This window comes from Echiichthys vipera, assembly GCF_963691815.1.
Source record: "Echiichthys vipera genome assembly, chromosome: 6".
In the NCBI taxonomy this organism is placed as follows: Eukaryota; Metazoa; Chordata; class Actinopteri; order Perciformes; family Trachinidae; genus Echiichthys; species Echiichthys vipera.
The window spans coordinates 12,812,218-12,956,396 of record NC_139831.1 but is presented as its reverse complement, the minus strand read 5'-3'; the positions used below and the strand labels follow the sequence as shown (position 1 = coordinate 12,956,396).

The 144,179-nt window shown below is 38.7% G+C and overlaps 1 protein-coding gene across 1 annotated transcript; it reads left to right on the top strand.

Annotated features, from left to right (window-relative positions):
• Positions 1-98,299: 98,299 nt before the first annotated feature.
• On the top strand, positions 98,300-100,147 carry lingo2 (leucine rich repeat and Ig domain containing 2; the record flags this gene model as incomplete). The annotated part of the gene is made up of 1 exon (XM_083915419.1): positions 98,300-100,147. The coding sequence occupies exon 1, from the start codon at positions 98,306-98,308 to the stop codon at positions 100,145-100,147; it is 1,842 nt and encodes a 613-aa protein (XP_083771545.1). The 5' UTR covers positions 98,300-98,305.
• Positions 100,148-144,179: the final 44,032 nt, after the last annotated feature.

Below are 144,179 nucleotides of genomic sequence, written 5' to 3'. Positions count from 1 at the left end.
CATCATAATGTAGTTTTTATTGTGGGGTGTAAGCACCGTGAAGTGCCACAATATATCCACAGACAGGCGAGCAGCCACCTAGCTATTTCCATCAGGAGTTTTTTTCTCCGCACCGGTTTCCTCATCTGCTGTTTTTAAAATCTCTTTATGTTTGTGTTTATGTTAATGTTTCTGTTTATGTGTGCGTGTGTGTGTGTGTGTGTGTGTGTTTGGAGCAGCAGCAGAAACAGACATCCTGCATGCCTGCAAACAGCAGTGACAACAGGCTATTTCTAATAAATATAGTGGATAGGCACGACAGCAAAATATATTTACATGGACACAGATAGGAAGTGAGCAGATCTCCCCTTACCCTTTTTTTAATCTTGTGGTTATTTTAGAAATTCCAAATGTAATCGCGCCGAATGGATCAAATTCTGATATTAACATGAGTCATTTTTCAGTAGTTGTGGCACTAGAAATGTGTCCACCAAATTACAGATATCTCTTTCGGCATGTAAGTCAATGAGAAAAAAATGTTTTGGACTCCTTGGCATCATGTTAAAAGCCCCAGTAGTTTGAGTTCCACTGTTTGGCCAATATCTCGAATTGGCTTCAAAGTCTGTCGCATTCCTGGGTGCCTGGTATTTACCTGCAGAGACAGAGAAAAATAGGGAGGCAGATTGGCAGGCAGATACACTGAGAGAATGGCAGAGATATTTTTTTTCCCACTACGTACAATTTCAGAACACTTAAGTGATTCTCAATCCCAGCATGGCTCAGCCTGCCACCGCCATGACAGATGCTCCAAAATTGAATATAGATTTCAGTGAGGAAGGCAGGCGTGCCTGATGAATCTCAATTTGCTGCTGTCCATATTTCATAGTCACCACTATGGATAGCTCAAGGGGAGGCAGTGAGAGCACTTTGGCTGCACCTGCCAAACTGTCAGTTGGCTAGTGTCGAATGATGATCGGTACTTCATAAAAGCCCATATTTATCCCACACTAATTCATATCCTACATCATTTTATCACTAAAATGTACATCTGTAAGTAAGGCGAAAGGAATAGAACTGCAGTGATATTTAAAGAAAAAGAAGCCAACATGATGACAATGGCTCAGCAGAAGATTGTAGAAATGGTGTACAGTAGCTTACGGCTGGAACAAATGTAGAGATCTTCCCCAAGGGGAGTGGAGGTGCCTTGGCTGCCATGTACCTGTCAGTCTATTTATAGCTTGGTCTGAAGTACTTATGAAATGACACTGGATGCTGTTGTCTTGCAGCAGAATGCTCTTGTGGAGAATTTCAGCCTTTCAAAATGGTGACTATTTGATAACTTGCCTGTGTAAGAGATGTCATTGCTTTGCCTCAAATTGAGATTAACAAAGCTGTGTTTTTGCATACATAATCCAGTTGAAGACACATTGGGTGTACTTCACATTGCCGTTGGCCAATTACCAAAGCACATATTTACGGCTTCTTTTAGACTTAAGAATGCATTTCTCTCTCTATCAGCCTCTATCAACCTGCTTAGAAATCACAAGTCCTTCATCAATAAATAATGCATCATAGGGACCACATAGTAAGTCTACCAAGATGTTACTAATTTGCAGTATTATGATAGATTTTATCAATAATATAACGAAATGTACAGCGCAGTATACTACAAGACATGTGTTACAGCACAGGGATCTAAATATAGCATGGAACACAATAGCATGTTGAAAATGCAATAATGTGGGAACCGTAGCAGCTCAATTATCATTGTTATATACAGTACGTAATTAGATAATTATCATTTTTATTCATGTGTTTTCCTTTTCACAACTCCAGCAATTGTGGCCATGTTTAACATGTAGACTTGTCTTTGTATTTAGAAGACATGCAGCTAGTGTATCAGACAGAGGTCTAGCCCATTCTATAGGAAAATGGCCTCCTTACTGGGCACCAAACAGTAAGCACTATGTTGATAATACAAGCAAGCCAGTGCTGTGTCAACAGCTGGTGTAGCAGTAAACAAATGTTTTGTGGGTAGAAAAAGAAAATGCATACACAAACTAAATGGTGTAACACATAGTGTTCAATTTTAATGACTTTAAAATACATTTTACAAATGTAATAATGTATCCATGACAAAGATTGATTTAACGAATTTAGAACTATAAATTGCAGATATCATTAACATTTCACAATTTATTTTAATAACAGCTTAATTGTGCCATCAAGTGTAAATGTGTAATTATTTCTATGCATCTATAATTTAATCAACAAGTATTACACTTGGAACTAATCTACAATAATTAAGCTGATATCAAATAAGCTTTATACTACATCACTTCAGTTTACCTACTTGATATCCAGCCCAAACCTATGTGGCAACATAGTAAAAAGTGAAGTAAAATAAAGGCAAGGACAAACCCACAAAAAAACAGAGGCTCAAATATTTATATCAATTTCCACTTACATATCTTTTGTAAAAGTAGCTTGTCTATGATTTATGTTAAAGTTTAATGTGAATCAACAAAGACAGTTGGCCAGCATTTAAACTGTGAGTAAGTTATGTGTATTAGCTGTAAATAGCAAGACTGTAGTCATCTGAGCAGCAATTTTAAGCCTTGAGGGCAATGGGCACAATAATATTTGTTATATCTGATGTCTGAGCAATAAACTGTAGCTTTAAAATATTACTCCTTACAACACCTCACTCCCTTGTAAAGTTTATGATGCTGGAATTTAATCTAGTCTCCCACAGTGAACTTATCAGACAGATGCTCAAAATGCCATGAAACATCCAGATAAAGAGAGACACAAAGTGTATCAAAATATGTTATGTTAAGCAGCAGTAATTTAGATATAAAGAATAACCTACACTGCAGCATAAAATGCTGCTTCTCAAGCAACTGTTTCTGCTGTGTGTTCTGGAGCTGTTTGCTTTTCTGCTATAATCACCATTGTATATGACACACTGTTTTTTATTTTATCTAATTTTGTTTTTGCCTTTCAAAAAAAATAATTTGGAGTGAATTGCATGATACCACTAGGGGGTGCTGGAGGAGACGGCCAAGCTTTCTAGTATAATTAGAGTAGACAGGCTACATGTGTCTGTGTATGTTGCCGCATCTCATTAAGGAGAGGTATTGGCCACTGAGCCGGCTAAGAGGAACAGATAGGGAGCATGTGGTGGTGTAGTTTTCTTCACCATGAACACAACCGCTTAGCTTTTGTCTTTCTCTCTGGAGTCACGCTGAGGCCCCTGGAGCCAAGGCCAGTCAAAATGGTTCCACTTGATGCAAAGGCCCCTGAGGAGCCCACTGTCAAAATGAACACACACGGACACAAAATACAGTCTATGTGTGTGCAAATGTACATAGCTTATCACATCAAGCAGAAGCACACACAGAATATGTACAAATGCAGAGTTGCTATTACAATAAATTGAATGGAAAAAAATGAAAGCTAGGAATCAATAGTTGTTGAACCATGAACATATACACGGTTGCATACAGATCACTCAATGATGTAAGTAGGGTTGTCACAATACTATAATTTCAAAGTCGATACCGATACCCAGGATAATACTTAATACTCGATACCATTTTGATACCACAGGGAGTAAATTACAAAAAATTAAGGCAGAATTTTTAAGATTAGAGCAATACAAACAAATCAATAACAACACCTTTAAAAAGTTGTCAGCCAGAAATAAATTAAACATAACTGTAGGGTGTACATAAATGTGACAAATATGTTACAGTCCTGTTTTTGGTGACTTGGCTCCATATTATTGTTGCTGATTAAATAGAGTCAGTACAGCAGGCTGCCACTTTCCGGACCCATAATTGTGTCATCCTATCAAATTAACGTCTCTTAACGTCAGATGGGCAGGACTGGTGATGTTAGCTGCTTAGCTCCGCTGTTATTGTTACTGTTTATTATTAAACGCTATCCGCTCTAGTTGATCTTGGTCCATTCTTCTTGCAGTCTCTACCATAGTTCGGTAACTGTAGTGGGTTTCTTAGCCGCTACTTTGTCGCCGAAGATTTTCCAGATATTCTCTATGGGGATTAGATCTGGACTCTTGGCTGGCGATTTTATCATGTCAATATTATTAGCTTCAAGTAACTGCTTAACCCGTTTTGCGGTGTGACAGGGGACATTGTCTTGCATGAAAATTGTGGGCTGACTGGGAGATAACGGCAGTGAAGGTATTGCATGTTGCCGAAGTGGGTAAAAACTTGCATTCCTCCTGCCATGTAGCTGTACAAGAGGCCCAACTTCTGCTGCAGAAAACATCCCCCAAACCTTGGCACATCGTTCTCCAAATTTAACTGACTTCTTTACACTCTTTGGGTTCAGTCTTTCCCCAGTCCTATGCTGAACATAATGTTTCCCATTGTCTTAAACGACGAGACACTGTGTGCCGAGACAGATCCTTGCAGTGTTCAGCACTGAACTGGTAAGCAACTCCACTCACTTTCAGTCACCTTACAGCAGCTTGCCATCTTGCAAAGTAACTAGGAGAGCTGCCAGTTAAATAGGGTGTGTCAAACAATCAAGTAAATTGTCACCAAGTGACAGATTTACACCAATAACTGGGAGGTATCTGAAAGTGTTCCTAATTTGCACTGTTCACTCACTGTTTTTTCACAAAATAAAGGTTTTTGTTTGAATGCTTTGGTTACTTAAATATATATGCTAGAACAGCAGTGGTATAGCCAAAGCGGATATTCGATCAAATTCTGAATAATGAAAAATAACAGTATTCTATATCTGCGATCTCAATATCACCTTCACAAAATCAGCACATAGCCATTCTCTGAAACAAATGCCTGTGCGCATGCAGGTAAACGCACCAACTCAAGTGTAGTGTTGTTATATGCAGTTGTCAGCTCTGACAGCAATAGCAATATTTTAGTGGTGTGATGGTTATCATCGCCTCACAGCCAGAGGGTTCCTGGTTCGAATCTGGGCTGGGCTCCTTCAGTTTGCCTTTTCCCCTGACAGGGAACAGGTTCCATTCCGGTTCACGCACCAGAGTTTGGAATGGCATTTTGCTTAAAAATAACTGGGTTCAAAACCTGGAAAGTTTGTGCCAAACTGGAACTTGAAAATAGCTTTTTTAGTCTGAACCGGTTCTACAGTGACAACATCCGCGGGTGTGCCAATCAAAACATAGAGAAAAGCAGGCTTCTTCTGTGTGGCCGTGACCAATAAATTATATGATAATGTGAAAGGAGATGTGTTCCCAGTGGATGAGAGATCGATCAGAGCAGAAGAGAAATTAAGTTTATAAAGATATGCATGAAGATATCAGTATATGTGCAGCAATTACAGTTTTTGGTTTGAGACCAAATAAAGACCCTTGGAGGAGTCCCATGTGTTGTTTCTGCTGCTGAGTGAAGTGACGGAGGTAAGCTCAGAAGACTCTGACCAGGAGACAAAATAAAAATCTCTCCTCCTGTGATTTCTGACCAGAAACAGCTAACACTGAGCTACTGTAAGATATTTAATGTGTAGTATGTGTCTAGAGTTTTTATTTATAAAAGAACGGAAGAAGTGAAGCTATCTGTGCTGCTTTTGTCGAGATTAAAGAAGAGAAATAGTTGTCTTTCTGCACACAGCAGACCTCTGTTGATGTTTTATAATCCTCCTAAGTAAACAGCACAATGTGATAAGAAAGGAAATCACCCGACATTCTAAATAACTTTCATATGGAACTAAATAATAAGTAGCACTCCACATTATGACACATTCAGGTCATTTATGTACCCCACTAACACACAACACGCAATACATGTACTGCCGTTGTGCATTGCACATGCCCTCATCCTTGATTACAGTGGTTCCCACAAAACTGATGGAGAAGCGGGCTTGTTTGCTAGGTAGCACCAATGTTGAATTAATTCTGAACACCACCAGTTCAAGAACCCGTTCCCTGTCAGTCAAAAAACAATATGCGTGGTGTTTGCATGTTCTCCCTGTGTCTGTGTGGGTCCTCTCCGGGGTCTCAGGCTTCCTCCCACAGTCCAGGACATGCATCTAAATTGCTCGTAGGTGTAAATGTGGGTGTGAATGGTTGTCTGTCTCTTGTTTGTCTCTATGTGCCCTGCAATAGACTGGCGTCCTGTCCAGGGTGTAACCCGCCTCACGCCCGATGTCAGCTAGGAGTCCCCTAGCGACCCCATTTGCAACTTAAGGCCAAGACTTGGTTGCCAATTTCTCAAAATGCAACTGCAACTGTCAAGCCCCAAAGTCCATTTGATACTCTTTTTTTTATACAGTTAATTGTATACTTTTTTTTATTGTTTTCATGCTTTCGGACGTCAGATATTGCTTCAGCCTGGAGATGTTTTGGCTCTATCTTACTTTTTATAATGTCCACATTCATAATCTTGTAAGAGTGTTAGTGCAAATTTAAGTCATATCTAAGATTTGTAACACCTAGAATTGCCTGTGTTGACACATGGCTATAATTTGTGGTGCCAGGTAGTACATAACAGGCTTGTAAAACCCCCACAAATCCTTAAAAACTACCAATCAAAGATTGATGTGAAGAGCTTTACCCAGAGGGCGGTTTGTTTTAACAGAACATCCCAATTGACTTGAAAGCTGCATCAGCATTTTTTAACAGCCCTGTCCATATTAGCTACAGACGTTATAGACATTACATAACTGGAAAATGGAATGTAGGTAGGTCTCTATGTACAAATACAATGAATGATTATGAAATAGAGAATGAATAGGTTATCCTTTAATTACACAGACTATTAATTACACAGATAAAAATTAGGGCAGCAAATAAGATGACATTCAACGATGGCTGATGTTTATCTGTTGCGTCGCATCAATTTTGTGCTGGCCAAATGTTGTGTTGGTTATTTGCGATCTGACTCAGAAAAAAAACGAGCTGGCATACCACTGCTGATTCAGTGAAGAAGGCACTGGATAGACCCAACTCTGGAATGTAATAAGAAATGGGTGCCTTTCTTGGTTTGTTTTCAGCGAGCGTCTGTTCAGTCTTTTGTTGTGCTATGTAAGTACTAAAAAAATATTCACATTGAGAAGTTTGTTGCATAGCATTCTAAGGAGGCTTTTGAAGCAGTTATTTATTTTTTAAATTATGTTTTTCATGTGAAGGAAAGCTGCATTAGTGGTTGTTTCAGAAATTTGTATGATTGAATTTATGCTCATTCAAAAAATATTTTCATGAAAAACAGTGATTTTAAAACAGTCAAGTTCATTCATTCATTCATTCATCTTCAACCGCTTATTCCTGTCGGGGTCGCGGGGGCTGGAGCTGATCCCAGCTGACATCGGGCATGAGGCGGGGTACACCCTGGACAGGACGCCAGTCTATCACAGGGCACAGCTGAACTGTATCAGCCCATTATTTCACAGTCTTGCATCCCTTATTAAGATTAACCCTATTTTCATATGGAGGGTCAAGCAAATATGGGATATTGTTGGAATTCTCTGCATTGTGGTCCAACTTTAAGTTCATTGAGAAGTAAATTTTACAGTTTGACTTTAATCATAATTATCATAAATTGATGGCATTTAAATCTAATAGCTGAGAGAGGGGATAAGGGGAGAGAGAAAGACCATCACACTAACATAAGAGAGTGGTTTTAGAATCACTAATGGTTATTGATTTTGCAAGAAAACATTTTGGCTACAAAAAATGGAATGAAAAACCTGCTCATCCCATTGACTTTGTGGATGGCTGATAGATTCCATGTTAGCAAAGACATCTACCCCTTAGTTAACTTTCAGAATGACTAAAAAATATCCATATCCAAAATCTCCATTTTTATCACAGCTTGTTGGATGGAAAGGTGGATGCAAAAAGTTAGTACTTTCATCCATTAGCAAACAGCACCTATGTTCATCTCGCATGCCATTAACAACATATTCCAATGTTGACAAAACACCATTAGACGACAAAAATATTTCAGGAAATGTATACTTTTGCCTCAATATGGCTCAACATAGCTTCTGTTCATCCTCATCTCACAAGAGCAACAAACAGAATCATGACTACTAATAACTACTAACGTTTCACCTTTGGTCTTGAAAAACACCCACAATGATTTTAAGTGAAAGCTGAAGTCAAAGTTGGGTCGCAAGCAACCTCCACAGCGAAGATAGGGGATGTGACTGCCGACTGAAATAGGCAGCCAATGGCAGGCTTTGTCCAAACAGTCTGGACTCTAGTGTTTCAGTGAATCAGTCTAGGTTGCAAGTGATTCTGTCAGGTGAACTCGAAAGTCGGTAAAATTTTACACTTTGTATACACAAATTGATTTGCCACACTAGTCGCTGCTGTCACATTGAAGCTTTTCTGGAAGGAAAATCATGGCGTAATGTAGTGTGAAACAGTATAAACTTAGTCTTCAATATCTCTTTATTGTTTTTATCTCTATAAAAAAGCAATATATTAACAGCACTGCTGTTCTTAATAGTATGTTTAACAATGCTACATATCAATGTCCTTTAACACTGAATGCATATTAGAAAAAGTTTATACAACAAAAGGCCAATGGATTTGAATCTCCATCAATAAACAGCACTTCAGTGGTAACATGTGAAACCTTGTCCATGTGAAGGAGTGGGAGGGATAGATGTATATTGGCTCACATTAACTTATTGGGGGCCCTCACTCTCACATCTTCAATTTTCTCATTTTTTGTCTACCTTCACTGGAGCAGACCAACTTCTAAATTGGCATAATAATGTGATTAATTGCTTTCTTGTCATTGGGCCCACTGAGTTTTACACCGTAAAGAAGTATAAATCAGGCATATCATAAGCAGTCAAATTCTTATGATAGAAAGAAACCTATAAAACATGCCCAGCTGTGCAAAGTAATTGGCTCTGCTTTATTAGCTGTGTATCATAAGTTGAAAGGAAAGACATTTGGATCAGGAGGATGAGTTATCTTGGCATATAATTTTGTCATTTTTGGGCTAATCATTAAAATTAAAATATTGCTTAGTGAATGTGGTAAACATCACATTTTCTTCTGCAGTGATAGTAAACTATGGATGGCATATACTAGTCTTTCAGAGTGGTTTTTGTACCTGAAAGTTCTGTGTTGCCCTCTCAATTGCAAAAATAGCAAGCTAGATAAAGATTCGGAATCCCCACAAAGGCTAATAACTAAATAGCTAAACAGTCACAGATGAATCAGACTCCTCAAAAAATACATAAAATAAATGAACATTGCCAATTTAATTCAAAGACAGTGGTTTTGGACTGGTAAGAGTGACTCAGTGAGTAACAATTAAAATGTCACTCATTATGATATTGACTTTCTCATGTCATCACACCTCACTTTAATTGGAGAAATGTGTGTTTCTTGACAAATAAAACTGAAATAGAAAAACAAAATCATGATTTTTAAACATGACAACTATAAAACAAAAATGGAATTCATGCCAGTGTTCTCCTTTACCGATACCTATGAGATCCTCATCTTTTGAGATAATTTTGGCTCATCACAATGAATCCTGCTGTTGATGAAATAATTTCCTCTCTTCTCTCTTTCAGCTGATCAATTAAATGGGAAGAGAGGAATAAAAACATGCCATTTTCCAATCTGTCCCTCACCATACTACAAAATAAAGTGCCAATTATCCAGGTTTGGGCTGTGGTTGTTAAGAACAAATGCTGATGAAGCTCTGATGTCTATAACAGCATCCAGGTGCTCTTGCATATTAAGACGTTTTATGGTCACATAATTAAGATGAGACACTATTGTCTTGATTGGGGTGCATCTTGATTCCAGGTGGCAAATGACATGCTAATGCATCCAAACAATTCAAGGCCAGGCTTGTGGCAGACAGGGGAATGGGTGACAGTTCTTCATTCAGAGTATGACAAATTTAAATGAAAGATTATTAAATCACATTTAATGCAGTGATATACTGTATTTCAACAGGAACCACGAGTAACTGTGTTTTCTAAGCACAATGAATACACAGGTATTTGTCGTGATAGCACAAGAGAGACGCCGGTATACAATGTTGAACCAGTGTATTCCTGTACATGTACACAATAGTATGTACCGTAATAAGAATAAGAGTCTACAGCCATGAGATGGGCTACTTGGACACAGCAGTGCTTTGAGCTAAATATAAATGCCAGCAAACATTGTGACCTGATGATGGCGCTATCAAAGATAGGAGACATGAATGTCTGTGCAAAATTTCATTGTAACCAATCCAATAGTGAAAATATTTCATTCAGAGCCGGGAAAAGTCAGAGGATTTCCAAAGTCATGAGGATACATCATCTAGCTCTCTAGCTGTTGCTGAGATTCACTTTGACCTGCTGGTGGCCCTATATTATAAGTCAGGGTCGTCAAAAATAATTTGGATTCATATTCTGGGGTTTACCAATGCCTGTAAACAATTCCATGGCAGTCCATCCAATAGTTGACAGTGTCATCCGCTATCTAGCAACGCTAGCATGGCTAAAAATCTACAATCTACAGTACATTTTAATATCTATCATTCTTGTCTAATATTGTCATATTAAGATTATTGTGAGAACTACATCGTCTATGAATTATTTTTTCAATTTAAAGTGTTTAATGCATTTGGCTCTTCTGTCATCAATGAAAGACAAAAAGGTGATTATTATAAATTCAGAAAAATCGCCCTTTACAGCCCCTCAATATTCTGCGGTCACGGTGAAGAACTACATTCAGGCTTAACGAGGGGATCCAACGGATAAATGATCAAAAAAACAAGACAGCTATTGTCCTTGAACTCTTAATGGCGTACTAATAGCACAGGGTGTCATGAATGATTTTTACATTTTTTAATATATCTGCCTTTGGACATCTCTCTCTCTCTCTCTCTCTCTCTCTCTCTCTCTCTCTCTCTCTCTCTCTCTCTCTCTCTCTCTCTCTCTCTCTCTCTCTCTTTCTCTCTCTCTCTCTCTCTCTCTCTCTCTCTCTCTTCTGCTAAAAAAAGTGCTGAGACTGTAAGCCTTTCTTAGGTTAAAATCAATTAGGATATCTATAAGCAGGTAATTTACTTCATATGTTTTGAAAACTCAGCATACAGCAAAGCTTGCTGTTTTTACCATCAATTCCTTTTCTTATCTGGTTCCTAATTTCCGAGTATTGTGTTTTCAAGATGTTTGAAACTGTGATCTTTATGTATTGATTCTCTTTGTGGCTTTCAAGCTTACCTGTAATTTTTATTTTTATTTCTACTTCTCTACCTCTCCTCTCCTTCTAGACAAAAGACCAAAAATAGGAACGACCACAGCAAGAGTAGAGAAAAAGAATAGGCCATGGCTGAGGGGATGATTGCTTTTCAAAGCGGTAAGAAGCAAACATTTACATTCTTTTAGCTGTTTGGTTCCAGTGACTTTTGTGTTCATTTTGGACAATTTCATTACTTTTGCGTCAGTCCTGGGGGCTTTTATGGTAGAGAGAAATGGACAAATAACATAAGTGTAAAAAAGGCCTCCCAATGGTCTCTGTTTGGTCAGGGTGACATGATTATGTTGCTCACTACCTGCAACCATTTTGAACATCAGTGTGTGGCTCTCACCAAACCATTTCTGCCTTTTTGTATTCCTGCAACACACTTTTCTTTATTTATTTATGATCAGTGCAGACAGTGAGAGAATTCATTGTAAAGGGCTTTGTTGGACACATTTATCCAGATATACACATTTAGCTTTGTGATACTAAACCTGTGAAAGTCTTCCATCATTTGTTTTTTGTGCTCTGTGACACTAAGTTACAGTTTCGAGTCAGTGTCTCCTGTTGACAACCAGATCATTACTGAATAAGGCCTTGATTTCTCATTAACGCAGCAAGGACAAACGAACAAAGCAGCAGGACGTATGCCATCTAAGGAAAAGGGTTCACATTTTGTCACCTTGGATTTTCTGTTGCACCAGTAGCAGCCTTTAAATCTGCAATGAGTCCATGAACTCCTCAAGGCTTCTAAAGAAAGCACCCGTGCTTCATAAATCATTTATGATTATGGATTGCAAAATACGAAGAGTACAGTGAATCCTCTTCATATGTTGCTTTCAGATTATAACAGAAAGTCATTCTGAGGGAATCTGTGATTATTTTATACTTATTCACATGTGTCATATACATGTTTGGCATTTGTCCTGTAAATTAAACAGGCACACATTTACCATAGCTTTACTGTATATTATTTGCATGTGACATATCAGAGATGTATCCTGGTATTTTTAAACCAAGTAACTTATATTATCTGTGACAATATGGTAAATTATAAATTTGATAAGTGTATAAAACAGGACATAGCCTGCTCTTTTCATGAAATAACTTGACCTGTGAATCCAAGTGAAAACTGATCCCTCATTAATTTCAGCTCTTAATGCCTCTTCAAATATAAAAGGATAAGGTTGAAGGAAGGAAGCCATCAAAGATACATTTTAAACCCTGATAACATTAGTACATGAATTCTGCATAAGAGGTTTCAACTGAATATCCTAAAAGTGTTTTTCCTGCAGACCAGCAGACCTGGCTCCTTAAGCAGGCAGACAATAAGAAGGCTTTCAGATCAAGGTTCCTGTCCGGATCCAAGTACACGTGACCCCAAAGTCCAACTTGTTTGATTTTTGTGAACACTGCAGTGGCGGCTGGTGGAATTAATTTCAAGGCTGGAGGCTTTGTCAAAAATAAAGGTTAGGGGCGATATCTTTATCTCTATATTTTTTCCCATAGAACACTGGAACACTGTCTACCGGACTGTCTACTTGGAAAGGTGGTCTTGCATATGGTTATGACAAGCCTTGATTTGATACTGATGCTCCTACATGATCAACATAAGCAAACGGGGCCATGAGCAAGAAGTATGGCTATTTCTTTATTTATTCTTAATGCCTTAATCAGCCAGCAGCGAAAAAGCCCGCCACAGACAGACCCAGATCTGGCATTGTGGCCGTCTGAGACCTGCAGTTGGGAGGTGGAGACCTCCACAGAGCTCCACAAAGCTGCTCCGCGAGTCCCAGCTAATGACAATCCCTGGAGCAGCAGGGTCTGTCTGGGATGCCCTTTTCTACCCTGCAGCTACAAAATAAACAAATATCACATAGATGATGATGCAAGTGTACTCGGTTGTGGATTGGCAACGTGAATGATGAGTGGCGGGAGAGTGGAGGGGTGGGGGGTTGGCAATCGTACTCGGGCACAGTACAAATAAATTGTAGCTAATATGACAGCACTCTAATGGTCTGGTTACTGCCAGACAGGGACATACTAGAATTGTTGTTTAAACGCGTTGACTTAGTGTGGCAGTATATACTGACTGTGGATAAAGATGCTGTTAAATGCATGAACGCTAGCATTTGCCAGTCTTATATGCCACATATAATCTAATTAAAACTGCCTTGATGACATCCGCACTGTGCATTACACTGTTAAACAGCAAAGAAGATCGCATTCCCTTCAGGCACGTTGAGTGCTAATCCATCATTTCTTAAGCCAATTCCAGTATTCTTGCAAAAAAAGATCATCTTGACAAGAGTTTAAATTTAAGTCAAATTCCAGTTGACTTCATCTGCCAGTAGCCAAGCTTTTGTCAGATTTCAGATTATATGTGTGAGTATCTAAATTTGTGTTTGTGTACAGGAGTCTGTCAGGAGTTTGTGTGCCCAAACTGTGTACGAATGACTGTGTAGGCAAGTGTGTTTGAGGGAGAGAAAGAGATAGAAAAGCAACAGAGGGGATGTTGTGTGAAGAGACGGGAGGCTGCAGACAGATAGTGTCGTTCCCTCAGTATCACCATTAAATCTTAATCTCCTGGCCCCTCATGGGAGGAGCCAGCCGAGCATGGGATTGTGTTTTGCATTTAAATCAAGATGTCGTGTTCCTTCAGAGAGGACTTTATTGAGACAAAGTTTGATGTGTCTGTTTCTTAACTTCACATACATCTGGATGCACAGGCTGATCATCCAGCTGCTGCTGTTTGTACTAAAGTCTTGCTAAATCCAGTTGCCCCGTAAACTGTAACATCTTTAATCAATTAAAAATAAAGTGGGAAAACTTCAGGGAGTTAAGTTATCAACCACTGCGTGGAAGTTTCAGCAAGTTGCATCATGGGGCCTGAGTTTTGTGGCAGTCAATACCACCAGCTTAAACTAGAGGATATAATGGAATATTAAGGAATTTCTTCCTTTTTTTCTAATTTTCAAATAAGGCAAATATTAGTTCTTAGACTAATATTCTCTTTTTCTTCTTAAGTATCCAAAACTGACGGATTAACATTTTGAGGACTTGAAGCGATGGCTATTTTAAGTTACCCAACAAACCAACAAAAAATACCATACTGGTAATGATCCTAGAAAGAACAAAGTTGGTAAAAGCCACTTTTGCTACCGGAGAACTTTTAATAGGGCAGTGCATTGCCTTTAAACTACCCTGAAAAAGAGACAATATCTGATCAAAGTTAACATGGCTGAGTAATAAGAAAAATTAAAGTCTATAGTAAAATTAAGTTTGGTACTGAGTAGATAATGGTTATTATAGCTCTCACACAGTCTGGTGTAGCGTTTAAACACTTAATTTAAGGAGTAGTCTGCACTCACTTTAGGGAGAACAAACATCAGTCAGCTTAAGAATGCTAGTAATTTAGGTGTTGATAGTAATGTTCTCCTGATGGAGCTTACTGGCCAACTCCTGTGCATGATTGAATGTGTTTGTACTGCATGTAACCCATTCATCCTCCCGTGAACATTCTCCCAGGTAGCTGATTGTGATTAATTAACTCAATACAGTACATCAGTCAAGGCATGTTGCAACCCATTAGCTTCATTTTGTTTTGACCTAAACATTCCACATGTCGCACCTTTGTAAATCAGTCCTTTCTCCAGCGTTATTGTCTGCTTCTTTTTACTGGCAAATGTTCAGTTTCTCAGAGAAAGTACAAATAGAAATCAAAAGTAAACACACCATCTGGCCCTTATCGCACAGAGGTGTGCTTCTTCCACATCCTCCCTGAGCAGGAAATGGCCCAGACTTTGGCATCACTTTCACATCTTCTCAGTTGGGAGAAGAGGTATGCAGTACCTGGGGCACATTGCATTTCAAGATGCCTCAGGGGTTAGCCCTCATAATTCTTCACACCTGCCACACTTCATTCCCTGTGAAGCTACATAAAAAAACTGTGACAGAGCTTTTAATTGTGCTTATTGCAAAAATGAGTGTTTCTCCACAGGGATTAGATATTCTAGTGCTGACATTTGCAAATGGAGGACAGGATTTTTTTTTTTTTGTTGTTGTTGTTTTTTCTCAAATGAAGTGCTACATCCCTCCTCCAACATCAATTGGATATGGTATTATTAGATCTGGCTGCACACTTTGAGATATGAAAGGGAAAAATAATCTCTCTGCAAGAGGTAGGCTCTGACAGCACACTGAGATGTAATGGAAAGCCTGGGTGCTGTTTCAAAAGGAGAACACAGTATGACGACTGGTTTGGAGAGGGAAGCCTGCTCACTGCAGATAGAAGACAGGGATAAACCGGCAAGGATGCTCAATTCATTGCACTGTACCTAGTTCTGATTTATTATGGATATGTTTTTTCCTCCATGCAGCTACTTTCTTGTAGCTTGAAGGCAAAGGCACCCTCTTGATTCTAGAACAAATATAATTTAGTAAAGGATGCAGGGGAGAAATAAATGCATAACTGCTGTGTTGGAATGTACCAGTTTTTTTTTTCATAGTGATTATTTTGAAATATCAGAAATTTAAATTCTTATTTACATTATTACATTTTTTTTATTTCTTCATAATGATGTGGTCTACAAGACATGGATGTCTCTTTTACAATGTCAAATTGTAGTAAGACAAATTCATTGGAATGGAAAACATATAGCATTAATCTTGTCTATTATGATTTATGTAGTGCACACATGCCTGACTAGTCTTGGTAATAGTCATATTTCCACTAAGTTTATTCATTTTTAATTACTTTATCACCCCTTACTTCCAAACATCACATTGAAGTCTTGCCAAATCATGCCATATTGGTGTGTGGTAGAGCATTATATTAGGTTCTACATAGTATTTTGTGATTAAAAATGTTGAATAATTTGGGAGTAGGAATAAAATATCATTAGTACTGAATGACGAAAAGAAAGTTGAGCCGGAAGGCAAAGCTCTCGATCTACCAGTCAATCTTTGTTCCTACTCTCACCTATTGTCATGAAATCTTGGTCATGACCGAAAGAACGAGGTCGCCGGTACAAGCGGCCGACATGGGTTTTCTCAGGAGGGTGGCTGGAGTCTCCCTCAGAGATAGGGTAAGAAGTTCAGCCATACTTGAGGAACTCGGAGTAGAGCCGCTGCTCCTTTGCGTTGAAAGGAGCCAGTTGAGGTGGTTCGAGCATCTAGTAAGGATTCCATCTGGGCGCCTCCCTAGGGAGGTGTTCCAGGCACGTCCAGCTGGGAGGAGGCCTCGGGGAAGACCCAGGACTAGGTGAAGGGATTATATCTCCACACTGGCCTGGGAACACCTCGGGATCCCCCAGTTAGAGCTGGTTAATGTGGCCCTGGAAAGGAAAGTTTGGGGTCCCCTGTTAGAGCTGCTGCCCCCCCCGGCCCGACCCCGGATAAGCAGTTGAAGGTGAGTGATGAATGAGAGTAGTACTTTATCAAACACTTACCACAGCACAGGTTGCTATGACAGCAGTTATCAACTTGCTAAAAAAAGGTTAAACTTCCCATCAACTCTGATTAACTGTTTATTCTTTAACTTCACAAAACTCAGTATGCCATTACTGCTACAAGAGAAGTAACTTGAAGACTGCAACATTTATTACTAGATAAGTAAGTACGTAACGATTTATTATTTATATAGCACTTTTTAAAACATTCATTAATTCATTCAACCTTTGTTTATATGATCCTCATTTACAATGACATCCAGTTAAATTACACCGCACAAATTAAACCCCTCAAAATAAAAACATGAAATATTAAAGAAGTGGGATAGAAACATTAGTACAATAAAGTAGAAATGACAATAACAAGTTGTTGTGTTGACTGATACCATCATACTTATATGATGAGGCTTACTTTACAGTATTCTTTCAGTTCCCATCCGACTACCTCAGGTGTTCACAACCTCCAACTGCCAATTAAGTTTGTAACACCAGTATTTGTAGAGGTGACACATCTTTCAGAGGGTGCCTTTGCCATTTCTGAAAGACATGTGTTGTCTCTTTATATTTATAACGGCTAACCTTCCATTATCCACTGACACTGTCCTCAAAATGCTATTATGGGCTGATTAGGGAAATGCCAGCAGTGATCAGAATTTTTTGCCTTGATTAAAGAATACTCATCCATTTTGTTACTGTCAAGAATGATCAAGAGGAGACAAGGTTTGCTAAGTGAGTTAACGTGACTGGGAGCACCATCATCATCATCATCTCTGTAACACAGCGGCCCTCATCTCTCAGAGAACATATTAACACGCTGTCATCCCCAGTGCCCTACTTAGACCAGATGGGCCTCATTCAGGTCTTTCACAAAAACACAGGCGTGTCTGGATCTTAAATGTCAGTCTCAATATCACTAGGGCCATAATTGAGAATGAGCTAGTAGAAGGATGTCTACCTTTGTGTCGCGGTGAGATGGATTGTGTCATACAAGGATGATCACAGGTTGAATTACTGAAACCTCTAATAACTCCAGCACCAAATGAATTTATCATTTAGCTAATGATTTTAGTATTCTTACAAGATAATATCTTATTTGATGTTCTGAATCAATCAGTTAATAAACATATTGACATAAAACACTGACAATTGACATAATCATTAGTTGCAGCCCATGTTATAATACATACCTGATAACTGAACAAACCCAAATCACAGCTTTACGAGTATATGCCTTGATATATCCTGGTTATTTATGCATTTGGTCATTGTTTGCACGCAACTAACTCTCTACTGGGTCTCCATGTTGGCACTGACTAAGGTTATTAGAAAATGTGTGGTGCATCTGCACAGGCTCTATAAATGCAAAGGGATATGCATGAAGGAATGGGAAGCTTGTAACAAGATGGTAGGGGGAACTAACCTTTGAAGGTATCAGAGGTGAATAAAAGAGGGCAGAAAGCAGGTGTTTATTAGATGTTTCTGTTCAAGGCTTTGTCCTCTCACATAGCCCACAATTGCAAACAGTTATAACATAGTGCATTGTGGGAAATCAAAGGCTGCACTCCCTGTGGCTTTCCTCCCCTTGTGCTTTTTTTCTGTTGTTTTTCATACAGGAAATACAAGGCTTCTAATTAAGTCTTGGAGGGGGAGAATGAGGCGTCGGCCAACTGTGAGCGGCTATCGCAAACTCAACTTCGATGTTTAATTCATGTGTGCTCTATTATTTATGGATGCCATGATCTGTGTTTATATGGGGCTTTATGCAAACTTCGGTGCAGTGTTTGTGACTTTTGGACAAATAGAGGAAGAAGAAATATAAAATGTGAAACGGATTACTGAGTGCATAGCCAGCTGAACTATAGCAGGGTCAATGTAAATGTGGTCTGTCTGACAGTTGAGCGTTTTCCTGTCTCCTTTTCCATCCTCAATTACTAAATTATGCATTCACTGCACGTTAGATATTTCCCACACAAATCTACTCACATGTACAAACATCAAACTCATACATGCATTTAACCTTCAGTAGAAGTTGCTAAATTTGCTGATGTTAAATATAACCTCTACATACCTAACCCAATTTAAGACGGAAACAATGTTGTTTTGAAGGCAGATAGTGAATTCTAAATGAGGAAAGCCAACCCCAATCAGCTTTGTGTCTTGAAAAACAAATGTGTCTTCAAATGCGGCACACACATATATTCTCTCTCTCTCTCTCTCTCTCTCTCTCTCTCTCTCTCTCTCTCTCTCTCTCTCTCTCTCTCTCTCTCTCTCTCTCTCTCTCTCTCTCTCTCTCTCTCTTGAAAACATGCTGTATAAATTGACTTTCCCTGCCTACATACATCCTCTAAGACCTTTTCTCTACAAACTATATCAGCAGCAGCAGCAGCAGCAGATGATGATCGGGGCTGAGGGGGTGTATGAGGTAATAACACCCATGATACTGCTGCCTACAATGGCCAAGAGGACCATTTTTATGTTCCCTCCACCTCAACCTTTAAGGTGCAGTGATGCGGTTCTAACGCACCGAATATTATGCTCTAGGCAGAACCAACTGAGGGCTAAAAAATGGCTTGGATTTGCAGGTGTGACTGGAAAGGATAGCCTGGATTTGAAGATGTGGAAATGCAGGGAAAATAAATGTTTCATAAAACATTTCCTCAAAACACAGTTGAAAAAGAGGGGGCATACGGATCAATAGTATAGAATTTTAAGACCTTGCTATGCAAAGACACAGTAACTGAGGGCAATACACAACTTAAAATTTCAAGGCTACTGGCCACATACCTGGGGTTATTTTAAAAAGTGTACATACGAAGTGCTGGCTTTAATCTGTAGTGTTTTGTTTTTCATAATATTATACTTCAAACTAACTTTTCTAGTAGAACTGTTGTTTGCTTAAAGGGTACTGACTATATATAATGTCATGGTGGCCACATTCAGTAGTATTAAGGTCAAGAAGAGAAGGAAATGCTGTTTGGGAGATAAGCCCTTTTAAAGCTTCTACTTAACATAGTGAGCAAGTTTTAAATAAAAAAAAAAAGATTATTAGTATATCACAACAATCAGTCAATGTTATGCAGCTTTAGACTCCAGAACACCTCCAGTCAAACACAAGCTTCAGAGCATAGTATATATGCTAGGATATATATGGCATATATAATGCAGTCAATTTATATTGACAGCAGCACCCTGGAAAACATGGGCATGATGTTTTTAATAGGATGTATTTATGAGAATAGACATGTTAAGGTCTCACCAGCAAAATAGATTCCCACTGTAACTCTTATGAAAAGAAGTCCTGTGATGGTAAATACACTGTGACTGGCTGGAAATGCTGATAGGTAAAAGGCAAATGAAGCAACTGCAATGAAACAAACAAGCCTATGCCATGCAGGAAATTAGACTGAGAGGAGCAGTAGTGCACCTAACAAGCTTACAGCACTTTGAATAAGGTGATTTAGAGGGAAGCAGTTTCCTGGGCAGGAGTACTGGACCATCAACCTTCAGTCTCACATATCCTATGGCCCCTTTCCAAGAGTAACACACACACACACACACACACACACACACACACACACACACACACACACACACACACACACACACACACACACACACACACACACACACACACACACACAGGTGAAAAAAGGTATTTAAGGGAGAGCTGCTCAGTATCCAACAGAAAAACTGTGCTTGTACTGGATACCAAACATCCTATATGAGAATGTATGTTACCAGGTTTAAAATCCCAACATCGGCCTTTAGTATTAGTAAGTAGTTTTTAGTTTTCACACTATTGCGTAACACCATACCATCAACATTTGAGATGCTCTTTGAAAGATTGGTTTAGCAAGGAGCGATTAAGCTATCTCAACTTCAATAATATTACTGCTCAACGATAATTATAATTCTGACCATGTTTACTAAGTGCCTCAGTCTGTAAAACTCTGCCCTGCTAGTTGCTTGTTCATCCCACTTCTGCTACATATACCTTACATATATGCATTCCTAACTAGATTTGAAATTTCAGGCTAAAAATTTGTATTAAGCAATAAACTGAAATTGAAAGTCGGGTCATTACTACAAGTAAAGAAATAAATATTTAAGAAGGTGGAAACGTTATTGTTTACCATTTTTTGCTTGAATAACTACTTACACAAGATCAACATTGTAGCCAATAGACAGTCAATACATTGAGTATATGATTTATAAAATAATCATCTAAACTCTAATTCAGACTTTAAAACATTTCTCATATAAAACCTATTGAAACTTTGTTTTCTAGGCAGGAATGCCTACAAGAAGCCAGGCCAATCAGTAACCTAAGAGTAGCTGGTTTAATCCTTATCAGTGACAGTAGGGTGCATTTGAGTTTGCAACTGGAAGGCATTGCATCTATGATGCCACAATCCACAACAAGTGCCCTTGAGCAAGCGACTGAAACCCCCACAACTGCTCCAGGGACACTCTGGCTGTGCTCGGATCCCTCTGATAAAATGCATATTCATTTTTTTTATTATATAACTTGGGAAGGCTATGCAAAGAGATCGATCCTTGAACCACAACAAAGACAGAATTTGATGAATACATTGTGGTGAAATGAGACAACACACAGTTCGATCTTTGCAGGCTCTGAGGAACCCAGCTGCTTACGATACTGCACCTTAACTAACCTGGGTAAATAAGAAAATATTGGTACATTGCAATATAGCATACTTCAAATAGGAGGATGAACCTCTTTCTTCCACTACTCTATTTTACATCACCTTTTTTTTTCTTTTAAGATGGACTCCATGGTCCTCAGCCATTTACAAGGAAATATACGATGCAGGTTGCTCATAAGACTACGTTTTATGTGTTCAATTGGGAGTCGGAATGTTCTTGAGTGATGGGATTCGGGGAGGGAGCGGACTTCATTTTAATGCCTGACTGAAGGTGAACCTGACCTTTTGTGTGGGCCAGAAGAACAGTTAAACTCCAAGCAGTGTAGCATAAGCATACACAGCAACTTCAGTGGCTCTGAGGGGTCATTACCCCAAGGAGATGGACTAGGAACACTGCCAGGCCATTATCAGTTTATTGATACAGGTGATTATGGTTTACTCTACCAAAGAAATCATATAGTGCACTCTTCCTAAACTATATTTAGTTTGCCTGATGAATTTACAGATACTATGTTCATATGTTTATGAGTGACTTTCCATTTATATTCAAAGAGACCGTCCGTATATACTATATTTCTTGTTTCGATAGATAGATAGATGGCAGCAATGTGGTGAAAACTAAATGTATGCAAATGTGTGCATATAATTAACTAGATAATATCTCAATTGCATATTTGCAAATACAATTTTAGAAAACTTGTAATGCAAAATATATTTGTCTTATCACAAGTCATTATCTGGGGCGGTTACATGGTGATACCTATTCATCAAAATGTTTACCCTACCCTATACCTGTATTGTCTCCCCTTAAAGAAAAGGAAAAATGTAACAAAATAATCCTCTTTTGGAATAAACAGGAAAAAAAATGTGGCATTTGAAAACTAGGCAGTAAATAAGAGAAGGCAAAGCATGCTGGGATGAAGAATGGTGTGAAGAAATTGGCCATTTGTCAGTTTGGATAAGGTCACTATGTAACTTGCAAACAGCAATTGACTGCAGTAGGGATGTTATAGATAATGGTGGCTCAAATGAAAAGCAATGAAACTTATAACAATGTTCCATGCTTATTATCTTATTCCCAAACAAATGATCATCATCACTATACCATAGTCAAAATTAAGACACTTAAGCCTGAAAACGTCAGGAAAGATGTCAAAGGGCAAAAAAACTCCACTAATTTGAGGATTGCTCCATGTAAATGCAGGGTAGCACAATTTCAGTATTTATGGGATGATAAGCACTGTTTTTGGTCTGAGCCGCAGCTAAAAGGTGAAATTTGTTACATCTCATTGGGGCGTGTGGCATATACGCAAAGCTGTGAGTAGCCTTCTTAATTATGTTTGCAACGCTTGGATGAATGCATTTGAGATATTGTAATTTATGCACACTTATTTCAGTTATATTGAGTACTTGACTGCAGTAAAAAATAAATAAAAGCAATGTATTAAAATAGTAATGCACATCACATAATGATTAAAGACATTCAAGAAAGTGACTGTCGAGCTTACTTATATTCATTCATACTGTGTTTGTGTGCCACAGTATATGAGCTGCACAAACATGTAGGTGTACCATAATGAGATGTGTCAGAAAGCAGGAGGGCTTTTTTTGATGGGACAGGAAACATCCCTGCAGCTGCACAATGAAGATTACTAATTATTACCACATACTGTAAAGGAATTATTACCTGCTGTGCATGACCCTCCTGGCAAGCAATACATGAAAGCCAATTTCACAGCTTGGAACTATCTTAGAGTCTCAAGGAATAAAATTAATGCTGAGTCTTTGTCTGCAGAATTTGTATTGCCAACTGTTGTTGAACATTTTAAGTACTGTCTCTTGGTGTGTGTGTCACCCCTTAGGAAAATGTCCAAATCACATTCTTTTGACAGTATTCTGTGTTCTTATTATTTTTAAATAGAAAGTTGGGATGGTAAACATATTATTATTATTATTATTATTATTATTATTATATTATATTATTATTATTGTTATTATTATTTGGGGGGGGGGGGTGCTTGCATAATAATTCAAACTAATGGCCTTAACATGTTTCCTGTCTTATTTCTGAGTTACCAGTGATACTGGCGGTGTGTTTTTTGATGGGAAATGTGAAAACACAAGGCAAAGACAGTGATGCAAAACAACATGTAGGCTACATGGGTTAGCATTGTCCTTAGCAACCAGCATGGAAATGTTATGCTGATAGCTGAATAATCTTCTCAATAACCAACAAACTAAAGGTCATATATATATATATATATATATATATATATATATATTGTGAAAATACACATGCAAAATATTTAAATATTAAATTTTCCACTGGAAATAAAACAAATGTTCTGCATGTTTTTTTGTAGTTTTAAGTCCATATAATCTACAGTGAGTAATGTCTTCACCAACATTGAGCAGCATCCTGTAAAACCCTTATATCACATGTTGTTGCTGTACAGTACTTTTGGTCCTTCCTAGTTTTGTCATGCAAGCTCTATTGGAATCATGTAGGTTGTAACAATGCTGTATCTACACACATATTTTCACCAGCAGTAACACGTTGTTTGTATCCAGCATATAAAAACAGTCCATCTCAAACTTTTAAGATTCATTTTGGACCTGGTTGACTCATGAGGTATAAATAACTCAAATTAAAAATATTTTCTAAGCCACAAGAAAAAGTTGAATATGCTGGTTAAAATGGAGATCTGCTTATTGCTAATCAATTTCACCCAGTAGATCTTATTTTCTTGCGTGCTCCAGGAATGTATGAAGAGGGCAGGTGCCATCTTTATCTACAGTTTTGGTTGTTTATGTTTTTGTTGTCCACTCTCCATCATGAAAAAGTAAAACCCAAAAAGATGAACCGTCCCTGTCTGTTTTTTTATCGGTGCTGCTGTTGTTATTGTGTTGTCAGTCTTGTCAAGACTGCAGCTGTCATTCCAAGCTTCTATTTAACACTGTCACTTGGTGAACCATTCCTGGCTGCACCCTGTCACCCTCAAGGTCTTCATAACTAGCTGCAGTCGCTACTGGGAAGGATGAATAGCAGTGGTGCCAGGCAGCCGACTCTCTGTGGCACCCTTATCTTTTAGCTTGTCTTTCCCAGTCTTGTTTTAATTAGATTAAAAGTTCTGTGCACCTCTGGGGATGAACTACAGGCCTGGGCCAGTGCTTGAGCCATTGTGTGCAGATCTTTTTTTTAATGCTCGAAGGCTGCCAAGACTTGCCTTATTCGCTGCTGTGATGCTTAGTGTGCTCAAACTGTGCTTAGGTCATTCACCATGCAAACTTGTTTACACGGGCACTGTTTTGAGGTGACTCAATGAATGTGTTTGTGAAGCAGCAGGTTTACCCTTGTTTGACTTTAATAGCAAAGAGTGTATTTTTCCCCGCATAGTTTAACAAACATTAGTTGTGGCTTTGCACCTCTCAGATTAATATTTCCTCTACAACAATTGAATGTTTTTCCTTTTCTCACCCACCTACATTATAGTAAATGATAAATGATCTGATTTAATATAAAGATTATATGTCATTGGCAAGCTTGAGTACGTATAAAGTCCAAGAAAGCACTACTCATGACACATCAGTGTAAGCAAATAAGCCTGTCATGAATCATCTTGTCCAGCTCAGTGGTTTTTGTTGTTTGGCAGCTGGCAGATGTATGCTAAGCATCTTGAGGGTATTAAAGCTGTATCATAACAAAACTTTGCATTTTATTAACTCAATATGATCTCAGGCTACTGCACATGGGACCCCTGACTTCAAATCTGTAAATCTGCACGCAGTTTCGCCCTGTTTTGATCATCAGAACATTTAGTTAGACAGCTACATTTCTAATAGTCAGGTAATTGTGCTTTACAGCTTACAAAGATGTATTCTTGATATTTTTTCTGTGTTTGTTTGTTAAAGAAGACAATATGTTTAAGCACCATAATTAAAACTAATCAAACTTAAATGTTCTTTGAATGGTAAATAAATGTCACACACTTGTGCTGTTATTTATAAGCTGCTTATCCATCATAGTATCTATTGTTTGGACTAGTTTTCTGGACATATTTTCTTAGCACAGATTAACATATGCAACTAGAAATTAACCACAATACCAGCGCCTTCTCTTAGAAATATATACAGTATGATGAGGAGAAATTCTTAGCCTTCAGTTAGTTTTTGGTGTGGAAGGAAACCATAACATACAAATGAATTCCCATCAATAGTGTGGGAATCACGTTTGTTATGTAAATCGTTTTTTCCATCCACCCCTACTTGCCATCACGGGTAGAACATGCAAATGCACAACTAATTTCAACTACCACAGAGACACAACGCTACAGGATCTCCCAGCAACTGGAATTAATTGTCAGGCGTTTTGGAGGAATGCCAGATGTGCAACAGTTGAAATTACTTTTGATACATTACATTTCTCTGTTGGATGCAGCATAGTATTTTTATTTGAATTGTTGTGAGGATGATTCACTATAATGCCACAATTATAATCAACCCAACTTTTATTGAAAGAACAACACAACCCTGAGCAGCTCTTCTGGTATGGAACCCCACAGGAAAATGTTCTAATATCAACTCAACATAGCTCTTTCTACTTCTGTCTATGTTTCACATTTACTTTGCAAATTTACCAGTAATTTAGGTTTATGAGATAGGCCCCTGGAAGTCCCTGCTACAGTTAAACATTGGTCAAGATGTGTCAACCCCAGCTGCTTTCCATATCACACTCACATTATACAACAAGGTACACTCACATCAGATGGTGTAAATTGTTAACAAAATTACAATATTTGACGCATTAATTGCAGTATTTTGATCATCACATAAGTGCTTGAAACCAGATATCTTTTATTGTTATTTATAAAGCTCATTTAGATAAGCAATGATGCAACATGAAATCTGAGATGGCTTAATTTCACATGTGAGCACTCCATGAAACATTCCCGCTGGTGAAGCATGTTTTTATGGGACATGGACATAATAAAGATAATGTTGATGATACGGCAATGTGCTTTTGCTGGAAATGCATTTAATTGAAAGCAAGAGAGGGATATAAGAAATTACACTAGGCGAAAAGTAATAACTAAACAAATAAGATAAGCCAAGTAGTATCCAAGGAATTTTCCTAGGCCGGCAGGGCTGAATGGAGATTGAGGAGCTCTAACATGCTTTAACGTCCAACCTGATGATTCATATCTTGATAACACGGCCTACCTGCTCTCCATGGTCAGATATGTGTGCTGACAGCAGGAAGTTGAAGTTGAAGTAGTTTGAGCGAAGCCAGTGCCAAAGCAATATTTTATATAATGTATCTTACTTCTCCTGCTATTCATTGCTGCTATGCATTACAATGTGACAGCCTCCAAGCCATGACATACATTGATATGTGGGGAAATAGGTTGTAAAGTGCAGGGGAATGTTCCAAGACAGACATTTCTATTCATTGTAAAGAGAAAGCCCGTTCCATTGGAAGTATGAAAAAAGAGGGATAAAATACAAACATGTTTCATGTCATGCTGTATGGATTCAATAATAGTTATTTGTTTGTAGGTGAGTCTAAGTAACCCAATAGCCTGACATGTAGCATTGCAAGTGCATTGAAATATTTAGCAAAGGCTGGAGTGATCCACATCAGAGTGGTTTAATGTGGTTTCATTGGTGACAACACTTCAAATAGATGAGTGAGAGGTTTCTGAGCAGAACTTGAATTGCTCTTATCTGAATCCACACACATCATTAGTAGTGACCATGATTAACATGTATTATGCTGAATTTTAGTTTGTAGTTATGTTGGAAAGATGGACAGGTTTTCATTAAACCTTAAAATTTAAGCAGCAATATAGATAAATCCAAGCCTGTGTTTCCACGTACAGGTATATACATAATGTTGATAAAATGAGAACATTTTTTAAAAGCAGATACCATACAGCTTGAGATAAATTAAGCTGCTCAGTTGTGTTGAAGGAAACATCAATTTATGTCTATTTCTTATGAAGTGCAGTTGATTCAATTCAGACCCTCATCACTCTGTCATTAAACAGTGTCTTATTGGAAAATAATCAATGTTCACCAGTTGCTTGACAATCTGTTTCTGTCAGCTGCATAGGGAACAATCACAAACTTGTATAGCCGACAATTACTGAAACCCATTCGCATCAACCTAAAGTGCAATCGTTCCCCCTTGTATGACTGACATGTTAGTAAAACCTGACCTCTGGTCACAGATTAAACAATGCTCACAAATGTGGCTTTCTGCTCCTTGTGACAAAAAAGACAAGATAATGAGTTTTGGGACAGAGGCTTTTTGGCACTGTCGAGTGAAATCCCTTCCCCTAAAAATGCAGGCTTTTGGCTGCACACTCAGTGTCTCTAACTGCATTTACGGGGGAGAAAAAAGAAAATGAGGAGAGAAGCCTGACTTGACCTAGTGCTGTGTCATTGCGACCGCTTGTTGTTTATCTTTGTGTATACGGCATGATTGAGTGCATTGTTTTCAGGATTATCAGGCATCCACATGGACCAGCTATGAATGCAAACTGTGATAATGTTTCTGTCCAGTCAAAATGGAAGTGTAAAACCCTAACAGATTACCATTGACTGTGGCTGACTCGGGGTGTTGGCCATGCCACAGTGAGAGGCCAAGTAACACCAAGCAACGCAGCATATAAAGCTCTCCCATCGAGTCAATTAAAACTCAGTATTCATATCAAATAACAGCCATTATTATTCTTTAAAAAACAGTAATTTCCAGTCAAACTAAACCAATATCACAGTGAGCATTAGTTAAAAAGATAAAATAGTTGGCAGAAAAAAAAGCTTTATGTAGATTTTTTTTCTGGTCTTTTCTGCAAATAGATGGTGTGGATCAAAATAGCCACAAAGCTATACTGTAAACAGTAAGAATTTCTTAGAAAGGACAGAGGCTGAAAAAATGACACATACACAAAGAATACAGTGCGAGAGAGGCAGGAAACAATAGTTTACATCACTGCTGTGTATTTCACATGAACCTGTGTTCGTTATATATATCTGCAGTTCAAACTTGAGTGAGCTTCGATCAGAGACATAGGGAGAAGAGCAGAAGAAAAAAGATAAAGACAGTGAATGCTGCCTCGCTTTGAACAAAGACACGGCCCTTTGCAGACGGCTTGTTAAAGCTGCAGAGCATGAGTCAGAGAGCAGTCCCCTAACAGGAGCCCTTGTTGTTCGGAGTCCAGTCTGGTTTCATCTTGTCATCCTTGCTGGGGGCAAGTTAAAAAAAATCTGCTGCAAAGGAAGTCTTCTGTATGTCCTCATTTTAATGCTTTCCTCTCCATTAAATCACCTGGAGGCTCCACAATAATTTATTGTCCCAAGACCAAGTGAAACCATCAGTTTTAACGGAACGAACAACAAATGACAAATGATCCTGCTCCTGTTTAATGTTTTCAATTTACTACATAGTCATTTACATTATTTTATAGACTATAAAGACATAAACAGCAACACTTTTGATTCCCTTTAATATACAGATATGCATGCAGTTGGACTGCAGCCATCATGGAGGATTCCAAGTGAAAATGTCTGTAATGGGCGTATGAGTAAAAGGTCTAAATGAAAGGCAGTTTTGATTTGTATTTGTTGTGAAAGCAGAGCAATGATAAGATGACAACAACAACTTCTTCATCTGTTCAGCCCAGAGCCTTAGCTGCTACTGAAGCATGAACGCGGTTAGGCAGACAGGGAGGCAGTGCTTCATTAACCCAGAATTACTACAGTTTTAAATGTAGTGTTGAAATACTTGTACCAAAATATATTGCTTTCTGTCCAGCATATTACAGTTTAAATATCCTGACATTTTCTGTAAAACATTAATGTCTCTCATTAAAGTCATAGAAAGAAAATCACATTAGACAAATGACATTCTGAAGATAATATGTTGAGACTTAATTGCTTAGTTTGAAATTTACTTTGGTATCATTTTCCAAGTAAGTTTAATTACATTTATAGGTTAATGGATTAATGTCCTTGCTCATTTAATTCATTGAGTTACATTATATATAGAGATAGTGTTTGACATGTACAATGGTATAAGAAAACATTAGTGAAGAGATTTCATAGAGACAGAGGCGTAGGTAAGGACGGTACTTCTGATGCGATAGCACAACTACGCTTCTCCACTGCACAGACACCATGATCACTCGTATATGTTATGAAGCTAAACCTGTGTTCAGTAGAGACAGTGTTTTAGACAAAGAGGAAAGCTGATGTGTGACCAATCCTATTTCTTCTGTCAATTTTGCTCACAGCAGAATTTACTTCCCTGGATACTATAGCAGAATGGTTTTTTTATGTTTCATTTTGATTGTGAGTTTTTAGAGCTGGGATGTACCAAGTGTATTAGGGTAAAACATATCAAAATAACAATTTATTATTATAAAAAACTATGTGAGTTAAGTTACCTTTATTCAATAAAAAACACTAATAACATCCATTTCTTAAATTATACAAATATACAATCATTTAGTGTGATTTAAGAGTAAAATTTAGGATCCACATGCAGGTGTTTTGTTTAGAGTTAAATTATTCAGTGACACAGGCTGGCAACGGTACAGAATAAGTTATTACGTAGCTTAGGGCACACTCACAATGTCCTTCCTTACCGTGCCCCGTGCTTTAGGGTACTTGTCCCCCCCCTCCCTCTCCCCCCGCGACCCAGGCCCGTTTGTACTAACACTACCTGGGCCTCGGCACGAATGCTTCTTGCCTGCCTATACGTCATAACACCGTAGCACGTCACACGCATTGATTGATGTCATCGCGATGCGTCGCTTTGTTTACAAAAGCGTGCGGTCTTTTGGCCACATATTTGACCAAATCTACAGTAAACACTCCACCTCTGGATCACACCAGCTGACCTTTCTTGTACACCTGCGCACGCTCATGCTCGCATATGTAACATGCTTTACAAAAGCCAACCTCTCCTAAACGGGCCATGGCCACTCACACAGGTCAAACGAACTAGACTTTAGTCGTGAAACGTGCTTGGGCACGGTACGGATGGACAGTGTGAGTGCGCCCTTATTTCAGGAATGCCTCGGTAAGCTACAGAGGCTAGTCTGTGTGTGTGCAGGTGAAGAGAGAGACGGCGGATGAACTCAGAGCAGACAGCTGTAGCTGGTGATGGTCGGAGCAGAGAAGAAATTAGCAGTTAAGTTGTTTAATTTTAGTAAATGTTTCATATTTCCTGACACTGGTTTGTTTCTGTAAAGAGCACCTCTGCTAACCTAATGGTAATCATCATTTGTATGGGGAATATGAATAACCTGAGTTGTCAGTGAATATGCTCATAAGCCTCATAAACTTGATATTCATGTCCATGTAAACGCACTCATTTGTGAATGTGTAGAGTTTCAACTTCTGAAAATCTTGATATGCTGATATTCTTTAAAAAAACATGTCAGTTCCAAACTACAAAAAATACTAATTATACTGTTAGCACAAATTTGTTGATGACTGAAACGTGGAACTTCCATGGGTGCAGCATAAAGCAGAAGATGTTGTTTTCCTGTGCAAAGTATGCAGTACATGTTGGTTTTATGTGGTCAGGATGTGACTGAATGTGACCTCTGCTTGCCCTTTGAGTTCATGCTTTTGAAACCTTAGTGTCAACCCCTGCTTTAAAGAATTAAGATTGAGCTGAATAATTTCAAATGCTTCCTGTAGCTTTAAAAAAATTGTGACCGATATTGTTACTCTGTTTTCTCACTTTCAATTCCAAACTGTGACCAAAGCCAGTCTCCCTTCCCTGCAGAACTGTGAATTTCAGAACGTGTTGGCTAAATGTCATTGTGCTATCTATCATCCTCTGTTGTCAGAGTCTGTACAGGGGAAAGGTCAGAGCCCCTACCCCTCAAAAGGTCTACGTATGGCCCTTCACCACCTGGTCTGTGGGAAACACATACTGACTCATTGTGATGCAACTGAATCTGTGCTTTAATTTGTGCTGTATCAAATGATGCACAGTTTGTAAACAACACAATCAATAATGTATGTAATTTATTTATATTGTGCCTATGAGTCATGATATATTTGTATATGAAAAAAACAAACATCCAGTACTGCATGTTGTGGATATGGTACACAGTATGCATATACAGTCTGCCATGTTTATGTATGTTATTTGATATGCACCATAGTATACTGTATATAGTAAATGTATATGAATAGCAAGGAATTCCCACATCCATGTCTACATTTCCATTTCATGTAGATCAATTGTAATGCCCCGCCAAGGCTTCTCAGTACCCGTGTGTGTCACAGATTGCAGGCGTTTAATATTTCAGTGCAGTGGAGCTGCATTTGGTGACAGCCAAAGACTTGGGTCAGGTTAACAGGGCGGTTGCGTGCCAGTGCCCAAGCGAGTCTTCAATATTTGATTGCCTTTTTCTTCTTCAGCTTCCTCTTCTGTTAATGCACTTAAAAATTGATCCCATATTTGTAGTTATAAGCCCGCAGAGACCCCATCTTAAACTTTTTTGATGTTTTAAAAATAAATATATTGTGCTGAAAATGACTTATGTTATGCTGCATTATCACAGAGGTTAGAACAATCCCTGAAAGCTGTTAAAATCAATACTTGCTATTACATCATTACTTTTGTTATTTCATTTTGTTATGTAAATGTTTTACATTTGCAAAAGTTAACTTCACACATTGCCTTCTCCCATAGTTGCAAGTATAAAAAGTTTGGGGGCTCTATGTAGTCGATGTCTGTGTCTCCCTTAATTAATCATGGATGTGTTCTGGGCGTACCATGAATGAAACCATCCCCCTCTCATCTCCCATTTCCTTTAAAAGCCGGGTTCCCCTGCAGTGGGTGCATTGCTGTTAAAACAGCAGATTCAGGAAAATTAGATAACCTCAAGAAACAGATCTGCTCGTACACAAAGCAGCAGACCCTTCATCGTCTCACATTCCAACAATTATATGGAGGAGGAGGAGGAGGAGGAGGAGGAGGAGGAAGAGGAGCGCTCATGTGGACAAGCATGACGCGTTGAATGGCTCTGATAAAATCAGAATCCACTTTTACAGTTAAATCATCCTACTGCCACCCACATGAATGAATGATTTTTACTCCCCTTCTACCAGTCCCTGTAGGCTATTACTACCCATCCACTATTAATTAACCCCTGGGCCACGGATATAACTGCAGTCCTCGAATCACTAATCTCACTATCTGAATAATGCGTTTTTTAAATAGCAATACACTCTGTGCTTTGACTTTAAACCAGGTTTTAGTTGGTCAATGCAGCAAGACCGCTTTCTGCTGCCTCAAGATAGCATCGCACCAACACATTTGCTACCTACACAACAAGGGCACTGGGCGTGAAAAAGACAACTGTGTCGGCCTGAATATAGCAATGACAGTTGTGCTGCCCTAAGATTAGGCAGTCAGGTAATGTTATCACAGTGAATTTCAAACAGCTTCCGCATGATTACCAACCTTTTCTTTCTAATGCTTTAAACAAAATGATACCAAAGGGAGGAGACACAGATGTAATGGTGGTGTGGTTAGCTTTCTATGAACAGAGCACTATGTCTTAGACATTTTTTACTTTAAAAACAAATAATTTAAAGCAGGGACAGTGTTCCTCATAGTCTCTCCACACTGTAACATCTGTAATATTAGCCACTGATAATCTGAGCTGGTAAAAACCCAAAGTGACAGCCTAGAACGTTTGGGTGACCTTTAAGGCTGTTCAGACATAGCAGCTCAGAATATGGAGACAAATAATGTTATTTTTCAAAAGGGTAGTAGCTTTCAATTAGCTCTCAACAGGCCTGTCCACAGGACACAGGAGACACAATTTTATAACATTTGCAGCCTACGAAGCCTGTAGTTCAGTGACCGCAGAGCAAACCAAGAGTTTAGCTATGAAAGCCATATTATGGTTATTGCTTTGAAACCAAATGACATAAATATGCAACATAATAAGAATTAAAGAGCATCAATGAAATTGGTTCACTGTGATAGCATTAAATACCATCCTTGAATCCATGCATGTCTACTGATGTATTAAACACCAATTTAAGGAAAAATGTTAATGGTTAAAATATGTTCTAAGGCCCATATGCCAAGACTTGTTAGATTGTGAGCCTTCACGGGAGGCATCAGTGTCACAGGAAATCTATCAAATCGCTAAGATACAAGATTTGAAGCTACCTTAACCAGGGTTGTCAAGATGTCATACAATTACATGATATGTGTATTATGCAGGCTGTGGGGTTTTATCCTGCAGCAAATAGAGTTTTCCAGTCAATGAGTTATGACCTGTTCATGCCATATCAACTAAGCCATTAGTCAATAGTGCCAGATGTGTGAGGTTTGTATTCAACCTATAGTTAAGAAAAAGCCATTAATAACCTTAAAATGTACCATCTCTAAAAGATAAAGGTCCATAATGATTGTAGAGGAGTTAGTACACGATCCTCCCCTGGAGTGTAGATTGTAGTAATGGTGGACAGACAGCAGTTGAATGATGGAACCTCATTCTCAGCTAATTTTCATATGACACTCTGAAGATAATGGTGGGGATGGATGAGGAGGTTTGGTGTGCAATTACTGCTCTGTAAGAGAGAATGGCAGGTTCAAAAATGAATTTAGATATCAGCTTCTACCAGTTAACCCATGACGAAAGTGATTGTTGGACACAGTGGCATTTAAAATGCACTGTTATTCCCACATGCATCCAGCAGCAGAGGTGTGCCACTCCAGGATTGTGATCGCCACTGCTGAAGTATTTTAATTAATAATAATAATCTCCATCTGTGTCCTAACAACAGGCAAGCATTGGACTTTCTCATCTCTGTCTGTAAAATATGCACCTGGAAAACAGTTATAATGCACTGTGGACTCATAAGCAGCGCCGTCACACAGCCAGTGACAGTCATTTTCCCCGAGCCTCCTCTTATATTGCCTGTTGAGATACAACAACACATGTATTTAGTAAAGTGAGGATGCTTTGTTTAGATAACTCATCATTTGCAACTTCATTAGTCATCTGTTGCTCTGAGAAATTGCATACAGTGATCAGACTTTAACATAAAGGGACTTTATAGTTTTATTCATGAAGAAACCATTTGTTTATTTAATCAATAATATGTTAAGGTTAAAGAAAATAAGCAACGCATTCAAATATAGGCAATGTCAAAATTAACAATGGTCAGTGGGTGATACAGGTCAGTCATAACTGCTTGTTTGTCAAATTACATGTTTAAATTTCCAAATGAGTAACCATGTACAAAATTACTGTTTGTGCTAAGGTCCAAAGAGCCCTTTGCAGCATGACGCGCTTTGCATGCTCACATATTTTTCCCGCAGGTGCGCTTCACCTCCGCTGCTACAAAATGTGTGAATGAAATGTGTTTTTTAAAGCTCCAACAATGTTTGAAGGAGGTTGTGGTATAAATGGCAGAGATGGTAAAAAAAAACTAAAGTTCCAGGAAGCAAAGTAATAACTGGATTTTAAAAATCTAACAACATTAGGTTTTGCTGAGTGTCTGAAAGCAATTGAGTTTGATTGCAAAATGGAAAAACATCTTTCAATTGGATGCAGTTTCAACTCTGTGTAATGGTTTATACATGTTCAAACTTTCTATCGTGTGCATTAGTAACCCCCACTACTATAATAGTTGGATAAGTCAAATAAATCTTTAATAGTTTGAATATGGAAACTGGGTAATTCCCTGTTGAATATTTTTTTTTAACATTTTAGTGGTTCGCAGAGTAAACTCAAATCAAGGGAAAGCATCTTTCAGTCATTATGCAACAAACAGCTGGAATAAACTTCCTGAAGATGTGAGACTTTCACCCACTCTGACCACTTTTCAAATTAGACTGAAAACTTTCATGTTCACCTCAGCTTTCTGCTAAATCTTTGCTCTTTTAACGTCCGCACTCTTTTTATTATTGTCTATGTTTTTATTCTCTTTGCCTTTCTGTAATGCATTTTAATTCATGACATGTTGTGCTGTGAAGCACTTTGAGTCTGCCTTGTGTATGAAAAGTGCTATACAAATAAAGTTGCCTTGCCTTGCCTTGCCTTTACTGCATGTGCATGCCATTTACTATAGCTGTGGTTCAGGTGGTCCATAAACAACAAATGCATGTTTGGATTTTAGCATGTATCTTTCTAAGGTACAGTTAAAAAAATGCTTTATTTATATATTTTACTGCGTGGGTACAGAAAGAATACCTGGCATCCTCTTAGACTTATTCGTATGGAACAAATATTTATCAGCGGACCTGTCTGATCAGAGTCCCATCAATTCTCTCCAAGAGAGAGCCATTTGAGCCGTTTGTCCTGAGCATTCTTTGTTGTCCTATCAGAGTAATGTTGCACAGCAAATTGTCTCCCAGGATGCAGTACGGGTGGTGGGAGATGAAGAAGAAGAAGGAGGAGGAAGTGACAAGAGGGTAGCCCTAAATTGCTATTGATTCAGTTGTTTGAACCTTTTTTCTCTAGGAGGGTAAGAGTCTGAGGTTTAAAGGGAGGAACTGTCACCCAGTCTTAATTCAAAGTGATGTCTGTCGCACCCTGTCAGCCTTCCCCAATTGTCCAGTTAGTGGGAAATTGAAAAGTGAAACATCTTGGGGATTCTCGCTAAATTGTCAAGCAACTGTCAACTCATCATAGCAAACACTTTTTCCAGGGGTTTTAGGGGAAAATGCTGTTTATTTTCTACCCCTTACCTCTCTCTCTACCTTACCTTAAGCCCTTTAGCATTGTTTTTTGTCTTTTATTTAAAATAATATAAAACAATAATACAGTGGATAATACTATCCACTGTACACTCAGTTACTGACAACAGTGCAGGTCAGCGGAGTCTCAATAATGTGAGTAATCTGGCTCGGGATAAAGGTTTAAAGCTATTGATTCCTAAACAATGTACCATATTATGTTTTTCCACAAATATTGATCCACAAATACAACTTGAAGCTCACTACCTGTTATAAAGTCATTGACTGAAGTGCGCTTCTGCACGTAATGCCAAATATCCTATGATGGATTATGGTGTCTGATCGATAACGATGCCTGATAGTTTCTAACAGGCATCTATCAGTGGAACCATAGAAGGCAATGGCACCTTTATTAATATATGTCAACAGTTTGAATGGTTTTCAGTGGTAATATATAAATCTAAGCAAAAAAGAAAGCTTTTTCACTTGTTTTGATTGACCCAAATATATTTGTGTCTTAAACAAGCTTTTATTTTTAGTTTCAAAATTATTTTTTGTTGCACAAAAATACCTGACACGCTATGTTTAATGTAGGCATAATAGCTCTGTAATAAAATCACGTCCTACCTATTAAAGAGCTCACAAATTGCTTTCAGTCCAGTATATCACAACAGGGATAACAGTATTCCAACAAGCATTCACAACTGCACTCAGAGTTGGGGGGCTTTATATGACAACCTGTGCTCAGAGAAGATTGTTATTTGTTTTGTGTGACTGGGCATTTTTTACAAAAGAAATCCATTCTCCTAAAATACATCAGAAAGGTACCCTGCGTGAATGGGATATTACCCTGCAAAATGGCTTCAAAAATGGCTTCTTTGTGCTCATTTAAAAGTGTACAAATGGTGATACACAATATCTTTCATCCCTTGTTTAATAACAGCAGGAGAGAAAGTCTGTAACAGCTGGTGTCATATTCTGCAAGGCAAACCGTATACCGATTTTACTCTTTCATGTCACTCCCTCCTCTTTTGTCCTTGCAACTCTCTCACCCTACCTCTGTCTTTTATTTTCGCTACATCAATAACGTTTGAAGAATCACAAATATTTCATAGCATGCCTGTGGAAGGTTTCCATTAACTTGAGTGGATTCCATCAACTTGAGGTGATTTGCATTTCTTAGGCAAGTGCAATGCATTATGCAACAGTGGCAATGCCTGCATATATCCAGTAGTTGAGTACATATTTGAGAATCTAACATTTCATGGATTCGTTTTTCTGGGTATTTACTTCCAAACTGAAGATTTAAAGCGAAAGCTGAAAAATACAGCGGTAAATATTTTCAAACAACTTATTATCTCTGTATGTAGCACATGGGAATGATTACTCACAAAGCCATGAGCGATTTTGTGATTAAGAATACCAGACTTTAGTGGATTCCGGTTTCTGCACCTACTGCATGTGTTGAGTTTCCACCTGGTGTATTTAGCTCAGCTTATGTAAGTAGAAGACAGCATCCTGTGTTCTGCAAAGGAGTCTCATTGGAGAATACTGATCGGGTTGTACTCTCATGTCAGTTTGAGTGAGTCAGGCGAGTAGAGACAACCTCCCTTGTCACAAAAGTGAAAGTGCTTGGAGGATAGGCTTTTTAAGCCAAAACCTGAAGAGCAATCACTATTAAATGTAGCTGCTACAGCTGCAGTATAACTCCTGTTCTAGCTTTTGAATGTGAAGTGGGTGATGTGGGCTGTAATAGCTGGTGATCAGTGGATTATGACTGGACACAGTGTTTAGAGATTAGTGTTCAGCATTAGTTTGTTACAAAAGGACTGTTTCTATTGAACTAAATGGTTATGTCCAGTATTTTGATTCATGTTCCACAAGCTCTCGCAAAAATACATGTAGCACTCTAGAAACTAAGTCAGTGCCCCACAATAAATCCCAGTCTTAGGATAAATGCTTTAAGAAACAAGATTAATTGCAACAGAATGAAAAATGACTTTAGTATGAAAGGACAATTCAAATACTAGCAGGATCCAGCAGATAAATCACTCTGGCTTTGACTTGTTAAGGACACCCATAAAAAATGATTTAATTACTGCTAGTGTTAATGACAAAAGCTATGAGATGCCTGGCTTCCATCATGATGAATCTTCATCAGCATTCCTCTCTTAAGATCAAAGGCCTTGGTCATTCAAAAGTCACAGGGTATTGATGCTTGTTTTATCACCAATCCTGGAGACTATTATGGGCCTGGAGGCTCCTTATCTGTGTCCCCTGATAGAGGTGACACTCTTATTCATTCACTTCCTATCTGACCCTTTCTGTTTTTCTCATCTAGCTGTTCGCCACTACAAAAGCTGAGTCTATATCTATTGCTCCAATTCAGTCAACCATGTATTCTGAACAGGGTTATGTCTACGTTATATAGCATCGGCACAGCACCTAAGCATTTTTACGCCACGCCTAAGTACCATGCGCAGGCAGTCACTTCCAGCAGCTTCAGGTCATGCGGATCCATCACAACCGTTAATCTCATGTTGGATGTCCAGTCTGCAGATTCATCCAGCATCATTTACCAGGCTCATGAAATTCAGATCAAACTGTCAAACTAGGCAGTGCTGATTAAATATGACTCGACAGTATGTTACTGCATTGCCTATCCCTCGCAATAAAATGTTTTCCGAAACACATTGTAGTGTATTGTTTAGCTGTAATTTGAGAACGTTTGTGAGCTGGATGCCATTGTTTTTCACTGACTAGGCACTGCCATTTAATTTCTGTGATTGGTTGTATGTCTATCTAATTGTGTCAAGAATCATTATGCTCTGCACCGTTAAGGACTCCCCTTGGAAATCGAAAATTTACTGAAGGGCCCAGACTAAGAAGCATTTGGGATTTGTCTGGTTATACCAGGTCAGTTCTGTAGTGTCAGATAAACCATAACAGCCTTCAGACAGCACTAAGTAACAGGATCAGGTTCGGCAAGTAGTTTAACATAAACATCATGGTTTCTTTGTTCGGCTAAGATCTAAATGTGTGACATTCATAGAAATGTCACACACAGCGTTTAGTCTGTGGAATATTGAAAATAAATTAAGCACTGGTAACCTACAGCATAAGACTTTTTTGCTTTACCATGTGTAGTTATATTTAATTTAGTTGTGATGAGGCAGAAATGTACACTTTGACACCTAACATCAGACACATCTACCTTACCATGAGACCTACATTTCACCTTGGTGCTTAATGTGTCTCCTAGCGCATTCTGTGGTAGTGTATTAAAATAGTCTCCAACTAATCAGCCTAATGAAGTATTTCAGACAAATAAAAAAGACAGCACATTATGCACATGAGCAGTGTGACAGCCTTTCTGATTTATTATTCAGATTTTGGGAGATTAAAGAAAGTAGAGAGGAAAAATAGTTTGATAACTTTATTTTTAATTATTCATACAGATGGAATTATTCCTCTCATAATATTGTCACTCTCTGGAGCGTCATTCAAATTTAATAGAGGAGCTAGAGATTATCATTTGACTTAATTCAGTGTCTGTAAGTGTTTAGAGGATATACTTCTATGTTTGTTTTCATCCCACCTGGCATCAGGGGTAGCATCTGATTTCTATCAGCGATTCCTTTCTTTGTTTCTTTTTGTTTTATAATAATAAAATACACTAATAACAATTAAGAAATATATGTATAGTGACCTCTTGTAACCATCACATTCGTATGATTAAATGAGTGGGCATATACAGTATGTGTGCAAAATATGGAAGGTAATGAATTATATTTCTTTTTATTATTATAACCCCTTTATTATACTGGAAACAGCGCAAGGCAAGACTTCTTCTGAAGAAGAATATTAATATAAAATGCCGAAAGCAAATCTGCCTTAACAAGTAACTTAAAAGCAAACTTGAAAAGCTCCCCTAGAGGAGTTCTCTCGTGAAATTTTGCCATCGTTCAAACATATAGTGTCATAGTTTGACATGATGTGTGCGGTATTTTTGCTAACTGGTCATATGTAACGATACTATCCACCAAAAATTGACATTTCATTTTTTCAAAACCTGTCTCCTATAAATTACATTACAAAACACTTGGAAAAAAATGTGATGCAACAAAAAATAATGTTTGTTGTCAACTTAATGCAGAAATGTTTTTATTGAACTTATGAGCAAAATGAAAATTGCAAAATGTATCTGGAAATCATCTACTGTCTTGCGTTATCTACACCTATAACAACACCTAACCACCCAACCACCTTCTTACAACTTCTGTGGTGTAATAATGTAGCACGTCCATGACTAAAAAAATTTATGAAAAACACATTTGGCAAAGCAAATTAGTTGTGTGCAAACGTAATTTCCAGAGGCAAGGTTGGGTTTTCATGATTAAATTTGGAAAATTTGCAAAATGAACCTTAGCATTTATCTGTATATCATTCACTTTAAAGATAAAGAACAGAAGTAAAAATACTGCTGTTATATTTAGAGGGCATACAGTTGCAGTTTAGTTTTATGTAAATTCCTTTTCATTCTTAATACTTTGGCAAGTACTGCAGTCTTGCTTTTCCTTTAGCCTTATTTGATCTTTTGAGCTCTGGCTCCAACAGACGGCACTGACTGGTCTGGTTCAGTCCAAAGGGAGACAGCCTTTCTGCCTTCTATCTTTCTTTAAGGACAATGGGGACTTTTTTCCACTTCCCCAGGGCTACAGCTCACTCCCCTGCCAATCAAGAATCAGTGATTGAATTAGTGCCAAGTCCGCTAGCTGGTGCATCCGCTGAACGACAGACAGATCCAGAGTAGAGATTAGGCAAGTGTGAAGTTCACCCTCCTTCAGAACTCCTAACATGCGTCTCTTTTTCCCAAGCTCTCAAAGGCACCTCAGATGAAGAGAGCTGTTGCCTGACAGGCCCTGAATCGTCCAGCCTGTGCAGAATGCAAACTAAGCGGATGCCTATCTCTTCCTTCCAAACTCTCTAGGAAAGAAAAAAAACATAGATGCTACATTTCGGATGCAGTTGCTGTTCTCAATTTCTAAAGATCCTTCTGAGTCAGAAGGAGTTTGCAAGATATGACTGCACACAAGATGTAGCCCATAGCAAAAATATGGTGTGGAGTTTTATAGCATAAACTGGCAGAAAACAGCATGAACCTTAGTAGTGTCTGTTTCAGTGGTAGTATATGGTGTCTGCTTTTTTGTAGATCAAAACTGACAGTAATATTAAGCTGTCAATTCCGTTTAATTAGATAGGGTTAGGCAGATAATCCATGTTACTCTTGTTCTTTTGGTCAAATAGCCTTGTGTTTATTGCTGTTCACACGGGGACATCCCGGACATACAGAACATCCTGTATAATCCCTTGGCTCTAGCCTGAAGGAGATTTTGCAGAGGTTTAAATCCAGTGAGCCCAATGACATGCAGCCAAGTGTGTAGATATCATGCTGCGAGAGCACAAGAGAAATGCTTTAGAGAGCAAACCAACAAAACACCCTCTGGCATGACAAACAATTTAGGGAGCACCACTTCAATAATCCACAGTGCTCGTCCTGTTCATTGCCATTCCTCAAAACGAAAACAGAGGCTTGTCTTAAATGTCCAGCAATGATTTAAGAAGAGAAAACAAGCACGATAAAGATACCGTGGCACTAAACTAAAAGGCCTTGTGTAAGCTGTTGGGGAAAGAGGGGTGCTTTATTTGACTATGTTTGGCAAGTTTTACAACCACTATTCTGGCCAGAGTCCTACACCGGGAAAACCCCCAGTTCGATTACAGAAGTCATTTTTAACATCACAAGCATAATTTCAGAACCAATTGGAACACTTTCTCAAAACTGTTTTCATCTCATGGTGCATGAAATAATAATGAGAGAGAATAATAAAAAAATCTTTTGACACTTTTAAGATATGGCATACTCTACACATACTGTAACTGATTCTACCTTTCTTAGTATTAATGGTTACGATTTAAACATCTCAAACAAAATAACTGGCATGCTCAACTCAACAGTCTTTACTTTCTAATGGGTGCAGACCCAAAAATCATACAAATTAAGTTGTTAGCTCTCATCGGTTCAATAATTCACAGCAGCTGCATATTAACTTTTTGGCCCTTAAAAATACAAGCAAAGACATCAAATGTCAGCATTTGCAATTCCTTATTATTGGCTGGTGTGGATTATATTTTTTATTACTAAAAACTTGGGTTTTAGTGTCTGTTTATTCCAACAATTAGATTTAGTAGGTCTAATTAAGCAGGGAAGACCACCAGCTAGTTATGAATTTGCCAGATCATATTTGGGTGAGCTGCAGTCAAATGCATAAGTAAATAATACAAAGTGTACCAAATTACACTTGGTCATATATCGCTTAGGCTTTATATATCTAGCACAGACAACCATGAGTCTGACAAAGTAAATTTGATGGATGTTTTTGTAAGTTTAAAAATACAGAAGAATGATACAGCCATCCAACATGATGCACGACACTCTACACTACTAATTACAATGCAGGCAGCTGTACTGGCAGTGCCATTCGAAAAATGGCAAATGATAATCACATTTTATGCCATCAGCTGTGGGTAATGTGAGACTGGCCAGAATCCCATAATCATCATAGTTATTATCGACCACTGCTGTGAAAGCACTGCAAACAGTCTTAGTGACGGCCTTAGAGTTGTACTCTGAAACAGATGTTAAGGAGGAAAGAAAGACACTGACATACAGTAGGGGGATGGGGTTTTAATGAAAGTGTTTTGAGTCTTCTAAATATCTCAGATCACAACATAACTTCAAGACACGGTGCGGTGAAAAGACAGAAAATAAACTATTTTATTAGACTTCTAAAAGTAGCATGTAGACAAAAGAAAGTACCTATCTCTACCACTTGGGATACAATCATATGGAGACACTCAACTTGAAATTGTATTTGATGGGAGGGAAAAAACAAAAGCAGAATTAACAAACACCATCGGGTCTTGAAACAGACCATGTCAGAGAGACTGCACTGAAGAAAGGGTCTGCTACATCTTACTGCAGAACATATCTTTTTCAGAGGGATACAGTGCTACAAAGTCTCGGGATTTCCTTTGTTTTAGACAGAAAATCAGTAGAATATTCTAATACTGTGACGTGCAGGCATTGATCGTGACATTCAGAAATTGTTAGAGCTTGTACCTGTTCTGGATTTGTTGTTTGAGTCTGAATGCAAATATCCTTTTCAAATTATTCTTTGGGGCGAATTAATCTTTGTAAAACCATTTTGTCATAGTACTATGGTAATAATTAAAAGATGTTCATTAACACTAAACCTCTACTGACATTCAGTCATTGTAACACAGAGTAATGCTTTCAGTGTTTCATTTAAGAGCATAAAAACTTAAAGTGGTGACTGCAATGATTATAAAGGACCTGATATGAGAATGTATTTGTCAATAGGTTCACAGAGCTCAGCTTCTGTGATATATGAGCAGATACTATGACAGTGTAAAGGCCTGCCAGTCTTGAGAATATACACATAAAAATCAATATCTTAATCTGTCTTAAGAAAAAAGATATATAATATCAGTTGAGATGTGAACAGGACAATATAGACACATAAACACAAAGAAACATGCACACATACTCAAATTCAATAATGACGTGTGGACCATCCGACCTTTCTTCACCAAATTGATCTTAAAAACCTTTAGCCTGTACTTTAATCTGTTTCTTTCCTTCTGTCTTTGCCTGTGTTCAATGTGACATCTCGTCACCTGTCATTCATCCCAACTTTATCAAGTTAGGATGATATAGACTCACTATATTTTCAGGGTTGAGCTAATACCTCCAACAAGAAATCCATTTTCAGAAAGAGTTGCATGGACTGCTTTGAGTGCTGAAAGAAAATGTTTTATTCCAGGCTAGATGTGTACTTTTGTATGTGTGCACTGTTCCAGCTATATCCTCCAACAATCAATTTCTTGGAGTGCTGGATGCACTTGAGTGATGGGAGTGCAAAAGTAGTGACATTCAGCCATCACGGAATGAGAGCATCAAATGATTGCTTCGGAGAAATTGCTGTATCTTCAAATGTCTTTGAGAATATCTCCCATCCCAGTCTGCTTTTCCTGTTCTTGCTGCTCTCCAACACTTGAAGAGTTTCCTTTTGACTTATGTTATCAGTTTGGGGTTCAGTGTGGTGCACAGTCTTGTGAAATGGCAGTTTGGTCCTGCAGGATGCCCATAGTGGAAATTCCATTACATTTCTTGAAGATCCCAACCTTAGATTTACAGTCACCTGACAACTCTGAAGACCTAAGGACACTAACTCAGCTCGAGCATTTACTTTAGTTGTAAGGAAAAAAGAAATGTGGTTACTTGACTGAACTTTCCAAATGAATACTGCAGCTGTCCAAAGTTGCTAAATTAGAACATTACTAAGACTACCATAAACATTATCCTTCTTGAGAACTCAAACTAGGTTGTTCTCCAACTGTTAAATGACAGAATGGAGGAGGCAAAATCTCTGGCAGACAATGAGCTCATTCTCTCTTTAATTTTACGGGTTTAGTGTTCTTCCCTGTCCCTCAATTCTGACATCCAGTAAACCGGCCTTGGTGTCCTCCATCAAAGGACAACACACAAAGGATTCATTCCCCAGAAATAATGGTTTCTCAACTCCCTTCTGTCATGTGAGTAATGTTAATTAGCCATAACAGAGAATAGCTACGGAAGGAACTGAAGTCCTTGAGATCATTTTAGAGGATGGCAAAGCCGAAGGACTCAAATTTGGAACCTTATTAGTATTTCATTAACACGCCTTTTACCTTGTTCTCCACTGTTGCATGGGTAATTAACGGTCTGTCGTGTTCTCTCTCAGACCACAAGAGGCCTTTTATGGGAGGCGATTCCTCAATCGAGCTAGAGGTATATAGCTGGAAATAACTGCAGCCTACTCTTAATTTTTGATCACACAGTCGATCCAGGCCAAATCATTTTGCTTTGACTCTCAACAATGCAATATGTACTGTATTTTTTGTGTGCTTGAATAGTGATTCAACAGGGCAAATTACTTGCTATCGTTTCATTGTCACTGTTGTTGTCATAGTGCACTAATGTTGTGTTTTGCCTCTCTGAGTAGCATGCAGTTCTTTATTTCCTTTTTTTAATGAAGACCTATAAAGTCAATCACATCGGGGGGGGGGGGGGGGGGGTTTGTTATTTGAAATAGAGGCACTTTCTCTCTCATTTCGAGGAAAAATATATTTTTAAGAATCATAGATCATAGACTAAAGTCATATGGGTGGGATGTGGATTCAAATAAATCATATTATTTAAATACAAAAAAAAAATACAAATATGCTAGGGCATCCTTAGGTGAATGGGGTAGATACATGCATTGATGAGAGGTAACACCAAGGGACTGTGGATTCTTCATTCAACAATTTGCATTATGTTTGTTATGTTGATGTTTATTCAATTAGCCCCATCGTTATTTAGATGCAGGGCCTGCACACAATTAAAGACATACACAAAATAACTCTGATGAATTATTGTTGTTATTGTCATATCATTGTCTATGATTGGTTTGATTGAATTTGCTTATTGACTCACATGCAAGGTGCTTATCACCTGTAAACCAACAATATAATTACTCAGGCTTATCTTTATGACCTTTGAAGGTAATGTTCTATGTAGCGCTGCCTGGCTCGGAGTTCCAGGAAAGTAGCTAAGGAAATTCAATACTGCCAATAATGAATAGTAATCAAGTCTTATTCCTATAGAATGAATATTAGCTCAGTGGTGTGTGCAAGGTCCCAGCTCTTCATAAAAGGCACAGTGCAGAACCTCACCAATCCACCAACCAAAAAATACACCTTCACAAAGCCTTCACCCAATGTCTCCATTCTCAGTTTTTACACTCCGTCGGAAAACTGCCCTCTGAATGATGTATGGGTTAGAACAGATATGTGGATGTCATTTTTCACCCTATCTACTCACTCTCTCTCCACATTGGTAGCTGGCTTCCTGGCTGGGCTAGGGATACTATCACGCTGTGAAATGTGATCCCCAGCATCTATGTTTTTAATGTCTGTGAGTAAATTCACATGATTTATTCGCTCCACGCTAGCCAGAGCTTTTTGAGGAGAACACTACTGATCCCCCACTGTCATACACTAGGAAGCCTTTAAATCATTAGATTGTTTATTTCTGGGCTTTAACCTAAATAAGCGGGGAAAAAATGCTAAAGATGTGACTATGTGCGCATATGTGCATTCATGCATTCACATACACACACACAATCTCATAAACACATGACCTCCATGCCCAATTTCAGCATCCTAGGGCAAAAACGCTGTAGTGAGTTATAGAGCTGCTGGTCGCAGTTTAAAATAGTATTAAGTTATCTTGATATTGTGTTTTAGATTCTATCCACTGAGATATTCTATAAGGATCCATCTTCATAGGGGTGTGGTCCATAAGCAGTCAATCAACGACATTAAATTTGAACCCGACCTATAAGAATGATTAATTGATGTTTAGCCGGAACTTCCTCTGTGAATTATGATGAAAGTCGTACCATTCACAAAACCTTGATGGTCTAACGAGTCTAACCCATTTTCTTTATTTTCTACTATTTAATGAGGTTTTAACTCATTATAGGCACTCACTCAAAGTGATAATAGGAACCTGCTGGCATGTGTTGTCATTCTGCCTCCATTTTATGATGTGTACTTTCCCTGTGGTGTTCATAAGAAGTACGGATAGTGTAGACTTTGGTGTCTAAATGTGACACTAATAAATATTTGTTGGGTTTTTTTTTTTTTCCAGAGGCCTTGATATTATTCTCTCTCCTTTTTCTCTTTTCTGTTGCCCTTGATATAGGTATGTGTTTTTGTTTTCTTATTATATATGCTGCTGTATGTACCTATGTATTCATCCACTCCATTTCATTCAAATTGCTCTGGGCAAAGAGGAAGCTGTTCACACCTCTACTCCTTGAGATATATTTCTATTGAAAACTTTTCTCATTTCCAGAGAAATAACTTTTGGTGAAAGTTGTTCGTTTATCTCTTGATATATGCGAAATATCTGTTAAAAAAAACATTTTCCTGTTAAAATCCCTGTCTCTTCTTTTCCTGGGAAATTGTATTAAATAATTGACTCATCTTAAACTCAGGGGCTTTTACAAAAATGAATCCAATCGAATGAGACTTTGGGCAGCTAGCTAGCCACAGCGGTCATATAAACTCGCATTTCACCCTTTGTAGGTCGACTGGTGGTCGTAGAGCAATATGGAGACAGATGGGAAGAGATGCGTGTTTGAATATCAGTGGGCAGAAGCACCTAATGTTATATTCATAGAATATGGGGTTACAGAACGTAACCAACATTTTGACAGCGGGTGAGCGAGGAGCTCCGGGCCGCTGGTGACATGAGGGCACTGGGAGGCCGGGCATATCTGCATGTGCTGCCTGTGGTGCCCGTGCCGATACGGAGCAGGAGGAAAACCATTTCCCTCGTCCTCCTCAGTGTATGGGAGTGTGGAGCCAACAGTCCTCTGCTCTCTGAAGCTTTGTATTGTGTATGCCTGCTCACTTTTTATCTGGCCAATCGAATGCACAAGATTTGATTAAAATTCCTCTTGTAAGTGTACACCAATCAAATATTCGGTGTCACTTGGCTGTACATCACAGTACAGACGCTGAAGACACTCCAACTTTCGTTCCACGAGGACTTTAAGGTCCTAGATCAGTGGATTCCCATTAGACATATGATTTTCAAACACATTTTTTTTTTAATTCTTTGGTCTCTGATAACATTCCTGTTTGTGTTAAAAAGTGTAAACTTTTCCCTCTCCACAGAGCAGTGTGTGATCATGGGTATGGAGTGGACTGTGTGTTAAATGCCAAAAGTATTTTAGTTAATGAAAGAACTTCATCCTTCGTGCTTCTTCTCTGGTTCAACACTGTTTGGCAGTATGGAAGGATTGCATGGATACTGTTGCCATGGGGGCCTATTGTATTTGTTCCATGTGCAACCAAACTTGGTGATTAGATCTTGATTTTCTTGATTGTTCCATATGAGTAAGTAATAAATATATAATAGACAGGGGTGTGTGGGCTGAAATAAACCTGTTATATGGTCTGCATTGTGTCAATAATAGTGATTTTACAATCTTGGCCTTCTCAAGCTCATAGAAGATGAATGACACAGAGGCAATATTCTCGTCAGTTTGCATGGAAAATCCAACATGCACTCCCTCAGTTTAATGTTGTATGAATATGTTTGATGATGGGGAAATAAACTGGATTCCTAAAGGATGAGGCTAGTGAGGCGCTCAGAGTTTGAGTAAAAATGGAATGACTCACTTGTAACTTAGATGTGCGCTGTGTAGTTGCAGTGGGATTTAGACTACAGCTCAGAGAGGTCATTGGGATTCCACTCAGTTTTGATCTGGGAGGCTGCAGCGTGTTGCAGTGTGTTCTAAAGAGGAAGGTGGATGTTGGAGTTGTTCTCATGTTGTTCTGTAAGCCAGGGTTGAGACCAAGCTTTTCAAGGATAGATGACATAAGCGTCATGCCTTTTCTTTCATATATAGCTGTTTCAGGGCAACACAGCAGTATTATCTACAATTATCGATTACTTGCAATTTAATATTCTTAAGACATGGACTGCACATACTATACCCAATAAAAAGCAGCTAAAATGACTTGATTTCTACTTGAAATGCATTTGTTTTCAAACTGTAGAAATTAGCTAAAACAGAAATTACGGAATGAGATCAAGTTTTCAATTTCTGCATCGATGTTTACACTCCCAGTCAGCATAATACTAGCAGGAAGCATCTGTTAGCCAGTAATACATTCAAACCCTTGACACATAGCTGTCTATCTAGGCCAAGCTTGAAGGACTTATTTGCTTTACCTGAATTTCTGTGGGTTTATCTGAAGCAATGTCTCCCCAAAGCAGGCCTAATGTGGGCGGCTGACCCGTACTGCCCCAGGCTAGATCAAACTCAGGGCTGAAGCCACGGCTCTCCCACAGTCCCAGCTATGCCACCCTTTGATAGTTGAAGGCCCAAACCCTTTAAATGTTGGGCTGACTTTGAGAGACACTACAGCTCAGGAAAAGAAGCAGGCACTTGCTGGGAGCTTACATTCTCTGGGGAAAAGCAATGTCCCACTTTCAGAAAAGGGGGAGAGTACCTTCACATCACTTTGGGCACCACTTGGAGGCTGTAGCAGCAGGTATGAGGACATTCATGGTCCCAAATGGTTTTGTGAATGCGGAGAAGTGGCCTGCATCTTACTTCCTCCAGTCTCATGCATCACATTTATGAAGTAGTAGAGGTTAGAGGTTGGATCCAAAGGGACTTCAGTCCACAATGCAAAGTGCTGGCTGACACCTTGTACTTTGTTACTCTTATAGCAATAGTGCACAACAAAAGGTGAACACACAGCCATGCAGACTATGCTTATTGAATGATCTTATTTTTTGTCAGATTGTGATTTGCATATATTTCAAATTTAACTGTGGGGGGTTTAGGTCTTTCTCTAATGCATATTGTTGTACATTTGATGATCGTCCAGGAGCTTAATTTGTCTGTGTTTTTCATATAAAGGTCAGGTTTCATTTATAACTGCAGTAGGACACCTGCCGTTAAATGATGTTTCAAAAGGTGTTTTTTATCAAGGTGATTCACTGGTGTCTTGGAAACATAAATGAAGATATATTGCCCTTGTATACTGCATGTTTTAAAACTCTAAATAGCCCCTGGAGAGTAAACATAAAGGTTTTTTTGAGGCCTGCACATCAGGTTTAGCCCTTGCTGGTATTACACACTGTGATTAGTTTTAGATTGTATCTTTATTTTCAAATCTGCCTAAATTCTTAAGATACTTGTTGTCATTTCTGGGACCCATAAGGCACTAAAAAGAGCTTGTGCAGAAGCCTTTGAAAGGCAATTTCAGGGGGACCTTAGGGGGTAGATGTCTCAGAAGTGGATAAATGTTTCATTGCCATCGGCCAGTTGGGAAAAAGAGATTTTCCTTGGGTGTCAAAGTGGAAGAGAAAGTAATGGGCGGCTGAAAGAGATGAGGTAAAAGAGGATATGATGCATTGCAAACAGTCAGAGAAAAATGAAAATGGAGAGAGTATGATGCAGAGATAGTGTGGAAGGGGGGTTGCAGAAATGAGATCTATGAAGGATGAAACCAAGAAAGGTGGGGAGGCAGGGATTATAGCGACAGTGACAAGCAAATTGTGGAAAGGAAGATAAATGAAAATGAATATGATTAACACTAAGGGTTACAAAAAAGACGGAGAAAGGAAGAGTTTCCCCATGCAATGAGCCTTCAGTAGGGATATTTCCTCTGTAATAGTTATTATCTGATGACACCACAGTGACATTATAGATGACAACAAATGTAGATAGAGGATGTCAAAAAGTTCAATTACATTGACAGTAGTTTTGTTTTAATTTGATTTGATGATGTACAAAAGGATGTTCGACTCCCTTATCATTTAGGGTCAATTGAATTGACATATAGTCCAGGGATTAATGACAATTCAGATTTTATGGGCATAAAGGGTATCATTGCAAGATGCCTCACTGTCTAGAGGGAATATAACCACAACATCATCTTTGTCACCATGTTTGGGTTCATTTTTCTCTTGGAATCTGCATTCTCACTACTTCGGGGAAACCAGACGCAGAACTGAACTGAGAGCCCATCACTTTGTTGTCTCTCCTCCCTCTTGTCTTTTTCGGCTTCTCTCGTCTGATAGAAAGTCTGAAGTAGGTTAGCACTCAGCTCTTGCACTAGGGAGGAAATTGAAATGCTGAAATAAGCAGTAGCTGGGGAGAAGATGGAGGAGCTATAACCAGGACAAAATTGCCCCGGCATGATGAGAAGGAGAGACATATCTGCTCGGACACAGGGGAGTTCCTTCACTGGCCAATCCCTGAGGCGTATTGCCCTCCTTTACTTTCCTTTATTCCAATCTTGGTTTAGTGTAAACACCAGCCTTATGAATACTTATTTTTTCTTAGTCTTTGCTTGTTGTATCCACATCCCCTTCAAAATGACATTGCTACACTGAGGCATACTGGTTTGTGAGTGTAGGGATTTAATACACTCCAGAATGAAATAAGCATCCTCCTGCCGGTCCGTGCAGTGTTCTTATGATAGATTACTCCAGGGACTTTGATTGAGCAACAAGAATTCAAGATGCATCTTTGTTGGTTTAAGCCTAGTAAATGACAAACAACACATGCAAGTGCACATACTCAGCTTACTGTAGTATGATCAAGCTAAACCATATTCTCCCCTTCTTCTTAGCAGTTATTTTATTATAGTACTCCCTTGTGGCATATGATCTGTATTTGTTTTGTAACACTACATCACTTTCAGCCTACCACCTTCAAATGCTATCTATTGCACAATATTAAATTCCTTATTTTTTCCCGGTGACGTTGATAATTCCAATTTTATGCTGAGGTGTACTACATCCACTGCTCAAATTTGATAACAAAAAACTATCTACACTTCCTGTGCAATCCACATCTCAAAAACCCATTTGATCTGTGTTTGAAAGATACATGCTGAGATCTGTTGACGATGATGTTTTCACGCTGGCTGCGTTGTAAATAGCTTGTTGTTTTATGAGAAAGTGAAAGAGACGGTAAGAATGACACAGACAGTGCAAATTCAATAACCCATGACATGCGGCAGGTTTGACTCTTATCAGTATGGTCTTTAAGGGTTGTAGGGAATTTTTCATTCCAAGCCAGGTCTCTCTACTGTAAAATAACTCCAACTGTGTTTCAAACAATCTCCATTTGTCTTGTCCTTGCTGTGTTCAAACCTCCATATTTGTCAGACCTCCTTTCAACTGTTTGTGTCTCCAAACAGATACCAAACACCACAAATATAATTTAGCAGGAGTCCCATTTTACTGTGTATTAGTTTTGTTCAAAATGGTCTCTTCTTTATCATTACTATACATGCATACAAGAACTTGATTTGTGCTTATGTGAAGATAAAATTAAACATCTCAAAGAACCTCCACAGATACACGTAAGTTGGATGTAGGTCAATTAGGCTCACAGGTGCGTTGGTGCACACACCTCCTTAATCTCAACAAGTCATTGGTTGAGGTGAGTGCGAATTAGAGAACTAAAAAACTTAAACTCAGTAGTAGTACAAGGATAAAGGAAGCATCTACATGAACACTTTTGAACACCCCTTACGCGTTCACCTACATGCAGACCAGAGAAGCATGTTTCAAGCTTTAGAAAATATTCCATTAAAGTATTATGCACCTTTGAAGTAAAAGATTCAGACCCAGGCACAAAGACACAAGCACATTTGATGTTGAGTGCAAAGTGCCTTTACTGAGAGAAGGTATTACACTAAACTACGCTCATATTTAGTATCAAAACATCTTAAATTCAGTAGAATGGCATGTTTATTCAGCATGTATTTCTTATATGTCAAGCTCAGACGATTTAAGTCACATTCACGGAAAGAAAACAAAACAAGGTTATTACTTACTATTACTTACTATTTTGCTTGTCGTTATGTTCTGTCTGTCAACATATTACTGCATGACATCACTTCCTCTTATCTTCTGTAGTTCACAAGCATTTAGTCTTTTAGTTTTTTTGTCTGCAGTTAGTGAGATGGCTGGCACTGGATTGAGTCTCCTCAGCACTCCTTCTAGACAGACAACTATTAGAGCCATGAGTGCCTTTGTATCAGGGCTGTCAGACTCTGCCCTGGTCTCATCACCACTGGGTCATGTCAGGGCAGAGTGTTTTCAAAGAATTTTCCCTATGGAGTCTTTCATGAAAGAGGACAGTGAAGGGCAGTGGTGATGGCTGATCCAAACTCTGCCCCTTTGCTCCTGTATCTGAACCGCTGAACTAAGGCTAGCTGCTGGGCGATGATATTTTAGATTTTCTCATCCGTCTGTGCTACAAAATATTATTCTGCCTCCATGATCCCAAAAGTGAATGTGAAATGTTAAAAGTTATAGTTACCTTAATTTTATGAATCCAGGCAGATGCCCCTGATACTCCACTAGTAGCTGAAGACTGGGTGTCACTAGTCTTTTGTCGCCATTTGACAACCCTAAAAGGTTGCGTCAACAAGCCTGTCCAGTGAACGGTGCCTGTGTAATGATTTGTTTGTCTACAGAAGCAGCACGCTGGAAATCATCCTGGTGGCAATAAACGTATCTCTTATTGGAGCATAATCTAGTATGTGAATTATATTTTTCTGCCTTTTTCTTTCCTGCACATAGTATTTATCCTCTAAATGTATGTGCTTTTGTGAACTTTTTTTAACAGATTGACCAGTACCACATCCAGTTTTATAGAACTTGAGTTACAATATAGAACCTTTATTGTTAGAGATAACAACTCACCAAAGACATGTGGGCAGGTAGAAAATGATGAAAAAAGAAGAAAGAGTAAATGAGAATTTGAGGCTTATTGTTTGATCATCATGGTAACCGCTGCTCTTCTGAGATACCAACCCTGCTCAGAAACAAATTAGTGAGGTGACAGAACATGACCCTCTTTCCCCACTATCTTTTTATGTTCATATTTGCTCTGGTTTGTTTAGTTTCTTTTGACAAAACCCACATGTGGTTAAAGTGGTTAAAGTTTAGAAAAAGGAGAGACCATTTTTAAGGTACTCCACACAGTCTGCCTGAAAGAAGATTAAGCCATAACCGACTGGGTGGAGGCTCAGAGTCCTTCCCTGCAGGATCAACACATAAAAGAACTAATCTTCTCCGGGGACATTTCACTATTGAACAATATGTAAAGGCCTTCGACCAGTGCTAACACTGTCGACCTTTAGCAATGTTGTCTGTTTACCACAGCAGTCCTAACATACTCTTGTCAGTGCACGCTGAATGTTGTATACATATGTACAGCACCCAACCATGTTTTCCATCACATTGTGTTTTTTTTTAAGCCACATGGTCTGCTTTTAAACACTGATACAAAACAACAAAACATGCCCATAGGGCATAATGCGGATTTCTACTTCGGTTTGGTTAGCCACATCTAGAGATGCATGCCTACAGCTAGTCAAGCCACACAAGCTCTATGTCACGGAAGGAATGAGTGAGGGAAAAGCAGATGCAAAAACTCTACTATATAAGCCTACAAACATGAGGTGCATTAAGAGTTATATGCATACATGCATGTAAAGCATGAGTCGTTAAGAGGCCAGTGTACGGCGCAGCCGCATTGATTAAAATTGAAGCACATTAGTTCTATCAGATGGATTGGAAACAGAGTGTAGAGGAAAGTGTTAGGCTTAATAATTATTGTGAACCCCATCAGTGAAAACAACCACCTCTTTTTAATTACAATTAAGTTAGAGAAAAGAGTGTGGGTCAAAGATTAGGGCCATAGCAGGTGTGATTGGGTCACCATTGGGGAATTGTTGTATAGCAGTGGGATTGACCGTAGGTTATGATTTTGCTGATGCAGCAACAAAAATGTCTAGAATGTGCTTAAATTGGTAGACCTTTCCCCACAGTCCACTGTTAGAGGTACACAGAACGTGTCTGTGAGAGCCGTGTGGAGGCAATCGCAGCCCGCTTTTTAAATTTTAAGTACAGCTCCTTATATACATTACGGCATGATCAGATGATAGGAATCACATTGAAAAGACAAGTGTAATCACAGCTGCAGTGATGTTACATAAAACAGAAGCTGGTTAAAACCCAGCACACGGCAGTGTTGAGTATATGGTAAAAACTGTCACATGTGATGTACTGTTATATTTGTGTTGGTCGATTCGTACAAAACACACACACATGCAAAAGCAATCAAAGTCGACCGCAGTAAGTCATACACATGCCATGCACATACCGTACACTGTGCATATACAGTACAAGCTTATAAGCAAGAGCCATAGAGGGCAGACATAAATGTATGCACCATCAGCACCATCATTATTTCTTCAGTCACTCACACAAGCTACAGTCGTGCATGCAAATGCTCTCAACACATACAGTGCACACAGACGATTATTGCTCATGCTTACACAGTATGAGACCTTTTATTACATGTTAGACAGACTGAGTGGTGCCTGGCTTCCAGTATTCACCCTGCTCTCACTGGTAATCTATTCTTACCTAATTATTTGGGGTGGGGGTGGGCTTGAAACTTACCTTAATTTGCCACTATGCAGTGTGCAATTAATCAAGGCCCTTGCTAACTGACAGCCTTAATGGACGCACTCAGCTCCTCTGTGATTGTCTGCTGGCAGCCTGTTCCTTGAGTGTGTAGCCTCAGAACTCAGACAAGCATACCCTTCAAGAGCGGCTACACATAGGAGGACACTTCCACTAAATTGAATGGTGGGGTGGAAGGCTGAATGAGTACATTCATCTTTGCTTACACACGCCCACCTCTCACTTGCACTGTGGTAATAACTGTGTTAAAAATATTAGCCTTTGATTTTTTTTTTTTTTATAATACAGAGAGGTTCATGCCCACATGAGTGAGTTAAAATAATTCCTGTTTTTCCGTTTGCTTTGTTTTTCCTTTAAAGCAGAGGGACAAAGTTTCTATTATTTTATAAAAGGCAAAGCAAGTGACACAGAGACAAAGGCAAGCATGGGTGTTTTTAAGCTTTCTAAATAGTCCTCTGGCACTGAAGGTTTCCACTGCACTCAGATGGAGAGAGAGTGAGCATGTTGCCTGAGGTGTAATGCAATGGCGGAGATGTGGCTGCATTTACACCTAGAAAAAACTTTGCTGAGAAAGTCTGCATTCTCCAGAGGTCTGACCTGTATGAGGATGTGATGGAGTATTCTATAAAGCATGAGTTCTAAACTTGAGGGCGCAATTCAAGTGCATTACACCTCCAGAGAGACCTCTACATGTTGTATCTCAGGGTCAGATGTTGGGAGTATAGGGCTCATCATGGCACTTAAGAACCACAACCACTTTAACTGTACAGTCACATATATATACAAGTATACATGCATTTTTTTTACATGAACAACTGACTGCATTTTGTTTTTTAACATCACACATGGCCTTTTGACTAAATTACCTTTCAACCATCCTGTACTGTCTTCCTCCACTCTTACTATGTCTCTGTTGAATCAGGTCATAAAAATAGTTTGCTATAGTTCATGTTTCTTTGGCTCTGATGTTTGGTGAAGTTAACATGTGTAAGAGCACTAACCTCTTTTTACCAGGTGTCCTTAATTCAATTTAATTATTCAATTTTATTTATAGTGCCAAATCATAACAAAAGTTATCGCAGGACACTTTACAAACTAGGTAAAGACCACACTCTGACTTATTTATGATTTACATAGACCCAACAATTTCCCCGTAGAGTACGGTGGCAACGAAAACCTTCCCTATTACAGGCAGGAACGTCGAACAGACCCAGCTCTGTGGAGGACGGCCATCTGTCTTGACCGGTTGGGGAGGAGAAAAAAGGAGAGAGAAAGAGAGAAAAGACAGACAGATGGACAGAGAGAGACAAAGACAGACACAGAGACAGAGACAGACACACTTCCAGTAACTATAATAATATCTATAGTAATGTGAATATGCCTTTTATGTTATGGCAGTTAATACAGCAGAATAGTAGAAACAAGCACAGCTAAGGTTATAGATTATAATAGTAGCAGGAAGCGTCATGCAGGACCACCGCAGCAGGCGCCAACCTCTCTAAGAGAAACCTGTAGCTTGGTTTCAATCAGCCACACACTTGGTAATGTATGTGGGAAAAGCACCTATGGCTCTTCTCTGGTTTTCCTCTGATTTCACCATGCATCTTTAGCAGGAACATACAAACTGGGGTATCCCAAGGGGTTAAGTTAGTCAATTGCAGTGTAAATCCACCCTGTCACAAATAGATCGCCTCTTTGTTTCATTTTCTTCTTTTGTCCCTTAACTAAAGCAAAAATGTGTTAATTTCTTTTAAAGGAAAGCTTGGAAAAAATGCTATGTAAATATGTGCATGCAATAGGAATGCTTTTAAACCTATCCCATTAAGATTAATTCGCACAGTTTCTGTCAGAATTGCTTTAAGGAAGAATCATATCCTTAAATGTGCCTCAGTGCACAATGCTGTGGACCAAGATAGAATCGTAGACATTGCTATCATTGTCTATTTCCATCATTGTTTGTGCTTTATGGCTCCATAGGTAACCATGAATGGTGAATTACTGAGTACATGGAGATGAGTTGTTATAATGAAAGCATAAACAATGCCAAAGATGAAAGATGGATGGTGACAGAACTGCCAATGTGATGATGTACCAAAGAATTGGGTGAAAAGGAATCCCCGAAAGCAGCACCAGTGATGCTGCTTTTGATGGGAGTGCAGAGGAGTGCATCTCAACTCAGAGTGAAAGTTCTTTACCACAAAATAGCAGGGAGCCTGCCTAAGTCCTCAAAGCATTGTGCATCTCTCTTCCCCCTTATCTGTCTCTCCATCGGGACCCATCAGGAGTTTTACAGAGATGAAACCTTGGATCAGTTTGGAGCATTTGGCACAAAGTAACAGCATGACCTACCGTCAGTTAAAATTGCATTATATGTTACTTTAAATTATTTGACGAACACTCCATCACTAACTTTATAAACTTTACAAAACAAAATATGCAGTTTATGACCATAGGCATTCATTAGACCACAATTATACAAACTTGCTTTGTGCCACTAAAAATCAAGTCTTATAAAGAAAAACATTACTTCTGTACATATTCCCTTGATTTAATTTCCCCCTAATGTTCTGTGAAAAGTCGCTATTTGCTTCTGGGTTTGAATAGACATCCATGGATGGTAATTATATGAAACCATGTGAATTTTTGTTTCGAATGTTTAAATATTCAGCTACTGTGCCATAAAGTTATTGTTTCTCTTTTAATAAATACACAGTTTCCTGGCAATTAAAACATAATGAGAGCTTAGCATTAGCGTTATTACTGCAGTGCTTGACCCGTAGAAGAAATATGATTGCATGTCTATGGAATTTCTGCTTTTGCTGAAGGCTATTGATGTTTACTTTTATGACTCACGCACATGCGGTTTGAACCATTTTCAAAAGCAAATATCCTTATTTTAAATTTGCCTCCTTCCTATCCTTTCTGTATATTTATAATACTTCTACAGTTATTGTGAGTATACAATATATAGACAGTATTGACTTTCCTTGCGTTTATATGACAACATCATGCAAGATTTGCATTCAATTGTATAAATGACCACCAATGGCAGTGTATCCACTCATGTTGCTATAGACAATTTTGGATGAAAATATGTACCAGATGACATATGCTAATGCAACTGTGACAGCATTGCTTGAGATACTAGTGACAAGAAAATTGCATAAAGTACCAAACCAAACAATGTGTGCCTCGACCTTCCTTTGTGGTGTCTGCTGTCCAGATGGAGAGAGTACATTGATGGAAGTGCCCCAGGGTTATGGTGATATGAATGGCCAAGTACTGACCTTTGACTTCTCTGCGCTTTACCCCCAACTATGAATAAATGGTTCTAAAGGGCCCCATCCCAGAGGATTAATGTGCTCAGCAAGGCTTTAAGCTGCTCACAGAGAGCAGACAGAGTGAAAAATGTGCGATCGACTGTACAGTACATTGGTACAGTGACAATAAAGGTTGTAACAGCTCTGTTAGGAATCCTGTTAGCTTTGTTATTTTGGAATCAGCAGTGTTAAGAGCAATAGAGGTACCACAGTTGGTGCCTAGGTGATTAAACATGATGGGCAGAACTATGCAGTAATGAAACATATTAATCTAGTCAGGTAACTAACTATTGCTAACTACACTTCACATTGCACTCTCTATCTGCATACAATAGTTGAAGTTGCATGTGACTGAGTAAGGGCATATTATGAATTCTGTCTATTCTGAAATCTCCATTTCATTTATACTGAGTTCTGTTGGCAATGAAATAAATAACAGCTGGACATGTTTGAATAGGTGGCGTGTCTGGACAGGTTGTCGTAAAACACTTTATAATCCCAAAAAATTTGGAAGGCAGAAATCTCAAAATTGGTGTATTATGTGTTAAAATTAAAATAAATAGTTTGACATTCTCCAATGAGATGATTGTACAGTAAATATGAAGCTGTATCCAGCAGTTGGTCAGCTTAGCCTAGCACATAGACTGGAAATGAGAAAAAAGCTAGCCTAGCCCACTCCAAGGGTAACACAATCTGCTTTCCCGCATCCCTAAAAGGACAGTCTCCAGTCTTTGTGCTAAGGTAAGTGAGCCAGTATGTGGTTCTAGCTTTATATCCCTATATGACAGTGGTATCAAGCTTTTCATCTAACTCTCAGGAAAGTGAATAATTCAAGTGTATTTCAAGTGTTTAATTATCAATCAGATCAAACTACACTGATACCTTTTTTTATTTTATTCTTTTCATACTTGCTGAAACTTTAGGGACATAAAAAACAGACACATATCCCATCAATGACTGTATTAGCAGGGCAACAGGTCAGGGCAAGGACAAGTCAATAATGAACAAACACACGTAGATAAACATACATACAAGTTACATCTCATCTGTGGGAATAATAGGAGATTCACAACTGTACATGTGTAAGTGTAGCTAAAATGGTCTATCATAAAAGAAGACCACTATGTGTGTTTGAAGGGCACAGTTGATAAATTTGAGGTTTAACTAAAGGTGATCCATAGACCAAACATAACATTTTACAGAGTTTGAGTCAGTGATCTATCTCTGACCACAGTTATTTCAAGGCACATCAAACTTCAGAATTGCTTCTTCACACTGAAATGTGAATAGCTGAAAGGAAACCAACCGGATATTAAACATGAAATAATTTTAGTGTGAAATTGCTATTTTCTGTTTTCTTCTACATTTTGCCATCGATCATCTGCCCAATGTCTGGCTGTTATTGTCAGGTTTGATTCCAAACAAAATGGATGCGGTTGATATGCTTTCATATTCTGATACATTTTCCAGCAGGAAGATAAATAGTCCAGATATGTTTGTGCTTGTACAGCACTTTGCTGGGCTATCTCATTTGTCAGGGGCTGTTGGCACTCTTGTGGAGGAGTCCTCATGGATCACTTGGTATCGAGGAAGAAAATAGGGCAGTACAGAAGGACGGAGTCATCTTAAATGGAGATGCCACTCTCCCATGCCTGTAAATAGAGTGACGGACCACCCCGCAATGTTGAACCACATAGAACATATTGTTATACGTGCGTATTATCAGCCCAGAAGTAGGAGTAAATTATGGTGTCAGCATAGTTTTCCTTGTAGTTTTCTGTGAGTGCTCTCCTCTGCCTCTTTCTTTCTTAATGCTGGTAAAGTAAGACCCTCAGAACCTGCGAGCATGTTTTAACTGTAGGGCTTAATTAAGCTCAGAAATGAAAAATCAGAGAGGGAGCTAACAGGAGGGAGGTTAGGGATATCAGTAGAATAAAGGGTTGCGAGTTGACGGAAAAGCCCTGCCCCATAGCACAGAGCACAAAACTTATGCTGCTTTCTATGCATTTCTCAAGCAGTGGTATCATGATCACTGGCTTGCGATTCTGTTTTCCTTCAGCTTGAAGCCCTAGTTTGTATTCCTGTCCACTTCTTGATCAGGAATCCCCAATGGGCAGTCCTCTGCAGCCATCACTCCAGGAGTAAGGCTGGTTGGAGTTAATTAAATCTGAGCTAAGTGATGCGGCAGAGTTGGGTTGTGGGTCTGTTGGGGGCCTAATGGTCACCCATGTACAGCTAGGACTGTGGAGTGTCCTGTCCAATGAGAAAGCAGAAGTGATGCACTGCCTCGGAAAGGCAAAGGAAAATAGTTAAGGAGGACGGGGGCAGCATGCCGTTAAATTGAATGGGAAAGATCTTTAAGGCCGGGCGCGGCTCTCAGGCTGTGGGCAGAGCTGATAATTTCAACGTCTACTAATCACATAAATGCCACTGAGTGCTAACAGCACCTGAACATGATGTTTTAATAATATTTTGTTATCTCAGTTGGTGATATTTTGTTGTTTTTCTATGCTTCCTCTATCAATCAGAAAACACTTGCTGATTTAATGAGAAAAAAACAGCACACTGACTTATATGATATGGATAACTGAATTCATTTTTTGATAGATATATTATGTTTGCAGCATGTATGATATCATTTTCTGATTATGTGTAAATAATTACTCATTCTACACATTGAGTAAAATATATGATCCAGCATTTAAATTATTTCATATTTTCAACCCTGGACTTATCTTCCTTCTTTTAGTTCATTATATACTTTTTGTGAACTGTTGCGTATCAATACAGCATTCTGCATTTCAGATACTGCCTCTCTGACGGTTGCTTCTGAGAGCACCTACTGCAGCTCAGCCTCCACGCTTAGTAACTTCTTGATTATATTTATTTTAAATGAAAGAAATGTATACTTTTACAGTTCCTTCATGCATTGGTGGACAAAAAGTTGACAGCTCAAAAACTGCATGTTGGCAGTGCTTTGCGATTGATCACATTATGAATGAAGACTGTAAACGACAATCCACTTGCATCCCCCAGGGTGCTGTTACACTACAGAAATAACTAAACAATAACTTTTTATATACTGCATTTGCATTTCGATTTTAAGCATTTAACTGCAGTTCATCGATTGGCCACCATTGCCTCCAAAAGCAAGTCAATCCCCATAGAGCCCCATGTTAAAATGCCCATCTTTACACCCAGAAATGAACATGTTTACAGCCTGGTACAAAAAATGTTTTTGGTCTCAGAAGTTAATTTGTCTGTTCATGACAACTAGAAAAAGGGAATGCAGTTTTGAGTGACAGGTGGGCACCATCACAGGTGGCTAGCAGAGACTTTAGGCTTCATTCGGCCCACCTCAACTCAATTTTTGGATTAGTTTGGAGTAGGCAGCTTCAGGCACTGCCAACTTAGCAATAGCTGGAGATCCACTTTGAGCTTGGCATCAAACCTATGGGTTACATCACAGAGAACAAAATACACCTAAACAATAAAGCAATGAAAAATACAACGGCCACTTCTGCTGCTCCATCACAAGTCACTTTGTGGCTACTCAAAATCTAGTAGTACAGGTCTCAAAAGGAATCTAAACAACAACCTGAACTTTACACAGTTCTGCTGCTTCTATTTTTTTTATAGATGTGACATAGGAGGGTAATTTCCGGGTCAGCACTTGATAGATAAAAAACAGACAGCTACCCTCAAAATAAGAGATGAGTATATGCATATAGTATGACAACTATGACTTATAAAACAAGCGATGGTCTAATGACTCTTTCAGATAAAGACCTGCATACATAGATAGATAGATAGTCTTTATTGTCAGGAGGGAAATTTGTTTTCCACAGTGACACGATATCCTGTTGATATGGCTGCCTTGTGCACTAAATCTAGGATAGTTTTAGGTGTCAATCAGAAACGTATTGTCACCATAGCATGATCAAATGTAGAACTTTATTAACTTCCTGTTTAGGGATAGCTCAAATTGATCAATGTGATTGGTTCTTAGCCGCAATATAATAACAACATACACCAGCTATGACCTCCATCCATTTTCACAATCATTCCTTGCAGTCAGAAAGCTTTTTCTGACGGGCAACTGAAGCTGTTAACTATGGTTTCTTCAAAGCCACCAGACTCTTTTGACAAAAACGGTAATTTTGCCTCGCATAACACAAAGTTGCTGGTCTACCACTGCCTCGATCAGTTAGTTTGCTTGCGCTATTGTGTGACAATTTCTAGCTGCTAGTGTAAGCTAGCAGTTACATTCCACAGCCACCACCTTGGTTTATGCAGTCAGCCAGCCAGCCCAGGAAGGCCTGTTTCATTGTGAACATAACTATTTATGAATATATATTTCCACTGGAATTTGTCAATAACTTTTCTTTTGCCAAACTTGATGAACGTGTCACGTCAGGCAGAACAGCACCTCTTAGCTGGGATACAATCACAGTATACCACAGCCTGTCGTGAGCTATTGCTCAATTATATGAACCCATGTACACTACCCTACACCTTATCCTTGACCTCCCTCCACCAAGTGTTCTCAAGGACTTGAGAACTCCTTGTGCTTGCCATCCAAGTCACATAATTTATCATTCAGGAACCTCACATCAGAAAATGGGCTTTTAATTATTTATTTTCAGGCTGTGTCCGGGGTAATTTGAGGGCAAGACCTTGTGGTGATTTACAGGAAGGCCCAGACAGATGATAAATGTTCTGCCCTCATGATATGATTGGAACCTTTGCTGTCTTCCTCAAACTGCCTGTTCTTTTTAAGTTTACCACCGGTTACAAAAAATAATGTTTCTCTCTGCTCTCTTCCCTACATACTTGTATTGGAATTTCTTACACATAGAGAAAAAGTTGCCATAATTCACATTTGAATGCTCCACCTCTTGCCATGTTACTGTATGTCTCACCACATAATGCTGATTGAAAGAGTTACAGAAGCAAGACGGCATCAATATGTTTTTCAGTGAACACACAATTCATTACTTTGTTTCATCATTCTTACCTCTTTCCTGAATAATTAATCTTTATGTAATTTCAATTTTTTTAAACACTTTTAGTCAGGTTTGAACTACCCAATGTTCATAAAATGTGATCCCTGAACACTTCTACCCTATGAGAACCCTCGAAGGACAGCTACCACCATCTCTGGGGTGTATACGGAGGCAGTGGGAGGAGGAGCTGGGGATAGAGATGCCTGACTTAGCTTGGGGAATAAAACTTGTGCATTCATCATCAGTTTATATCAGGCTCAGATTATTGCAATTTAAGGTGTTCTATAGGCTTAATTTGTCAAAAAATATGTTGGCAAGAATGTACCAGGGGTCAGCTAACAAATGTTCATATGTCATATGTTCTGCATGTCCCACAATAAATAAATTCTGGAAAGACATATTTAGAATTTTTATGTTGATGGATATTGATCCTTAACCTCTGACCTCTATCTAAGGACAGATTACGCTCATGATGTCTGTAACATTATATTGAATGGCAGAATGGTTACATTACAACAGATTGCTAATGATCACATTCTGTGTTGAATAACATAGCATAGATCAATGACATTACTCTAATTGCCTTATGTTAACTCACTTATCTCTGAGAGAAACACAACCATACAATGTGACGCACATAATTAAAGACAAAGCATAATTCTGCTACAATATACTGTGATTTCTTCCCATCATTTGGCAAAACAGCCTCCACAGGGAACAGCCGAGCTAAAATGTTACAGAGGAGATCAGATCAAAAAGCCAAGGGCCTGTGAGTTCACACACTTTTATGTCTTTTATTTCCCTTCTTCTCCTCTCCTTTCTGTGTCGAGGCACCATCATGTGCGCATTGTGGTTTGATTAAGAGCTCCCCAGGGTTTGGCAGAGGGAAGAGAATGTGTTTACTACAACACTTTTATGCCCTATACAATGTTCAGTTTGTGGTCTTGATTGAGCCCAGCAGGCCTATCGTGATCGCAGCCTCTACACTCTTTAATCCTCTTGGGGTTAATTAACCAGACTAGGTAACTAGCTAGCAGCCTCATATTGCATTAGCAGACGACCAGACCTATTGAATCTTCTTTGTCTGTGTCCTGCTCGTATTACATAGCGTTCACGAAGTTTAAAAGATGTTGCCTTTAAAATGAGAGAAACTAAAAAATAGCAAAGACCAAATACTCCTCTGTGCAGGAACAATGTCCAGCCAGTTGTTTCCTGCAGCGGTGATACTCTGGAGAGATTTGTCTGAGATGAAGACAAATACGCAGGTTGAAAATGTGGATTTTGCTCTTTAAGGGACTTTTTTGGCCTGGTTTTCTTTTTCTCTGAATCACTGTGGTAAGATGCAAGTTACTTCAGATCTGTATTTTTCTTTCTAAAAAATCTTTCTAATGTGTCAGGACCATTACATTTAATTTATTAAATAACTGCATTTTCAGTTAATATTTATATTACAGCATTATTCAGTAGCTCAAATGGATTAATTGCTGAATTGATAATCTGGAAAGGGGAAAATGAGAGGTCATATCTTTATTAATTTCTGTGTAATGCTCTTTAATGTATTAATATTTGTTTTTAATTCTAAAGAGTGTGCACGTGTGGTATTCATTCTGTTGCTGTTAATATTTTGTAGCCTAATTCAGATGCTACAGGTTGTATACTTGCTGGTTTGTATGTTTTATATAACAAATACAATATGCAATATAGCTTTCATAATCTGTAATACTTAGTGGGATTTTGGATATTTCCTTTTCCTGCCTGAAAAAGCTTATGTGTGCCACGTTAATGCTGTGTCTACCTTCAGACAAGTTACTATTTTTGCCTCTTACACAGATGGGAGTAAATCCATGTGCAGTGCCACCAAATTGACAAAAACATCATGATGCCAGATGCCCTTTGTGGAAATCAGAACAGCCTGCCTTTTTCTAAGTTGGCTTACTGAGCTGCATCCATCTTACAACAGAACTTTTGTGTATACTACCCAGCCTATTATCCGATTACTCATCTTCTCCACAAGAGCAGATGAATAATAGGATGCTGCAGCAGGGGAAAAGGGTACATTGAGTCTCTACATGAATCCCCAATTATAAAAGGAACACATACCTTCATACCAGTTACAATCATGCATCAGAAACACACCTTTTACTATTTCCATCTCACACACAATGTGACAGACGGAGAAATAAATGGCCGAGATCCGGAGATTCAGATAGGATTTACCTATCTTTTGAAACCATAAGTTTGAAAGCTCAGAAAAAGACAAAGAGCTTGCATGGTACTTCTGATTGAACCATACTTAAGACTTAATCTTCCTCCTTCTAAAATGGTGTGGAAATCTGAGCCATTATTGTTTTCAGCAGTGAGGTGACCATGTAATGAGCAAACAATGCTTGTCTGAGAGGTTTGACCAAAGTGCTGAGGCTTAAGGAAAAGAGGAGCATAATTCATGATTCTTGTTTTTAAAGCAAACCTTTATTAGTGGCAGAGTAAGAAAAAGTCCTTGGATACAGCTCTTCCACCTAGAGGCTCTGTAATTGCTTTCGGCTGCACCTTGAGAATTTGATGAGTCAAGTCAAGACTTTTGTTTGAGTGACTGAGCAAAAAGGGAGATCACACAGAGAAAGTGAATTATCACAGCATAATGTGGAAACACAAAAGTGAAGGCAATGGGGTGTGAGCAAGTTTTAATGCATTGGACATCAGGACTCCCTTATTTTCTTGACTTGCACAATTGCTTTCATTTGTATAGATGAAAGAAACAAACACCTGACCCTGCATTTATTTGTGGTTTTAGAGTCACTGAAAGCAATACACGCTCAACTAACATTTAACAATACCTGTGATTACAGCTTTTTAAAAGTATCTAATTCCACATCTGAAGTCACAGTCACAATTGTTTACCATTTTTCCAGGTATATCTTTTTATGTCACATGATTTTAAATAATAGGTTGCCTCCATCTTCACATAGATTCATACAACACTTGGCACAACACAACTTAACAACAAGTTAAACATTTATATCTTCAGTCTGACATTGCCTGCAATCTAAATGATTTCCATGGGGGATGGGGATTCAATTTTCCCTAAACAGAGACCTCCGGTCTTAGCCAACTAACTTCAAGTTTAGAGCTATGCTAACCTGAATGTGGGTAATGCAGATGATGGGGGATATTCGATCTCATGCAATAAGTCTGATAGTGAAATAAGTCATGTCACAGAGGTTGCAGCACTGAAAACAATGTATCCACCATTTTACAGCTGCAACAGTAGCGACCATGGACTGTATGGTGGCAATGGAGTAGGCGACCATGGAGTATGGCAGAGCTTATGACATACAGGCATGTTAAAGTAACTTGGTTGTAACTGGCCAGTGAATATGTTAACACAACAATGTTTATCCTTAGTCCTCCTGTGGCATCATATATGTTTCCAACCCAGAAACTGCAGTTTCATGTCTCGATGCAAGCCAAATCAGTGAATCTGTAGAGTGGGCAGATGCTCAGGTCTTGACCCAGGCTAGTTCTTTGTGCTTGATGATTCATTACCATAGCTCCAGGGGCGAATTTACAGAGGCATGACAGGGCTGCCTACAAGCATCTGAAGGTGAAGTCAGTTTCCCCTGGTGAAGTTTGAACACAATTTTGACTTAAAGTTAAATATATATAATAAATATAATGTATGCTAAAGGCAATTCAGCATCAGTGATAAAAGTGTGTCCCATAATTAGCCAAAAGTGAAATCGCTCGCTTGTGATTTGTAAGAGCATTTTGCCTTATGATTCATTTTAATTTTAGAAAAAACAAGAATATCTTCATACTAAATATTAAAAACTGACATGTTTGAATCCATAACCTTTACAGAGGGTCGCCATTTCGGGGGCCTTACCTTACAACACACTACATAGTGCTAGCTCGGAGATCAGTCATTTTTTCTATATGACCTGCGATAGACTGGCGTCCTGTCCAGGGTGTACCAAGCCTCACGCACGATGTCAGCTGGGATCGGCTCCAGCACCCCCCGCGACCCCGACCCCGACCCTGGGATAAGCGGTTCAAGATGAATGAATGAAGCTAAGCAGTACTATAAAATCCTTTACTGTCAAACTGAGAAAATAACAATACAATTGGGCTAAGTAGTATATACATAACAATTGTGTGCGCGTGACATCTTTTCTGATTTTAAATTTGTTATACTTATGCTAATTGGCCCTACAGTGTAATGTAATACAAGGATAACCAGAGCTTTTCACACCATGACTCTTGCAGGCCAGAGTAGCTGGAGAGAGTAGCTGAAGCATAAAAAGGAAAGGGAAGGCTAAAATTGGGACAGGAGGAAGGGAAGGAGACTTTAATTTTAAGTTTTTAATGATAACAAGTACTTGAGTATTTACTTCTTTTTTTTATACTTCTACTCCACTACATCTCGGAAGCAATTGTTTGCTTTTTATTGTTTGTTTTTATTTTGCCATTTATACTTTTACTTTTCAAAAGACTCAGCTCAAGAAATATCTGCATCCACACGAAACCAGTGAAACCAGCTGAAAACGCTGTAATACACATGCCAGGCCTGGGTGTGGCGCTGTAACTGCCACATAAATACACCAGCAATAGAGAAGAAGAGACGGAGCTCCGCTGTTGTGTGAAATCATAATACAAACAAGAGAGTTGCAAATCTGGAGACTTCCTAAATCCTCATCCATCCTAGAGAGAAATCTGTCGACTGTTTCTGGTGTTATTGGAGACTTTTGTGTTGTTTTGGACTCTGATGCACGAATCACTCTGTAGTAACTGATCTCAACGAGCAGCGGGTGCTGCTGTGAGCCCTTCCCCATCCCAAAGCAATCACAGGGGGGCACTGTCTCGCTAATTTTTGCGACCTTCTTGGCAACTTTATTTATAAAAAGCTACTAGCGACCAATTTAGCGTCTTATTCAGACCATCAGGGAAAAGGGAGAAATATATGGTCGGCCTAATTCATTCCCATGCATGTGGCTTAGGGTACAGTTCAGTCTGTGGGTCAGTGTCTCTCTCCACACAGCAGCACTGTTGTTGTTATGTGACGCCGCGTTGTTGTTGTTATGTTAGAGGTCCGAGGTGTGGAGATGAAGGCATCATTAACAAAGTATGCGTTTTCGCCGCCCAGACGACAATGCCACGGGGGGCATTCTCAAATACTCCCACTCTAGGACCTGGTTACAGAAAAGACCGTTTTCAGGCTCCGATAACGCCAGCTGTGTGTGGATGGCCGTCTAACCGGTATTAAAAATGTGCGTTTATAGGAATACATGTTCTCGTGTGGATGGGCCCATGGGCTTTGTCATACATGATATATATCAAATTAATTGTCACACAAGCCGACACATCATCTTCATATTGCTGGGGAAGGAAGTTGTCCAACTTAATCTGAAGCAAAGGACAAAACTTCCTGCCGTTTTACCAGAAAAAGCTGAACTTTTCTTTTCCCTCATGTATCACATTGTTTTTGCAAATTAGATAAAATAAATTCACAGTAATCCCTGATCTAATCACAACCATGTATTTTAAACATTGGAGCACAATCAGTCAGCTGTATGCACATAAAATCTAGTACACAGTAGTTATGATCAAGTGACATTATGTCTTTTGAGGTTTATGTCATCATAGAAACACATGTGACAGTGTTGAGATAAAATCTAAACACATGGTTGCTATTAACAAGGTAATAAAGGTCAAGCCGTTTCCCTAGAGGATGTGTCTGCCAACAAAATAAAATGTGGAAGACTCAGAGGTAGTAAAGCTGTCTTAGGATTTAATGACATGTCAAGGCTTACCTGACATGTATAAACAGTTATCTCTTAAAAAATAATATTTGTATCCACAAAAACAATCCATCCTAATTATTTCATTTAATGAGAACTGAGGATATGTTTGCTCACACTTTTGGAGAGATACTTGCCATGTGTATCATGAACATCCAGTAATTAATTGTTGGAAGTCCTACCTATTCAGACCATCTGGACTATAATTAGGCCACAGTAGTACCCTCTAGCTTAGAGTCATCATGTTTGCTTTTCTCCCCCGCCAGATTGGAAGCAGAAACCTTTTCCCCTGAACTTATTTACCATCATTACACAGTGTCCTTAGAAGCTACCCGAAGGGGCACCTTGGAGTAGTAGTGCATTGTGATGCTGTTGTTGGCTGTAGTTTTTGTGTCCACTCACACTGAAAACTTAATGAAAACAGTTGGAAAGGGTTCAGTAATGAACCCAAAATAACATTCAAGATAATTTCTGCAATCCTAGAAGTGTATGATGTGGGTGTATTGGTTAAATAAGGCCACCTCCACACTATTTAGTTTTAAAATTAAAATAACTTTTGCTATGTTTATGCCTTTACTGCCATATACTCGAGTGTTACTTTGAGTATCTGTTCTACAGACCAGCTTAAGGACCTCTTGTCATCCAGAAGGCGGAAAAATTGGATTAGGGAATTTAAAATCAATTTTGGGATGAGAATTGCAAGAAAAAAGCCTTCTAATGTTACAGTGGACAGCAATAAAATGAAACTGACTGCATGTTTTGTGTAACAAACAGTTTTTATTAAACCTGCTTGACATAAACACACAGCCACATCGCATAGCTAGAACTGCAAAATCAGTCACTGGTGGTATTAATTATCAGCGTGATGTACAATAGCAAAGGTTTTCTATGGTGGCATTCTACAATTTTTAACGTTACATAAAGAAAGAAGACAGCAGAAAAATGCAAAGCAATCAGACGTTAGGAAATATCAGGAGGTAACTTGACAGTTAATGCTAGCTAAGGAGTCAGCAACCTTTGTTCCATTTGTGTTTCGCGTTTTCAGGTATGTAGATATGGATATATTATTTCTGATGCAAATCTAAAATGCTTATGTGGATTGAGATCACTTTGTTCTAGCCTAGGGCGCAAAACTGGGATGGATGGCTCCACCCCCCAGAACTTTTGAATTTGTAATTAGCATCACCAGTGGTATGTCCCCTTCAAATTAGGGAAATTTTGGCAGCCCAGCTATCCACCGATTTACGACCCAAGTGCCAGTTATCTTGAGAGTCATTGTAACACTAATAATACTAATCACACAAATGGTTGTCCCTGATTGCATTAGTGACTTTTCAACTCCTTAATTTACTTTTAGTTCTGCTAATTTATCTCAGGTTATTTGGCTGTTCCACTGTTTAAAACATAGGTAAATAAACAAGCTACTGTACAAGTGACTCAAACTGTATTTTCCTGTAGTATAACACAAAGACAAAAACAAAATATATAACTGGAGAGACAACATGATTTGTGAACTCTTGTTGGTAAGGACCAATGCTAAGGTCATCAGACAAATTCAAAGAACGGCACAATTTCATTGTTTGTGACCAAATTGAGCCGACTCCATAGGCAAGGTGTAATCTGTGTTGTGTCCTCCCTCCTGCACGTTCTTCCTAGCCACCATCCCTTGCATAAACCAAACGAGAATGCATCTGATGTTGAGAATCTCCTGATATGTGCGTGATGTGTGAAAGAGAAAATCCAGTCTATGTCCGGACCAAGCCCCACCACAGCAAATTTCCCCATTGCGGGACAAATAAAGGAATTCTTCTTCTTCTTCTTCCTGGTTGCTCCAATACAGAAGTGCCAAACACGGCAGTTCTCAGAGTGGCCATTAGAGTAGTTTGCACAATAGACTTGCATCTTGCACTTACATCTCAAGGAGAAATCCCACTCATTTGATGACAACAATGTCCACATCCTGGACAGAGAGGACAGATGGTTTGAAAGAGGAGGAAAAGAAGCCATCTATGCAAAAGTATAGAAACCATCGCTAAACAGGGGAGGAGGTCTGAGACACCACTTAACTCCAATTTACAATGCTGCCCTTTCATCCCTTCCCAGGAGATTAAAAAATCTAACCTCAAAGAACAACTGTTCACAAATGGCCTCTTGTGACTCCAACAACTGTGGTTAAGACTCAACAGAGCACTAACAAAGTCGAAACCTACTTCCCACCAACGACTGTCACTCTAACGACAGTCGTTGGCACTTGGAGCACAAAGGGTTCCAGTGACATCATCTGTCTTGTGAGAGGTTAAATACCTGGATCCACACCAGTTAGTGGGACCAGTCCCAGCAGTCAGTAGCGTACACAAACTGATGAAGCCTCTTGGATGAGAGGTGAAACGTCTTTCTAAACAAATAACCAAGTCCAGTTGCTTTTGACTGAAATTGCTTAGGGGATAACGATGACCTGGACAAATGAAAATATTCACAGGCTTTGCACAATAGAGCAATTTCTCATTGAATGTTAAACAGGCCATTTTTACAGCATAATTAAACCTATTTAAGACCTGGTACAAAAAAAACATTCTAGTCTGTATGTTTAGGTCATATCTCCATGACAACACTGAAGGGGTTAATTTTTTCCTTAAAGATTATTAAAGATAATTTTTTTGGCAGTTCTCAAGCCAACAGACAGGAAAATGGTGTGTGTGTGTGTGAGAGAGAGAGAGAGAGAGAGAGAGGGGGGGGGGCATGAGGCAAAGGGCTGCAAGTCGGAGACGACCCCGGGAGGTGGTTAAATTTTATGAATAACTAGGGCCGCTGCCTCTTGAGTGACAGCTATCAACTGGCCCTCACTTTGCCTCTGAGGTATATCTCCCTCCCCCCAACGTCACAGCAATGCCGTTTTTTGATAAGAGGAAATGAGTCAAAGTCTGACAAGATGGTGACTCCCGTAGACGAGTCTGATTGGATCTAGTTGAGGAACGGACCATTTTTTATACAGTCTATGGTCCGAACCTGATTCTCTTGACACTGTCTGGCGTTCACCTGGGACCTGTTTGGTGACTAGAGTAGAGCTATGGTCGGGTCCAAAAAAATCAGGCCCAACCCAACATGACTTGACCCGAGCCCGAAACATGGAAGCAGTTTTGGGCCCGAGCCTGATTCAAGCCAGAGGGGGATTTGAGAATTTACAGCCCTAACGTGCCCAACCCCGGTAGTTAAGGTTGGGCCCAATCTTGAAATCCATGGCTATCTGTTTGTCCTCAATTAGACTAAATTTAGATGTCAATTAGACTGGGCGCAATGGCTAATATTTCAGTGTGGCCAGCGGACTGCTTCTGCTACCCAAATCCTGTCCTGTTGCCTGCAGATTCTGAATTCCTATGCAAAGATTAGGTTGGGCCCAATCAGGTTGCAGGTAGAGAATCAAAGCTCTTGTCTAGAGTGATTAAGATCTGGGCCATATTCAAACTAAAACCATTCACTCACACTGCCAACCCCCTATTTGTAAATTTTGTAGTTTAAGTGTTCTTGCAGTGTGTTTTAAATAAAATAGTTTGAAAATTAACCCAAAAAAGCTATGATACAGACAGTTTTTTGGGAGATATATAGATACACAAAGAGAGAAAACTTTTCTTCATCTGAGGAACATTTACCCTCAGCACTTAAACATCAGTGCAAAGAGATGCCAAATCCACCACTATGTTTAGTCAGTGACGTATTCCTGAACTGTTTTGAGACTTGCTGAATTTGTTCATAGGTCAGTGACTGAAGTTGCTAGCAGTACAGAATACATATCCTTTGTATGTCTCTATTAATTGAGAATCTGTTAATGTATTGCAAATAAACTGTAAAAAAATAAAGAGTGCATGAGGAACACTGATATTGACAGCAGACAGTGGCAGATGGACTGTGAGATGTTGTAAGGGTTTGCCAGACAGAGGGTTGAAGGTGTGGCTGCCTTTATAAAACAGCTGCCTTGGCAGATAAGCACAGAACTCAGGCACCATGTCCTCCTTAAGCAGCAGTTTACATCGAATATTGCATCCAAATATTTGACATAAATGTTTTTAAAACATTTTTAACCATAAAATAAATTACATACAAACATAAACATGAATTACATGTGAATTGTGGTATATATATATATATATATATATATATATATATATATATATATATATATATATGAATTGCAGGGTTTTAAGGAATGTAGCGTGGACAGCAGTTTGCTGCACAACAGTGTTGTTAGAGAAGTGTAATAAGATTTTTGTGAGGCAGTCCATAGAGCAACTGATTAATCCAAAGATTAATTTAATCTGTTTTCATAATAAAACATTATTAGCCGCTCCCTCCTCTAAGCGTTACCTTTCAGCCCTCTCAAAAGATTATACACTTCCCAATCACTTAACTGAATGCAGTCAAGAAAGTCATTATGTTAAGTAGACACTGTCGGAGTGCAGGATGCTGAAGACGATCAGAGAAATTGTTGAAGTGCCATGAGAAATGGCCATGTTAATGGTTTCTTTGCAAGAGTCTGACTGCAGTAGAGTTTCATTTGGAGCTTATCTTCAGGAAACAGACCCTTGATGAAACCCGCCCAAGGTCTCCAGGTGGCAACAAACTTTTAATGTGAAGCAGTTGTGAGAAGTCAAAAGAAAATTCAACAAAGGATCTTCTGTGTGTCTCCAAATCTGTTTCCTAAGCAAAAGTTGTCAGCAAATAATCTTGACTTTTCTGCTGTTAGATAGATGAGAAACACTCTCTTTAGAGGTCTAGTAATAGAAAATGGTGGTTCCTGGACATTCTATGCTGTTTATTATTGTCTTTACTTTACTATATCAGTATTCAAGGAACTTTTTGTTAGTGTAGCCCGACTGATACTTGATTTTTGAGGCCACTACTGATTACGATATTTGAGAATTAAAAAAATCACATTATGTATTATCAGTCTTTTACATAAATGCATATTTTGATATGTGGATGACTAAGACATGTACGATTAATTTTATAATTTTATAATTACACTGTTTCTTAAACCTAATTGTCTGTACTGTAATTTCTCGTTACTTACCATCAGACATACTGTATGCACCGATACTAATATATCTAACCTGACCACTTCCATCAAGAAAAGCCTTCAGTGCCATTTCCTTCTTTTAATGAAGAAAAGCTCTCCAGTTCTGATAAAACTGATGCATCTTCACTAACTTCACCAACTGCTCCCCCCTCCCCATCAGCTGAGTTCTCGCAAATTCAGCTGCTGTGCAAGGGACCATTATATCTGCAATTAATAACAATATAGTAGTGATATATATATATATTGTTACTATATTTGTTAGACCTTACTAATAATATGCTCCTTTTCATATGTTAATCATGACACTTTAATATTGACTGAGTGTTAAACTTGAAAAAAATCATATTTTTTAGTCAGAAAACACCCTCACTCAAGCGGGTTTGAATTTTGCATTTTATCTCTTATCTTTCAACTGCCATCATTAAAATAAAACACTGACTTTTACATAATGTGCAGAATGTAACTTTTTTCTTTTAGCAAGGCATGACTATGCAGGCCTATATGCTACTGAAAGAGCAAAATATGTCAAAAATGTCAAACTGCAATTGATTGAATGAGCTCTTATAAATACACCTTATCAGATTCTGCTGTATTTACAGTCATTAAATGGTGTCAATTCTGAGGAATCAAGCTGGCAATAGTTCCTTCAAAACTGGGATGATAATATTTAACTTGCCATACATTTCATTTATCAAAGTAGAAATCTAAGGAAGCCCTGGAAGGAAAGGTAAAAAAAAAAGTTTAGTTAGTTTAAGTTTATCTTGTACATGGGAGATACATATCTCCTACGTAGGAGATATGTATCTTGAACGTAGGTTATATGTATCTCCTTCATAGGAAAAAAACTTTAAGGCTTACAAAAACAACAGCGGTCTGCTACAGTTAAAACAAACAGACCACCTGTGAAACAGTCATGTCCAGATGCAACAGCTGTAATGTACAAATAATGTCCAGGTGTGTACTTAACTTGCTATTTGTTGTTACATTTATTTTACATATGGCATTTCTTGCATTCAGGTGCATCATATACACATTAGGTAGGTTTACGCTGCTTGCAGACACCATGATCACGGTCACCCATCAGACGTGATTAAGTAGCCATGTGGAACATGCAGTCTCTTCACAATATGATTCCATCAGACCTTGTCTACACGGTTCAACCCAAGTCTGTACCGATGCACAGTCCCATTATGTTTTACATTCATGATAAACTAATAAGTTAAAACATTTTTTCATGCTGCATTTTGCTGAACTTTCAATTCCCTTTGTATCGTCAGGCACTTCATTCAGCACGGCTGTCTTGCCCTCAAAACAGCCTAATTAAGCCCTAAAGTTTATCTTGTACGTAGGAGATGCATATCTCCTACGTGCGAGATAAATTTAGGATTTGGCCGACACCTTCACCTTGCCTTTTAGGGCTTCCGTAGAATTCAACACGAATAACCAAGAAAATGCATCTCCAATTTTCTAATGCTGTTAAATTGTATCCAGCTATAATTTAGACTTATACTACTAATTTTTACTACTAGCTCCTTTAATGGAAGAAATGTTGATGCATCATGAATTAAATTGCAAATGTTGTTCTTTTTTACATACCAATCAAAGCATACATGAAAAATACCAACTTCTCTTGTTGCTCTGCAGATTTGACTGTCCTGTTAAAAACAACCTCAGAAATTATTGTCCAGAAAATACCCTTTAATATCTTTGATTATCGCCAAACAAGTTTCAACTGTGTTCACACTGTAGATCCTTTGTTCCATTTTATTACCTTTACACAAACACAGTATAGTGTGTATTTGGAAGGGTGACTGTGCAGTTTGAAATGTGGAGGAAAAGGAAGTCCCATTTTCTCATATACACTACGGACAAAACCCTCAGACAAAGGGGGGCTTGGAGGCAGGACATAACACATATTACACAGAGGCCTAGCCTTATTTGGACATAAACAAATTATCCATTCTCCATTGAAATTGTTTGACAATTTCAGCGTTGGCCCATACCGACAGAACTTCAAGTTTTGTCTCTGGATTTTAACCAAAGCAGCAAAGCTCATATTTTTCGTCTAGGGAGCTTTTTGTTTGAGGGATATGTAAATGGACACTTTACCCATTTTAATCCAGGTGTGTATCATGGTAACGAATGTTTAATGACATTCAGAGGATTTCACCCCATGTCTATAGTCTATTCCTTGGATGTGTCTGCCACAGGGACAGGCCAGCCACCGTTCATCCGTTCAATGCCCACATTCCCATGACATAGACCTCTAGCTACCTAGAACACAGGGGGCCATTTATGGAACATGATCTAAATGCGTGGCACAAGTGGATTTGGGGTGTGTCCAACTTCACTTTTGCTATTTAGACCATACAAAATCTAGGCTCAAAGTAAGGCGCAAGGGACAAAGGGGATGTTTTTGGTCTCTTAATTAACCATGGGTGTGTTTTAAAATGAAGGAAACCAATCAGAGTGTCATTTCCGATTCCCTTTAAATCCTGGGTGTGCCTGCAGCGGGTGCATTGCTATTTAAACAGCGGGTTTGGGAAATTGGATAAGCAGCGGTTTTATGTTGAGGATATGGATCTGCTCGTACGGCCACTCACCACCCTCCTGAATTAATTATTTTCACTCCCCCTCCACCAGTCTCTATGAACTCTTGATTTTTACATTATGTATTGTAGTGATGTATGAGTGTTTTTTTGAGTGACTTACTTTAATGATGAGAGGTTGCTTTCAGTATTTATAAACAATTCCGTGCACACAGTGAAGTCACTGTGCAAATATCGTGGGACATTTAAGCAGCAACGTTTAAAAAACTGTTGTTATAAACATGACAGAGGAAACAGAAGTAAACTTTCAGCTTCTGAAATAATCAGTTAAGTTACTGTTTCTCTCGACAGCTGCTCTGCTCTCTGCTTTGTCCAGACTTCAGAGAATTAAATTAAGTTTTCCTCATTAATAATGTAGTTCCCCCATGCGGTATATATCAGAATGGACATAGCTACGATTAATGTGCACTGTAAAAGCACGAAAAAAACGTTTGACCCTTTGACTTTAGACAAGGTTATTGTTGGTCAATGGTGCAATCTCTTTCTGCTGCCTCATTATAGCCACACTTTATTTTAAGACACATACATGGGCGCACAAATGGGCACTTGCTATCTACATTTGCTATCTACCCAACATGGTTGCTGGGCGTGAAAATGGTGACTACATTGATCTGAAACTAGCAATGACAGTTGCCCTGCACCATACGCCACTTTGCACCACGTGGAAAAGAGAGCCTCACTAGACCTACTATTAAAATATTAGCATCCCACACCACCTCATTCCTAGTGCTTAAACTAATCACCCAGGGCTATTGTTAGCTAAACTACTGCTGTGTAGTGAGCTACAGTCCCTGGGTGGATCCAAGTGTTTTCTAACTGCTCCTCCTTCACTTAGCAAGCATCTTCAAGGAGACAGGCAAACAGGATAAAGTAGAGAAAGGGAGGAAGTGAGAGAAAATGGAGGCCATTTTGGACAGTTGATTTGATTTAGGGCACATTCACACTGTCCACCCGTACCGTGCCCCGGGCTTTAGGGTACTTGTCCCCCCCTCCCGCCAGCCCGTTTGTTCTCACACTGCCTGGGCCTCGCGCAAATGCTTCTTGCCTGTCCATACGTCATCACGCTGTAACACGTCACACATTGATTGACGTCATCGCGATGCGTTGCTTTGTTTTCCATACACCTCTGAGTTTTTGTGCGTCTTGTCCGACTGTTTTTGAAAATTTTCATCCGACCAAATCTGCAGTAAACACTCCACCGCATCACACCAACGTGAACCTTCGCCGCCATTGTTTCAAATGTCCGCGCATGGTCCGTCCGTTTTTTTTTTTTTTTTTTTATATGTCCGAACAGGCGCACATAAAATGACGTCATCGCAATGCGTTGCTTTGTTCGCAAATCTTTCCAGAGTTTTTGTGTGTCTTGTCCAACTGTTTGTTAAATATTTTCATCCGACCAAATCTGCTGTAAACACTCCACCTCCGCATCACACCAACCTGAACCTTTCGCCGCCATTGTTGTTGTTGTTAAATATCCGGTACGGTACATATTTGTATTTTAAGAATATTTTGTTGCACATTAGTATCTAAAGAGCACCAGCTGGGCTTCACTGGGATTTTTTGATTTTTATTATAACCAGTGACATATTTATTACAATCAGGCTGTTTTTTGCGGCTGACTTGCAATTTTAAACTTTTTTCCCCCAAATTTGCGTAAGATTTCATCTTTTATTTCAGAAAAAAATGTTGAACTCAGTCATTTTCACTGCTATAGTCACAAAAACAGTGTGAGATCCTAGAGGGACTGAGTCAAGTGTGGTTCAGTGACTAGTACTGAGGGTGTTCCCCTGCCTCATTCACCCAAGGGAGCCAACGGAGCAGGAAATGTGTTTTAGTTTACCACAACGATGACAGCCACCTGAAAAAAGTAGTTTAATACAGCTGAGGCTTTTTGTGTTTTTACAGGATTGCACTTTTACAGACTTCTCCAATTTTATTTTTTCCAAAGTTACTTTTACTGTGTCTGGTAATCATATTCCAGTGTTTGTACTGGAGGCAATCTGTAACGAAGAAAGCAATTTAATTAAACTTGAACATGTTTATTTTGATTAAAGTCTAGCTACATTGTTTTTTACTGCTTTCACAAGTCAACATTGTTTAAGCGGTGACATTACCTGAGCACCCACCGGCAATGCAGACACAATCCTGCTCATGCACGTTTAACTGAATGCTGCCTGTGGCTATTGACTTTGACAAGCAGCTCTGACAGATCAGTATTCATATTCAAATATTCCTATTTTTACTTTTCATTTTACTCCCACCACTTGCCTTCCCCACATTGAAGGGGTGTGAAAGTTACTAGGAGACCACCATTAGAATTTCCCATGGTGGGCTAAGTGATTATCATAAAACTATATAGGCTATAGATGAATACATGTTTTGTCACTCACTTATTGCTTGTTTCTTAAAGGCAATACATGAAAGAGATGGGGGAAAATACACTTTCTCTTATTACTGTACACTGGAGAGCACTCTTATGACATATATGACATACATACAACAGAATGTGTTCTACTTCCTAAATGTAGCGTGTACAAAGGCATTTACAATTAAATCAGGAGGAAAGCAGAACATGGTAGCATTTTAGCATCCTGTGAATAGGGTTTAGATTAGCTTTGCCAGTGATTGTTCTATAGGATTTTATTGATATTGACACCTTCAATGTAAACACATTGTCTTCCTCTCCTTAAAAGAATCGGCCACTAAAAGCAACAACAAAATGGTTATATGCTACATTACTGTACATCAATAAATGTGTTATTTATTGAGTAATTATGTCTCAAATTAAGTCCCAACTATAACCTTATATACTGGATTTTTTGTTTGTGATGCAATTGCCGATATTGAAAAAATATATAACCATATATTGGCAGATAATTTATTTTGTTAGTTTTCACATAAACACAGAATTTCGACCAGGATATGTATTCAGTGAGACATTTCAGTGGAAAAATTAATGTCACATTTCTCTCTGGTGGTTACAGTGCGACAGTGGACAATATACAACATTAATAAAGGTGACAAAACTAAGAACAGGTATATGCAGGTCGACAGCAAGCCATTTTTTAAGCTTTTAAGGCTCATGACAATTTTTAATTAAATAATACTGACATTATTTCTGAAAAAAGAAAAGCCAACTAGCAGCATGTTGCACCATTTGTAGCTTGGGCACTTGTCTCCTATTCAGGCTACTTTATAGCTTCTCATGAGAAACCATGAATGGATCAGGGGGGTAATGTGATGGCAAACAATTTCACTGATATTCCAAACATGATGTGAGCTTTAGGAAACTATCCCACAGTGTCTGAAATGAACGTGAACAGCATGAAGCATCAGAGATGCAATATTGACTGAGGCATTTCAGACTAGAATCAGCAGGATGGTCCTTTTGGACATTATCTTTTACCACCTGCTGTATCTTTTATTTTATTTTGCTGCTGTTGTTCTACAATAAAAACAACAACTGAATCACATGGCCTGATCAATATCCAATAAGGCTTTGTGATCCTTGCATAGACTATAATCCCATAGGAGAGCCATATATCGAATGGTTGATAGCAGCAAGCTATAAATACTGTCAAATCACTCAAATGCCTGCTGTGATATGTGCCCTGAGAGTTCATTAACCCTTTGTTTACCCTCACCCATAACTGCAGTCAGATTATCCCAGCCCTGTGATTTCCCCTTGGTAGCGATCATACTATGAGGAGCTAAGGCAATGCTGTGTGGCTCTATATACAGTATGTGCCGTTTTTACTTATATCACCAGCAGCAATGTTGCATTTACATTTTTCCATTGTAAAATCAACATTGAATACTAAATTCTCAATAGCAGTGGTACGCAATGTAGTGCAACATTCAGAAATAACATTACCACTGTGAAACATCATCATTCACTTATCATATCACATTAACATTTGCATTGTTCTTTTCACCTGAGTGTAAACTGTTTACTGAAGTAACATCACATCAGAACGGGGAAGTTGAGTGGAATCAACTGTGTGACTGTATTTTCCCCCAGCTTTTCATTTTGTATCTACAGTGGCAGCTGAGCTTTCTATCTGCACATGCAAATATAAACACCCAAACATCTGCATTGCCATTTAAAATGTTTTACTACTGTCATATAGCTCAATTGTAATTGTAAAGGCAGCAGATGACCCCGACAGATTGGATTACAACATGGAAACTTTACAAATTCTTTTTGCTTGTTTGTAAAAGTAATCCTTGAAAATTATTCTTTTATATAAACCATCATGATTTTTTTATATAGTTTTAAATAAATTACCTTACACTGCACTAAATAGGGTGGTAAACTAGTTTAAATACAAGACTGTTTTCAAAGTTTAAAAGACATTCAAAGTCAACATGTAGTTTATGTTACATATTCACAGTAGACAATATCACTTTTATAATATAGTAATTAAACTGCAATACGGAGAAAAAGAATAGCAATGCATTAAGTGCCAACGAATATGAAGAAACACTGAAATCTGTTTGATGGTTAAAGCATGCCATTTATGGCTTGACAGTACCAACACTGTATAATATTTTGAACCTTTGATGATAATGTTTTTTTGCTTGTTTTTAAAAAAAATGATTTTGGATGTAGAGTGAGAGCATACACTGTAAACAATTGTCTTGTAAATTAACAGTAAAATACTGGCAGCAGGGTTGCCAGCATTCTACTGTTAATTTTACAGTTCCCCTACTGTTATCTACTTTACAGTATGTTACTGTGATAAAAACCACATACTGAATTACAGTACAATCCTGTATCTCCTTGATTTGACAGTAAAATACTGGCAGCAGGGTTGCCAGCATTCTACTGTTTATTTTACAGTTCCCTTACTGTTATCTACTTCACGGTGTGTTACTGTGATAAAACCACATACTGAATTACAGTAGACTAAAACAGTATAGTGCTGAATGAATTCACAGTATACAGGACTAGTGCAAGGTAGTTGCAATATTGTTGTTTTTCATTAATTGCATTTAACCATAATCCCATTTATAATACAATGCAGTCATTTTATAGATAGAGCATATTATTGTCTGAAAGCCACTTGCTATGAATTAAGCGCTGTCTTCACTGTAACCTTGTTTAGCAATTTTAATATACCGTATACTGAATGAGTTAGTTAATTATAATACAGCCATTTAAAATGTGTAAAAGAAGAGACTTAGAAAATATCAATTATATAACCTTTATTTAAAAATGATCACCAACTGCAAAACCTAACAGGTTAACAATTGAATAAAACAAATTCAACTGTTTTAGTGTAATTGATTTGCTTAGTTTTGTAGGCAATAGATACTATTAAGGCCCTGAATAGATACAAAATTATCTGCAATGGAACACTGATTTTCAGTTAAGTTATTTAAAGTGCTTGCATAGAATAAAAAGAAATAATAAATAACAATAATCCCTGCTTGTTTACTGTAGCTACACACACGTTTTTCTGCAGCGTTCAACGATATAAATATCTACGTTTTTAAGTGCAATATAACATATTTAGTCAGTGGAACGAGAACACATACATAACTGTAAACAAAAAATGGGTAAAAACAGTGACTGCGACGATGACTCACTCACCAACCTATACAAAATTCCGCTGGAAGTCCATCAGATTCTTCAGAGGTTTGGACACATGGGGTTGGACTGTGACCGACTTCTTCTGGACAACTTTTCCTGTTTTCTTGGAGATAATCTTTCCCCAGCTGGACTTGGACTCTCTCTCTGGGCTGATCCCGATGAAGCGCCTGAAAACACAGCAGTCTGAGATTAGAGGGATAGCAATAATGTCTGCTACTATATAAAGAGGACTGGGTGATATGGACAAAATCAAATCAAAATACCTTTGACCAAAGACAACCCGAAAAGAGTGCTCACTCACAATTTCATGTCAGAATGACTGCTTTGAAAAAGGACTGTTAGGTAACACAAGCCTTACCTTTGAATGAACTCAAGACTCATCTTGGTACTGCAGGTTGAAGATATAGTACAGGGAAATCAGAGCAGCAAGACCTGTCACAAAGGTGGGCTGGATGCCCTCACACAGGGCATGACCTTCAAGGCTGATCATCCAGTGTCTAATATTCACACGCTCTGTTCCACCTGAAACGTGAAATAAGAGTAATATCAGAATTGATTGAAAATCCTGGATAAATATCTCTACTTGGAAGAACATTCATGCTTTTTTGTGATACAGAGAACTCACTTATCAACTTAAAGCTCATCTGATATGAAATAGACAGTATGTCAATTTACTGAATACATACAGAGGAGGATTAGACGAGGAGTTGCCAGTAAGGTGAGGGTCTTCTCGACGTCATCAACTGTGGCAGACAACTGTAGGGCACAGACAATTTATTCGTAGTGAGAACAGTTTCGTAAGAACTACTGTATGGAGTTTTTTCACTCTTTTTTCAACTTCTGGTCTTATTTTTACTGACCTTTTTATCTTTGTAATTTAACTTTTTTATATACAGTGTCCATGAGTAGTTCAAGCAGCCTCACTATGTCGTTAAAATTGGCTGACTCCCTCTGTAGGCTAACATCAGCAAATGAAATCAAACAGGTTGTAATCAGCTTCTCATTGGTCTCACGGAACAAATAAGAACCAAAATGAATAATGTAGATATCTGTCTGCCTGACAAAAATAACTATAAAATAGCATGCTAAATGTTCCTGCTGTAGCTGTCCAGTTACCACATGGCAAGTTAAGATGATTAATCACAGTTTAACTAAAATAAAATCATAGTATGATGGCAAGCAAACATCATCAAACAAATAAAATATAGGTTAACTTACCCTGTGATTTGCTCATGAAATGCAGGATTAAAATAGATGTTCCAAGAAAGGAAAGACCAAAGTTGGCTTGATGACTCCAACTGTTCCCACGTGTTGTAGCATGTCTCCTCTAGAAATACAGTAGTATTCCGTATTTGCGCGGCCTCTCTGCTGTTGATTCTAACATCACTCCCAGAATGCAATGCTATTTACGGTTTATTACAGTATTTTATGGGAAACGGCAAGCTACCTACCAATATTGCCCAGAATGCATTGTTTTCTACAGTATAATATCTTTTTAATGGGAAACAGTATGTTACTGTCGTAATTTGGCTGTTTTCTTACAGCAATTCGTTACAGTGTACAATAGATCCACTGGAGTCAATAAACCATTATCTTTAGAAATAATCACACATGTGCAGTATTTGTAAAGCTTAAATCTTGTTTTTTCTCTCACCAAACACTTTGTATCAAGAGATGACTGAGACTATGAGAGAGAGTGAAAAAAATGCAGACTTATATCACAGGCTGATATTAAGGACTACGTAAGGCTACATTGCCTTTTCCAAGGTGCTACAAGCTGCTGAATTGAAAGGAGTTTAATGGCATTGAGCTGCAAGGTCAGAGGCCAGATCTCTTGATAATGGTGAGGAGAGAGAAAACCAAAGTGGAGGAGAGGGAGACACAAGTGGGAATAGCACCACACATGCAGGAAATAAAAGCACAAGAGAATGAGATTTAAAACAAGAAGTCATGAATGCATTTTGATTTAGAGGAAGAAATGGAGAGATGTCTAGCAGATATTTGTACAAGATTTGCCGCCAAGTATATTGAAACATTGTTGGGTAGTCACAGAGATGCATTGGTATGTGGAGCTGCATGTCTTACTTTTACCTAACATCATGGATTATTTCTGTAACTTACAAAAAATGTTATAATGTTATCTGCATTTGTTGTCTGTTATACCCAAGTCTTTTTTAGGCATGAAAGACTTGTCTTTTGGTCTCTGATGGCTATATTGAAGATAGATGTATTGTGTTATCTTTATGACAATGAGATGTTTGCAATGTCTCATTGTAATTCTGAAAAGCATTCTCTCAGCACTGTGCTTGGTCTAAGCTGATGCACTTTTGGCAATAGGAAGCCTGATGCTTTCATCATGCTGCAGTAATAGTTTGTTGTTTTCATTTTTTTGCTGCAGGCATTTATGCAGTCAGCAGTACATGTCTTCCTTTATTATGGCTGATCGTTGATATGGTTGCCTTTCTGGCGCTCACACATTTTTTGTGTCCGGCTGTATATGCTGAATGGTATATTGAGTTTTTATGCAAATGTTTATAACATAGGCTCTGACAAGGTATGTGGGTGGAGGGGTAAAGGGGCTTGCCAACCACCTTTAACTGTCCCTATGGTTGAGTCATAGTACCACTCAGACCAGATGTAGGCTGTCCAGTCGGGCAGGGAGGGGGGCTACAACAAGGGCTCTCAGAAGCCCACACAATGTGTTAACGGCTGCTGCAGATGCATTTTAATCAGTCCGCACAATTTATCTCACAAGGCTTGTCGGTTCAAAGACAGAGAAGGAAGAAATTCACTTGAGGTTCTGCTTACTTTTTAAAAATGCTCTTCAGACATGAAGCTGAATAAAAATACAGTCTAGGTCAATGAAACTATAAAGATCAGTGACAAAAGTGTGAGGTGGTCTTACTTGTTATGTAAGTTTATGAGGAAGTCATTAAAGGAAAGGGAAGATTAAGGAAAGGAGACTAAAGCCAGGCTCAAACTACTGGAGTTTGGGATGATTTATCCCCAATTCACCCCTCCAAATAATCAGAGGAGAAATCTGGTCCAGGACCGTGGTCGGTTCAGTCAAGATTATCTGGTAATGTGAGCTGTTTACAGTTCCAATCTTAAACCTCCTAAACTGCTCCAGACTCATCAGGTTCACCCTCGTAATTTGGTACGTAGGAGTTCAAATCTTGATGATTACGGTTATGATTTCTTCAGTACAGAGCAGCTGATGTTGTTACCAAGCAACAGTAAATACTCTAGCCCTTGAGACTAACGTTGCCTATACTGTTGACAGATATTCAAACTGACCTCATATCCAGTTCTTGCTGAATTATAGACAACCTGTGTTGGCCACGTCCACCCAACTATCCAGACCCGTTTACCCTTCTGCTTTTGTTTGTTGTCGCAATGCATGTCAGTTGGTGCATTGTCCAGGGGCGGACCTAGGATTATGGAATCCGAGGCTTAGCCCAGAAGGAGGAAAGATGTATGCGCAAAGTTTGTTTTGTTTTTATTGCTGTTACAGAAAATAGGTGTTAAAACTGATCATAACCATTATATTCAAATAAAAATGAATTTGCAGTGCATGTAATCCTGATTGACATCAGATTAACTTCAGAGCTGAAAAACAAACAAGAAGTTCATTTTATTCTCTTACATATACTCTTCTAAACTCCTTTTCATCTTGTGTCAAGTAGTTTTTTACTTTACTGTCCACTCCTTTCATTCCCAGCATTAGTTTCTTTAGATATCTTCAGTACAAGACTCTGTTCTAAACTCAGTTTCATCTCCTGTGTTATGTTTTCTCAGTTTCTCTTCAAGAGATGAAACTGAGTGTCACAGCGAGTGTTAATCTAAAAATTCCAAGACATGTAACATCTGTTCCGGCATTGGCGTTGCTGGTGGGTCGTTGGGCCGCTGCAGAGAAAAAATTGTCCATCGTCTTTTATTTGTAGCTATGTCCATCTGACAGATCGGACATATCTCGATTTGAACTCAGGAAACAGAATCGGAGAGGAGGACACACTTCTTCTCGACAGGGCAGGCTATGAACGCAGGTTATTTTCCGCTGCTGCTGCCTCTCTGTTGGACTCTGGTACTGCAGGAAGGCTACACTTCAGACTCTGGTGCGGTTGAGCTTTTTTCCATCCAGCAGGATGAAACTTCCAGTCTTTTTAACCTCTCAACACCCACAAGCTTGTCAGCAATCCAGTTCTTCAGTATGTTGCCAGGAAAGTGCTTTTTCGGTTGCAAGAGAAAATTGATTTAGCTTTTTCCAAAAGAACAAAGCGAGCCAACAACAGCCGAGTCCGTAGTTGTTCATGCCACTCCAAGGCTTCTTTCATCAATAAAGCCCAATATGCAGTTGGATTTTCAACAAAGTTAATGCTAAAAGACAGGACTGTTCCATCAATAAAGGGCTGTGTTTACTCAGAAGCTGTAAGAAGCATTATGTCACTGAAAAGTTTGTCTTGTATTCATTGTCGGGCCTGGTTTGTAAATCCAAAGGGTGCTAACGGTGATTTTCAAGTGAGCTTGAAAAAGATCTGTGCCCCCAGCAGTCAGATATATGGCTTTATTCAACCTTCAGATCATACTCCTGCTGGAACACAGGCGGTTGTGTAGTATTTGGTTTAGAAGACTTAATTCGTGATTTTTGATGGTAGAAAATCCCACTATACACAGTTCTATCTTCTGCATCTTCAATCTAGAGATTAAGAGTAGCGGAGTGGAGACCTGGAAGTGCTGACAATTCAGAGCATACTGGGCTTTTCGGGAGGGCGTCTTAAAGAGACAGGCGCTGCAACATAGTGTCTCCGACAGAGGGTGAATACAGGTGCAGAATCCATGAGCAGTATAATAAAAATAAAATGTTTTTGAACATCAAAGCATGTAAATGTTCTTGTGGAAACACAAAATACATTACAATACAACATAATACCTACAAGCTGGAAAACCAATATATAAGGTCCCCTTTAATAATGTACCATCTTCAAATATTTTAGTGTGTGCATATTTGAGATTAGAGACCTATAAAAAATTTCTATGAAGTCATGCATCCCAATTTCAGTTAGGATTTTAAAACTGCTGTAGTCTGAACCCGACTAAAAGGACCTACTTTCTTCATTTGCTGTCTTGACTCTTATCCTTTCTTTACCTGTAACTGGCAGCAGTCTGCCATGATTTAGAGAGCACTTATTAAACACCCGCAGCGCCAGAGTTCAAGTCTTTTTTGTTGAAATGTGTGTACACACACTGCTGGTTGTACCCATGAGCAAAATACAGCATCCCTTGCAGCTTCAGGGATGCTGTTGTGGGCTAATCTCTCGGTGGAGGCAGCAGGTGGAAAAAAGAAAATCCCTCTAGGCATCACTGACTTATCACTGTAGCATTGCCTGAAATGTGAAATGAAAAATGTCCAACCTGAATAACACTGCATTAGTTGTACATTGTAACATCATATATCTTATTATAGTTAAGCCAAAATCATTGGTGGTTTGTTAGTATAACTAATCAATAATATACTTACACTCATCCATATAAATTCCCACATAAGGCTCGTATGACTGGGATTCTGGTCTCTGATGCAGTTATTGATTTTTGCAGATAGAGTAGCCTTGTGAACTACATGTTATATTTAGTGTTTGTGTAACAGAATATATGTTGCATAGCACATATGTTGTATAAATTATCAGTCTAAGTGGTGACCAAAGTGCAGATGGTGAAATATCTGTTTTCATCATAGGAATACTGTTCAGTCTTACCATGATTAATGAGTGTGGGGATTTTGCTCTCCATACTGAAGTGGAATATTAATATGTTCTGGGTATTTAAAACAACAGAGATGTTTATCAGCTGCATGTCATGCTGTGGATGATGGAGGTGACTGTGTGCAAGGAGTGTGTTTTTTACAGGTGTGCGATTTAAATAAATCATTGTAAATAATAAAAAAAAATCAGCTTTTAACTTGAGTAGCACAGCTGACAGTGAAACTTATGTTTTGTAGTCTGTTCAGTGCTGGAGTTTAGAGGCCGGTATTGATAGCAGTAGTGATAGAGAGTTAAAACATTTAACGATCTATCAGTAGATATTCTTTTTTTAATATTATAATATATATTAAGGAAAAATTCTTGAGGACCATGCCTTGATTTTGGTTGATAAAAGTCATGGTGAGACTACAGTGAGAGCATCTTAAGCTTCCATAATATGACATATTTCTAAGTGAAACTGAACATATATATATGTTATATACTGAGTGATTAACGCAAGGGACAAGTGATTAATAAGGGACAATTACTTAAAGCAAAAAAGGCATGTATGTAATACTTGGACATAAAGTATCAGCAAAATCAAATACCTTATAATTTCAGGCAGATTTGCAAAAGAAATAATTTTTGAAAATGTTTTTTTTTTCAGAAATAAACAACTGAAATTCTTATGTAGCTGCCATACTGAATAATATGACATTATTGTATGTATTACATGCATTTAAAGTACTCAGCAGACATCTTTGTAGGTGATGTTAAAGATATTGAATAAATTGTCCCAATATTTTGTTAACCAAGTTCTATATTCTCCCCTTGGTGTGAGGTAATTTTTTACCCATGTCTAGACAGTTGGAAATACTTTTAAACCAATGTCCAACTGTAAGTGTCTCAGTACTTTTCCAGGCAATTACAATGCAATGTTTAGCCTGAAGTGAGCATAACGTGTCTATCTTTTTATTTGCTCCACCCCAATGCTGAACTTGTTGCAACGTACGTTAGCACAGACAATGTTCCTAGGAGGGACTGTCATTAGTCCATGGATCATTTTTGTTTGGGTGTTTTTGAAAACATGTGAAAAAAAGCACTCTATGTTTAACTGTTTATTTTATGCCAAGGATATTATTCTAAATATTTTTGCAATGTTAGGTTTCCACTTTTCTTGAATATACCGTACTAAGCACTGTTTTAGTTTTTATAAACCAAAACAAATGTGTTTCAGACATAAAAGTTTACAAAAAGTTAGTGCTCACTGATAAAAATAAAAACATTTTGCTGTTTAAACTTGTTGTGTGTGTTCATTAATTAAGTCATATACCAAAAACCATTCGAATTGAAAAATGTTGCTTCTTAAGTTGAACATTGATATGCGATTAAACGCGATTACTTAATTACAAAGCCTCTTATTAATCAGATTAATTTTTTATTCATCAATTTATTTTGATCAGGAGGAGAATATTTAGAGCAGTCCTTCTGAAACTGAAGTAATGGCTAAAGAAAGTCAACTATAAATAATCTTCTGATTAGGTATAAACCTTCCTGTCTGTAGCTGAATAGTGTCGGCCTAAGGTGCTGTATTTTCACGTTGGTCCTAGTGGTGGTGCTTGAGAGAGCCTGATATTTTCTGCGATGGTGTGTCATGTACAAAGTTTGAGAACCACTGTCCTAGACCATTTAACACATGAATCAGGATTATTACTATTATCAAAGTAATGTAACAGGGAGGGAGTAATGTACCCACACATAATCCATTTAAATGCTATCAATTTAAACCTTATGTTGATAGTCTGGATAATCTATTTCAATCATTATCAGATTTAAGTAAAATTGAGTAGCCAGACCAAGACAATCTTTTTTTTTTTTTTTTTTGAGAATTCTTTAGGTTTATCTTCAAAGATTTCATACAAAAGGGAAACTGGGCCATGACCTGGAAGATAATCTAGTATGGCTTTTTCAAGGCTAGACAGGGGAGGTCTTTTAAAATCTAAGTCCTAATCTGTTGGTATTTGATGTGCTTTGAAGGAATATTGTAAATTCTTTGCAAATCGTCGCAAAAGTAGATCACTGTCATTATACATATCCATAACTTTGCTAATCCCTCTCTCTGCCTGCAATCTGAAGCCAGGGTCCCCTCAGCTTGGAAAAATATACCATTTCCCCATATTGGTGAAAAGCCTGATACATTTGACAGTGTTTCAGAGTGCTTGCATTTTGTACCATAGTCCCTTTTTATCAAATAAGAAGATCTACATCTTTTAGAAATAACATTTGGGAGATATCATTTGGGCCATTCCCAACTATTTACACTATTTTGCCCTTGTTAATATGACATGAAGTATTTATCCCAGTCATAGTGAAGAAACGAAGACTTCTCCCTAGAGAGAAGTCAGACCTGCTTAAGTGGTATGATAAACCCAGTAGCATCGCCTCAACATCAATATAAAGGTGCATTAATGTTTATATCGTATGGGTCTAATGGAAGTGGAGGGTGGGTGTCATTTTAACTGAGAAAAATACACAGCAATAAAACTCATAATATGTAACACATTGCTCTCTATTGAACTGATTAATTGGTTGATTTTTCTTTTCTTTTCCACCTGTCACTTTGTAAATGTAATAAAATGGCAACACTCTGTTCCCCAGACCTTTTTAAGTCCTCTCATTTTGCCACTGTTGTATTTTTATCTTCGTACATTTAATTACCAAGTTTTGTTACCTTTTTTTTTTTTTTAAAGCTCCTTCTTGTCTCCAAAGTTCAGAATTTTTAATAGCTTTTAAATGCAGGATTAACTGTCTTTTCTGTGAGGCTTTTCCTGTGGGATGAATTGAGATCTGACTGTTTGATGCAGCCGTTTTGACTCTTCCCCAAACCAAGGGGTTATCAGACACAGAAAAGAGCCACTGACTCAATCTACCAAGTTTATCTCTAATTAACACGGATTAATTGAGCTTTGACTTCGCTTTGCAAGCCATGCAGAAGGGCAATTTGTGCACAGAAGCCTATTAATGCCCCGAGGCTGTTAAGGGATCTGCGTCCCAAAACTCTCAATCATGTGACTATGATCATGTTGCTCTTGGTGTGTGTGTGTGTGTGTGTGTGTGTGTGTGTGTGTATGTTAATGAATTATACAGTTTGCTACACTGAATCCAATGTATAAAATGTGCTATGAAATAGGCTATAAAAATGGAACAATTACTAACAATTTATTTCACTGCCCTCTGTGTGTATGAGGAATCATCAAGGTTGCTGATGTTGTTCTTTAGTGTTTCTTATTCTACTGCTTACTGCTCCAAAATTGAGTTGTGCAATTGTATCCAGGTCACATCCTGAAGAGGCATTATGTCAGATTGGCAAGGGTTTATTAAAGAAGTACAGTGTCATCTTTGCAGGCTCACCTTAAAGCATTGCTGCCCTTTAAAGATCCGTTCAATAATGGATAACGCAAAGGCATCCCCGTCTTTTCCCTCTCATTATGATCCCATTTGATTGCACACCGATGCTCTTTTGAAAAGGTGGGTTAATTGCACACTGCCTGTGAACTAACCTGCAAGTTAATAACATCTTTCCTTCAGGGAAGCATCATTATAAGATATAAGGCTCATTAAAATAAAATGATGATTTAATCACTTTCCCTTACAATGACCCTTATGAGAATGTACTGTTATTTTGTAGTTATTGGGAAATGAGGACATCAAACACTGCTTTTGCGTGTCCTGAATGAATTGTGAATATGTCAAAAGGGTGAGTTTTTTTTTCTCTGACATGAATGGATCTGTGGAATACTGTATGTGTATGTAGGTTTTTTTTAACCTTCCTTTTCGGCACTTTATGAAAGAGTCGTCCTTCTTATTCGTTCCTCATTATAACCAATTACATAACGAGTTGGACCCATCGACAGCAGCCATGTCAGATGCTAATGTACAAGAGAGCTTGCTGTATAACTGCTGCACCCAGTGTGTAGGACATTTCTTCCTGCATGATTACACATAATGTTGCTTTCATTATTGCTTTATTCCTTACACAGTTTCCGTTCCTCTGCGGCTTTGCTCAAGCTCTAAGAGTTAATTTTCCTCCTTTTCCTTCCTTTGGATGCCTCTTCCTCCAGAGCCATCTTCCAAGTCAAAACATCAAAATTTGATGCTTTTTAAGGGGTGTTGATAATTGCTGGGTAAAGAAAGCAACTGTCTCCCACCATCCACCATAAACGCAGGGAGGCTTTTCTGTGTGAAGAGGAATCACATTATGTTCAATGATCAGTGCCTGGGGGCAACATCAAACAGAGTCTGAAAACCTTTCCAGAGGAGATAGAGGCAGGCCAATTTCACAAGTGGCTTTTTATTGGTTGATTGCACAGAGGCCAAGTTGTTATCTAAATCCTCAAACTACTCGGGCAAAATAAGAAGTGCCTTGTGAGCGTTCCGGGTGTGCAAACTTACCCCCCAGATGAAAAGCAAAGCAAAATGTTTACAACCAATAGTTTGCCAGGATTATGGCTTAAGAGACTAAGTGTAAACAGGATGTAGCGGTTACAAAGTCAGAGTGGAAAACTGTATTATATCAACTTCCATTTTGTTTTCACTTGAACGAATGCCTTATGTAATCTTTTTATGAATACACAGCTTTCATGCCCTTCATCCATTCCTAACATTCAAATGAGTTCAAGACATATTTTTTAAAGCATAAGAGAGTAATAGATTATTTGCAGTTAAACTGAGGTTTCAAGATACACTTGATATGTTTGCAGATCCTAAATAGATCCTATTTAGTCAGACTTCGATCAGTTGTTAAGATCATGTTTCAGTCTAACAAACTGACCTGTACAGTGAGGTCTGCCATTGCGTTATTTAATTTATGATTTTGCATAATCATATTCAGTCCATATTGCAGCTGTTGAGGTAATTAGTTCGAAAGTAATTTGAAATCAAACATGGATAGTGGGTGTTCACGCTACCCCTTTTTAAAATGGAAATGTTTCTTAATTTTTAGACATTATATTATCACCACCTTATGCACGTTAGATCCTACTTGGTCTAAATGCTTATCTATCACCTTGTCCTAACAGCATGTGACGCGAGCGAGCGCCAAAGATAAAATCAGTTTGATTACATTTTTCTGTCCTAACTGGCTACGAGCAATGCAGCGATGCACAGCGCAATGTGGCTCGCCATTTTGTGCAGAACTTTTGTCGGACGCTCTGTTTCTATTTATTCCTGATGCGTTGAAAGTTAGAAAGTTAGTGAGTTATCTATAAGACATTTCCCTTATTTTACTACAAGACCTAAATGCAGTAAATGTGTTGTTGTAGCTAAACAGGGCTGAATAAGTCAGAACCAGAGGCTTGAAGGTGCGTGTGTGTGTTTGTGTCTGTCAGGATGGGGGGACAAAAGCCTCTTTGAAGTGGAGCCGCTGGTTCCTTAATAAACAAATTGGGATTCCGTTGGTGTCAGAGACACGTCAATGCTAGAGCGCGGAGTTGACCAAATTTGTGTAATAATATACAGTATGTTCCTATTTCTTTGTGGAAAGTCTCTGCACATACATCATCATCCTGCACAGTGACGCTAAAACATCCAAGTAAAGTAACAATAAGCAAATCATGTTTTTTAATAATGATGAATTGTCGTGTAAGCAATGTGTGACACATAAAAACAGTGACGCAGAATAGTACATATTGTAAGCGAGGTACATGCACCGAAAGTTAAAATGTGAGCAAAATGAAAAGAGTCATACTGAGGTTGAGCAAAAGAAAGATATCAAGATAGAAATACAGCAATGACCCCAGGGAAGAAAACAGTCACCTGCCTGGGGAGCGATTGTAATCCTCTGTATACAGTAGCTCGACTCTCACCGCTCCATTTCTGTCTGATAAATCCTCTTGTAGTGTTCACTCACCTGGACACCAAAACAGTGCAGAGGTCATCGCTACACAATGCTACATTAGCCTGAGAAAAGTTGGAGAAACATATACCTGCAATTTGTATAAATATGAATGAGTAGGTTCACGATGAAGTTTTAAAAGCCTCTTCTATTGTTAGTGGATTTATAACAGTGCATGCAGGGCTATGTTTTGCTACTAATCGACAGATGCCATCCCTACTCATCCTCTTACTAGCTAGCCCCGGGCTGTGTTAAAAAGTAAGCTGGGCTGCATCATGGGATGGAAGACCCCTGCATGCTTTCAGTGATTCATATGGAAATGAGTTTGTGATGGGAGTAGAAAACTGTATGCGTCTTAAAAAATGAGCTAAGACATATATGTTCTCATATATTTGCCATATTGGAGGAGTGAATCCTGATTCAATAGTCCGGAGTATTATGTAAGTTTGAAATTCATATTGGGCCACTTGTGTACATATGCTTGGGATGATGGCATCACGCAGGCGACCTCAGCACCCCTGCGAAATGGCTGTTCACTGATTTATGCTGAGTCAGACACCATTAGCTGTTATCCTCCCCCTCTCAGGATCCAACCCGGCACTAATGTGGGTCAGGGGCCACATTATAGAAACACCTTCACTGTGCAGTCTTATCTCAGTGCATTGCAGGATTTCTACTGTCACACAACTGCTACTAAATGTCACTGGAAGTCTCCAGAATATTGAGATAAAAAGGAAATGTTAGGAGAAATCATTTATCAAATTTACCCAAGGTCAATGTTCTGATATTCATTGTATTCCTGGAACTATTTGTGACAGGGTTCAGAAATGATTGTGTTTTTGTAAAGTTATTATTAACTGAGTTGTGTGAGATATTTGTCACTTTTATTTTGTAGCTACAGTAAATTATGGTCTACTGAGATTTATTTTTGTAGAAATACTGGTTGTCTGGGCTGTTTCTTAAGCAGGAGAACATATTCTCTCCACTAACTCACTCTTACCTGGATGTCACATTGTCTGCATTGTGCCAATGTTGTGTTCATAACAAATAGAATGTGATCACTAGTTATAATATCCGACCGTTAGAGGCACTAGAGGGAAGGTGAAGTGAGAAAAGGAAAAGAGAGGAGAAGAAGAGGTGAACAGAGGATGTGAATGAGAAGTAAGGATGGCAATCCCCTTACGTGTCTGTGTTTAATGTGTTATGTAGTTCACCACCATAACAGCCAGTTATCCATATTAATAAGAATTTTTAAGAGAAATGCAAGCTACACAGCACAAAAAATCAATCAGCGTGGGGGGAAAAACTACAAAGATACTGTACATTCATGACATGTTTTTCACGATAAAATTTCTGGGGCATTGAAAATTAAATAATAAACATACACACACAAATTCACCATACATGACAGATAGTGGAGATTTTATCTGCAGAAGCTGCCTCAGGGCAGCTGCCTAGATCTGTGCAGCATTTGCTCCTGCACAGAACACACTTGCCACTAATGATGCACTTGCATTATGGTTCTCTTATTCAGCAGTGCCCAGGTGAGGGGGTCACATCACAGGCTCGCACTCTGATTACACACTGTTACAAAGACACCCAATCATTATACTGATTAGACACCCTCTTACTGGACCATTGAATCATATGGTGCTGCATATCATGTGAAGTGTGTGTGTGTGTGTGTGTGTGTGTGTGTGTGTGTGTGTGTGTGTGTGTGTGTGTGTGTGTGCGTGTGTGTGTGTGTGTGTAAGGTAGCTATTATGTGGGAGGAATCTGAGAAAATCTCCTGTACAGAGGTGTGTGTGTGTGTGTGTGTGTGTGCCATAATCACATTGGTCATTTGTTTTTAGAAATGTTTGATTGAACACTGTGTTACACAAAGTAATAAAAGTAAAATATTGATCCAACAACAAAATGCTCGTTTTCCCATATTGGTACACAAAATGAAAGATCGCAATATCCAAAGCAATAACAGTGGGGTTTTGTTCCCACGTTGAACTTTGAGAACAACAAGGAACGGTACTGCTTTTAATGCAGCAAGGGTGGATTGAGATTTCCATTACCAATCAACTGCACTAGAAAGCTGTTGTAGGCGTTAACAGGCCAATGCACATTTGGCAATGTTTTACACGTCAGCAACATTGGAGAGTGAGCCATATGGTGCACACTAACTAGCAATAAAGCTTCATAGCAAACTGGAGAAAAAGCGAAAGTAAAGACACAGAAAAGTAGTAGACAATGAATATCAGTAACTGATACACATGATAAACTAATACCACAAATACATATAAATATTTAATAGACAAAAATAAACATAAAACAGTCCAATTGACACGTTACTGATATAGAAAATTAGGGCATCACCATCTTGATTTTTGGCACGTTGAGCTTCAGTTTTTCCTCATTTTGGCCATTTGAATTAGGTCTTAGGTTAACATAATGTTTCTCTTTAGATGGTTATACCGTCATGTTATCTTTGCACCATAATCTGTTAGCATATTAAAAGCCTGGGGAGGAATTCAGATTGTTCCTCTCATGGTTTAAATTTAGCACAGCCCATGACACACTAAATGAGGCAGGGACGGTTTGCAGTCTTTGCAACCTGACACCCAATCTGTTTGTAGCTAGCAGGGCATTCAGTTCATACGGTATATCTTCTCATTTCCATGTTCTTGTGATATATATGAGAAGGTGCTTATGTGATAGTGTCAATACACTGGTCCCAAATATCATTAAAACATGCATGCACTCTCAAAGGATTCCCATTTCTTCTTTCTTGTGTATGTTAAGTACTGCACAACGAATGAGAACATTCACAGGCTCACAACAAAAAGTCATAGCCATCTTGTTAATGACAGACAGGGTTACATAAAACAGGTTGGTTATGCGTGTTAAGCTCTGGAATGTGTAATTTTTTTTCTACATGTGTTTATTGTTCTTTGAGACAGAAATGTGTATTTTTGAGATTTAAGTGAGGCCTGGTTATTTATTTTCCCTTAAACATTTTAACCCAGGACTGTTCTGCTTCCTGTCAGTTTGGCCTCTTGTCAGTTTATGACTACTTTACATTAAAATTATGCCACATGTGGACATGGACAAAATGCAGTCTCTGTGTGTGTGTGTGTGTGTGTGTGTGTGTCTGTGTCTGAATACTCTGCACTTTGATGTATATTATATTATGACAGTTGTCAAATTATGTGAAATTGACACCACAGTGCAGTGAATAAATACATACAGTATTCCCTGCTTTTTGCAGATATCGTGATCTATGGTAGTTGATTGTCTTGCACTGTATTGAGTATCCCTGTATCATGATATCATCATTATTGTGGACAACGTATTGTGACAGTATCATATTGTGAGTTAGTTTGTGAACCCATTCCTAGATATGAGTAGGTCTACAGATGAAAAACCAGTATATCAACTAGATTTACCAGATTGTCTTTAAACATTCTAAAGCTTGACACGTGAAATAATATTTTTTTATTATATAAACGTATATTATAGGGTTTTTATACAATTTTTGCAGTGAAGTGGATGTTGAATCTTTCAAGAGTAAAACATTGGAACTACAATAGACTAAAAATATTGTTTTTCTCTCGTTTTTAAATTCAACCAGACTGACATAACATTATTATTATTATTATTATTATTTGCCATTACATTATTGAATAGATATGGTACAGTTCCCAGAATAATTGATTTAGTACGTTCAACATTTCTATGTATATTGTTTGAATCAATTTATTTGAAAAGCCCAACCAACATCTAGACCCAGTAGTTTAAATGGTCTGTATTTGAATACGTAACTAAATGGGAAGAGTACTGCAGGAATATATTATTTGTAATATTTGTATTTGTATATTTGTGTGTGGCGAGTCCCATCCAATCTGTAGTCATTTCTATGTTTATTTGTAATATTAACACATTCACAGCCACCCCGAAATCAATCCTTAGTGACTAACTTCTTTCTTTCTGTTTCTGCTCTCTCCCTCTTGCTGCAGAACCGTGACAGAATGGTTGACTGTATGAGCAAAGTCATGCTGCACACGGTCATCTCATGCTGGCCACCATTCCTGGGACTGGCCCTCATGGCTGTCTTTGTGAGTTCCACCCTGGGATGTCCCTCACGCTGCGAGTGTTCAGCGCAGACCAAGGCAGTTGTCTGTCACCGCAAGCGCATGCCCAGCATCCCAGACGGCATTCCGACCGAGACCAGGATCCTAGACCTGAGTAAGAACAAGCTGACAATGATCAACCCTGATGACTTTTTTGCCTTTCCTGGGCTTGAGGAACTTGACCTCAGTGGAAATATTATCAGCTATGTTGAGCCTGGAGCTTTTAACGCCCTGTTTACCATGCACTCTCTCAGTCTCAAGAGCAATCGTATCAAGCTCATTCCTCTGGGCGTCTTTACAGGCTTAACAAACCTTACCCGACTGGATATAAGTGACAACAAGATCGTCATCCTACTGGATTATATGTTCCAGGACTTGCACAATCTTAAGTTTTTGGAAGTTGGTGACAATGATCTGGTTTACATTTCTCATCGTGCATTCAGTGGACTTTCAAGCCTGGAGATGCTAACCTTAGAAAGGTGCAACCTTACAGTTGTACCCACTGAGGCCCTATCCCACCTGCATAACCTGGTCAGCCTCCATCTCCGATACCTCGGCATCAGCACTTTGCATCCTTATTCCTTCAAAAAGCTATTCAGGCTGCGGCATTTAGAGATTGATAATTGGCCTTCACTAGACCATGTGCCAGCCAATACCCTGCATGGCCTCAACCTGACCACTCTGTTCATAACCAACACCAATTTGTCCTCCTTCCCTTACCAAGCCCTGAAGCATCTGCCCTTCTTGACACACCTCAACCTGTCCTTCAACCGCATTCGGCACATTGAAGGTGGGATGCTGATGGAACTGGTTCGGCTTCGAGAACTTCATCTAGTTGGGGCCCAGCTCACCACCATTGAACCGTATGCTTTCCAGGGCCTACGGGGGCTTAAAGTCCTCAATGTGTCTCACAACCGACTGGATACACTGGAGAAAGGTGTTTTTCAGTCTCCCGAGGCTCTGGAAGTTCTCCTGATTGACAGCAACCCCTTGGTGTGTGACTGTCGCCTCATGTGGATCCTACAGAAAAGGCACTCCATCTTCTTTGGGGATTTGCAGCCAGAGTGCAGCACACCTGAAGGTATCCGTGGCAGGCCTTTTAAGGAGTTTAAGGAGACACTCCTGTCTTATTACGTGACATGTACCAAGCCAAAAATTCGTGAGAATAAAACCCAAACGCTTACTGTGGATGAGGGCCAGCAGGCGATGTTGCGCTGCAGTGCTGAAGGGACACCAAGGCCCATTGTGTCCTGGTTGTCCCCACGTCGACGAGTTCTGACAAGCAGGAGCCATGGTAGACTTACTGTCCACAACAATGGTACGCTGGAGATCAAATCAGCGGAGGTGCAAGACAGCGGAGTGTACCTTTGCCTTGCCTCCAACAGTGCTGGGAATGACACCCTGATGACTTCATTGGCGGTAAAAAGTCTGGGATCTCTGTATGCGAACAGGACCCAGTACTACACAGATCCCAGCAATACCACTGCCAACGGGACGGCCGGTGTGACCCTCGGCTTAGACCTAAAGACTATTTTAGTGTCAACTGCTATGGGTTGTTTCACATTCCTGGGAGTGGTCTTATTTTGTTTCCTGCTCCTATTCGTTTGGAGCAGAGGGAAAGGAAAACATAAAAACAACATAGATGTTGAATATGTGCCTCGGTCAAAGTCTAATGGCACCAACATTGACACTGCAGAGGGACAAGCTGGTCCTCGCCGTTTTAACATGAAAATGATGTGACTTATTTTTTAGAAAATGCCCAAACCACAATGTATTTTTTTGAATCTCAAGCTACTGAACTTCTACTTCTGCAGGGAGAGTGGTAGTGAAAATATTTGGGGCAACGTAACAAGATGAGCTGTACCTTACATCAATGGATCTTGACATAATGCTTGGATACTGTGTTTCAAATACCGAAAGTCGTAGTAGGACGTCTTACATAATTTCCAGTGGACAACTTCTTCAACATGGATAATGAGTGAAAACCTTTTTGCCGTTTTGGGGACCTAAAAGGAATAGGTGTTATTTATCAGCTTTTTGAAATTTATATACCCCCCCAAAATACTCTTCAGTTTTGGATTGGATCTACAGACTTGGCTGAACCATGTACAGTACAAATTTGTATCTAAGCTATTAACCTACTTTGTTAAGTCTTGCATCATGCTTATTCACTGAACAAATCAATGAAACAGACCATCATTTCCTATGTTCAATACTTTGCATATGTGTACCTAATGCTTCATTATGTACATGTATGTACATATTCATTCAAAAGAACTATTCATAGCAATATTCATGGGATGCATTAGCCAAACTTGATATAGCCCATATGTTCAGCAAGAACATTCTTCAGATTTCTTAGAACTTTCCATGGATTTAGGAAGGGCTTCTATGGGTGATTATCTGTCCCTGCTCCCCCAATTGACTCCTAGATATTAATAAGTATATATTATTTATCAATGAAAAAAGAAGAAAAAACATTTTATTTATGAAAAATGTTTTACAAAAATCAGTCCTTGTAAAATGTTCAGGATCTAACATAACACTTGGATCATCAGTCTATGGTCAACTTTTGATCAAAGAACCTACATGAACCACCTTTTTGTCCCATTTTTGTGTCTTTTTATTACTTTAACTGTACCTTTGCTGGTTGGCAAAATACATGTGTCAATTTTACTATAGTGACATTTGCATAATTTACCCCAGTAGGAAATTTGGACTTTGTTGTGGTAGTTCCTCATTTTGTTGTTGAATCACTAAGATTGTGAAAACTTCAAAGTAAAAGTTAAAAAAATGTATGTGAAATAAATGAAAATGTATTTGTACCATGAGTCTGACTAAATGGCTAATACACAATGAAATATTCTCTTAGGCCTTGCTGATGGACGATAATCAGTGAGGATGAATGAGTCAACATTGCAACAGACACATAAGGAATTTGCACTTTATTCATGAAACTAAATCTAATTTAAAGTTTCAAGAAACACTGATACTAGAAGTGACATGTTTAATTTTAATACAACATAAAAATGTTTATGAAAGTAGGAGCTATGTTTTAATTTACATATACTATACTTAAAAATGCCAATAAATTAAAGAGCCCTTCCAATGAAAATTAAGTTTTCAAGCTTGTTAACAAGTCTATATGGTGTTTTTTATATGCTACAAAACATCAGGAACGAAATGAGCAGTCAACACCATGGCTGGACATTTCTGCCTTGGAACTGCAGTGTGCCAACGACAAGCTCTGGATCCAGACAGACCAGGGTTTCCTACGTCACAACTGGTCCTGTCAACTTGCAGGACGGGATTTCAATATCATCAGCGTAATGTGACAGCGAAAAAATGGGTTTCAGAGGAGAATCCAGGTGTAGCTATGTTTCTATGCCATAATTATCTTGAGGCTTATTGAGATTGTATGTGAGCTTTTACTATGTAAGAGAAATGAAAATTCCCACACTTGCAAGAATCTTTAATTCAGAAAAAAACAACAGAAATTCCTTTATCTGATCTAAGAACCCAAGCATTGCATTACTGAATGAAAAGTTGTTGCAAGTAAATAGGACATAGAAGGTGTGTATGAGTAAGAGCTCTCACAGTCAAATGCATGTAAGCATATTTTTTGGAAAATATCCAGATATTTCTTAAAATATGCATAGTCTTGGCCTATTGCTGATTTAGACCTCCATTACCAGCATCACTGTTTCTCGTATGCCTGTGAATACTCTCACTTGTCCAGGTCATCGTTACCCTCAAAGCAATTTCAGTCAAATCAACTGGACTTGGTTATTTGTCTTGGAAGACGTTTCACCTCTCATCCAAGAGGCTTCATCAGTTCATGTACGCATCTGACCAGGCTGGGACTGGTCCTCGTATATTAATGCATACATTCAGAAATAATTGCTAAATGTCTGTGGTGATGTTACACCTTTAATTGCTTTCTGTTGACAACTGAATCTTCTTGTTAACATTTTATGCCAATCAGAATCCTTTGTTCTGTCCCTCATTTGTGCAGTCTCATTAAGAGCGACAGAGTATCATGGCTTTCTGAGCCTGCAGTCCCCCGGGCTGCTTCAGAAAACCAGAGCACCAAATGCTACATCTCCTCCAAAAATACAAAAGAAACAAGGTTAATTTTGTAGGTCAGCGCTGCCCACAACCACAGTGTTCATTTAGCCAAATTGCATGAAAAATGTGTTCCTCACTGAACATATCAGAAAGACCTTGTACAAATGAGATCCCTAAAGTAATGCCTCCTTTCTTTCTTCTTCTGAAATGAGGTCTCTGGTTGCACAACTATACATACAGTACATTATATGTCCCAAATACCACTAAAATAAATATTCTGCACTGTATATATTAGGTATTTTTTTCTTCTTAAGAGATCTAAATTACAGCTTTTCATCATAAATGGTGAATCCATTTAAAATTGGCATCAATCTTTATAGAAAAGCATACTAATTGTGTTTACATGCACACTTGCCAAAAGTAAGTAATAATTCATAATTAAAAAAATTACTATGAATGATTACATATCATTCATAGTAATTCGTCAACACGTTTCTATGGTAACTAAGATATGTTTCAAAAGACACATTGTTCTTGGTACCGAGGTGTTTACAAAAGGTTTTGGATTGTTGAGTCTGTGTACATCGAGTTCCATGGTGATGTTCAGAATCATCATTTTGTGTTATGCAGACCTTTTTATACTAATTGTTCATTTTGATTGGACTGGTGCATTTGAATTGCATGTGAAAAGCTGTTAGCGCTGTATGGCTGTTTGTCTCCCTCTTATCAGCTATTGACTGATCTGACCACTCTTTATTTTCAGACTAATTAGTGGGAATAATTTAGCAAAACAGATGGCAGTCTCATAGCACAAATTGCCTAATGCAGTTTCTACAATTCTTGGCTCAAGCTGCACAGGAAAAAAACACTGACATATCACTACCAATCAGTGAAATAGATAATGTATACTTCATTCGTTAAAATTTAAGATGACATACAGTTTATGAAAGGTCCTACTTCAAATTCCTTTTATGACCTCTAATTGCTGCAAATAAAATGTTGTCTTTCCTGTTTGTTCCTCTGCCTTCATAGAAAGCAGCAATTGTTACTGAAGTGAATGCAAAATGATCCATAGTTGCTTAAAGCATTTTAAAATTCAAGAATGAGAAAAATAATGCCCATGTTTATTTTTCTCGTAAAAATCAACAGGAGCATTATTTTTGAATTACAGTATACATCAGTGGTTTACAAACTTGTTTTGCCAGGCCCCACGCATAAGCTAGTTGATGAGGAATGATTGATTAATTGAGTTCACTATTGATCCATTTTATATAAGTCATTAAAGCAGTAAGTCACATTTTTCATGTTTTACGTGTTGTGAAACATACCCCCACCCCCCAGTTTAGGAATCACTGAGATATAGCCTATTGTGATTTTGTTTTTTAAACTAAATGCCACAAGAATCTCAAGAGTACATGACAATATAAGAATGAAATTCAAGAAGAGTTGAAGTTTAATAACGAGCAAAGCATTAGACTGATCTGTATTGTGCAGGGAGAAACGTAAAACCTGCAGGGCAACGGCTCTCCAGGAGGAGGAATGGAGATGCCTGGGGGCCGGCAAAGGCATGACCGGCCCTACTCTGCCTCTGATTGGCTTACCCTGATATTTTTGGCCTAAACTTAACCAACCTTATTCTCATGTTTAAACCCAACCAACCAATTAGCCCTTTAGAGGCAGGTCATGCCTTTGCCCTTCCCTCTGGACCATCCATCCTAGCATCAACTTTATTTTATGAGGAAACAAAAATATCAACCAGCTGGTTATACTAGATTAGAATCATAAATGTCTGTACCAAATTTTTTGCCAGTCCAATTTATTGGCAGTACATCCCCTTTCTGGTTGAGATATTTGACTCTGGACTGAAGCAATGAACCAGTCGAGTGAACAAAAGACATCCCTGGAGCCCGACCACAACAACTCTCATGAATGTAAAAGCCACATTTGCTCACTGAGATCACCTTAGTTTTGAATAACACACCACATTTTTGAAAGATTTCCAAGCCCCACGGGCCACTGAGCCCATGCAACACATAAATGATCATATAGACCTGCAATTCAAGAGAGAAAAAAATTGAGCTGTGTGGTTTTGTTTTGAGGAGAGGAGAGTGGAGCCGGTTGTAGCTTAAAGTCCGAGGCAGATGTTAGCCAGCAGGTTCTGACTGTGTGTGCTTTCATTAGGTTTAGCTTTCATATGCTCCCCAGTGACAGGCTGGTCTGCCAAATGAGCTCCCATGTGAGCTGACTTCAGTTCCAACCCGACATCCAAAAATTGTGGCTGGCTGCAAAACAGGAAGACATGCATGTGTTGCTATGCATCTTCTACACACACGAACATTCACTAACATAAAATAAAAAGCTTCTGGTGAAAGATAACAACACAATGCTCCAAGTCTTTGGCACACATTGAAAGGCATTCACACATACTTTGTGCCTCCTGCACAACACATCATTGTTGATCTGCAAGTTAAGACAGCTTCCCTTGCCTTTGTTCACAAAACAAAGGTAGATTTATGGGACTGAAAACAGTTATTCCCTTCTTTTTAAATATAAACCTCTCCCACACTGCAAGGCTGCAGTGGAAAATGTCTCCAGGATAATGGAGGGGGAAAACATTATTAGAAACAAAAACCTCTTCAAAATTCACACAGAATGTTCTCCTGTAAGCCAACAGTCGATATTTCTTTGTTAGTGTGTTGCTGCATTCTGTAATTATGTTTTTGCCCTTTCTGGGAAACACAGTCGTGAAAGAAGAAATGAGAGGAGGGAAATTGAATTCTCTGCCTATGTAATTGTTTAATGACGAATGGACCCATAAATTGGTGCAAAGAGACGTAAAGTTTTACATTCCTCCCCTCCAGAAGTGAAAGCAATATTTCCTCTCAGTGAAATAAAATAATTATTTATTCTGTTGAAGTGGCACCATCATCCCCAAGTATGAATATTTTAAAAAAGTATTTTATTAACAGCGGTATATTTTGATGATTTATTATATATTGTGAGCAAAAAGTCAAGGCTTAAGCAAAGCAGTTGAGATCATATTTAGAGGTATAGGCAGGCGCCTTAAATCCAAGTGTGATTTGAACTCTATCGGGGTTCAGTCCTCAGGAAGCAGTCTCACACATTTATCCTTCATAGAAACACATAAGCATTTATCTTTTGAGGTTTTCAAAGGGCGTTACAATAGAGATAATTGGTCTTTCTTTAGTTCTTATGGTGCATTTGCGCTAGCCGAGAGGTGTGACATGCACTGAATACCTGCACAGTGATTTAATTAGAACATGGATTCAGCCAGACACTCTCTGTGGAACCAAGGTAATTAAAAAGTGGCCTTAAAAAATCCATGATTATGTTTCATGATATCACATAAGCTGATATTTTGTATTCTCAGGAACACCCGACGCGGAAACCTAAAAGAAAACCCAAGGAAGTTTGTTGTGACCCATGGAAAGGCTCTTATTAATCCTCCCATATCCCTTCCCATTTGTTCTTCTGCATAACATATTTTTCCTCTTGTTAAACTCTGAAGAACCTGCTAACAGTGTGCAACAAAGCACACAGTTAAACCAAACGGAAATCTCTCACACATATCACCAACATTCTGGTATCCTTAAAGGGCCGGTGCCTACCGTACTTAGTAGACGTTATACCTTCTCTTTGCACTCCGTCCCCTTTGCACACACTATATGGCCTCCATGATGGAATCTGGTTACCCGTCCCTTTAGCACTTTGCTCATCCCTTATTCTCAATAGTTGCTTTGGGATTTTTTAAATCACTGCTTACTGCTTTTGTAACTTGGCTGCTTAAGTGGATTCTAAAATCGTGATATCATTAGTGGACCATTATCACTGCCCCAGCATCATTCAAGATATACCTCTTAACAATTTATTGGGTCAGCAAACTCACTTATGTTCTCATTTCTCTAAATTAGTATCATTAGTCACACAAATGCAATGGTTAACATATATAAGACTATTTAAACTTTCTCTAGGAGACGATAAGGCGTCCTTATATCACCATGCCACGGAATATCAGCAATTGATCACATTACATTTTCTTCTGAGATGCTTTTACAATAGCAGGAACTAGAGCTAGATTTTGTCTCACAGGTTTTTATAGAAATAAGATGTTAGTGAGTGCAAGCATAGTCATGTGTAGGTGTTGTTTCTGCAAAGGAAGGTTTTCGGCCTGCGGCAGTAGATGGGTAGTGACTCTGCTGTTCTGACTTCAGTGTGGAGTTTGTTCAACCACTGCGGGGCCAGAACAGAGAAAAGCCTCCCCTGAGATGATCAACCACCGGGTCCTCTGAGTGACAGGCAAACAATAATCTAGAGGCATAGGAGCACAATGTTTGAGCAGGTGTGTAAGAGTTTCATTGTTGCTTGGCAGTACTTTAGGAAGGAGCGGTTTCCTACAGTGCCTTGCAGGCCAGCATCCAAGTCTTTTACTGGCTGAAAACTGCAAACTATTAGTGCACAGAGAGGAGAATTAGTGTGAGACAACTTGGAGAGATTAAACACTAGACCAATTGGGACTATAGCTGCAAAGATCTAGTAGCAGATAAAAGAGTTGACTTAGGCTTACTGTTTTCTTGCCTCATGTTGCCTGTGTCGTGGCAAAAAAGTTAGACATAAACACACTGGTAAAAATCAGAAGGCCAGTTAGCCTGTTAGCACATTTACAACACAACCAAATGTTGAAAGAAGAGATTATAATTACCGTGTGCTAGCAAACAATAACAAAGATTAATAGATTAGATTAGATTAGGTAAGATTAAAAAGAATAATCTTACCTGATATAACAAGTTTTCAATCTCAGGCCCTCTTGACTTTAGTTATTTGTTTGCTTTCCTCATTTCCTTTTCTCTAATCTGTGCACTGATTGGCTCAAGCTGAACGCGAGTCAGAGTGATTTCTCTCACTGAAGTGCTCCAGCATGCTGAATCTTCCGAAAAGCCTCCAACTAATGACAACAGTGCAGGACACACTGCAAAAACTAGGGTGACAGATGGTCAAATCTTGACCATCTTGGCAATAGCTCTTGCATGGGCCGTATGATGGTGTGTTGTGATTAGTTTAACATGTCAGAATAAATAAGAGAAAAAGTGCTGCACAAAATGGAGCATGATGTTCCCCTGATGTAGAACATGAATGAGAGAGCCATTGAACTTCTGAGCTGAACACTGAACTTATTTTTGCAATGTTCAAAAACACATTTGTCTTCTATTCATTTAGAGTGAAAGGCAATCAAATCCTTTTTTTATGCAGCATTTGCGTTAGAGTGAATCAGTCTGGCAAAGAAGAACTTAAGTGTCACATCGTATTTTTATCTATTCAGGTTTTCAGATTTACAGTATAGATAATTGGTCCTGCTTTATTTGTTACGGTGCAGTGAGGTGTATCATGCACTGAATACCTGCACAGTGATTTAATTAGAACATGGATTCAGCCAGACACTCTCTGTGGAACCAAAATAATTAAAAAGTGGCCTTAAAAAAATCCATGTTCATGTTTCATGATATCACATAAGCTGATATTATGTATTCTCAGGAACACCAGGCAAAGTAAAAGCGAGTTGAAGCAAGGGAAACTTAAAAAAAAAAACAAGGAGGTTTGTTGTGACCATGGACTGTATTAAATACTGTTTATATAGTTTATGTTTGTGACCCACAAAAATGTGGCATATCAATTTACAGGCCAAAACAACAAACAAGGCCTTTTTCACGTCTGGCCATGATTCTTATAAGAAAGTTGGTAATATCCATCCAGGTTTTCTAAAATTCCTCTCTCTCTGAATGAAACAGCAGCTATCGGTCAAGACAGATGGCTGTCCTCCACAGAGCTGGGTCTGTCTGACGTTCCTGCCTATAATAGGGAAGGTTTTCGTTGCCGCCATACTCTACGGGGGAATTGTTGGGTCTTTGTTTATCATAGAGTGTGGTCTTTACCTAGTCTGTAAAGTGTCCTGAGATAACTTCTGTTATGATTTGGCACTATAAATAAAATTTAATTGAATTTAATTAATCCACTCGTTATTTAATTTTAAAAGTCCACTTGTTGTCATAGTGAAGGATGACAAAGTTAGTAGAAGTTATCTTAAAGTTGTACCCTGTTTTCGATACGTTGTTTCTACTGGCCTCTTTGGCATTACGTAGCAGCACACGTCACGCAGAGGCCACTTGGAGAGCTCATTTAAATTGGGCGGGGGGAGGAGCGGGGGATGAAATGGAACGCACCTGCCCTCGTTCACTTCAGCCCAAACTACCATGGATCGACCACCAGTTGTAGGTTTAGCACTGTACTGCTTCTTACAAATAATCAAAAATAGCTTTAGACTCATTCTTCAGTCAATTGACACATCACTAACACACATCACTTTGCGTTTACAGATAATGTGAGAAGAAATCACACAATTCAAGTGTAGATATATAAACTAAAATAAATAGAATAGATATTTACTGCAACCAGTATTTTTTCAGTAAACTATTAAGCTATCCATTATATTTATTCAGAAACATTCTGCTAAATAGGCGGACAGCCCACACATGAAAGAATTAAGAATAAATAAGATATTAAATATAGAAAACTGAAACTGAAAAGCATGTCAGATAGTGAAGTTTTTTAATGATGATAAAAAAGTTGCTTTATTTATGCATATTGTTCTTCTTTATTGGTGAGTAATCACAGAGTTTTACGTCCATTACTGCCATCTACCCATGGATGTATCCTCTTCAACCAAATGCATAGCTGCGACGCCTCTGCTCTGGTGCAAGTGTTTTGGTTTTGGGTTTATTTCACATAAAAGATAGTATCTCAAGAGCAAATTTTCCCACAGTGTGAATACATTTTGATTATATAATAGCAATATTATACGAGAGGGGGAGCTTTACCATCATGGAAAACTTTTTTGTGTAATATTGCTTAATTGTTGCACTTTGAGTCAAAGAAAACCAGTGTTTGACAGGAGTGTTTTTTATAAATCATGAAACTGATCCCTGATGTATCATATCGAGTTTGCTGTGTGATTCACCTGTGCTCTCTCTGCAGGTGATCGTCAGAGCAACTAGGAACACCTGAGGGCATTCCTGGGTTATGTTGCTGCTGCTGCTACTGCTAATGCTGCTGCTGCTCTCTTATTTGGCTCAGTGATGTTACTTGACTTTTTTGCTTTGCTTTCGTGCACCTTTTCAACATCAGTACCAACATCCTCCACTCATGCATCTCACACTACTGACTTTAACACATCCCATACTTTAGTACCTAAGTTAACCCTTTAATTTGTTTGAATAATTTATTGTTCAACTTTGATCATGGTGTGTGCTCATAACGAATGGCTTTTACAGAAGAGGTTCTGCCATCCCATCTTAGTACACAGTTGTCTGGATCCAGCAATTGCTGTGACTATAGTAACTCTGCAGCATGGATGGTAACCTAAGGCTATTTAATGTGCAAACACACACACACACACACACACACAAACACACAGGTAGCATCAGCTGGAGAGCAAGTATTTTTCTCTCTCTTGTTCTTGCTCCCTGACACACACCCACACCATATAGATACTGCCAAAATAAGTGGCTCAGAGGAGTCTTGAGCGAACAGAATAAAAACAGGCAAACAAAAATATTTATTGTGATGTGTGTTTATGGTAAAGAATGTGGTGTGTACAGACTGTTCAAACAGCATCTATATGGACTGGAAAAACAGTAATGAGTGACAGACTGTGTATATACATGTATATAAAATACTAAATAGTAATCAAAAGTAAACAAAGAGGATTTATTATCTACACAAGCCCTAAACGGTCATACATAACATACATTTTATTTCCTCCGTTTTCTCGTAATAATGAGATAATTTTCCTCCATTTTCTCGTGTTAGCGAGATAATTAATTTGCGATCTAGAGAATCAGTGTAGCAATGTCAGAGGAGCAGGAGAATATCAATCACCATCACATATCACTTCAATCAAGGCCTGAGAGGCTGAAATAACTTTATGCCTTTTTTATTACAGATAATGTTCACTTAATGTGCGTCATCTAAGAAGATGGTTAGGCAGGTTTCAGCTTTATCAGAGGCGCAAATGAGCCTGATGTCCTCATTTAATACAGTATTTTTAGTTTTTTAAACAAACCTTAATTGTCAACAATATTATATTACAATAACATAAATACCAGTACAAGGATGAGTTTTACAAGTTTAATTTTATAACAGTAAATACCCAACTGAAACCATCTGTCAGTGTTGTCCATAGTGTTCTTTGAGATATGAGAAGTCTTTATGAGGCATGACATGTCAGGTGTGATGGAAATTTCTCTATCACAAGATAACAAATCGTAATTATCTCGTTATTACAAGAAAATGAAGGGAAATTATCTTGTTATCACAGAAAAACGGATTAAAATTATCTCGTTTTCACGAGAAAACGGAGGAAATAAAATGTATGTCATGTTTGATCACTTAGGGCTCCTTTAATTATCATGGGAAAGCTAGGGCAGTTCATTTTTTTACCTAAAGTACATTAGGTGCTTAGAGAAGAGTACAAATTATAGAAAATGTCAAAATGATTGGTTTCTCCATCCTGCTGAGAGCTTTAGGTCTTTTGAAGCGTGCTGTGAGGCCAATTTAGATTAGGAATCAGGCTTGTTGACAAAAACTTCTCTACAGGAAGATTACTTGTGCATAGTATGCAAGGTGTCAACAATCCCGGCCCAACATATATCCAACACCACTGACAAATAAATGAGACTGAAATTTCCACGTGTGGAAAATAAACCAGAATTTCTGCTGACATTTTGAATTGATTGCAATAAAAAACAGGCTGACCCCACCTGTGCTGCAGAGAGATAAGAGATTTACAATGCACACCGGCCTCAGCCAGCCCCACACAGCTCTTTTCCCATGTAAAATTAATTCAGCTTCAGGGAAGAATAATACAATTTCATCCAGTTGTTTCAATCTGCTTGCTTTTCCAGATTCTAGAGGGACTTCAAGAGCTCCTTGTGTAGTCTGGGAGATAAGGATATTTCCCCGTGCTATTGGGTGTGAAGAAGCCACCTGAGTTCAGACGCGCTGGAACAGGGAATGTCACAACCCTCAGCAAGAGAAGATCAAAGCCACACCTTTAGGCTTTGTTATATATTGAGTTAACTTCCAACGTTCACGATACATCTCTCTCCCTCAGCTCTTTCCCCTTTTGGCAAAATAGCAAATTAAACTCAACTTGTGTCATCATACGCAATCCGTCTTCATTTGTTAATGCGTCAGGGCCAGTTGTTGCTGCATTGTGAGCTGAAACCAAGCAACACAGCTCGCTTCACGGCTCGTCATACCGCCAAGGCTGTCGCTTGGTTTTCAAGGTCTCTGACAGCATCGGCTCTTTTCAGCGATGGATTTGTCACGCTGGTAGAGGAGAAAAAAGCAAAGCAAAAGTGAAGACAAATGTCACGTCCTCATGCATTTCTTTCTGTTGGTACATGATGTGTGTCGAGCCCTTTTTTTTTAAGCATTCCCAGAAGGTCAAATGATTCTATACAAATAATACAGGTACAGCCCTTTTCTTTCATAGATTCTTCTCTTTGATTACTTTAGCTTGCCTGACATAAGAGGAGTAACCTGAATCATCCAGGCAGAGACAAAAACAAGTGACAATCCACCCAAAGTTTGATTCATTACTCATTTTGTTGTCAGACTGCCCCCTCTTAGTCGATGAGTCGTTTTGGTCTTAGTTATTTTTATGCTTCTTTTCATGCTGAATGACTATTTTAGCATGAAACTAATAAGCACAACTCTCGTGAAAAAGTTAAAATGATGCTTTTTCATACTCAGTTATACAGATCTGTCGATTAAATCAATTAATCGATTAGTCTTCAAAATGCTGAGTGTTAATCAACTAAGAATTAGAGGATGGTCGTATTCATAGGCATGTCTTTGGGTACTTAGTTCTTAAGCTCATGCATCACAAAAACTACATTTGAATATCCACTTAATACGAACGTTTTTATCATATTGCATCTTCTAATGTTGAAAATGCTATCATGGTGTAAGTATGTCAGCACAGAGATCACTTTGATATGAATTAATTTTATTTTCCAGGGAATTTGTTAGATGCATTTGTAGCTATATGAACCACAACCCTTTCATTATAACGACAATGGCAAAACAGATATTGCCTGGCGAGCCGTAGCTGTGCAGACTGGATCTTCAGGTGAGAAATCCAGTTTAAGTGGACAATGTCTACTCCACGGGTGGAAAAGTACTCTAAGATCTTTTATTTTTTATATAAGCGTCACCAAGACGCCCCATTATATCTCCTGGATACAACGGAGATTAATCTCAATTAAATTTCAATTCAATTTTTTTATAGTGCCAAATCATAACAAAAGTTATCTCAGGACAGTTTACAGAGTAGGTAAAGACCACACTCTATGACTTATTTATGATTTACATAGACCCAACAATTCCTCCATAGAGTACGGTGGCATCGAAAACCTTCCCTATAACAGGCAGAAACATCGGACAGACCCAGCTCTATGAAGGGGACAGCCATCTGTCTTGACAAAAATTATCTTAAAAATAACAACATAGCTAAGGGCTTGTAAGCCCTAGCTGTAAGCTTTATCAAAGAGAAAAGTTTTGAGTTTACTCTTAAATATGGGGACAGTGTCTGCCTCTCGAATAACACTTGGGAGTCGGTTCCATAAGAGAGGAGCTTGGTAGCTGAAGGCTCTGCCTCCCATACTGCTTTTCGAGACTCTAGGAACGACAAGTAGCCCTGCATTCTCAGAGTGCAGGGATCTAGTCTGGAAATACTGTACTATGAGCTCTTTAAGATACGACGGAGCCTGACCTATAAGAGCTTTGTAGGTAAGAAGAAGAATTTTGAATTCTATTCTAGATTTTACAGACAGCCAGTGCAAAGAAGCTAATACAGGAGAAATGTGTTCTCTTCGAGTTGTTTTAGTTAGTACACGAGCTGCAGCATTTTAGACCAACTGTTTGGTATTCACAAACAGACCCACTCAGAGATTAAATGGTCTTTGTACTTGGAATCTGACAGGGTCAATTTCTTATTGATGCGTTCTCACAATCTAGACATGGTTTTCCCGCTGGGTTACGTCCAGATAATTTCAGGTTTGCAGTGTATGTATGAAATGAGCTCTATTGAAAGGAGCCCCTACTAGACATGAAGGCTGTAAACCCCTGGTTTAATCTTTGAATGTGTTTTATTTTTATTTTTTTTATGCAAATTTTTTTAAAAGTTACTAGTAATTAGCCCTAACTATGGCTGTCAGATATATGTGCAGTTGTAAAGTAAAAAATAAATACCCATACTACCATACTATTTAGAATGCCCAAAAAATGTTTTAGTTTGTCCCAAGTTCATATCAGATAGTATGTCAAATGCCGTCTGCCAAAAATACCAGAATATCTTACTGCATCGGGTCACATTTTGCAGTATGCAAGCCAGCATGCTTTTCTGGATATTCTGACCCACAGTCCTCTTTGCAGCATGTATAAGCGAGACATTCAAAGTTCAAGGTGCAATTTTACGATGAAGTAGTACGGCCTTGTATGCATATTGCATGCAACAGTGTGTAAGGGCAGCTGTATGTATGTACTTAAAGTAAAAAGAAAAAGGATGCCATTTGGAATGCAGCAGTCAAGTTAAATTGACACCACACGTTAAGATTTAAATTCTAATCCCAGTTCTATCTAACATTTTCTAAACCTTCTATTTCATTATGCATTGGGTGAGAGTCAAGGCAAACCACGGACATGTCAGCAGTCTATCACAGGGGTAACAAACAGCGATAGACAAATACGTTTAACACCCACAGGCAATTTGTGTGTCTCCATTTCACTTAACCTGCATGTCTTTGGACTGTGGGAGGAAACCCACGCAGACAAGGGGAGAACATGAAACCTCCTGGATGCGAGGTGACGGAGCTAACCACCGTTCCACACTGACATTTAACCTCAGCTGCTGTAGTTCAAAGTAAATGTGTCCCTCCACCTGCCCTTTGTACCTCCACACTCCCACTTTCCACAGTGCCATCTCAGTGTCAGACTGCTGCCTGGTCCTATTTATCTTCTTTACGTTTGCGGTGGAAGAACCAATTCTCTCCACTTCTTCTTGTTTTTTTCCACACACATTTTAATTGCATTTAAAGACATTGGGCCTCATGCAACAATATTTTCTTATTTTCATCCTTTATCTATTTTCTTCCCTCTATCCTGAGCCAATAGGAACGCTCTTTCTCTGAAATGACCTGTATTTTTTTTAAAGCCTGGAAACAGAGCCAAAGAGGAGGTACAGATGTCTAGTTTTCTCTCAGAAAACATCCCAAATCTCACCGTCTCACACAGGACATGGACACCACTCTCTTGAGTGAAAGTCCTGTGTTTTTTAGCCCATCCACAATCTCCACATTCCTTCTTACATGAAGTTTACTTAACCTTAGTTTTTTTGTTTGCTTTCAGGATAATTACTACAGCCACTCGAGGTGGCCTAACAACAAACGTAAATATAGGTTGTTATAAGCTTCTTGCATAATCAACCTATAGTGTCTGAAAATGGTCTGAAATGAAGACAATTGGAAAATATGACCCAAAACATATATTCTGGATATCCAAATTAGAGAACAAATTAAAAATACTTGACCTTTATTTTGTGAAAAACACAGGGAGCAAAATGAGAGAACAGTAACCATTGTGTCAGAAGAGAAGATTTAAACAATGTTTTCTTAGGGCTATAAGATTAAAAAATGAATAGGAAGTGTAGAGGCCTTTGCTTTGAATGACTTCAGCACATCTGCGACCACAGGACATCACTAGTTTCTCACACTGCTCTGATTTAAACTTAGTTTATTCTTCTTGCAGTCTCTGCCACAGTTCGGGTTGTAGTGGGTTTCTTAAGCCCAGTTCAGAACAAACTGTTTTAGAACGTTGTAGGTAAAAGTTGCAGCGGTGTGTACTGACCCGTCTCGTCTGGACTCAAACCGGTTGATGTTGTTGCCAGCGAATTAGCTGGTCAAATCGCCAGTAGCTGGTTTTAGAACGGAGGACGTCTCCTGTTGGAACAGCCAATTAAGTCTTAGCAAAGTCCACTGGTCAAGACACTTACACTGTCAACTGGTTGGAAAGGCCGTTTTGGACGGAGGCTCAATGAGTGTGTTTGTGTGTGTGTGTGTGTGCGTGTGCGTGTGTGTGTGTGTGAGAGAGAGAGAGAGAAAAAGACAGAGAGACAGAGGGTGGAGCGAGCAATACAATGGATAAGAAGAGCGAGCGGCGTAATCCAGCACAAAGCAGTGAATCAGAGATAAAACTGTATTTTTGCAGTTTCATCACAACTAGAAATGTAGCTCTAGCAAGTATCTCAATATCTCAGAAGTTAGAACGGAAGTACAGAGAGTCGTTGCTATGGAGATGCTACATTGTCTCGTCTCGTCTCACTGGTGTTAACTGGCAGGTTTAAGAATGTTGCAACAACCTGCAAGTTGCAAGAAGTTGCGAATTTCAACTTGTCTCGTTGCTCGTTGGTGGTTCTCTGTCGGATTTAGATCTGGACTCCGGGCTGGCCATTACATTGATTCATTATTCTTAGCTTCAAGGAACTGCTTAATCCATTTTGCAGTGTGACAGGGTGTATTGTCTTGTCTTGTCTGACAAAATTGAATTTACTCTGCATATCCATCTGGGAACTCTTTTGGGAAGGGGCGGAAATACTGGTTGCTGATTGGATAAATCACATGTCTATCACCAGTGATAGACAGTCCAAATCAACCAATTAGATCAACAAAACGTATGACGTACTAACAGAGCATTGAGGCAAAGCTCAGAAAGTAAACAATGTGTCTGTATTTGCCGTATGTGTAACATGAATTTACGGATTTCAGGTGCCCGGTCCATATTTCAACAGAAGGATCCATGAGAAAAAAGCATTAGCGAGCGGCTTGCTCGATAGCTGTGCTCATCTCATCCGCAGAAGCCGCCATGTTATTTACACTGAACAGTTGCATCTCGTTGCTTCACACTTCGACTCTCCTCAAAACCAACACTAATTGGTTCGGTCGCTTGGGCAACCTCTCCAAATATTTTCAGGTTACCAGACTGATCTGCGAGTAAAACACAATAGAGTTATTGGTGTTAATCTAGCCTCACGAGCTGATCCTTATCTCGCAAAGCTAGATTAACACCAATAACTTCAAGGTATCTGAAAGTGTTCTCTAATTTTGCTCACTACTACAGCGGTGGTATAGCCTCAGCTGATTTTCTATAAAATTCTGAACAATAAAGAATAACAACATTTCAGAATGAATCAATTATTATTTATATATAACTTGTTCCCTAATTTTGATCTCCAGTGTACATCCATCATAGTTCAGCCCAAATTGCTGGTACAACTTTGACCTTTGCCCTAGTTGTGGCCACTTACAGTTTTACTGTACAATAAGGATCATAAGCATTTGTGTTCACTTTTTGTTTAACCTCCAAGTAAAGTGGCTAGTTTTTTTACTGTATCACCCCCTCATGCTGCATCAATTATCTTCTGTCAGGTGTACAAACAAGTGCAACATAATGAATTGTAAACCTCCAACACTTTTAATGTTGCTGCTTTTATTCATTCACCCCACGGTTAAATAAAACCATGATGAACTGGAGACTGGAGACGCTTTTGTAGTGTTAATGGAACAACTCCTGAATGTGTCTAGTGTGACTGTTCCTTTGAAAGACATAAGCAGCATCATTATATAATGAAATAGGAACCAAAAGGTTTGAGTTATTCTATAAACTATAGTAAAGTAATCTTTTGGTACGATGCTAATTTATGGTGAGCTTTGAAGATGACAGCTCTATAAATTTTATTAAAAGGTAAAACTGATTTCAAATAACAGGAGAAACCTGCAAAATTAAAATATCAGCTTTTGATTAAAAGTGATTTGCAAATTCAGTAAGCTGAGGTGATATTGAAACACGCTGTAAAAATGTGCTTTTCAAAACGAACGAAAAACATTTGAATTACAAAGAGCAGAATGTTACAAAAGATAAATAATATGTTGTCTTTGTTTTCTTAGTTTAAATGTAACACAGTGAAAATAAGCTAAAGTATTATGCTTTTAATTAAAAAAAAACATATGTCAGAAAGTTTTTTCCAATTTAAGTAATTTGTGAAATGTTCTTCTGCATTTCAAACTGTTTCCAGCTGGGTAAAGTTCAGCTTCACCTGAATATTTCATTTTATTCAATCAATAAAAGTGTTGTTTTCACAAAGAAAGTTTCCCAGGTCTGACCAAACATATTTTCTCTTGTTTGCCTTTTTCAGTGGAGAAAAATCTGACACAACTTTTTTCTTTCTCGCCTCTTCCCCTTAGACGGTCACTGCATTCATGCACAGTATAAAGTAAAGAGCTGTCACATATGAACTCCCGACAATGTCTGGACAATCAAGTCCGGACATACTGGGGAGATTCTCTGTGTCAGACGTGTTCTCACCTACTGGGAATACTGTTTGAAAGACTCCAGTTGGGTAGAGCGTGCAGGAGGCAGGACGTGACGTCGATTACAACGCAATTACAGAACCGATTTGTAATTTGGTCAAAATTAGGTCTCTTGCTGTTTAAATTGTGCAAGAATATGTCGATTTTGGCGTCCGCACAGAAGCTCCTGGATCTTGTTGTCTCTCCAGTTAGACATTTTGGTTTCTGCCTTCACTTTTGTGTTGTTTCACTTTAAAAAAAAAAAAAATCTATTTATTGCCATTTGTAATTAAACACATACAAATCTCAGATTCAGTAAAATGTACACATTAACACCCACCCCCACCCACCCCACCCTATTGTCATTTTTGTTTTCTTGCTCTTTTGCACAAGCAGAATAATGGAGACATCATCAACACACCCACTAGCTCACAGTGAATGTTCCACACAATGAGCTGCACTCAAAGCAGCTGGCAGGTTAAACAGCATTTAATCTCCTGTCCAACTGATTTGGGGATTTGCGTTCTAATAATTAACCTTAAATAATCTAAAGTTTCCAGTACATGTGTGAAAGGGGCTTAGGTCACCATAATCACTTGCAGCAAGAGCATGTTACTGTTTTAAAGGTCTGAAACAAACAAGCATTATGCACAGGCACTGCATTTTCTCTTCAAATTGTACACTGTAGTTAATTTATAGCCCTATATTAAATATTTAGATGACTGTCCTCCTCTCAAGTTAATGCAAAGGCCTTGATGTTTAATAGCACAATTGTGTATGCCTCCGATCTGTGGGAGCACTGAGCATCCAGGCAGAGCACCCCATTGTAATATGCAAGACTGGTGCACGGTGAAGTGATTCATGAGGAGCAGTTAAATTCATCCATGTCAAGTTAAGCATGCTGCGCTGTAAAACCAACTGATCTTATCCATGGGGTTTTATCAGGGCGAAGCAGTTCATTCATTAAAGAGGATGAATTATGAGATTAGATGGCTTTAAAATGAGACCCCCCCGACACTCACACACACACACGACACACACACACACTTCATTTAAGTTGTTTGACCCCGCAATTTACTGGAACATGCTACTTTAGAGGTGCAGAACATGCTTGGATGTTTGGGATTTAAACTGAGTCCTACATAATCTGCACCTGTCACCTTACCTCAAGAGGATTTTCATTTAACTCTGTGAATGTGGGTTTCTGTGTTTCAGGGCATCTGTTTTAAGAAGGAGTGCATGCAAAGTAAAAATCCATGGATCTGCTGAACGCTGAAAAAAAGAGCGACTTTGAAGGGGAAATTATGCAATGCTAATTGATAATTTATAACCACATATGCATAGCTTTATGTGTTGATAATTTTTAGGTAATTTCCACTGTGCATGTGACCTCTTGCAAAGACCACAAATGAAACGACCTGGCTTAAACTAGCTTTCAGTTGAACTCTTGCCCTGGGCTAACAAAGGTAAAGTAGCGTGGGGTCATAAGAGTTATTCTCTTCATCGGTAAACAACCACCATTGCTGATGAAAATTTATCTGACACAACTCAGGCAGAAATCATATAGACGAGTTAATGTATAAAATGTTACGTTTATTCACGTTACAGTCACTTAATTCTAATGAAATATCCGCAAGTAATGGAAGCTTACATTACGTCAACATGCTAAATATCATAATATCAATCGATATGTGGCAAATTCATTCATGGGTAGCCCAGCGCTGTTATCCGTGGTAAAACAGTGACCCAATGAGTTATATGTTTGCACTGTACAGGGACAGCTTTGGCTATGAATAATCATGCTCCATCACAAGTGAGCAATACAAACAATAGTGATTCCTCATCATTTCCTTGAAATGTACATATACGATGCTGTCAAGTCGTACTGCTGTTTCTATAAGGTCTAACTATCTGTCTGAGATCATGTTTTATGTTTGTTATTTTATAGGCCCTTCTAGGAACATTCATTCATTCATTCATTCATCTTCAACCGCTTGTCCCTGTCGGGGTCGCGGGGTTTTGGAGCCGATCCCAGCTGACATCGGGCATGAGGCGGGGTACACCCTGGACAGGACGCCAGTCTATCGCAGGGCACATCCTTCTAGGAACAGGCTTTGGAAATTAGTAGTAGCTATAAATTCTGTGATGCATTGCATGGTTGTGCAGTTCTCTATGTATCTGTCCCTATCAAATAAACATTGAAATGCAAATAAAAAAATACAGCTAGAGATTTCTCTGAGTTTGAACATTGTTGAATACATTTGGGATGTAAGTACACACTTCAACAAAATATATGACATAGGTCTATTCCTTTTCATACATTTTAATGCTGAGATGTAACATATTATACCTCTAAGGCCTCATGCTGTATTTCTTTGGGTGCAATTCCCAAAGTAGTGTAGTTGGGACTTTAAGTCATTTAGGTACCTTTAATCATATATAGCTTGCTCAAAGCTTTCTTTATCTCAAAACATGTCCAAGATTTGGCATACATTCCAAATGACTGCACACAGGAGGCACAAGGAGCAAACCTGTGGGGTGGAATGAATTCTCCAAATGAAATGGAGAAATTAAATGAATCTGTAGGGGTATTTAAATGGTCTCTGACACCGCCTCATACCTTATCTATTTCTTAGTAGCTGTTAAATCCTTTTCATTGTGTCATGTGCTGTAAGGTCAAGTGCAAGTGAAATGCCTTTGCATAATGATGGAAGATTCATGCAGAGAGGGATGTTAGAAGCAGGGCACCAAGTCGTTGGTATTTGTACTTTACTATCTCAAATGCATAGTGTAATGTGATTCACTTATGCACTGTGTGGACTTTTATTGTAAAGCTTTACTAAACTGAAGAATGGCAATGACCAAATTCATAAAACAGTCTCTTAAATGACAGCTAGAGATGCACAGATTAACAATTCCTCACATGTAACCCCTTTGTTTTAAAGAAGGAGAATGTAACTAGAGTATATTATCTGAAAAAGAGAAGTTCTTCCATGATCTGTAATGAGTTCACACACTGAATTAGAGGAATAATTATTGGTAGATTTCTAAGACATATATAATAAGTGGATGGTCTGTGAAAAGAAGGTTTAAATGATTGAAACCAATCAAATCTAATAGAGACATAAACGCAGTACTAAGGCTATCATTATTGACATCCACATGAAGAATCTGCTAGAATGATTACTTCATCAGATTTAAAGGCTAAACTTGATAGAAATTCTGAGAATTCTGATAGAAATTTGGAGTACGACCCAGACTGTTTTCCAGGTTACGTGCGAACGAATAAGAACAAGATTTTCAAATTAATTATAATTCAGTTTAGGTTTAGGGTTGAATATTAGGCCTGAGTCATAAATAGCTGCAACTCCTCCTCCTTGGCCACTGCCACGAGGAACATGAGTATTAATATGACTGGCTAACATATTCTTCATGACACAGCCAGGGTTCAGTCAGGCAGAATGAATCAATCCTGATTATCTGATATCAAAAAAATGTACTAATACAGCTTTAGATGAGAGAGATCGGATGTTTAAAAGTCCACGTTTTATTTTCCAATTTCTTTTGCACTATCGCAGAGTTGGTGTTAATTTTTTATCAGGTTTTTCTGTATAGCTCCTTTTCTGTTAACTTTTGAGTTAATTCATTTATATAATCAGGGGCAGACAGTGTTTTTATAGAATACTGAGAGGGAAAATGCTCCAGAAGGAACACAGAGAGGTGTGTAAGACTGCGACTCTGCATCCTGGGCATCTGTAGCATCTGTATGCCTGCAGGGAAGTTCAAATATATATTTTTGTCCCACATTGATAATGTGAAACAATAACATTGTGTGATTTTTGCTCGAACTGTCAGTTCTCCATCTATTTCCATGTGTTAAATTAACACACATTAAATAACTTATATATATTATTTATATAACTGCAAACTTTTGCCGTATTTCTAGACACCTCTAAAACTGTACAGACTTAATTTTTATCCAGATATATTGTACACAAACCTTGATAATTAAACAGATTCTGACTAAACATTCTTATACCATTACCATGTCTACCATAGTGGGCAAGGTGCAAAGTGTGTGTGAAATGATTTGAGTAAATTACTTTTTTCTCTTTACAGCTTTCATCACATTTAACCTCAAACTAGAGAACTTTAAAAACGTGCAAAGTTGTGCATGTGGAGGTTATATTTTAGAATTCACATTATTAAAAGAGCTGTACTTAAAATTCAGAGCATTAATATCGCAGACAAATATTTGCCATGTAAAGATAAAGTGGAGTCATGGCATCCTGAGCAGCGAATTAAGTCTGCGTGCATGTGAGGGCCTGGTTGATATTTGGCAAGTTGGGGAATGGTCCATGAGAACTGTGTGGAGGAAACTTTTTTCACCAGTATTTCAAGTACAGAACCTTTAATAATAGAGTGGAAAACAAATTTTGTAAATGAGATAACGATACAACAAGTGCACAGATGCTACCTTGTCTGTGTCCCTTAATCTGTTGCCGACTATTATGTGTGACATAAAAATACTGTTTCCGTACCAAACGACTTGTGAATCTTTTCAGACTGAATTTCCCCATGGACAATAAGCAGCACTGTGTCATGTCATGTGAGCAGAAGCCCAAAGAACCAACTGCAGAGAGAAAGGCCTCCTGTGTAGTCAGATCAGAGCTTAACTTTCAGGCATCCTGCCAGGGCAGCTGCACCGGTTTGGAAGACTTGCAGCCATAGCCACGGCGTGCCTCAGAGTAGCCTCTGATTCATGGATATCGCTGCCTAACCTGAGAGATGAAGCAGGAAGAGGCGCAGATGGGCATAGAGAGAGAGGAGACCAGTTCCTGTATAGCCAGTTAAGGTCAACAAGGGCAGAAAACACACTCTTCTCTCTCAGGTACAGCGGCTTGTTAATCCTATAATGTAGATCAAACTGGTAGCATTTCCTGTTTGTAATTCTTTCACAACAAATAAAAAACCATCACATTATTACGTATCCAAAGCACTTAGTAAGCTAACAGCAAGTTTTAAGTGTCCTTCCACTTTAAAATCTTTTACCATTTAAAATATCTGACATTGAATATACTGACTTATATCTTCCCAATGTTTTTACATTCCTCCCCAGTTATTGTTATTGTTTACGTTCCAATAAATACTGTTTGGACAACAAACGGACACCAGAATGCTCCCACTACCAAAATCTTGTTGGGTTGCCCTTCAAATTCATACTACCACTGGAATTGGATATATTAATGCGCTCATACAGTGCGCTTGAGCACGTTTTTCGCTGAAAGTGTAACAAACACCGCTGCAGCAGCAAAAGAAAGGGAGACGCGTGGGAGAACATTGCTGCTCGGGTCAATGTCTAAGTTTAAATGTAGTCCTGTTGCAATCACAATAATATCACAGGGGAAACTGCTTGAGTGGGAGCCTATTAATTTATTTAATTTAGGTGCATTCCCACAGGGGAGAAGCGCACTTGGCAGCAGCTTAAGATGAAACATAAAAACATTGTTCAAAAAGGTAAAACCTCAGCACAATCTCATGGTGATACCTCATTTTGAGCATGTTTTACATTGTAAAGTAAATATTAGCGTAAGTGACTGCTCCCATTTGCAAAAAAACGCAGTGCAACACACAATATCTGCTGGGATATGAGAGCATGACTTTGGTTGGTAATGTTGGAAATGTAAGGACGGATGAGGTTGTGTATGTAAATGATGGACTGTGACGTGAAACTGTACCGCTCAAAAAGATAATTGTCTGGAAATGCAAGACATCTTTGCGCGGTCTGATCATCATCTCCCGACAAATATTTAATTCTCTGCGCAGTAATGCTGCACCTTCATCCACGGGATCATTATCATTATCATTTTCTAAGAAAACAGACGTAACTATAGCAGAACTATACTACGTCAAAACTGGCCAGCTGACTGAATTAATGAGGAAATCAAATAGAGAAAAACTCAAGGTTTGTTGAGAAAAACCTGGTCCCGACCAGGTTAGGTTTAGAGAGCATGTTACCATGATAACTGACCGAGAGGTTAAGTTACCTCTCTCTGTGAAACGGGCTAGAGTTACCCCTCTTTCTCTGGTTTGAGTTACCTCCCTTTGTGAAACGGAAAACTCAGTTTCCCTCATTTCAGGGTTAACAGACTCAGAGTTTTCACTAAACCTGCTTTGTGAAATGAACCCCAGTTGTGATAAAGCTGATGCTATTGCAGCCTCTAAGCTAACCTCTTTAGGAGTGTCCATTGTTGTTTTAGTCGAGTGGTCGCCCCCTGTGCCGTCGTCCCCCCCCCCCCCCCCCCCCCCCACTCCCTCCATAACTGCAAGTAGCTCCTCACAGGAGGCTAACTGGCCAGATGATTTCTAGCCGAAATTCAAACCCATCGCTTGACAAGATGGATTTTCATGTGTGACCGTGATTCTTGCGTGATGTCATTTCATGGCAAGAATTCGCCTGCTGTGCAAAATCTGTTTATAAAGGCTATGGATTACCTGGTTGCCAGAAAGTTTTACTTAGATTTTCTTACTCACTATAAATCCCTAAACGTATTCTTAAAACACCAAGTACTGTGTGGTTTGAAAGCTGGCTGGAATCAGGGGTGAATTTATTTATTTGATGCACCTCCATATAAAACAAATTATAAACTGGTTGGTTCTTATATCAATACAGTGTTGACGAAGCAAAGCTGTTGACAAAGCTAGCTGTGGTTAAAAGCTGTGCATTTAATTTAGCTTTGAAACTATTCAGAGGAAGGAATGAAGCTGCTCATTTAAATTAGACTGAATCCACATATCCCATTTGTATATCTGGGCTCCCCTTAAATGTCTAAGATTAGACACAACCCCCCTGGGTAAAGCATGAGTTATTCATGAAAAGAGGAACTGCACATGGCACCTTGTATTCAAATGAAAGGGGCATCAGATAAATTAATACTGAATGGGGAAGTAAACAGCAGTGTCCCCAGAAAGTTAGAACTGCTGTAATGGTTTACAAATATATATGCAAACATTAATAACACAAAAACAAAGATCTCAAAATATTTCACAGCTTTGTTAAATTACAGCAATTACAAAGAAAATTCAAACTATTATGGAGGTAGACAAAAGCATGAGTATTCCTATATTGACATTATCTAACTATTGTTTAAATATTTTGCAGATGCAGCTCTGATTTTGCTCATATTGCATCTTCAGAGGTAGACTGCAAAATTAACTTAGCATGAGAATGAATATGCAGCATAACTCTTTGCACTATTACCTTTTATAATTCTACATAAAAGGTGCTAATAAAACTATTATGTTTTATTAGAAAAACAATTCAACATAATCCTTGTGCACATTTTCTGCAGATTCCTCCTTCGCTGTCTCTCACTCACTTCATGTAAATTCAGAGCCACACAAGGACATGGAAATGCAGGAACTAATGCCAACAAAGTCAAGACGACGGTGAGAGCTAACGTCTGGGTGATGGGCACTATTTTTTATAGTTATTTATACTATATTTTTAGTTTTTTTTTATAGAATGTTTGATGATTTTCCAGATCCAGAACTCAAAAAGCCTTCTGAATAAATGACAAAATATTCACATTTACTTGACAGTTCAGTAGGAAGAAATAATTTCGCCATGTTGAAACGATACTGGGAAAAGCTTGATGACATGATTCAATGGTCCTTAATATGTCAAATAATAAATACTTCAAATGGGAAGTGTTAGTTTCATACCAACAACATAAAAATGACAGAATGTGTTTTTTTTTATAACATATTCTATTGACAAGAAGAAGAATATCAACACCTACGCTGCAGGAACATTTACACTTTAATTTTGAAGCTGCTTAGTTCAGCAGTCTATCACAGTTTTACCTATTTACTTCAAATGTGTCATATGCAGCAATAAAATCCTGTGAATTTCAGCCTGATAGCTCAAAATATAATGGTGTTTATAAGATGAAGTCACAAATACAATAAACATGAAATCACCCCGACAGTTTAAAATGGTTTGCTTCAGTGTCTTGATTCTTTGCCATTTATGTGTATTCCCTCTTCATTGTACTCTCATTTCAGGCGAAACTGGTACATAAATGAATTCACTCATACTCATTCAAAATATTTAATAGCACCAAATAGTAGTATTATATGATGGGATTTTATTGCAACTTTCTTTTATTTCTTAACTTGTTTGATTTTATATGGAAATTTGCCTTTAATTATTTCAAAGAACTACTGTCTCACACTCATCATGTGAATATAAGCATGTTAAGTATGTAGACAATGTATAATATATGTTCTATGTGTTTGTTTGTGCATTGTACCATTGTTTGCAAGTGTGTTGTGTGATGTGCAGCTTGAAGCCCTAGACAAATTTAGGAAATTTATATATATATATATATATATATATATATATATATACAAATTTAGGAAATTTATATATATATATATATATATATATATATATATATATATATATATATATATATATATATATAATATAAGTATTTATTTTTTTAATCTTGTTTTAGTTAAATAGAGCTGCACTAAACAGATTTGGCCACAAGGGGGCGAAAAAAATTAAAACGGGCTGTTCACCTGTCACACGAAAATCAACTTTGTCAGGCTCCAAGTATGCGTTTGTGCAGGAAGTTATCCAGTCAATCAGCATTTATCATCAAATGAAAGTCAAGTTGAACGTTTGGGCGAATCTCAGGCTGTGCAGCTCAGGTGGTGGTTTACATTAAAAATGTAGATAAAGAAAACTTTACGGTGTATTTTGGAGCTGTTAAAACATGTTATTTCATGGTGAAGGACTGAAGTGTGGTCCCGGATGTTTTGACGACATTGATGTTAATTTAAACACCAGCACCTCCCAGTGTTTACGGCGAGGAGATCGGGGTGTCCGACTAGCATAAAGTTTGACTTTAGTTTTATACCATTACATTAACTCAAAACATTACACCATCATTTATGTTTGTAGGTTAAACAGAAAGTTTGATAGAATTTAGCCAAAAACTGTCCAACTGGTGACACAGTTCCATTATGTTTTGAATCAAAGTTTCCCAATCAGTTTCCAACTCCCTCTCAGATAATTTGAGATAGGAGTCAGGTTTGAAACTACCAGTAACATTGAACAGAGTTCTGGCAGCTGTTTTTTTGTCTTTGGACTCTGTTAAGACTGATAATAAGTCTGAAATAGTCTCCTACTATTTGTGCATTTTCACCAGAGAGAAGAAACGTGTCCTGCTGAATGAGGCCAGGTCTCACATGTTGTATTTCTTAAGGAAAAAGCACTTTTGTTTGACAGACAGATGCTTTTGGATAGCTGCTGCTGTGATGATGAGTGGGTGCTCTGCATGGCTCTTGTTTCCATGGTGTTGTATTCTTTTGGCCTAACTTAAACATGGCTGGATCAATTTACCCAAAGTTTTACCTACACAGGAAAGGAATATTTTGAATAAGTGTTTGTGGTTATACAGTAAAAATACAACATTTATAGCCAATGAGCGGGTCCTCACAAAAATTACAGCATTATTGCTTCAACACTATTGCACACGTATTGCTTTGAGCAAGACGATAACAAAAATCCTTAATGTCCAAGTGACAATAGCCCACTATTCGTCAATATGTCTGTTACATGTACCTCTGGGGTTGATATATAGACCAAATTATCAAGGTGGTGATTACATAAATCTGTTCCTCTACTGTTAGGGGCATTTTTTTTTTTGTCAGCGAGATGATAAAGCTCAGTAATCCTTTGTCAATCAAGAATTAGAGCCAGGTTTATTCCAGGGGAGAGGAGCGACCTGTATGGATTGGAAAGAAAATAAAACCAGTGGCATCTATTGATTGTACCTCACTATGTCAAGGTCACTGGAATGACCGTGTAATTGAAGTTCTTTAATAGACCCACTGAAATCTGACAGATGAGAGGGTCCACAGAGACTGGCCTGAGGAGATAATCCCTTGTGTTGTCCATGTGTAGATGTATTGTTCACAGAGTAGCAGATAAAAATATAATGTGGGAGGAGATTAAACATTTACATTAATATAATATGACAAAATGCTGATCCAACCTTTCACACAGGGTTGAATGAATTCATTATTTTTTTTTCTGCTTGCGTAGTCCTTCACAAGGTCACTATAGATCTTTAGCTCAGACAAGCAGAGAGAGTCTCCTTGTCTGGCTCAGTGGAGAATCGTATTTAATGATAAGGTTTTGATGTCGCACTAAAATAGTTTTACTTTGCATCTGCTCTTTACTTCCAATTCACTGATTCATTCAAATATTTCCACACTGCTGACCTCATTCCTCATGGTCGGCTTGAAATGACTAAAGATTTGACCCTTGGGGATTTTCGTTTCAAGAAGATTCAATGGAAGAAAATATTCTTTACTCAAATAAATGTACTAATGCAGGGGTGTCCAACCCTACTTCTGGAGAGCTACTGCCCTACATGTTTTAGGTTACTCCCTGCTACAACACACCTGATTCTAACGATTTCCAACCTGTGACAAGCTTCATCTGCTTGATAACGAGCACATCATTAGATTTAGGTGTGTTGGAGCAGGGAGAAATCTGAAACATGCAGAGCAGTGGCTCTCCAGGAGCAGTTTTGAACAGCAACTAATGCAACAATTTTAAAATTCTCCATTACAAATGTCACTGTGTCCTGAATTCAAAATTCTACTTAACGTAATAACATTCTTGAATATTTTAATTTAAATACATGTCTGTTAAGCCACTATCTTATCTCGGAATGAGGCAACGCAGTGGTGAGTCTATGGCCCACTGACATAAGCCCTTCATTTGCTGGTGTCTGCTGCAGGAAAAATCACAAGCGGCGCGCAGTTATATTTGTTATGCATTTCTCATCACCCAGCAGAGATTGGTCTGCCAGAGAGACCAGGCGGAGCTAATGCAACAGACTCGCTCTTTAACTGAAGCGGCATACTTTGTTTTGTTTTTTTGGTGTTGAGTATGCGGTTACTAGGGCCAAACAAACAAAAATAGAGTGATGACTACATACGATAGAGGTTAGTGCCATAGGTGCTGCCAAAGATAACGAAACAGAGATCTTTGAGATTGTAACAACAAGTAAAAGTAAAGAAGTGTTATCAGCAAAATGTACTTTATGTATCAAAAGTTCTCATTCTGCAATAAAATGCCCCCTGTGACATATTATTAAATTCAATTCTTATTCTTTTGGCTGCTCCTGTTAGGGGTCGCCACAGCAGATCATCTAATAGGTATAAAAATCTGATTTTATGATCTGCATATTTGATGTAGCATTTATTCCAGATGTCTTCCTAATACCATTTACAGGGAGGATACCTACATGTTTTGGTGGAGAGAGGAAACCAAATCAACAGAAGGAAACCTACATGAACACAGAGAATGCAAACTCCAAACAGATTATTATAATTAAATAAGGCTTATTATTAAATTACAGTGTCTAAGCAGCATTTTACTTTATTCTACCCTTTTATTAGTTTTAACTACTTTATAGTGGTAAAATAGTTTAATAATCCCATGGGGAAATTATTTAAATATATAAATATGAATAATAAAGTTTTTAAAAAGTTCTTTGAAAAAGTTTTTTGTGGTCGGCAGACCTAAATGAGATACTGAGTGAAAGACCCAAATAATCACTTTCTTCTTTCCTGAAAAATGTTCAGCTTGTCTCTACATGACATGTAAATACAGTTATGCTACTTTAAATAAAACATGCACAGTGTATTCATTAATGAATGGACGGACCCAGGAGAAACATCTCATGGTGGAGGATTTGTTGTATGTTACAGTCCATTTCTTCTTTCTTCTTTCATCTTTTGGTGTCAACTCTTAACAGCTTTGTTTTAGTGCGTTTAAAGTTAGTCCTCACTTGCCTGTTCTTTAAATCACTGATGCATGCGACTGTCATATATGTGGTAGCGCGGCACTGATCATCTTTAATTGTGGTTTAGTTCCCATCGTGTGCACTTTGATTCAGCATTAGGATGCTTTAGAAAATCCCTTCATTCATTCCAGGCGCAATATGTGTCACATCTGTTCTATGTTAAATTCATAACCTTCCTTTCCTCATCTATCCTCCCCAGTCTAACTTGTCTTTTTATCTCTACTCTTTGCACATGCATTGTGTACTCTGGCACTCTGAGTGGCTCCTTGTTGTGGGGAGGACGTCCCCTCAGGGGAGCTATAGCCAGTCAAGAGTGGATTGCTTCAGTGAGATGCACTTACTTTGTTTCTTGTTGGTTGTGATGAGGGATATGAAACATTGTGTTTTTTTGAGAAGCTCTGAATCATATGTGGGAATTGTGAAACACCTGATAACAAACATTTCTCAATATATAGTTGTTAAGGGAAGAGTTATTGATAGAGTTATAAAAAAAAATGCACAAGGGGATGTAAGAGCTTGCTGAATATATACCTGAATAATATATGTCCCCTGCTGTTTATCATAGTCACCACGTACTAAATGTGAAATATAGTTGTCCCTTTAACGTGTGTATTGGTCTGTGTTACAGTCTAAGTTGTCTAACCGACAATAGGTGCGTTTCCATTATGGTCGACTACCCAGAATTAGGCAAATCTATCTCGTCGCTCAGGAGGCCGTTTGACCGGGTAGAAAATGGCCCTGTTGGAGACCAGGGCCTCTTTTGTCCCCTGAGATATACCTGACTGCTGATTTGATGTAGCTCTCAGCGGGGTGTGACGTATGTTAGTACAGACGCCAGAACAACACGGCGAAGTAGAGTTGACACTTTTATCCAACTGTGCACAGGCTTGCGGCTGTGAGGATTCTGACCTGTGGTCCTTTGCTGCTTTTTCCCTCACTCTCTCTCTCCCATTTACACACAAACACACACACACACACACACACACACACACACACACACACACACACACACACACACACACACACACACACACACACACACACACACACACACACACACACACACACACACACACACACACACACACACACAGTAGGGTGACAGCCTGTCTGTCAACAAACACTTTTACTGCACGTCAAATTTGGTGGAGTGTTTTCTTTCACGCTACTTGTACATAAGTTGGCACTGTGAATCATACGGGCCACCTTAAATCAAACTGCAACTATTCTGTATTTCTCTTGAGGAAGAGCACTTCACTGTATCGCTGATCAGCGGCCAGAAATCCAGAATAAGAAGAATAAGAAGAAAGCCGTCAGTGCAGAGTGAAGCTGGTCTGATCCACCGGAGACCGGGCAGCAGCCTGAATGGCTTCAGAGGATACATCACTGATGGCCTGATCTCACTACCACACAACGGCTCTTTTAAGAGCCACATACTTCATCTGGGAGATCATTTCTGTTCTTTTAAAAGCGTAAGATCCCTGTTAGTACTAGCATAACTTTCCATATAGCACAACAGCAGGGTAGGCTGAGCTGGGGGTTAGCTTTTAGTTAGTTAGCCGCCTTTGCTTTTACATGCGACTGAAGCAAATGAAGCGATGATCAAAAAAATGTGACAAATGGGAGCAAGCGATGCAATACAAGCGTCTGAAGCGATTGTATACCCGTCATTCGTGTTTGGTGTGAATGACCCACTCCGGTTCCAGTCCATCCAAATATCCAACTTCAAACTAACTTCAGCCCGGTCTGCTGCTGCAGTTTCATTACCGTTTGTCATGTTGTTTGGCTTTAATAACTTCAGGCGATTAACACAAAACAAAGCAACAAGGAAAGGTAACACGATCATCAAATAGTTAGCCAACCAAACGAGAGACACGAACCACGAAATAGCAATAACGGTCTGGCACCGGACGTGATTCACATCCAGCTATTTATCCAGGCGTTGACGAGGAGATGAGCCACAGCTGGGCGGAACCACGCCTACCAGCTCCAACAGACAAAACACACAAGGAAAGACCCAAGCAGGGAGAAACAGACAGAGGGAGACAAAATCATACAAAAGGAAGAGGGAAGGGACCGACAAGACCGGAGTCCTGACACTGGACCTGGAGTTTCAGTTGTGTCTGTTCAGGTAATGGGAGCAGCAGACTTTGTTTATTTACACTAGATTATAAGGTGTCATTAGTCGGGACCTTGTGTAATTAACCAATACGGTTGCACTTCAACTTTATTTGATTATTTATTAACACCATAAGAGACTTGATTAGGACTTGCTTCTACCCTCAGAGACTTGAGACTTGACTAGGACTTCTCCTCAGAGACTTGAGACTTGACTCGGACTTCAAAAGTGACTTGTTACCATCCCTGCTGTCCAGTCAGAGCCAAATATTGTGTAATTGATTCTTTCATTTTTTATTAATTCAATCCCAGTCAATGAAACACTCACCGAAATCCCACTGTCCCACTGTTTCGTGGGATTTCCCACACTCACCGAAATCCCACGAAATCCCACAAAGTGTATCGAATCGCATTGTTGGCTGATTATCGGGATATATATATCGTATTATGAGCCGGATATCGTGTTACGTATCATGAGATTAGTGTATCACTACATCCATAGTACTGCTTTACTTACACACATTCATACAGTGCTGCTATGTGAGGCAATTACCTTTTCATTTAGAGAGCATTTACGTTGAACAGGAAGAAAAAGAGACTCACATCTTTAGAATTAGAAAGCATTCTCCATCGGACAATTCCACACGGTTGTGTCATAGCAGTTAGTCATAGAAGTGTCTAAATACTGCATTGACAACACTCTAGCCATTAAAAATGGGTTTAAATTAGGAATGTAACAATTCATCGGCCAAACATCGGTATCGACTGGTATTCGCCTGGTTGACAAACTAATTTAAAGACATGTATGTAGTGGTCAGTGTTTATCTGTTGCGTTGCATCAGTTTTGCTCCGGCAAAAAGAAAAATGTTGTGTTATTACCTGCATTCGCACTTGAACAACAGTAGCTGGCATACGCAACTGCTCATTTGAAGAAGACACCACTGTGTCACCAACAGGTGCTGTGCTCACATGTAGACTTTTGTGAAACTTCCATGTTTGTTTAGGTTGCAGGCACTTATTAGTAAACACTGTTGCCATGACTCAGAAAATTGTCATTACTGTAAAAACTGTAAAAAAAAAAAAAGATGCACACAGTTTTTGCCACTGACGATACTCATTTGACCAATAATTGTTTACTGTTAGCCAAAACAACACTACTGCTACTACTACAACTACTACTACTACTAATAATAATAATAATAATAGTAAAAAATAATAACAATAATACTAATAGTAATAAAAGGAAGCTGTCAGCATCAAGCTAATTTTGCCTGCTTCAGAACTGTGAGAACCTACCAACAGAGAACAACTCCCACTTTCTGTGAATATGCCCTAATCCCTCTGCCCTGCAGCTATCCCCTCAGAAGCAAGTAAGGTCTATGGGACCCCTGAGGGCTGGCCAGCCAATGAACTCCTCATAAAGGCAGGGTCCACACAAAGATGTTTTAATAATGGTTCAGAAGAAGAAGAAGAAGAAGAAGAAGAAGAGCAGGTCTATGTGCTATGAAGGACTAATCACACACTCATGGGCTTCTCAGGAACGAAGGTGCCAGACTCTAACGTGGAGCTGAAAACCGTCTTGAGGGAGCAGAAATCAATGCAACACACTCATCCAAGGATCTGTGTTTGACCTGCTTTTAAAGCATTGTTTTGTTCTAAAGTACTGAAACAGTTTATCTCAATGTTTTTTAACTTTCAGATCGCTGTCTTGGGAATATGTGTGAGTACATTATTCCAAAGAACAAAGCAGACAGATGATTGATGGGTCCAAAGTATTCTGTAAAGTATAAACACCAGATGACGAAGAAAACCTCCAATATCGAGTCTCATATGCCCTTTTGTGCATTTTTGAAGTGAGCACAAAAGCCTTTTTTGTTGTTGTTTTTTGCTTTTGTTGGAGAATTTCCACATTGTTGTTCAAATGTTCACACTTAGAGCTAGCTCAAAATTCACACAGATGAAAATTAACTACTTAATGTTGATGGTTCACAGTGTTTCCCCCAGGTTTACAGCGTTGGGTGGGGGGGTGATAATGCATAGTGAAAATTAAAGGAATCATGGTTTTCATGTGTTTCCAACGCACTATAGCAGATTGCCTGAATGTTCTTTTCTTAGCGTGCCAGTCGGTGTTTAATCAGACAATTTAATGGTTAGGTTCGTATTGAAAGGTCAATCCCCACATGGATAAATGAATCAGTTTTAAATGGCATCACCAGACAGATCACAATTATACAGCAATAATCAGAGCCGCAATGCAAACTCAGTTTAAATCAGTGTATTGCACAATGAGCTACTCTCTGCATTAGAAAACGTCTTTTAAATAATCGCCCTAAAGGTCCAAATAATGTTCCCTGACAGAAACAGTCCAAAGTTAAATCAAAAATCACTTTATGGTTTCAAGCACAACAAAAAAAAGAAATACAGTAATTTCAGTTTGTTTAATTCTGTTTTAGTTGTTTTTTTGTAGGAGTGAATCATCTTGTCAAACTAAATAATAAAGGATCTCTGAAAAGTTTCAGTTTCGTTTTTCCCATTAGAAGTGGAGCCTCTTCCCAAACAATTTAACAAACGATCTTTGAATAAGTGAATGCGTGAACGCTGCCGGAGTTTCTGAGAATTTAAAAAGGCTATTTAGTTTGTTTACCGAAAGAACAAGGTATAGAGATGTTCTATAAGAAAGGGATCCTTAAATGACTTCTCTTGGGATCTGATGGCATTCAGAAAATATAATTCAATAAAATCAACTTGACTTTCAAGGTGGGGCATCCTCTTCCTGGATGCTTCAACTTGATGTGTTCTTCAACACTTCAAAGTGATGTGTTCTTTCAAATTTGACTTGTTTTTTTCAGATCTGCATAAAAATGTTTTTTTCTATCAAATCTGTACTGTTTTGTTGATTAGGTAGGCAGAAACACATATCAACGGGGGAACAGTTTTTGACACAACCCTTGAATCCTCGGTTAACTTAATGTGTAAAACAGTGAGAGTGTTGTTTACTCATGAGAGTAATCAACACATTCAGTAGTTGCAACAGATACATTCAGTTCACCGAAAACATGTGCACAATTTTTGAAAAGCTCTCTTTTGCTGCATTTATGTGCACCACTGGATTTCCAAACAGTTTCCATCCGTCCAAAATCCTTGAAAACATTTTGGAATGAACTTAAATCAGTCAGTTATGCAGAAAATAACGAGGTTCTTCCACCTTCATATTGTTCAGGGAAGTCCCACTTAAATTCCTTCACCCCAGGATCACAATAGGATACATCTTGCACAGAAACTAGATGAATTAGCAATAAACAATAAAAAAGCATCACCTCCAGCTCACTAATGACTACCCATGATCCTCCTCTCTTTCCTGCACATATTCCACCAGGGAAAGGGAGAGTGATGTGGGTTGTGCCTGAAGTTTTCTGTTTACCCTTATTGCTTTTGTTGCCGAAGACAATATTATTATCTTGAGCTGCAGGCATTGGAGCTCACAACTTGTAAATAATAAACCAGGCTGGACAGAAGCCTGTGAGGCCACTGCTAATCCTGGTATTATTCCACTTTTATTGTTGCTATTTGCTCATTATTTCTCATCTCCTCTGGCTGAAGACAACCAGTTAAATTATTTTCACCCCATTGTTTTCTTCTGCCACAAAGGCCAAATCAGCGTTGAGGACAGGCAACATTTAGAAATGCCTTTATCCCTTTTTACCCCTCCTTTCCTCACTCTTGACCCCTTTTAAGCCCACGAGGCATTGCAACCTGTCACTATGGGTGTGGGTTGATGCTGTAGGTTCTGAACATTTTTATGAATAATGTTTTTATTACATTTTAAGTTGCAACATCATCCCATTTAGGGACATTCAGGGAAACGGTAGGTAGCAGAAATCACCACACAAATCCAGACCTGTTGAGTCCCTTGTGAATGTCTTGGGAAAATGAGATCTACACAAAGCTAAACCAGACTGATGTTTTACTCAAAATCCAATTTGAGTAGTTATAATCAGCTGTAGAAGGGTGTTTGAGCCTTCACAGAGCAGCAATATTCTGAGAATGCAACCAGGTTTGACTCAGAAACATTCTTCTTACGGGAGGAATGACTCTGACAAAGCCTGGTGGCAAAACCAGTTGTTCGCTTCAATGTGCTCATTGTTGTGCCCTAAAAGATATGCAGCTAATGAAACTGCTGTGAAGGCTCTCGCTATATGGAACATTACTTTCTGTGCAGTATGAATAATTATGCTTGCTCCTACTGCACCCAATAAAAAGTTTTGATGCATAAAAATTCAGCATTTAAAATTCTAATAAACCACCCAAGACTAAAAATTACAATAATATTTAAAGTCCCACTCCAGAAATAGAAAATAAAGTATTTAAAATCTACTCTGCTATGATTAATATTTGTTCAACCTGGTTTTCCAGCATAGAAAGAAAAAGAAAAAATCAGAGAAAGGACTGGAAACACATCTACTCTTTTCCTTCATTGAGAAATTATGCATCTGGCCTCGCTACGCCCACCACTGCTAGTGCTAGTGCCCGTGGTAGGTTGGTACTTTGGTGACTACATTCTAACTCCTAGGAAGCAGGGCCAAGGCCAAAAAGTACTGCATCATCATGTTTGAGCTGGCCTCAGACAGGAGGCGGCGCGGCAGTGGTGCCTCTTAGGCAGATTGCCTACTTGCGGTTTGGCAGGTTTAACTTATGGAATCCTGCAGGAGGATGGACGGACATGGAGCTAATGTTAGCGATCTGCATCTAAGTTCTAGTTCCAGCGTCTTGAATCCAGCGTCATTTAGATCCAGACTCAGATGAGGAATATGCTGTGCGCTAAAACCGGCAATCATAGACGTATCAGATTGGTAAGTGTAGTTAGCATTTTTTATTAGTTTCTGTTGTTTGTTAGCTTGTACCTGTCAGTGGCTGACAGCTTTGATGGCAGTATGTTATCTCTCTTTAGTGACAGTTTGCCCCGCGCTGGAGGTTTCAGGTTTTTTTGCCGGTGTTGTGTCGAAGTCGTTCCCCCGTTGAATAGTGTTTTACATATTAAATGTGTATTATGTGCAAGGTATGGTTGAATGTAGTTTTTGTGCTGTTGGCTGCAAGTCAATGTACCTCAAAGTTAAAGTCAGCTTTATTGTCAATTCTTCACATGAACAAGGCATACAAGGAATCGAAATTTTGTTTCTCACTATCCCATGCGTAGACTAGTCAAAACAAAGACAAGACACAATCGGTAAAGTTGCAAGACACAATGGTAAGTGACACAACTTAAATTAGCTAACTGCTATAGTAACAACAAAACAATACAATAATAATAAAAGTAAAAATAATAATTAATAAAGTGCAGATGGTGGCATAATAGTGTCTACTAGGGGTGTAACGATACACATATTCGTACCGAACCGTCACGGCACAGGAACCTCTAGAAAGGTACAAAGTTTAAAACCAAGGTACGTGCCGAACCTTGACTTTAGTGCACCGTTACACCCCTAGCACCTACCCTTCAGCAGTAGAGACCCCCAGGAAGCTCAGGGTACGTCCACACAATCTAAAAAGACCTCAAGAAATGAGTCCACACGAAAACAGTGCAACCGGCTAAAACTCTGTAATACACATACCCAGCCTGGATGTGGCGCTGTTACTGCCACAGAAACACATCAGCAATGGAGAAGAAGAGAGGGAGAGCCACTGTTTATAATCATAATACAAACACCGGAGAGTTTCTTGCCAAATCTGGCGACTTCCAAAATTGTTGTCAGGATCCCAGTTCTGGCAGCCTCTCCTTTTCCTTTTGTGCTTGTGTTTGTCTCCCTCTGTCTGTTTTTCCCTGTATGTGTCTCCTTTCTGTGTTTGTCTGTTTGAAGATGGGAGGCGTGGTTCTGGACCAGCTTAATCGCATTCCACTAATCACCTCCCCAACACTATAAGAAGCCGGATGTTGGACACGTCTGGCGCCAGATCGTCTCATCATCTACGTGGTATCGTGTTTCGTTCATTGGCTCCATTTTGTGCGTTCAGAGAAAGTTAGTTTGTTTCATGTTTTCGGTTCTCATTGGGTTTTTTTTGTTTTAGCTACCCGTGAACCTGTTTCCCTGTCTGCATCCCTGTCTGCTTGCCTACCCACTGTTTGTGTTTTTACCGTGATTATCTCGTGTTCGTTGGTTTCTTCCCCGTCACTGGACTCGCTCTGGAGAGCTTCACCTTCACCTGGACTTCACTCCTTTTCCCCCTGTTACCTGGACACTGTTGTATTTAGCTGCTTCATTAAATGCTCATTTAAACCTGACTCTGTTTCCGTGTCCGCATTTGGGTCCCAGTTCTTGTCTTGTTATTAGTACCGTTCATGACGATCGTCATCCATTCTAGAGGAGAAATATGTCGATTATTTCTGGTGTGATTGGAGATTTTTGTCAGGGTAAAGGGAAAAATAAACTTGTGGCCTAATTAATTCCCATGCATGTCGCTCAGATTACAGTTCAGTATACAGTCAATGGGTCCGTGTCTCTCTCCACGCAGTAGCACTGTTGTTGTTATGTGACCTGCGGGGGTTAGAGGTCCGAGGTGGGGAGATGACGGCATCATTAACAAAGTATGTGGTTTCACCTTCCAGTTGCCACATTGGCGTTTTCAAATCTTCCTACTCTGCAACCCAGTTACAAAAGATACCATTCTCAGGCTCCTATAACGCCGGCTGCGTGTAATGATCGGCCAAAACAATACTAAAGTTGTGCGGTTACAGAAAAACACGTCTTGGTGTGGATGGGCCCTCAGATTAGAACTGGAACCCTGCTGGCTCCCGTCAGACAGATCTCCAGCTAGACCAGTCACAACCATTTATCTCATGTGAGGCAGCTTCAGTTAAAAAGGAAAAATACGTTTTCAAAAACAGTTTAGTGTACTGTTTAGCTGTAATTTGAGAACATTTGTGACCAGGCTGCTATTTTTTTTCCTGCTTCAGAATGGGCTAAGCACCACCACAACTCTCATGTGTCACCACGTTTTTTCGTTGACCATTTTAACATGTTTTCATTTACTGATGGTTATCAGTGCAGTCTAAAAACCACATCATACGTTTAGTCTTTTCTTCCTCAAGCCGTAGATTTTGAGACTTTCTGGCAGCGTTTCCTCCGCTGTAAATTGAACCGCAAGAAAAAAAGGCGAAAAACTTCTTGGTCTCAAGTGGTTTGGAGTCATGATGAGTAAAAAACTGATGACAGCCTCCATTAGTCAGCAGATCATGAAATTAGGAGAAAGAGAAGAGCAGGAGAGCTCAGTTTTAATGGTGATGAATAATCCCTCGGGACATCCTTGAGAAATTTGTCTAGAAAACTGCATTCACATTAATACAAAATGAGTAGCTAGGTCGTAACTTTATAGGTCCAGGATCTTAAAAAAACATGTGATACCAGCTAATATAGTCCATGAGAGTCCTGAGTTGAGAAAAGCTCTCTCAGCTGCTCATGGACTGAAGCCAAATGTGAGGGAAAACAGAAGTAGAGGTCCCCACTGTGTGATAACGGCTCCTGTAAAGCAGCAATCCACAGTTCTGACTGGCTCCTCAGCACTCAACTCTAAGACACACAGTGAACATTGATTTTCAAGGGCTAAGTGCAAAGCACACCTAAGGCCTTAGGGTAGTACTAACTGTATGACTGTGATGAACTGCATTGCTAACAAAGTGCTAAAAACAGCAATTGCATATGGGTAATTTGCCTTTGTGCGCTATGACTCAAGCACAAGATATATTGAAACGAAGTATGATCGATCCTGTTGAAAAGGTATTGCTTCTGTTTTTTTTCGTTTTTACAGTCATTAATAATGAAAAAGGTGCATTTTATGCCAGATTTGGGGGAGCAGAGACCCTTGTAAAAAAAATTCTCACTCACTGTTTTCTTCATATACCGTGAAATCTGAATCTGACAAAATCTGAGATTAATCTACTCAACAAATGTCAGCAAATGCTCGTGTCTAAATTTACAGCAGTCATCCTCAGTTCTGCTCCTGTCAGCCTAGACCAAGGAAAAGCTACAGTGGGTCACCAGCTAAGCAAAATAATGTCTATTGATCCCACACATCACAAATTATGTTTCAAAACACTGAAGGTGGGCTAATAATGGTTATGTACTGAAGAGGAAAGTGTTTCCTCGCACAAATTAGACCGCTTAATACCCACTGAGCCTCATTAGAATGCTGCAACATACCTGAGCATTGTTGTGAAGCTTACTGAATGTATAATGTATGTAGTTATCAGTGCAATTGTACAGTAAATTGATTTTTAAAGTACAATGCAACAACCCCTGCTGTACATACCGGCTGACCTTGACAGCACTAAATTGAAACTAGTTTTTAACAACATGGCAACATTTAAAAACATTTTTTCCCATAGTGAGAGATAAAGAAGGCAACTTTATCTACTACTTGCCACAAGTTTTTGATATTGTAAACTCTCGCTGACAGCAAGAAAAACAGTTACATGCCATCATGTAGCAGTGGCATAGGAGATTTGCAGCATGTAATACAGCCATTGTGTCTCATGTATAAAAGAGGAGCGCTGCCATTTCGCAGACGGCTTCCTGTCGCAGCCGTACCTTTTGAAGAAAGACAGACTTCTGGCAAATGGCTGCACCTGTCACCTTCTTCAAAGGGTCTTCGTGCATCTTGTCACACCTTTCCCATCCCCTATTGTGAAGGGAGCACTGGCTGGCACGTCTCTATTGATCTGTTCCAGAGCTGTGATAATTGGGCCATTAAGATCTCAAAAAGACACCCAGCATGTGGCAGAGATAGAGTCTAACAGTCTGCCAAAAGAAAGGACTCCCAACTCTTTGGCACTTGTTATGATTTATTTGCTTTGGCATGAAATGTGTGTAGGAACAGCATGCTGGTTTTACTTGTTACTCTTTGATTTTTAAAGGTGGTTATGGAAATATACTGCCCTGTAAAAGTAAGACACTCCCATGATAAATCAGTATCACTTTGAATGACGTGCTGTTCTCTAAATGTAAAAATAAAATTGTGATTACAATCAAACTGACTGCAACAAAGAGACAATGAGATGTAAAACAACCACAAAAGGAAGCAAAATGATCACAAAGACACTCCAAAAGATGCAGACTGCATAAAACAATGCAACCATATAGAAACACAAAATGATGAGGACTGCAAATAGTGTAAAACAACCCCAAGGAGACCCCTTGTGTCCCCCACGGAGACACAATATGACCACAAAAAAGATGCAAAACAACTACTAAGACACAACTACGACCAGATAGACACAATAGAGACACAATACAGCCACAAAAAGATGCAAAGCAATTACAAAAACCCACAATATCACCACAATCAGATGTAAAACAACCACAAAAAGACACAATATGATCACAAAAGATGCAATACAACCACAAAGATACACAATATAATCAGAAACAGATGCAATACAACCACAAAGATACACAATATGACCAGAAACAGATGAAAGACAACCACAAAGATACACAACATGATCAGGAACAGATGCAATACAAAGAGACACAAAAAGACTGTTTTCAGTATGGGTGTCTTGCTCCTACAATCCTCCTTTTAATTTGTTCATAAGCAGGTTTAAAACTTACTTCTGCAAAACTGGATGTTAAGATCAGACTGTGCTCAAGCAAACTAACACATATGGCTAGTCTGGCAAGGATTCCACTGCAGACCAATGAGAAAACATGGAGATAATTTGGAAGAGAAATCGATGGCATCTGCCAGCACTAGTAAGTCTCAGAGTCGTGATAAGGTTGCTTTCTGCCCCATTAAGTATCTCCACTCTGGTACCCTCCCCATTTCAAGTTCAAATACTCATCACCCACATGTATTAAGTACCTTTAGTATTAAATCAAAAGAGAATATTTGGGAGAACTCAGAACATAGCACTTTTGTCTCAGAAATGAACAGTCAATGGGTTGTATCTCAGATAAAGTGGTTCAGCATGGGCAGAAAGACTGGACAAAATATGGATCACAGTGCATATGTTGTGATGATCTGCACATTTAAACATTTCTGACAGACATAAGAAATATCTTTTTTTGCTTGCGTACACCTACTACTGATCTACCCATAAAGTGATACTGGATACTGGACTACAAAATTAGAGAACACTTTCAGATACCTCCCAGTTGTAGTAAGGGCATTTTTTTTTTTTTAAACCCAGATACATTTGTCCACATCGAGGCGAATCTCCAACGTGCTTGATATAGAGAGCAGAGGAGAATTCTAAACGTGCAACCATATAGAGACAGAAAGGGCATGCGGCCATGTAAATAAGAAGCATATTTAGTTTGTTTAAGGACAAGATATAGACCTGTTCTATAGGAAAGGTATCCTTTATACATATCTTTTATCCTCCTTAAATGACTTCTGTTGTGATCTGGAGCTGTTGGGCCCTTGGGAAGTATGTTACTACTAAACTAAAAGTATACCCTTAAGTTACCTTAAACTACTAAAGTTGTAGTAAAAAATAAAACTTAGACATAAACTAGTTGTGTACTCAAAGTTTACTGCTCTTATACTTTAATTATACTTATATGAACTTTTATGAACTGAAGATGGCCAATTTAACACCAAGCATTGTTAAAATAAATTATATGAGTATACTGACTGCATAAAGTATACTTGGGGAAATGTACTTGAACTTTACTTAAGGCCCTGTTTAGACGGAGATGATCTGGACAGGAAACGCAAAAGTGGCGTTGCGTTCTCACTTTTTATTTTCCGTGTTTAGACGAGCGTGTGTGGAATTCAATGTAGTATGCATGCCAGGCCACTAGGTGGTACTGTGAAGCATTGCCACACAGCACAGTCCAGAGCTCCCACTTCCTCCCACTTATCTCCCTAGTAGTGCGAAATAGCCTACGGTCAAAAACCAAAACATGACGAAGAAGCGAAGTAAGACAGACAATTTTGTCTGGACGGTCGAGGATGTCGAGCTATTTCGCAAACTACGTTAGATTACAATGCCACAAGGACACAAGACGGAGTGGACTGATGGCAATAGTCCAACATGTTTGTTGTTTGCCTGTACTGCACATGGATGTTATGTAAACTTGACACGACGAGAGCCAGCTTGAGCAGATCAGAGTACATTTTTGCGTTTTTAACCTATTGACGGAAATGCAATGGTGGAGCATTTTTAAGATTTCCACTCTGGAGGGTGGTTTCACTATTTTGCGTAAACTAATGTGCAAATGTATCTGACATGGATTATCTCCTGTTGCACACTACATGTATGTGTGAAAGGGAAACATGGTGATCAAAAGATCAAAATGATGGTGAAAAAAAAATGTTGATTATATATTGGTAATGGCAAAGAGCTGTTGTTCAAACTCTTTCCTGCAGCATTCAAGTGACATAACTCACACATACACATGTACTGATTGTTTTCCCTGGGAACACACAATTTAGCCAATGATCCATTCTGCACATTGGACTGATTTTGTGATTAATAAGCTCATTACATTGTCTGATAAATTAACCATCACAGTCTTTTTGATCAAGATTCAACTCTTCGGTTGGCATGAACCAGAGCATGCACACAGCTTCAAGTGTTTTTTTTTTAATTTACACATAATCCTTTCTAAAATTGTTCAGCCGAAGCAAAAAAATATATAAACGTACAATATTTACCCAAAGATCATTTATAAAAGAAAAACATATTTTCACTGACAGATGGATCTACCCGATGGCCGCAGATACCATTAGTGGGAGATTGATTAATGTTTTTTACTGCTGTTGTTTATGTTTGAGAATTTAAATACACATTGAAGTTCAGTTAAAGATAACGTTACACACTCTATTTAAAATAAATATTTGGATGAACACTTAATTCAACAGCTAGACCTTGCTTTCTCGAGGCTTTTTGTCATTGTTGATGAAATTGTTGCTGTTATGAAAGTGAAAGAGTTTGGGGGTGTTTCACTAGTGTCATTGTGCTGGGATACTCTTTCACATGTTGTCTTAACTAAGCTCCTTCAATGCCTTTTGGCAGATTGTCTTGAACTGAACAAAGAGGATGCTTTTCCATCAGTGTGATCAAACTTGACAAAGAAAGCCGTCAGATCATTGATTTGGCCCTTCATATCAAATCTCTAAAAACACAGATATGGACCAATCTTTGAACAGTTTTACAGGTTATGTATTTACTGTTTACATTTATCTCATGCACTCATTTAACATTCACGAAAAACA